The 121,896-nt window shown below is 32.1% G+C and overlaps 8 protein-coding genes, 1 long non-coding RNA gene and 2 pseudogenes across 13 annotated transcripts; 7 read left to right on the top strand and 4 right to left on the bottom strand.

Moving 5' to 3' along the window:
• Positions 1 to 5,471: 5,471 nt before the first annotated feature.
• On the bottom strand, positions 5,472 to 7,071 carry LOC114389610 (kinesin-like protein KIN-7J). Its single transcript, XM_028350312.1, has 4 exons — positions 6,787 to 7,071; positions 6,372 to 6,705; positions 5,887 to 5,968; positions 5,472 to 5,664 (listed from the first exon to the last, which is right to left on the bottom strand). The coding sequence occupies exons 2-4, from the start codon at positions 6,599 to 6,601 to the stop codon at positions 5,536 to 5,538; spliced, it is 441 nt and encodes a 146-aa protein (XP_028206113.1). The 5' UTR covers positions 6,602 to 6,705; positions 6,787 to 7,071; the 3' UTR covers positions 5,472 to 5,535.
• A 393-nt stretch (positions 7,072 to 7,464) lies between these two features.
• LOC114389943 lies at positions 7,465 to 10,954 on the bottom strand. The gene is made up of 5 exons (XM_028350643.1): positions 10,898 to 10,954; positions 10,629 to 10,685; positions 7,976 to 8,002; positions 7,768 to 7,863; positions 7,465 to 7,653 (listed from the first exon to the last, which is right to left on the bottom strand). The coding sequence occupies exons 1-5, from the start codon at positions 10,952 to 10,954 to the stop codon at positions 7,465 to 7,467; spliced, it is 426 nt and encodes a 141-aa protein (XP_028206444.1).
• Positions 10,955 to 11,067: 113 nt separating this feature from the next.
• LOC114389612 lies at positions 11,068 to 12,591 on the bottom strand. The gene is made up of 4 exons (XR_003661792.1): positions 11,906 to 12,591; positions 11,743 to 11,826; positions 11,592 to 11,647; positions 11,068 to 11,320 (listed from the first exon to the last, which is right to left on the bottom strand). It is a non-coding gene; the product is annotated as an uncharacterized LOC114389612 (long non-coding RNA).
• A 2,729-nt stretch (positions 12,592 to 15,320) lies between these two features.
• LOC114389942 lies at positions 15,321 to 15,668 on the bottom strand. Its single transcript, XM_028350641.1, has one exon. The coding sequence runs from the start codon at positions 15,666 to 15,668 to the stop codon at positions 15,321 to 15,323; it is 348 nt and encodes a 115-aa protein (XP_028206442.1).
• A 2,823-nt stretch (positions 15,669 to 18,491) lies between these two features.
• On the top strand, positions 18,492 to 23,913 carry LOC114389425 (annotated as a pseudogene).
• Positions 23,914 to 32,180: 8,267 nt separating this feature from the next.
• Positions 32,181 to 32,567, top strand: LOC114390124 (annotated as a pseudogene).
• An 8,502-nt stretch (positions 32,568 to 41,069) lies between these two features.
• LOC114391151 (TMV resistance protein N-like) lies at positions 41,070 to 45,858 on the top strand. The gene is made up of 5 exons (XM_028352155.1): positions 41,070 to 41,601; positions 42,652 to 43,765; positions 43,958 to 44,245; positions 44,362 to 45,168; positions 45,252 to 45,858. Exons 1-5 carry the CDS (start codon positions 41,129 to 41,131, stop codon positions 45,744 to 45,746), a joined length of 3,177 nt encoding a protein of 1,058 aa, XP_028207956.1. The 5' UTR covers positions 41,070 to 41,128; the 3' UTR covers positions 45,747 to 45,858.
• On the top strand, positions 45,806 to 59,236 carry LOC114391153. Of its 3 annotated transcripts, XM_028352156.1 has the most exons (5): positions 54,173 to 54,370; positions 54,597 to 54,810; positions 55,012 to 55,716; positions 56,072 to 56,500; positions 58,628 to 59,236. In XM_028352156.1, exons 3-5 carry the CDS (start codon positions 55,014 to 55,016, stop codon positions 58,804 to 58,806), a joined length of 1,311 nt encoding a protein of 436 aa, XP_028207957.1. In that variant the 5' UTR covers positions 54,173 to 54,370; positions 54,597 to 54,810; positions 55,012 to 55,013; the 3' UTR covers positions 58,807 to 59,236. The 3 variants fall into 3 exon arrangements, with proteins under 3 accessions (XP_028207959.1, XP_028207957.1, XP_028207958.1); XM_028352158.1 differs by lacking the exons at positions 54,173 to 54,370; positions 54,597 to 54,810 and adding an exon at positions 45,806 to 45,891; XM_028352157.1 differs by lacking the exon at positions 54,597 to 54,810.
• Positions 46,406 to 48,223, top strand: LOC114389941. Its single transcript, XM_028350640.1, has 2 exons — positions 46,406 to 46,422; positions 47,482 to 48,223. Exons 1-2 carry the CDS (start codon positions 46,406 to 46,408, stop codon positions 48,221 to 48,223), a joined length of 759 nt encoding a protein of 252 aa, XP_028206441.1.
• Positions 59,237 to 85,137: 25,901 nt separating the features above from the next.
• On the top strand, positions 85,138 to 89,818 carry LOC114391191 (GTPase ERA-like, chloroplastic). Of its 3 annotated transcripts, XR_003662074.1 has the most exons (10): positions 85,138 to 85,570; positions 86,126 to 86,271; positions 86,573 to 86,737; positions 86,817 to 86,930; positions 87,039 to 87,164; positions 88,286 to 88,384; positions 88,504 to 88,605; positions 88,991 to 89,071; positions 89,233 to 89,376; positions 89,464 to 89,818. XR_003662074.1 is itself a non-coding variant. In XM_028352218.1 (9 exons), exons 1-9 carry the CDS (start codon positions 85,180 to 85,182, stop codon positions 89,317 to 89,319), a joined length of 1,311 nt encoding a protein of 436 aa, XP_028208019.1. In that variant the 5' UTR covers positions 85,138 to 85,179; the 3' UTR covers positions 89,320 to 89,818. The 3 variants fall into 3 exon arrangements, 2 of the variants coding, with proteins under 2 accessions (XP_028208019.1, XP_028208020.1); XM_028352218.1 differs by having other exon boundaries at positions 89,233 to 89,818; XM_028352219.1 differs by having other exon boundaries at positions 85,140 to 85,570; positions 86,597 to 86,737; positions 89,233 to 89,818.
• Positions 89,819 to 110,594: 20,776 nt separating this feature from the next.
• Positions 110,595 to 111,779, top strand: LOC114390090. Its single transcript, XM_028350775.1, has one exon. The coding sequence runs from the start codon at positions 110,900 to 110,902 to the stop codon at positions 111,587 to 111,589; it is 690 nt and encodes a 229-aa protein (XP_028206576.1). The 5' UTR covers positions 110,595 to 110,899; the 3' UTR covers positions 111,590 to 111,779.
• The last annotated feature ends 10,117 nt before the right edge of the window (positions 111,780 to 121,896 follow it).

Here is a 121,896-nt window from a genome sequence, read left to right as displayed (position 1 = left end):
TAATCTAGGTATTCTATTGGTGATGGGTTCAAATCAAATAATAGGATTAGGATTTCTCAATATACAAAGCGTAGATGATGAGATGGTTTGTATTTTTTCGTATATATCCAAAAATTTCAATATTGGAATCGATAATTCACACTGTAAGACTTATTTGATCTTTTAAATTGTTAAAATGTTCGAATTTTAGTTTTCTGATAAATTCTTAATTTTTTTTAAGACATTACTCAAATTACAGATCTCATTTGAAAACTTACATGAGCTTGCCAAACAAAAGCTAAAAGAAAAAAGAGTAAGGATATTATTGGCATAATATCCACATTTTTTTCTTTAAGAAAATATATATTTTTTAATTAGAATTTTCATTTTTATTATATATATATATATATATATAATACAATAAAAATGAAAAGAAATTAATATTAATTTATGAATAAAACTAAAAAAATGAATAAAATAAGATAAAACCCTCCAAAATCCTTCTTTGATTTGAACTTATCTAGTTCAAAATATTTTTTTTATTCTGGAAAAAAATCGAATAAATCACACTTCTATATAATATCTTAATAGAATTGTACCTAATGATCAATAAATTTTAATTTTTTAAAAGGAAGCAAACATGCATGACTACATCAGCATAATAATAATAATAATAATAATAATAATAATAATAATAATAATAATAATAATAATAATAATAATAATAATAACCATATATAATTTATCTATGAAGGGAGAAATGATGCACATATATAATTAAATTTAGATTTTGCATCCACGTCTAGTCCAACAATTAGTAGTAAGGCTTACATTTTGCAAGGTAATTTACATAAGAGATAATAAACCTTTTCTTATGTTTTTATTCATGTAAATTTTAAAATTGTTCCCTTGCTGGTTGTCATTGTAAATCCTGGATGAAACATTAAACTCCTCTTGTCAATAGTCAGTACGAATTTAACAAATCCATCATAATCCTTTTGTGGACTGTCTACTTCTTTATCTATGAAGGGAAAATAATGCACATATATAATTAAATTCAAATTTTGCATCCACATAAGATGTTACATTAAATAAAAGCTAAACAACACTCATGTTATATGTAAATCCTTCTGCTTTCACACAAACCTAAAGAGTAGCTCTCTTCTGCCAATATCTCTATCAAGTGTTCAGTAAAAGCACGAATGTGAGCATGCTCACCTATTCCAAAAATCTTTAAAATTACAACTTTTTATGTTACCAATATATTCCAGAAAACCATCAATTTACATAGTCTTACCATATAAATCAAAGGGAAATCCAAAAATCAAAGACGATAAAAATTACACTTAGAGCAATTTCTTTTAAAGTGGCCACACGTATAAAGGAAAAACAAAAAAATCATATCAAAACTGGAATGCACTGATATTGATAACTATTGATTTCCATGAAATTGATTTTTATCATTTGATTTAAAATGCAAATCCATCAATAATTGTTGAAACAAATACACAAAATGAATATAAATTAAAATATGGTCTTTCAAAATCCAGAAATTGTTATAAATTAAAATAGAAAAAGAAAAAATGTGATAAACAAAATACTCTTCACTATATGTGCCTTACATTCGTAAATCGGATTGAGAAACCCAGCTATACAACACATAAATAAAAATATTCAGTTGTGCGTAGCGTATTGCATTATCATAAATGGTGTAGCAAGTAAACACATAAAATGAGCTCCATGTAAGCATGTTTTCCATTAGTCATCCCCTGCTTTCTGAACCATAAGCTCCCATTGAAAATACAGAGGTTGTGCGTTTTACATCAAATAACAATTGATTCAATCAAAATAATATATTTGTCTTGTAAAATGGAAGTAGTGTTACATAATAAAAATAACAAAATACGTTTTGGTGCCATAATAGGAGTGTAAAATTGCGCCTAACTCATCATATTTCGGATGAAACTTTTCCCCATTACAAAGTCTAGGATCTCAGCCAAGATACCCTACACATAAAGAAGTACTTAGAATAACATGCAACTAGAATGTATGAAATTAGGGCAAGAACAGAAAGCAATGGATGATACTTAGTGGAGGCTTGAATTGTTTTTCAAAATGTGTTTTAAAGAAAAACATTTTCCTTTAACAAAAATAATTTAAGAATTATACAATTGTAGGTTTCCTCGTAAAATTAATGAATCAATGAAAGCCTTATTTCTTCAAAAAAAAATTACAAAGCAAAACCAATGAAAGAGAAAGGTAAAGATAACACTAAATTTAAGAAAATACTAAATTGCTTATTTTCTATTTTTTTATCCCACCTGTATGAAATCTTTTTGGAAGATACATTGTAAAATTAATTTAAGAAACTATTTTAAGAGATTGCAATTATACAATTAAAATGCGAGTAAATAATTCATACGGTATGAATTAAAGAACAATACTAAAAGCAATTGCCGAGCATGAATTGAAGAACAATACTAAAAACATATGCGAAACAACACCAATGCATGTTTGGCGTGTGATATTCAAGATAATAATGTGTATTAAATTTGTTTGGGTTCGTAATATATAAAAAATGGTTTGGGTAGAATTATTTAAAAAATAAACGTGATCAAGCATATAAAAAAAAGACTTCGTTCGTCACTTTTAACATTTTGATGAGATATAAAAAATTCAACATCATCATCATGTATGATGATGCCTTTGGAGTGCATTAATCTCCAGAATAAATGTACTTATTTACAGGCTTAGAGTTCCACCAAAAAAATTTACAGGCTTAAAGGGGAAAAAAAACTTTTGACATAATATTAATAAAGAAGATTTAATAACCAAAAACTAATACGTTTAATTCCACAAAAATTGTTTATTTTTTTTTGTTTTTTTTCTTACACAATCAAAGCAACTCCTTGTACCACTAATATTTTATTTTATATTATAAACTTCTCGTGTTCGTTTACATTAATCGTTTTTTTTTATTTCCAATAAATGGATTGTTGCAGCTAATATGAAGATTTATTTTCTTTATGAGATGATATAATGATTTCTAGAGAACACATTCATGTCAAGTCACACACAATAGAAGCTCATCAGAATTTCTTGAATTCATATCAAGCTCTAGGACTCTCCCACGAGTGCAAAAACATAAGAGAAATTTATTTAAGTTGAGTGTACATTGTTATTTTGAGAACAAAGCTTCTTATTCTACACTTTAGTACAAAAGTTCAAAATTTGATTTTTTGAACCCTGAAATTGAAATCACTTTGATTTCAGAGTGGGAAAAGAAAAAGTCTCATAATAGCTCTGGTTATTTATTTAGCGAGCATCATATTATTTTTTTCAAACCCTCCTTTTGTCAATACTCAGTCCGAATTTGAGCAAGGTAATAATACCATATGAAAATTTATGAAAAACAGCGTTTTACATCGGTGGAAATGGGCTTTCAAAAACGGTGGACACGCGTCTTTAAAACGAATGTCGTTGTAAAGGATGAGTTTCTACATCGGTCGTACAATGACCGTCTTAGAAACACGTTATAAACAACATCTGTCGAAGGACGATGTTGTTTATGACGTGTTCTACGACGGTTATTTTACAACCGATGTAGAAAGATTTTTCGACGTTGCTGGCACAAACACGATGTCGTTTATCACGTGTTCTACGACGGCGGTTGTGATACGACCGATGTAGAAAGCGTTAAACACTTTTAAAGAAACATGCAGGCATGCAGCTGAGATAGAGACTAAAACTCTTTTAAAGAAAGGAACATGTTGAGAAAAGCAATAAATTAAGTTAAATTAGCATGCCTACCAAACAATAACATAAACTAAACGAAAGAAACTTTGAGATTTTTCATGTAAATATCTTTATAACTTAAAAAGTGAGAAAAGAGTGGCAAGCCAGTGAATACCGAGGATAGATTTAACTCAATTGAATGTTAGGAGCAAGTGTCAAGTGAAGTGATGATGATCTTAGGAAATTAAAAAGGGCTTTTTTGGAGATAGATTACAATAAAAAGGAAATAATTAAGCAGAGACAACTAAGGGCTTTTTATTAAATATAATATATTTATTTAATTAAAAAAGGTCATGTTGATATATATATGCCAGATTCTGACAAGCTTATTGCTAAATGCTAATCAATCAGCAATTCTCACAGAAATCATCTGTTCCTGACAATGTTAGAAACCATCAAACCATGGCCATATATAACTGTGCAAGCATGATAGAAAACAAATTATAAAACTATTAGAAATGAATGAGGAAGTTTGACAAAATAATAAGACAAATACCTTTTCATTGTATATACGAAGCCTTTCTTTGACTACTGCTTTAGTATCATCTGACCGAGTAATGAGCTTTGACATACAGTGTGCAGGAGGTAGAAGTGGAGCCATGACCATTCCAGGACGCCCATTCTCACCCTTGATGCTAATGGAGGCAATATTAAAATTTCCTCCACATTGATTACAAATTCTTCTACCAAGGCATTTTGCAAGCAGTGCTTCTTCTTGGAGCTTCAGATTGACCACCAAGTCAATGTCAGTTACCCCTTCCAATATTTTCTGAGCACACAGATTTCAAGCACATTTTAAGTAGATCGCAGTTATGAAAAGTGAATGTCAGGAAATTGTCGAGGACAGAAAATATAGCCACTTGTGTGGTTAGTTAGTCCCAAGAAAAATCACAGCCAACTACAAGCACATATACTAATTAATATAAGGGCATTAGGTGGGTATCAATACTCACTGCTTGATTTATTGTTCGAGGAAAACCATCAAGAATAATTAAGCCATATCACAGGGCAAGGAAAATATATATATCACCACCTTTGCTATTCCATATATATATATATATATCACCATTCGGCCAAATCACAGGACAAGGAAAATAATTAAGCCAAAGGTAGGTAGTTATAAAGAAAAATTTAGCATCAATTTTTTTATTTAAAAAAAGCAAGAAAAAAAAAGAAAAATGTTCCATAAGGTCAAACTTTGAAGCCCCTTGGATTCCAAAGTATTTGAAAGTAATAATAGAAAGCAAGATAGAAAAATCGAGGAAGAATTAAGTACCAAAATGTGAAAAAATAATAGCTCAGATATACTTTTAGCAGGGAATGTGATGTGAAGTAGCTAGACTAGAAGAGTTACTTTAATCCTAAACCTATGGATTTATTAAAATTTAAAAATATTAATATTAATACATCACCAAGTTACCTACCTCTGTAGAATCACAAATGTAATAATTATTAATTAATTAATTTACCAGTCCAGAAAAATAAAAAGTCTTGTGGTGTTTTAAGAAGCTAAAAGTGGATTACCTTATTATGAAGCTCATTGTTGATGTTGGTAGTGATACCAGATTATCCTATTCTTACCAGATTAGCTTCACACACCATGCAGTACCCCACATTATATGACCTCAGAGGTATACTATATATTAATAGTGTTTGTGATGTTAAACCCATAATCTGGTAAGAATAGGATAACTGTTAATAGTGTTTGTGATGTTAAACCCATAATTATCCAAAATTAAACTCAGTACACAGGATGGAATTCTACCTTAGTTTCCGAATTAGAGTTTCAAGGCTCAGTAAACTGTGATTTATGTGGCTACCTTCTCTCAATCTTATGCCTGCTGTCATTGCTTGAGAAGCACACTCACTTCCTACTAGATCAACAAAATTCTGTACAAAGAAACCAACTCAATTACTTAGAAATAAAAAATGAGAAGAATTATCTCAATTACTTAGTAATTTAATGATAAAATAAATACCAACTCAATTACTTACAACAAATTCTATGTCTTTATGCTGAAAGCAACAACAAAATGTCAAAATTTCAGCCACAATGAAAGAACATCATCCATTTCACTGTAAGGTGAAACCAGGATTTGAATGGTTTTATACCTTCTCAATGTATTCATATATGTCCCTTTCAACATATTCAGTAATGCCAGACATGGTGTGTGTCTTTCCACTGCTTGTTTGCCTGTATGCAAAAATGCTAGCTGAGATTATGTTTCAGTTTCACCAATGAGAAAGAGAAATCCCTCAAAGCCAACACAACAATATACATATTAACACAATCAGGAATTATAGAAAAAAGATTACTCACAGGAATTGTGATATAAATAAATAAAAAAATCCATAAAAATACGTTAAAGAGAAAATCCATAACATAGTACATTTATCAGTTACAGCATATTCAGTTAAATAAAAAATCCATAAAAAATCCCTAACGACTTCAAGAGCAACTTCCTTAATCCCTTGTTCATAAACCTGCTTTGTATTCCACTTCTTCCCAAATACCCTATATGTTTCCAATAAAACAAGAATTGTGATATAAATAAATAAAAAATCCATAAAAATACGTTAAAGAGAAAACAAATAACCTAGCATTTTGATATTTGTTACGCACCAAAGGCATAGGTATCCATTGAGAGTGGTCGTGGTTCCACATGGCCGTTGTTCTTGTATCATGCCTAGCCTTTTCTCTCTTGTTCAAAGGCCTTATTCTTATGGAAACCAAGATTCTCTCTTCCTGGGCATTTGACAGAGCCATGTTTCCCTGCTCCTCTATGACGTTCGTCATTGACGCTGCTGTATCTCTCGTCTTCACCATCACTTAATTCATTAATCGCCTTACAAGCATGATTGCGATTGTCGCGACAACATAATATGTTATTATTCACGTAACACGCTAAACGCAGGGCAGCTTCTCAACCCCTACGGAAAAATGAATCAGGACAATCAAATGAATGTGTTTAATTAATGCGATGAAGGAATGAATAGAAAAAAATGGCATACGGTTCTGTGTGCCTCTGTCGCCGACGGGTGACAGGGGAAAGAGAGAACGGAGAGGAGAATAAGGAAAGGTTAGGTTATGCAGTATGAGGCAAAACTGTTGGTCTTCTGGTGCGACCTGAGCTACAGCCACTACAATGCGACCTAGGGTGAGGGCACAATGCGATGTACATTGATGGCACGGCAGGAGCTTGGGTCAAGACACGATGAGAGGTACAGTGATGCCACGGCGGGAGCTTGGGTCAACAGAGGGCGCGAGGTTCAATCAGGGTTATGAGCTCGAGAGGTCCAAAGGCCCTATTTTAATTATTAAACCTAAAAATTAAAGATGGTCTCTATAGTATGACCGTCCATGTATCCCACGCTTCAAAGACGGTGTATATCCTCACCGTCTTAAATATTTTTAATTTAATTTAAAAAATGTTATTAAATTTATCATGTAAGGGATTTTAAGACGGTGTTGTAATACCTGTTCTTGAAGCACTCATTTCAAAACGGGTTTGGATAGCACCGTAATTGTATAGCGGGTGAAATTTACAAAAATGCCACCACTTAAATTTTTAAGACAGTGTCGTAATGACCGTTGTAAAAATTGTGTCGTAAAATCCATTTTTTCTAGCAGTGACATATCTGTGAGCAGAGTTTAGAGTAAAAGAAGGGAATAATAATCAAGGGGGGGGGTCAAAGCTTCAGTAAGAGGTCTGAAACATCAATAGAATTCTCTATAATGTCAATGTAGGATCCTACGGATTTTCCCGTTGATAAGGCCTCAACAACCTTCCCTCGTGCTGCTTGATGCCTCCGCAAGACCGTGTTTAGCAAAGACCATCTAACCTGAGAATCTGCCTTCTTCTGTGCGAAGCCTAGGTCCTTGAGCAATAAACCCAAGTGTTTACAATTAAGAAAATTACAATTAGTAATGGCAATGCCATGTGAGCTTTCCAAATGTTGCCAATAAGAAAGTAAGTAAAAAGTTGCATAAACCTTTCTTATATCATCTAGACCTCCTTCAGAAAATCCATATATAAGATACTCAGTATACACCCCAGCCAATGCTATGCATGAAAATTTGTTCAACGTCTAATAACAAAACAAAAAAGGTTGGCACATAACTAAAATTTCATGTGTAGAACGTTGATTAAAGCAAACTTATAAGTAGTGTAAATTAAATGTCAGTAAGATAACAACATACTGTAGCTGATACTTTTCTAGAATTAACCTGCACGAAGTGAAAAAGTGTTAACAATCAACAGATATAGTTGTAAACAATCTGCGGTTCACATGAAACTCAAGATAATCAAGCAATTTAATGAGCTAAAAACATGTATTCAATCAATTAGGTTATTGATAATGGAGTCACTCAACCTAAACTGCTACACAAAAACTTTGGTATGCAGGTAAATTGTGACAAAGGTCAAAGCCAGATTGCTAGGACAAACAAAGCTTCTAATAGATATAAGATAAAATTAATACAATAAACATGTACATATATAGCAGGGTGAAAAATGCTGCCGACTTCTTTCTAAGCCAAATGGTTATTTGAACAATGTCCTTACTCAGGGACATGAACATTTGCTCCTTCCTCCCTTTTTTCTTCAGAGACAGTCTTAGCAATCGTAAAGTTGGGCTGATTTGTTGAGGACAGAAGCCTAGCCCACATTCTATTAGCAATTACCACTTTGTTCTGTCCATTAGTGATTCTTTGCATAACAAAGCAACCGATATAATGCTTCTAAATTCTATAGTTTCCTACTCAAAATTACAACTTCATTCACCCAATCATAAGCTTGAAAACTAACTTTGAATTGAAAAGTTTAAATCCACTACATTCTTAACAAATGAATCATATCTATGCTGTAGAATGTTTCTACAAAAGGATTCAATGTGTATGTTAGTATAATTTTTTTACACTATTAACTGAAAAACCATCTTAAAAATAATATTAAAATAATTATTATACAAATCAATAAATTTTATTTAAAATTTGCGATACCAATATAAAAAATTTATTACATTGTATATCATTTTTTCTTTATTAAATGGTCAGATATTTATGGTATAAAGGGTGATAATTAGTTTTGTTTATACTTCTTTAACTCCATTTCTTTTTTTTTATTTAAAAAATTTGTTCTCTTTTTTAATGAGATGACTATTTATTTGGTGAAAATTGTTTATTTAATAAATAATAATAATAATAATAATAATAATAATAATAATAGCATGAAATAATTAGTATATCACAGAATCCAACAAAACTAAACATTGTTAAATTTATTTTTGTAATTAATTATCAAAATATGTTACAAAAATGTTTAAAAACACAAGTTTTCATAAGAATTTCCAATTTATTTGATAGTAAAGTGTCTTGATTTGAGTTTTTTATGTTTAATCCTGAGGTCAAATGAACAGAATTTCTTTCACAGTACAATAAGATGTAGACTAGGAAGATAATATAAAGCGGGTTAGATTGTTGAAAGAGAGAAATAATTAAAGAGATAAGATATAATATTAGGAATGTAATATTAGGGATTTATGGCAAAAAATGAAAAACATTTACATCTGTCAAGAAACACAAGATTGAGTATGAATAACTGTGAAGAAGGAATCAACTTCTGTTTTGTTATGCTTTTGAAACACAAAGCAATCTTTTTCAAAGAGTAGGTATGCACCTATTGCCTTTAATACCATATAAGGTCTCATCAAAATTAAGTAATCCAAATATTTATAAATAAATATAACCTAGAAGGCTAGAACAGGATAAAAAGAAGGAGAAATGAAGGAGCAGCATTCTAAGAAAAAAGATGCAAGAGTTAACTCTAATATTGTGTTGTGGTCTCATATTCTAAGAGTCTAGGAATGCTTAATTTTTGTATGCCCATTTTACTTTTCCTGGATTCAATATCATCTTTAGACAGTCTTATTCTTCTAGAGGAACATGCAACAACAGCACTAAACACGAGGCATTTGTTTGCAACATGCATCATATCCTTTACATTAGGTCAGAGATTCAATTACAATTTAACACTTCTCAATTCCTAGCAGTCTGAGTCTGCAGTATCCTCCTTTGCGGTGGCTGATCAGACCCCCTTCGATAAGACATCTTGATACCTCAATTTATCAATCTGTCTCACTTTTAGCTGTTATCACTCCTCTAAGAAACAAAAAGGTGAAACATTAAATTAAATAGCAAATACCTTGAGGGGAAAAAAATAGATGATAATTATAGGAAATGATGGCAAATCAGAAAACCGACCCTTCACAATTCTGTTGTAATAATCACTTTTCAATTGGAAAGGAAAACACATATTAAGCTTGGTTATTTGGCACAGTCAGAGATAAAAAAAAAATTCTTTTGTCTTTACCCCTTGTCTCTCACTATCCCTTTGTGTGTGAGATATTAAGATCGAAGGGACCATAAGATGCAAGGTTGAATGTGATTATACTATTCTTATGATCCATCATAAAGAGAAAATTTTATTCCATATGCAGTGAAAAGTTAAATATCCATGAAACCCCATATAAACTGCATCCAAATGAATTGCAGAAACAAAATCAGTATGCAAACAAAATTCCCCAAAAGCACTGGTTCTATGATCAGTAATAAACACAAGTAAAACCAACTTTCCAAAATCAAAACTTGAAAGAAAAACCAACTAAAATGAGATGCTCCCTATCAAACTTGGTAGAGAAGAATACTTATTCAATATAATAATCCCCCTTATCATTTCATTCACCCAGTATGCGTTCTGCCCAAATTCAATTCTTTTGTTTTCCACATTTAACATGGGGCTCATTCTGTAATAATCTATTTTAGTTTGATTTAGTCATTTATATTGAAAACAAACCCGAACAACATATATACTGATGGCCCCATCCATAACTCCAGGATGAATTCCTAGACCCTGAAACCAAATGACAATACAGATTCACATATGTAACTTGCAAGTGATGTTCCACACAAAGATTAAAATTTCCCAGATGATAAAAGTACTAAATACCAGATCCAATATGAAATTTGACAAATATGATTATGAAACTATATCTTCAAATTCACAAAACAAACCGATCTTAGTACTCCACCCTGTCCTAGAGAAGAACAAAATAATCAACACACCTCTGAATTAAACAATAGTTTTAAGGCCAGACCAAAGCAGCTAAGCCATCTGGCCATGCAATTCCACCTGCAAGTTAACACAATTATAAGTTTATAACCCAAGAAAAATTGCAAATCACAAATCAAAAGTAACAAAAACAACAAAAAAATGGCTTATTGAAGTGCCTGTATATGGAGACTCGAGTACTGGGGAGAAGGAACAATAAGGGGGTAAACCAAATCCAGCTTTCTCCTCTTTGGTGCCAACTGTTGCTGCTTCTTGCTCTCGTCCTTCTCAGCAGCTACCACTATCTAGAAATCCTTAACCTCTGACGGTTTGTTCTCTCCCATGTTGTTGTTGTTGGAATTCCCTTGTTGTTGGTTGTGTTGGGGGAGGCTGAGGAAGTTTGGTACCACCTCCTATGGCTGCTGCTGCTTTAAGCCCTTGGGATCCATCAACAACACACAAAAGAAAAGAGGAAAAAAAAGGATGAAAGAATTATTTTTAATAATAATAATAAGCATGCATGTCATTTTTATTTTGTCAATAATAACTCATTCGTTGAACACAAACATTATGACCAAAACACACACACACATAAGAGTATTATAAGTTTATAACATAAATTAGAGCACGATAACATTGAGCAAGAACAGCAATTGCAACAACAATAATACTGATTAAGTAGAAATAAGGTGAATAGTATAGACATACCTGACCCATGTCACCAAGTAAAAGGTCACCCTCAACCTCTCGCTCCACCACAACATCTTACACGTTTAACAAAAATAAAAGAATTAGCAACAAATATATAAAAATTCAAAATAAATAGGAATAACAAACAATATTTCAAAACATAACATACTAGGCATTGATGCTGAAATATCAAGCCCAATCCAATGGTGTCCATTCTCCGAGATTGTCTCGCCGTTAAGTCCCGTTCCACAACCTACGCCAATTATTAATAAGCCATTAAAAATCGAAAAAAGCAACAGAGAATAGCTAAATTGAATTAAAATTTAAATTACCGATATCAAGGAGTAGTTTAGGAATGCGGTCATCAGGCAATGCAATTAGTTCAAGAGCTCTCTTTGACACCGTCGCCTATTTGGCACAAAGGAATTAATTAATGAATGAATTTCAGAAAGAAAGAAAATTGAATTGGGAATGAGGAGAAGAAAAAGAAGAAGAAGAAGAAGAAAGGGAAATCCTGAATTTGAACAATACGGGAAGCTATGCGGCAAGAGTAATTTAGGAATGCAGTCATTAGGCAAAGCAAGTAGTTCAAGAGCTCTCTCTGACAGCATCGCCTATTTGGCACAAAGGAATTAATTAATGAATGAATTTCAGAAAGAAAGAAAATTGAATTGGGAATGAGGAGGAGAAGAAGAAGAAGAAGAAGAAGAAGAAGAAGAAGAAGAAGAAAGGAAAATCCTGAGTTTGAACAATACGGGAAGCTATGCGGCAAGAGTAATTTAGGAATGCAGTCATTAGACAAAGCAAGTAGTTCAATAGCTCTCTCTGACAGCGTCGACTATTTGGCACAAAGGAATTAATTAATGAATAAATTTCAGAATTGAATTGGGAATGAGGAGAAGAAGAAGAAGAAGAAGAAGAAGAAGAAGAAAGGGAAATCCTGAATTTGAACAATACAGGAAGCTATGCGGCAAGAGTAATTTAGGAATGCAGTCATCAGGCAAAGCAAATAGTTCAAGAGCTCTCTCTGACAGTGTTGCCTATTTGGCACAAAGGAATTAATTAATGAATAAATTTTAGAAAGAAAGAAAATTGAATTGGGAATGAGAAGAAGAAGAAGAAAGGAAAAACCTGAATTTGAACAATACGGGAAGCTCTATGGCACACGTTAACAAATGAGGCAACCACGTAGTTGAGGCATGGCTTTTTGCTTGCTCCGGCACCAGCTCCCCCAACCTACGTGTCAACAAATGCAGAACTGCAAAATGCATGTGTCAACAACTCAAGAAGAAAAAAATGCAGGTGTTAATGAATGAAGCAAGGACAAAATGAAAAATAAAAAACCCACTAAAAGTGTCAGATGTCAACCTCTCAGTCATGGACACAATAGCCTTTTCCATATATTTCTCTTTTATTATATAGTATATAGATAATCACTTCTTGTTTATTGATTTACTTCTTTTTTTTTTTATTTCCTTTTTACGTTGTAGAGGCTCCTGAATTTGACAAGTTTAATCTTGGACGAGTGTGATAGTTTAACAGAGATACCAGATGTATCTTGTCTCTCAAATTTGGAAAATTTGTCATTTGCAAGGTGTCAGAATTTATTAACAATTCACCGTTCAGTTGGTTTATTGGAAAAGCTTAAAATCTTGGACGCTCTAAATTACCAAGAGCTTAAGAGTTTTCCACCGTTGAAGTTGACCTCTCTTGAACAGTTTGAAGTTTGGTATTGTGTCAGTCTCGGGAGTGAATTCACAGTTATTCCCGAATGCATCGAAAAATGCCGCTTTTTAACTACCCTTACTTTGGATTATTGTGGTGGTCTTCAAGAAATTAGAGGGATTCCTCCAAACTTGAAACATTTCTCTACATTACACGGCCCAGCCTTGACTTCCTCAAGTATAAGCATGTTACTGAACAAGGTAGAGTTTTTTTTTTTTTTTTTCAATTTGATCATTGACATAGTATTTTAATGTTGCTACTCTTGATGAATTATTTATGACTAACAGAAACTGCATGAGGTTGGAGACACCAACTTTAGTTTGCCAAGAGTAGAGATTCCAGAGTGGTTTGAGCACAAGAGTCCGGGACCGCCAATTTGTTTCTGGTTCCGTAACGATTTCCCAGCCATAGCTGTTTGCATTGTTAACTCAGATTTTGAGGAAGTTTTCGATTATCCAGATCTCAGCGTGTTCATTAATGGACATGAACATGAACATATACCTTTGTATAGTGCTGAAACACCTGCTACAGTTCTTTTTCATCTTCAAATGGAAGATAATTTAGATGAAGCACTGTTAGAGAATGAATGGAACCGTGCAGAGATTGTATGTAAAGATTTGTGTGGCGAATACGGAATCCATGTATGGAAACAACAAAGTAGCATGGAGGATATTTGATTCACTGATCCTTTTAGAAAAAGAAAAATTTGTAGTTCAGAGGTTGCGGCTGCAGAAAATAGCAAAGATTAGTAGGCAGTAAAGTTGTTGAGACACAATTTGTAGAGCAGCAACAACATATGGATTTTTTGTCACAGGTGTGGAACTGGGCACTATCAAATGTAATTTCTTGCTGCTCCGGCAATCAATAATTGGATGAAAGAGGAAACAAGTTCAGCAGTTGTATGGTATCAACACTGATAAAAGACAACACTGTATCTAGCCCTAGTGATTCTTGTTGTCAAATCAAGTTTGGTTTTAGATATTCTATTTTGCTTTGGATTCAATGAAAATACCTTAGAATCTGTACTTTTTTTAAGACCTAAAAGAAAGGAATTTTATTAAAATGAATCCAAAACCGGTACAATCAGTACCAGCATGGTCAAACCAAATAATTACATCAGATGGAGCAATGTCTATTGCATAGCCAACCATCATCCAATACTAATAATATTAATAAAAATACGAGAGAAAATAAAAAATAAAAATAGTAATAAAAAATATATAAAAATATGTTTTTCAATTGATATTTGATTTTTTTTAATAATAGAGTATATCTCGTCGTCGAACCCTTTGTCGGCCGTCGGAGAGAGTATCCAGAAGTGAAAAAAAGGTTAAGAATGAGAGACGAATTGATGTTATTAAAATATTTTAATAGTTGTTGATCTGTGCTACTTTGAATTAGTATAATGAGATAAAACATAAAATGTTTTTCTTCCTTTAAATCAGTCATTTTAATGACATGATAATGTGATATTATGTAGAATATTCTTGTTTCATATCACTAATTTTGCTTAAATGCTAGCATGATTTTAAAAAATTCAAATTTTATATATTATAAATAGATAGATAGTCAAATAGGCACATTTCATAAACATGAATTACTTTAGCATATATTAATTATAAACCACTATCTAATTATAACCCGTTGCACCTTAAGACATCAGTTATGTTGTAATTTATCCAAAATATTTATGAAGTTTGATTTATCCAAAATCGAATAAAAAGAATTTGTTATTAAAAACAAAATCACTATCAACTACCAATAATTCAGTGGGAAAAAAAGAGTATGCTTAATTAACTTCTTTATATTACTAGAACCTATCGAAAACAGGCTGATGAACTTTTTGAATTTTGCAAATGCATGATTCAAATGAATGATTAATTAATAGCAAAGGTAACCATACTCTACATCTTGTCAAAGTAATTTGACATAATTAAGAATCAAATAGTAGTACTATATAAATTCTTAACGTAATATACCAACAAATTTTGCATTCAAACCCAAAGCAAGCTATAGCTATGATCATTTGTAATACATCACAGGTTTATTGGAATTCAAATCCCACATGCCTCCTTCCTTGAGATACTCAAGATACCTTGCAAATTCAGGCCTTGCTGTTGTTTTCTTTTTCCATCTAAGAGCCAAGAAGCTTAGAAGTGGGTGACTCTTCTTGTCACTATTATTATCATTGCCCTTCTTTGTGGGGTTTCTCTTTTGATTGATGTCCCCATAGGTGGAACCCAGAGCCATTTTTCTTGAAGAATTGGATCCATGAGAAGGCAAACTAGTGCTCCTCTTGAACCCCTCATGCAAAAGTGCAGTGGTGGCAGATTCTTTACCTAATATTTCATACCCCCTCCGAGTAGTCATGGATCTAAAGGTTGGATCTTGTTGTCTGTGAAAGACAAGATTTTGAATCTTTGTTGATATATTGAGTGTAATTAAAGAGGTGGAGGAAAAGGGTTGCTGGGGATTATAGATGAGATAAATTGGAGGATAACACAACATAGTGTGGGGCTTTATATATGCATCTTTGGGGTCAAGTTTGGTTATGTAGTAGAGTTTGGTCCTTCATGTGTTTCTCAATTATTTACTAATAATGGTTACTGCACCCGTGTGATTTGGAACCATTCAGTTTTTACAACTTTTGTTGACTATTTCTATTCTGCCGTACCCACAATTATAAAATTTTTGTCCAATTATTAAGTTGTTAAGTACTAAGTTTCCACTTGCACGAAGGTGGATAAAAAGCTCTCTATCTCCCCGCTAATATTTGAAAACGACATTTTTTTATGCCAATTTGATTTTCTTAGTCAAATATCCCTTGGGTATCACACGAAAGAGTGTGTTTGGATGAAGAGAATTTTAAATATTTTAATTAAAATTCTTTTATTCTCAAAATTGTGTTTGAAAAAAAAATTAAAATTATGAAGGTGAAAGAAAATGAATACAAAGAGAAAAAAGTATATGGTTAGTGTGCTTTCAAGAAGAAGAATACTGATTTAACATGAGAAATCATAGGAAAATCAAGACACGGTTGCGTACACTATCACACCTGATTATGACATTTAGTCAACGACACAAAATATGACTTAGACCTTTATCACCGTCGAGCAATTCTGCTGCAGAACAGAATTTCAGAAATTTTCAAGTGAAAAAGAAGATAAATATTATAAAGAAAATACGTAAAATTTTTCAAAAGATTCTTATATCAAAAAGAGAATTTTAATTTTTCACGATTTAGGAGGAAATTGAAATTCCACAATTTTAATGATTTAAAATTCTGTTTTAAAATTTCAAAAATTTAAATTCTTTATAGAAAAACATCCGAATAATAAATTTTAGATTAAAATAAATAAATTTTCTATTAAATTATTTTCCTCACCTAAAGTTCTTTATAAAACGCACTCTAATAGTATATCAATCTTTTAAATTTGTAATGTCTGCAAAATGATGCATTGAAACAATTTAATATTTGGTGAGTAGACAATGTAAGTTTGAACAAGGCAAATAGTTCTATAAAAATGTTAATGAATTGGTCTTGCTTTCTAACCGCGACTTTGTGTAAATTAATCGAAACAACTAATACTTGTTAATGTAGATTGTGTGATTTCGTAATTTTTTTTTTATACCTATAGAATATTTATGATACGTGAACGTTTCAAGATCGAATCAGTAAAAAATAAATCTATATATCCTTGTTCATTTGTGGAGGCAAAGTGGCACAACTGCTCAACGAACAAGAAATGCATTTAACAAAATTTAACTTTTTAAAACTCCAGCTGCTTATACGTCCTGTGTCCAAAGCAAAGTTTGTTATGAACGTTCCCTACCACTTCAGCTATGGATCCGTTCTTTACTATATTGTAGGGTCGTGTGGCTGTGTGCTACACAAATTTGGCCAGTATATATGCTGAAAATTAAATATATTTTTTAAAAATTGGCAACTTCATATGTATATATATATATAAAAGATGGATCAAGTTACTCAAGAGCAATAAATATTTTTTTTCTTGTCTGTTAACTTAAAATATTTTTTTTATATAAGAAAACTGATTATTGACCATATTGTTTCCTATTTTCTTCTCATGAATTAAACAAGTCTTAGCACCCTCTATTAAAATTTTCTCCTCCCATTGAATAAAATCTCTCCTCTCCCCTCTCCTTTAAACAACACATGCAGTGTACGACTTTCATATACCCTATAAGAACAAGTCTTTACCCTTCAGCATTTCTATTAAATTATTTTCCAAAGCTGTTATCATGAGAAATAGTCACTATCCTCATCACTATTTTTGGTCTAGATCAAGAATATCACAAATGGTTTTATTTTAAAAGTTCACGACTCTGAAGGAAAATTTTATTATATTGTCCCCAATGTGCTGATAATTTTCATGTTGACTTGGTTATCTCATGTTCAAGCATGGCAAATAAACCATGTCCAATACAAGCACTGTTAATCCACCACAGCGGAAAAAATAAATTCGCGTTTGTAACTTGTATTTACCCTTCAGAAAAACTAAATAAAAATAGCAAAATATATAAGAAAAAATTCAAAGAAAATTAAAAGGGACAAAAATTACCTTAGAAAAATAATATGAAGATCAGTGAATTTGTGTTCTTGTATCTATCCTCCACAGAAGCTCAATGAAGAAATAAAATAAAAAAGGTTTAACAATTGACTATTTTAGAAATAAACAACGAAAATGAAATAATATTGTGTACTGGTAGCTAGGTATGTATATTTGAATTAATCAAATTAGATTTTATTTCTATGAGTACTTATAACTCAAATGATAATTTTGATGTAAGTATGTTTTTCGTTTCGTAAATGTGTGATATTTAAATATAGAATTGAATTTAAAAGATTCGATGTATGTTTTAATGATTATTTCACAATCATGTGTCATCTTGACGTATCGATCTGAATAGACTTAATAAAAAATGATGAAGCTTAATAGAAGAAGCACACACCCCAATGTCATCTCTCTTCATTTTCTACTAAAGAAATATGTGAAGCTTCAAGAAAAAGTCATTTTAAGTTTCGTAGAGACTCAACACTCTAACCATCCAACGACACTGTCAAACCAATTAAGTATGCGCGTAGGGCCATAGTGAAAGAAAAAGACATATGAAGCTTCATAGAAAACTCTCTTTAAGTTTCGTATAGATCGTAGGGTCATAGTAAAAAAAAAGATATGAAGCTTCACAGAAACGCTATAAGCTTAAGGCTAAATATAAGTTTGCTTGTTTTATTAGAATGGAGCCCCAACACTCCTCCATCTACAATCATACAAACCTATATTCTAAGTTCTGATGGCTGTGCGATCATTCTCCTACGATGTGTTCCTTAGCTTCCGTGGGGAAGATACTCGTTATAGTTTCACTGGCAATCTCTACAATGTCCTTCGGGAAAGGGGAATTCACACCTTCATTGATGACGACGAGCTCCAGAAAGGGGACCAAATCACGTCAGCACTTGAGGAAGCAATTGAGAAGTCCAAGATTTTCATCATCGTGCTCTCTGAAAACTACGCATCTTCCTCCTTTTGCTTAAACGAACTCACTCACATCCTTAATAACTTTACTAAGGGGAAGAATGATCTGTTGGTTTTGCCAGTTTTTTATATAGTGGATCCTTCAGATGTCCGACACCACAGAGGTAGTTTTGGAGAAGCACTGGCAAATCATGAAAAGAAGTTGAACTCTGATAACATGGAGAAGCTTGAGACCTGGAAAATGGCTCTGCACCAAGTTTCTAACATTTCTGGCCATCATTTCCAACATGATGGGTACGTACCCTCACTTACTTTATTTTAAATTCTTTAATTTTGGCTTGTCTAATCACATTTTAATGTTAAATTTTAAAGAGATTAAAGTATAATCACATAAATCGTAATATGCTCCGGTAGGAAACATGGGTTTAGGTACGCAGTACGCGGCCTCACCAAGAACTAGTCCTCGATCGGGGATGTATACAACCGGTATACTATTTAAATTTATAATATTTTCTAATGTATAAATTAATCAGCTGCAAAAACAAATTTAATTCTTATAAAATATTTAAAGTGTTAACATTACTGACAATTGGACTTAATATTGTTTATTTGGGATAGTTTATTTGAATTTTATGATACATTTTTATTAATACAATTTATCATTTACACTTTAATCAATAGATTTATTATTATTTTTAAGTTTATTTAAAAAATAATATTATCTTTGTACCTAACTAAGGAAAGATAACAGATAATTGTTGGTTTCAAAATTATATAATTTATAAATTTTTTTATAGGCCATCTCCCTAATATATATTTTCTCTTTTTAGTCTTTAATACTAAATAAACATTGATAGTTTGAAACCAACCGTTACAGTTCCTGAAAACCAGCCATTCAATACTTATTTATTTGTTTAAAATACAATAAATAGTTATTTTCGTCCTAACTTTTTCCAAGTATAGAAATTCATATTTTTGTCTCAAAAAATAAAAAAAATATGACAAATTCATTTATGTGTTAACTTTTGTTGGTTACTATTAATAAAAAAGATAACGTGACACATAACAAAAATGACTATTAAAAATTTCAAAATAATAAATAAATTATGTTATTAATCAATATTATGCTATTTATATATTCCTCTAAAAAATTTTAAAGTTATTTTCATCTTAAATATGTAAAATGCTAATAAATTCGTCCTTAGATGAGTCACATACACGGAAAATGAATTTGTTCGCACTCAAATGGTTAGCATAAGAAAATAATTATTTAAAAAAAGGAGGGAACTTACTCTTACTCTTGCCTTTGGCCTTTTCAAATCTTTTGACTTCTACTTTGAGTTTTGCTTTTACTTCCTTTTTTTTTTTTTGTCTCATCTTTGTTTTCCCATCTTATGTCTTCACACTGCAGAGCTTAGTTTTGCCTCTTCTTTTTGTTTATGTTATTCTTTCTTCTCACCTTTATTTTGTTTGAGTTGCGGTATGCAATTTTCCACCAATTGTTTCTGGTTCTTCTTCATGAATTTGTTTACAAATTTTAACGAACCACTTTGAAAATGAATCGTGAATTGGTGTCCACGAACCAATTCACGATTTTATGGTGAAGTGAGCGAATTCTGTAACTTAGGATCAAAATACTTTTAAACTTCAAAAAACACCATACATATCAACAAATGGACATGAGGTGTTTAGTTTGACTTCACAAATTTTCTTTATTATACAGGAACAAATATGAATACAAGTTTATTAAGGAGATAGTTGAATTAGTGTCTAGCAAGTTTAATCATGCTCTTTTACAAGTTCCTGATGTCCTGGTTGGGCTAGAGTCACCCGTGCTAGAAGTAAAGTCGCTTCTGGATGTTGGATCTGATGATGTCGTTCACATGGTGGGGATCCATGGACTCGGCGGAGTGGGTAAAACAACACTTGCCGTTGCAGTCTATAATTCCATTGCTGGCCATTTTGAAGCTTCTTGCTTTCTTGAAAATGTGAGAGAAACTTCCAACAAAAAGGGGTTACAACATCTCCAAAGCATCCTTCTTTCTAAAACAGTTGGAGAGAAGAAAATTAAGTTAACAAATTGGAGAGAAGGAATTCCCATAATAAAGCATAAGCTCAAGCAAAAAAAGGTTCTTTTGATTCTAGATGATGTTGATGAACATAAACACTTACAAGCAATTATTGGCAGCCCTGATTAGTTTGGTTGTGGTAGTAGAGTCATCATCACCACTAGAAACGAACATTTGTTAGCGCTACACAATGTTAAAATAACATATAAGGTGAGAGAGTTGAATGAGAAACATGCTCTTCAATTACTTATTCAGAAGGCTTTTGAGTTGGAAAAAGAAGTTGATTCAAGTTACAATGATATTTTGAATCGAGCGGTAATTTATGCTTCAGGCCTTCCGTTGGCTTTAGAAGTAATAGGTTCCAACTTATTTGAAAAAAGTATAAAAGAATGGGAATCTGCTCTAAATGGATATGAAAGAATTCCTGATAAAAGTATCTATATGATACTTAAAGTAAGCTATGATGCTTTGAATGAAGATGAGAAAAGTATTTTTCTTGATATTGCTTGTTGCTTCAAAGATTATGAATTGGGAGAGCTCCAAGATATACTTTATGCTCATTATGGTCGTTGCATGAAATATCATATTGGGGTGTTGGTTAAAAAATCTCTGATAAACATTCATGGGTCATGGGATTATAAGGTCATGAGATTGCATGACTTGATAGAAGACATGGGTAAAGAAATTGTCCGAAGAGAATCACCAACAGAGCCTGGGAAACGTAGCAGGTTATGGTCCCATGAGGATATAAATCAGGTTTTACAAGAAAATAAGGTAAGTAAGATCGATACATTGAATGGTTTGGTTTTTCATCTTTAAACATGATTTATCTCTTTTAATTATTACATGCTCTTGTCACAAGTATTTTTTGCTTGTTAATATGTACATTTTTCTAAATAGACATTTTAAAGTCCCAATGTATATTCATGTGGTTGATTTGTGATTTTTGTTTTAAAAGGGGACTAGTAAGATTGAAATCATATGTATGAATTTTTCCTCATTTGGAGAAGAAGTTGAATGGGATGGAGATGCCTTCAAGAAGATGAAAAATCTGAAAACACTTATTATCAAGAGTGATTGTTTTACCAAAGGTCCCAAATATCTTCCTAATACTTTAAGGGTATTGGAATGGAAGAGATGTCCTTCACGGGATTGGCCACATAATTTTAACCCAAAGCAACTTGCTATATGCAAGTTACGCCATAGTAGCTTTACGTCACTAGAGTTGGCCTCATTATTTGAAAAGGCAAGTGTATTGAGTTCATTTCATTGATATTGTATTGTAATAAGTTCACTTTATGGTTATTCATTTGTGTTCTTTTTTTTATTTACATTTTACAGTAATAATCACTTCTTGTTTATTGATTTACTTTTTTTCCTTTTACGTTGCAGAGGTTCGTGAATTTGACAATTTTAAACTTGGACAAGTGTGATAGTTTAACAGAGATACCAGATGTATCTTGTCTCTCAAAATTGGAAAAATTGTCATTTGCAAGGTGTCGGAATTTGTTTACAATTCACTATTCAGTTGGTTTATTGGAAAAGCTTAAGATCTTGTATGCTGGAGGTTGCCCAGAGCTTAAGAGTTTTCCACCATTGAAGTTGACCTCTCTTGAACAGTTTGAACTTTCGGGTTGTCACAATCTCGAGAGTTTTCCTGGAATATTAGGAAAAATGGAAAATATAACAGTACTTGACTTGGATGAATGTCGCATAAAAGAATTCCGACCTTCATTTCGAAATCTTACTCGGCTTCAAGAGTTATATCTGGGACAGGAAACTTACCGGTTAAGAGGCTTTGATGCTGCCACCTTCATTTCAAACATTTGCATGATGCCAGAACTAGCTCGGGTTGAAGCTACCCAATTGCAATGGAGGCTATTGCCTGACGATGTTTTGAAATTGAGCTCGGTCGTGTGTTCAAGCATGCAGCATCTTGAATTCATAGGCTGCGACCTGTCAGATGAGCTTCTTTGGCTATTTCTCTCATGTTTTGTAAATGTGAAGAATTTAAACCTGTCAGCGAGTAAATTCACAGTTATTCCCGAATGCATCAAAGACTGCCGCTTTTTAACTACCCTTACTTTGGATTATTGCGATCGTCTTCAAGAAATTAGAGGGATTCCTCCAAACTTGAAATATTTCTCTGCATTAGGATGCCTAGCCTTGACTTCCTCAAGTATAAGCATGTTACAGAATCAGGTAATGTTTTTTTATGTTTTCAATTCGGTCATTGACATAGTATTTTAGTGTTCCTAAACTAGATGAATTATTTATGACTAACAGGAACTACATGAGGTTGGAGACACCTTCTTTATTTTGCCAAGTGGAAAGATTCCAGGGTGGTTTGAGCCATAGTCGGGGACCGTCAATTTTTTTCTGGTTCCGTAACAAATTCCCAGCCATAGTTGTTTGCTTTGTTAAGGAAGATTTTTTGAACTTTACCTCAGATCTAGTTTTGAGCGTGATCATTAATGGACATGAACATCAACATAAACCTTTGTTTGGTGGGTTTTTCTTCGAATCACCTTGTACAGCTCTTTTTCATCTTCAAATGAAAGATAATTTAGATGAAGCACTATTAGAGAATGAATGGAACCTTGCAGAGATTGTATATGGAGATTTGTGTGATGAAAACGGAATCCATGTATTGAAAAAGCAAAGTAGCGTGGACGATATTCGATTCATTGATCCTTGTAGAAAAAGAAAATTAAATGATGATCTCATTAGTTCATAATCCAAAAACCAGTAGTTGTGGTTGCGGAAAAAGCAAAGATTAGTGGGCAGTGAAGTTTTTGAGACACAACATATGGGATTTTTGTCACACATATGGAACTAGGCACTAACGCTTCTCATTTCTTGTTGCTCCGACAATCAATAATTGGATGAAAAAGGATTCAAGTTGAGTGGTATGGTATCAACACTGATAAAAGACAATAGTGTAACTAGCCCTATTGATTCTTGTTGTCTTGTCAAGTTTGGTTTTAGATATTCTATTTTGCTTCGGATTCAATGAAAATAGATCGAGCATTTGAATCTCTTTATACATTCCTCTGAATCAGTATCTGATAGATATATTTAAAAGAATAGTCTATCGACAAATTCAAAATGGACATCCTATATTATTGATATTTGACTTAATAATAGCACCATTAGAAAGAGACTATTCTACACGGTTTAAAAACACTTTCTACAACGGTTATTAATCATCGTCATAGGCAATTGTTAACCGATTGGCAAGTGTACCAATTTGTCAGAAGTAGTAAAGTACTCAAAAGTTTGAGTACCGAATTCACAGTGACTTTGGTTGTACTTAGATTGATGTAAATTCAATTTAAAAGCAAAAGATAAGGAAATATTAGATAGGAGATAAAATAAAAATTTAGAAGAAAATATAAATATTTAAAGATAAAAATAAAAGATAAAAAGATAAAATATTTGAATTAAAAGATGATAAAGATAAAAGAAGATAGAAGACAAAGAAAGATAAGAAAAGGAAAATAAAAGATAAGATGAAGATAACGAAATTCAGAATGTGATAATGTTGGAACGTAACCTGTTTTATTTGCCTAAAATGTATTATTTTAGATTTTTCTCTACCAATTTGATGAATTTTTCCTACCCACGCTCAACTTGAATCCCTCACGATGAAAAGCCTAATTTATGTATTCTCTCTCCCAAATCCCTTTGCAAAGATGGAATCATTAAGTACAATACAAAGATGTATACAGAGATACAACAAAGTAACTCTATCCCTAGAAGATGCAATGTTGAGATACCCTTTTTCCAGTTCTGTTAAGGATTACTGTCTCCCGAGCGACTAACCCCTAAAACTAATGCATGTAAGACCTTTCTTGTATTTCTATTAAGGATTACCGTCTTTCGAGCGTCTAACCCCTAAAGATGATGCAAGAATGAATGATACATGAAATTAAAATAAGAAATGATAATAGGAAAAAAAACACATGATTGCATTGGTAGATATGAAACATTACAATACATCTGTTGGCTTTTTAGGTCTGTCAGACCCTAACTAAGGGGGTTAGCCTCTCATTATCATGAGAACCTTTTATACTTTAGGGGATTGAGGTGGATGGAAGAAGGTGATAGATAACAAGAAAAAAGGGATGACTAAGGAAAAAGGATTTCCCCTAAGGGATAGACCCAGTATGTGGATTGTTGTGTGTTGGTCCCTTTCCTCTTTGGCTTGACTCTCTTTTTATTGTTGCTGCCATAGATTTGGGCTTGATGCTAAAAATCTTCCTTATTTGTATTTTTCATATTTTTTGGATCTTTTTTTTATCTTAATCCTTCCTTTTCATATTTGTAAGTCATAAATAAAAAAAATATCAATTCATATCATTTAAGCAAAAAATAACTGCTAAATAAATATTTTTAAAAATATTTTAAATATATTTTTATCATCAACATAACTCTTATTTAGCAATTATCAACAATGTCATAGAAAGTCTTTTTTTTTACGACGATTCTCTGAAAAATCATCTTAGAAAAAGATATTTTTCTAAGACGATTCTTAGCTAAAAACCGTCTTAGAATGATACCTTTTTAAGACGGTTGTTAGCTAAAAACCTTCTTAGAATGATATCTTTCTAAGACGGTTCTTAATTAAAAACCTTTTAGAATGATAGACTTTCTAAGACTATTTTTCAAAGAACCGTCTTAAAATATGTGTTTTTTAAAAAAATTAAAATATATTTAAGGATTCTAAGACAATTTTATCATAAAACTATCTTTGAATGTAGAAATTCTAAGATGATTTTTTAGACAACTATCTTAGAATGTGATTTTTTTAAAATAAAATAAAATATATAGACATGCTAAGACGATTTTCTCAAAGAATCGTCTTAGAATGTATTTTTTAAAATTAAAATATTTTAAAAAATTTAACCACAATTGGACCACATGCATAATTTAGTCAAAACCTTAAATGAATGACAAACATAATTTTGGCTTTCAAAATTGAAAACTTGCCTAGCATTCCAATAACAAGAACAATAAAGGAAAAAAAAACTTTAGATCTAAACTAAAATAATTAATTTAAACATTGTAAGGATTTGATCAATCTCCTTTCCCTAACCCCAAAATCTTAGTTGGCAAGCCAACTCTTTTACCATGCCCCAAAATCTTCGGTTTCTGTCAATTTTTAATGTAAGAAATAACCGTGCTCCCAATTATAGGAGAAAAGGAAAAGAGAGAAAGAGAGTGGTCACCAACCAAAGCAGTGATAGGATTGGAGCCATGAAGAACAAAAGCAACGAGGGGTCTGAAGGAAAGATGTCGGCCATTTGTGTCGCCACTGTAGTCAAAATCTTTTGCTTCTTAATTTCAAACTTTGCTATAATGAGAAGGACTTAAGAGCTATAAACATATTTACCTAAAATTTTAGTATATATGAAAACTTGATTACTAAGAATATGCAGGCCATGAAAAATATTCAAATATGTAGCTAGCTCCCACTTAATTTTATCATCCATTAATCAGTAACCCAACAGAACGTTAGTCTAGTAATTATCATGGAGATAAAAGGAAAAAAAATGAAAAAGGGACAAAAATATTTCTATATATTTAAATGAAAAAAAAGAAAGTTGAGAAACTGAGATAGTTGTTAATTATAGAGAAAAGAAGCTTGAATTTCTTTATATGTTTCTTTTCTTTTTAGCACGTGCTTGTGAATCTAAGAATTTAAAGGCATACCAATGATAAAAAAAAAAGTATACCAATAAAAGGTAATAGAAAAATAACAGTTAAAAAGTTATACCCATAATATGTCAAAATGCTCAGGGAATTTCTCATTTAATTTCAAGCATTTTGACATATTATGGACCTCAAACGGAACATTCCTACTAAAAGTTATACCCGTTTCAAGTTTTAAAAAAAATTTCGTAAAGAAAGCATTTCGCCATTACGAATGGCGGAACCCACCACGTGGACCGTGTCTCATCATCTCCACTGGCGAGCTTCCCCAGGCCACGTGTCCAACTCGCCAACTCCACCGGCGACATCCCTCCAAAAATTAACCCCCTCCGAAAAAAATTTCAAAACATACCTATTTTGGAAATAAGTTTTTAAAAGGAATCCGCTTTGGTCAATTTGCCAAAAATTTCTTGGTGGTTTAAATTGTGAAAATATTTTACTCATTTGGATTGGTAACTTTTTTTTACATGTGTTTAATGATTTTAAAGAATAAAATTAAAATATAGATGTTGAATTGTGATGTGTTTTTTTTTTACATTTTTTGATGATTTGTAATGGTCAAAAATATTTGACAGTGAAAAACCTCCATAAATTTGTGATATAATTAGCGCAAAGAACTAAAGGGACTAAAAGTAACTTTTTCAAAATTTAAGAAACTCATAAAAATAAGATTTTAAGAATTACACAAAATAATTACTCAAATTTAAAGGATTAAAAATATATTTAAACTTATTTTTAAATAGATGCTAAATTACTAATTTGTTCTCTCTATTTATTTAGAACCCTTTTGTTTAAACTAAAAAAACAATTGTGAAAAGAGCATTTTAAAAAAATAATTTTTCAGGAGCATGATAGACTTGCTTCTTAAAAAAAAAAAAAGAATTCTTTTTTTAAGCAAAAGCAAAAACACCAAAACACAAAACAATTGTTTATCTTTTTAAATAGATGTTTTAACAAATAAGTTTATATAAATGAACACTTGATTAGGTCAATTTTATTTTTTTTACCGACAAATATTAATGGTTATTAGAATGATAATATGAATAATTTGAACCTATGACCTCTTAGTTTCCTTTCCTTCTTTAATCATCAACTTAATTTTATAATTTTATATCCCTCTATTATTAAAATTAGTTTGATTTCTTAATTTTTAAAATTGATGTAATATTGTTTTTTTCGTCCAATTGCGAGATCGAATAATGACATTAACTTCTCGTGTATGTGGTAAAAAAAATGATACGTAGTCGTCACATAAGACACGTCCATTAAATAAAAGCTGAGCAACCATAAATATATTCCTGTGAGTAAATAAAAAGCAAAACAAAAAATAAAAAACAAAGCCATAGTAAGTTACAGTTTCAAATAGTCTTAAGGAATCAGACTATAATTAATTATTAATTATCAATCACAATTGACAGCTCAATAAATTATTGCTTAGTAAAATTTAAAGTGGGGAAAGAAAAGTCAGTGAAAGCAAAGAAGAGTGACACTTCCATAAAAAAAAAATAAAAAAAAAAAAAAGCAATAGGTTATCAATTAAACTACACAATTAACAAATGAAATAAACAGTAAAATCTGATATGACTAGGGCGTATTCATAGAAGAACGTAATCTTACACTATTGCATATCTATTCAAAGTTCAAACACTACTCAAGTATATAAAGGGTGAATAGAGAGCACAGGTACAAAACATTTATTTATTTTTTATTCCTAGGAGATAATTTTTTTTATTCGACAAAACTAAAATCTCGGCCATGGAGAGTGAGAAGACACAGTATAGCGGCTGAGTGCGGAGGACAATGAGAGACAATCAACTTTTAGGAAAAAGAGAAAAGCTCGTGACTAATTAAAGTTAATTTCAGATTTTATAATTGAAATAATATGAACTGTTAGATCAAATAAAATTTAGAATAAATATAATATTTTGCATATGATGTAAGAAAATCCTAACGCATATTTATAAAAAAAAGTACACTAAAAAAAGGTATAGAAGAGTATCATCAACAATTAACACAACACACTACAAGTATTCCAGGAATATTATTAGTCAGTCATAGGTAAATGAAGGCATGGGTACTCTTTTTCCACAATTTTCGACTTTTATCTGACTGTTGCACACTTCACAAAAAACATAAGTTTGGCCAATATAATTTACATAAAATAGATTATTTTAGGGACAAAACTCATATCCCAGTGCATACAAAATATGATGCATAGCAGCATAAGTTCATGAATGAAGCTTAATTTATATGTACTTTCGTGGTAATTGGCAGTGGAAATATAGTACGTCACAAGTTGATGATTGGATATAAGTTTTATAATTGTGGGGACGACAGATATAGTCAACATAAGTTGCACAACTGAAGTTTTCAAATCACACCACGTGTATATAGTATATATTCAAAACATATGTTAGTGAATAAAAAAACATGAAGGACCAAACTACTAGCTAACCAAACTTGACCTAAACAAGATGCATATATATGAAGCCCCCGCACTATGTTGTGCTACTTCAAGTGGCAAATTTACGTCAAAGGATCACATTTACAAACTATTTACGGAATATGTTCTATTTTGAAAGTATTTATGGAGGGGGTTAGTTTTGCAATGGATGCCGCCACCTGCAATTGTGATACCAGGGATACCGCCATCAACAGTGGCGAGAACGATGCTGACGTGGCTGGGTGCCACCAGCACCAACAGCGATACAGTCCATGCCGCCAATACCAATGGCGGGACATGTGCCAACATAGATCAGTCCCGCCATTGGCTCCTACGTGATCAACGTGTACAGCAGTCCCGCCAATAATACTTGCGAGACAACGTGAATCCGCCATTCCTTCTTGCGAGACAGGTCACACAGGTGCTAGCTAGGGCACTGCTCTTGCATGGCTGGTTACAGGTTAGCGTTTGCAGGCTAGGGCATACAGCAGGTCACATGCATACAGTTTTAGGATCACATGCATGCTTTAATGACGTGTAATTTTTGGTTGTAGATCACATGCATGCTTCAACTTTGGTGTAAATTTTCTTTAAATAGAGCAGTTGCAAAATTTGACACTGAAGAGAGTAAGAAAGTAGTGTGAAGAGAGAAAGAAAGTGTTTCGTTTTGCTTGAAGTTTGTTGATTCCATCTTCTATTTATTTAAAGTAAGGATATTTTGTATTTATTTAAAGGAAGTATTTTTTTTATTGAGTCAATTTTTTAGAAGCCTTCTTTCATTTTGTTTCAACTTAAATTTTAGAATAATTTTTATCATTTACAAATTGTTTATTTTGAAGTAATAAATTTTGTGGTTAGAATCAAATTTGAAGCTGAAATTTAAGTGTATTAATTTTGTGAATTAGATTTTTTATTTAAAAATTATTAGTAGTAATTATTTGTAAGTTTCTTTTTTGATGATTTTTGTGTCTGAATTTTTTTTAAGTTTAACCCTTCCATTTTGTTTCTGAAATTTTGTTAAGTTGAGGGATTCCATTTTATGTAATTTTCGGTCTTCTTCCTCATTTCAAACATGCTCTGAAACATGCTTAGCTTGCATCCATAATACGTCATCATCGATCGGACCAAACTTAATTTTAATATTTGATGGAGTTGACGACGAAGATGTCATTGATACTGCAAAATAAAATATTAGAATAAATTCACAAAATAATTTATACATTATTTCTAGATAATATAAATAAAACTACGCACATCTATAAAAATGTTATTAAATATATATAAATAAATTTGTAATAAATAAAACTGGACAATTTTGAATATATTCTATAAATAAATTAAAATACATGTGAAGACAAATTTAAATAAATAACAAAATATATTTATTTTGATAACAAAATATATTATACAAATAATAAAATTTAAATATATTCTACAAATAATTTCAAATACATACACACTAAATTTAAATAAATAACATAATATATTCTACAATTAACAAATAAATAATTAAATAAAATATGGACTACCAAATAAATTAAAATACAAACAAATATTGAAATGCAAAAAATTATTTAAACGTGTAATACAAAAATAATAATAATGTACAATGTATCATATATTTAATCACGTAAATTTTCTAAAACAAATAATATTAACCTACAAACTAAAACTAACAAATAATATATATAACATTCTAACTAAAAATAATTAACTTAAATAATATTAACTTACAAAAAATATAATACTAAAAAGATAAATTTACGTGTGTAAAATGTCTAATATTACAATTATTTATTTACGTGTGAAGTGTTAATATTACAAAAACTAAAAATTTACGTGTGTCTAAAATTTACAAATATATACCTAAAGCTAATATTAACTTGTGCCTAATACTACAAAAGCTAATATTATGTGTGTCTTGGCTAATGTATCATGTGTGTGTGTGTATATATATATATATATATATATATATATATATATATATATCGCATATATAAAATCTAACAATATATACAACAACTAAGTAATATTTTTATACTAACTAACTAAATAATATTTTCATACTAATTAACGTAAGCTTAGAATACCTATTAATACTAACTAACCTACTATTTTTATAATTTAACAACAGAATATATATCTTATTTAATTTGAAAATCACTTACCAGAATATATAAATTTTACATGGGCCTAAAATTTATAAATACATATCTAAAGATAATATTAACTTGTGTCTAATATTACAAAAACTAATATTAAGTGTGCCTTAACTAAAGTATCATACGTGTGTGTGTGTATATATATAAAATCAACCAAATAATATTTTCATATTAACTAATCTAACCTTGGAATATCTATTAATACATAAAACTTAAAAATAGAATACCTATTAATACTAATTAACCTAAGTTTACAATATCTATTAATACTAACTAACCTACTATTTTTACAATTTAACAACAGAATATATAAATCTTATTTAATTTAAAAATCACTTACCAGGAATTATGGAGGAGAAATGGCACACAAGAAGCTTCAAGGAAGCACAACACACACACTCAAGGAGAAAGGAAAAGCTCAGCAACAACTTGGGGGAGGAGAAGTGTAGAAAAATTTACGTTCATGAAGCATTTTTTTATAGGAGAAAACGTAAGGAAGCAACTGTCACAAGCCTACCCCCCCATTTTCAGCTATAGCTGCAACCTGCAACCCTAACCTATCACTGCAACTCATCAGAAAGACTGCAACCCTAGCCTACGTAACACTGCAAACACTGCATGGTTGAAATGTTCCACGTCAGTATCACCATTGCTGATAGCGGGAACCTCTTCACGTGGCGTGTCTCGCCAATGGGACCAGCGGCACCTCTCCACGTCAGCACGTATCATCAGTGCCAATGGCGGGATCCTCCACGTCAACACCTGTATCGCCATTGCCACTGGCGGGTCATGCTTTACTACCAAAGCCAATGGTGGCTTCCATGCAAAAAGAGACCCCCTGTGCAAATACTTTTAAAATAGACCATATTATGTAAATTGTTTCTAAATGGAACCCTCTAACATAAATTTGCCACTTCAAGTTATCTCTCATCTACAATCCCCACTAACCCTTTTGCTCTCACCTCTTTACTTACACCGAGTAAATCAATCAAAACCTTGTCTTTCACACAGCAAGATTCAAGCTCAACCATGTTTAGATCCATGACTACTCGGAGAGGGTATGAAAGCTTAGGTAAAGAATCTGCCACCACTGCACTTTTGCAAGAGGGGTTCAAGAGGAGCACAAGTTTACCTTCTTGGGGATCCAATTCTCAAGAAAAATGGCTCTGGGTTCCACCTATGGGGAGATCAATCTACAGAGAAACCCCACAAAGAAGGGTAATAATAATAATGACAAGAGTCACCCACTTCTAAGCTTCTTGGCTCTTCGTAGGAAAAAGAAAACAACAGCAAGGCCTGAATTTGCAAGGTATCTTGAGTATCTCAAGGAAGGAGGCATGTGGAATTTGAATTCCAATAAACCCGTCAAGTATTACAAATGATACCTGGTTTGCTAATTAATTTTAATGCAGAATGTTAGGATCTTGTGTAACCATTTGATTCTCATGTCAAATTACTTTGAGAAGATGTAGAGTATACGGTTACTTTTGGTAATCATTCATTTGAATTAATCATTTAATTGCAAACAATAAAACATCAAAAGTTCATCAACCTGTTTTCTCTAGCTAGGTTCTTGTAATGTGAATAAGTTCTGTTCTCAATTGTTTGATACCCTAAGGTATTTGACTAACAAAATTAAGCAAAATATAAATCAAATTAAAACAAAAAAAAATATAATTGTCTGTGGGATGGTCTTCAACTGGAAAGGGTGTCATCCCATATAACTTCTTTCCTAAATAGGACTTCCCACGCATGTTCATCAAACATGAAGAAGAATATAACTTCATCTCCAGGCATTAAGTTATATTGAGAGAGGTATTGGAACCATGGGTTTGCAAGGGATGGCAAACCATCATGAATGGTGATCTGCCACTGGTTATGTTTACCATAACCACGGTGGACAAGAATATATTTTTTTGAGCCAAACAAAAAATTTGAAGTTGTTGCTAGAAGAACCTGCAGCCAAATTATAACAGCAATTAATGGACATTTTTTTTAAAGCAGCAGGAAATGTTATCTGAATATTACGAATATAAAGGACAATTCTTTGACTAATAGCTTAAGGTTGGCAGAGAAAAACAACAACATAATTGAGTGGGTTAGAAACTCCTACCAAAGGCAAGTTGTGTTGCACCATATCTTGTGTGATATCAATTGTAAAGACGTGCCTTCTGGTGGTAACCACTGACCTTCCACGTGATTGCCCATCGATAGGTCTGATGACATCAACCTCGAAAGAGGTACTTTTGTCGGGAGCAAAAAACCGGATAATGACACTATCGTTAATGTCGTGGGTCCTTCAAAATTCTTTCAGACCATCAGCAAAAAAATATCGGGTGCCATATTCCGCACCCTAACAAAATGTTTGCTTCCGTTATAGTCAAATAAAACATAAGTTGGGTAATATGGCTGCCATTGTGTATGGTAAGACAAAGGGACCTCAATAATGTTCTACAAGGAAACATGTCAACAATAAAAATAAGTTTGTTTTCTTATCTGGATAAAGGAAAATGGGAAAATAGTTGGGATGGTGAATGCCGACCTTGTCAACATGAAATGCAGCTAAAAACTGGGTTTTTGGCATCCAATGGGAGGGGCCCTGCAGCACAATATATAATGTAATTATTATGAGAAATAAATATGGTGGGGTTTACAAAAAGCTGGACAGAAACATGCACCCCAAAAAACCGATAAATCAGAAGAAGATATGTGTAAGCCTGGGAAAAGTGGATGACATACACATAAAGAGGAGGATATGTGTAAGTTTGGGTGCAATCATGTTTGTGGTGTAAAGAGGATATGTGTAAGTTTGGGAACAATGGATGATATACACGTAAGGAACAATTATACAGTAATAGTAATGTGAAAGATTAATGATAGAAGAAAAGAAGAAATATATGAAGGGTCATACTGGAACAGATAGTCATAAGGTTAAAATGAAGTCTGGTAAAGTGAAAGAAACTTACAGGAATAAAGGAAGATGTCGATGTACTCATGTTGTCGTGTGGAAGTTGAAGGTTTCACACAAATGGAAGAAGTTACAATGAATATAGTAAATATAAATATATAGCAGTGACTATTGGAAAGACACCAAATAAGTTGTGACCCCTCGAAGTCCAGTCTTAAGTTTGGTGGTGAATAGTTACAACAAATAGTTATTAATGTTTGTTTAGTATTTGTCTTTTACGCTTCCCTAAATTGTGTATATTCATTCTACATAACAGCATATACTTATACTTATGTATGTTAATGATGAAATTTTGTCAGTATTGTTTTATGATTAGACGCGATGGATGGTAGCATTGGGAATCAAAAGTTGTAAATTATGTAGGATAATAATTAAGTGGATTGTGATCTGAGATGTACAATAATTATCGTGTAGTATTATGAGTACACTATACTTAAAATGCAGTAAAAAATAAATGGCGGGGTTTAATATTGAATAGTGGCGAGGGTTGTCTATCAATCAATGTCTTTCAATGAATGTCACAGGCCATGGATATTTTCTAGAGGGTAAACTATCCAGAAACCAATTAAAAATGTAAATCAAAATTGCAAAATAAATGTCGATCCACTGTGATCAACAAAAGTTGGGCAGAGAAAAATAAGAACATAATTGAGTGGGTAACAAACATACATTAACAAAAGAGATTTGTATTAGCCCGTGGAAAAAACATATGTAAAAAAATTCTTACCATGCTTGTTTAATGCAAAAAAAAACTACCAAAATTGGATTAAGTCCTATGGGAAAAACAAACTGGAAAAAGGGCTAGAGACATCAGCCTGGGATGCACATGAACATAAACCTTAGGGAAAACATTGGTTATGTGAATTTAATCCATGGACACCCACCCTGTGAAAATCAAATCTACATATTAGATAGGATATTAATTAAATGGATTGTGATCTGAGGTATACAATAATTACCATGTACTGTTGTGGGTACACTATACCCAAAATGCAGTAAGAAATAAGTGGCGGGATTTAACATTGGATAGTGGCGGGTGTTGTCTATCAATCAAGGTCTTTCAATCAATGTCATAGTCCGGGGATACTTTGTGGAGGGTAAACTATCCAGAAACCAATTCAAAAATGTAAATAAATGTTGCAAAATAATGACCGATTAATTTAAATTCCTCAAAAACAGGAAGACATAACCACAAAGGTTAGCAGATCCTAAGAAAAATGAACTTTTAAAAATCGCAGACACAATGTAAAAGTCACTGGGACGAAAATACAAATCTGGGCAGTGAAAGCAACAAAAAAATTAACACACACACAGAAATTTAATAAGAACACTAAACAAAAAGTAAACAATGAGGAAAATTTTGGGGAAAATTAAATTTATACAGTAGGTCATGAATGGTGTAACAAAAATTTGGTTATGAGTAGTTAATCTATAGACACTGACCGTGTGCAGATGTAAATAGAAATCACTGTAACCCAGAAACCACCCATAACAAAAACCAAACAATGAGGAAAATTTGTTAAGAATAGGAATCTATATTGCAAGATGTGAACGCTGAAACAAGAATTTGGTCATGCGAAGTTAATATAGAGATTGTTTTTAAAAATAATAAAGACAATAGGACACAGAATAAAAAGTAAGTGTGTGTCAATTTTGAGAGGGCATGTGACAAAATGTAAATTAAAAACTTTGTAACCCAACCCCCCCCCCCCCCCCCCCCCAAAAAAAAACAAAGAACTCCAAATATATAAATAAAGTATGTCATATAATTGACAATAAAGATAAGACACAAATAAAGGATGTCAAATATTTGGTAGTAAACATAACACATAGATAAAGGATGTAATATATTTGATAATAAACATTATCAATCAAATATTTGATAATAAACATAACACATAGATAAAGGAGGCTTCCAATAAGATGACATGAATGCAAAGATTAGATTATATGAACGTCCAATATCATTGTAAGTAGCACCTATAAATTTTGGCATTACCAAGCTTGATGTCCAATATGAATGTAAGGAGCACCTATAAATTAATAATTTATAATTGTAGACATCAAAGACAGAACAATATATTTAAAAAAGATATGAGTGGAAACTTGTATTTTCATATTGACATGGTGTGCCTAGAATGTTCTATTCATCATAATCATCACTATCGTCTATTGTTGAGTCCTTGAATAAGTAATCTATACAAAGCAAATTTATATAAAGTAAATTAGCTTAATGTATGTAATTAAGTAATAAAAAATGTAATAAATTCAATATAAATATTGTAGAATTACCTATATCCATGCCTGTTTGTGTCTCATCCATATCACCATTATTTTGATCTGACATGTCATCAATTAGGTTTAAAATGTGTAACACAAAATTTCCTTAAGTAATAAAACCCAGAAACAACCCACAACAAAAACCAAACAATCAGGAATATTTGTTAACAATATGAATGTATATTGCAACATGTGAATACTGAAACGGAAATTTGGTCATGCAAAGTTAATATAGAGATTATTTCTAAAAATAATAAAGACAATAATACACAAAACAAAAACTAAGCATGTGTCAATGTTGATAGGACATGCGACAAAATGTAAATTGAAAACTCTGTAACCCAAAACAAATAACTCCAAATATATAAATAAAACATGTCATAAATTCATAAATAAAGCATGTCATAAATTTACAAATAAAGCATGTCATATATAAACAAAGAACTCCAAATATATCAATCAGGTTTGAATTGTGGATCACAAAATTTCCTTCATCTGGAGGCTGAGTTGGGGATCCATTTTGATGTTGGACAACATAAAAAATGTCATCAAATAAATATAGCAGTTGATGAACTAAAAAAAATCCAATGAACATATAAAAGACATAATTATAATTGTGAAAACAATACAAAACCCTGGCAAGATTGGGTTAATTGCTGTTGAAAAGCAGTGTAGAAAAAATCCCCTCCACCATGAATTAAAGAAAGTAATACAAACATACACACACAAAAACCACAGAGCATAAACCTTGGGTAACAGAAAAATTTGACAATAATAGAAAAACAAAGGGGTACCTGATAGCGTCTGAAACGAAACTTGTTTCTGTGAGTTTAAATCCATGGACATCCACTTTGTGTTAAAACCAAACCTGGAACTCTGAAACCCAAAACAAAGGCACCAAAAAAAATCAAACGTTTAGGTAAAAACCCTAATGATCTATCTGACAAACTAACCGAGCAAAAGAAATGTGTATTAGCCTGTGCCTTCAAACCCAACCAAACTTTTTTCAGGTAAAGAGCATAATGATTTATCTGAAAAAAGAAACCAAGCAAAATAAATGTATATTAGCCCGTGCCTTCAAACACCTCCTACGCCCATGATATTGCAACAACCTAAATAAAATAAACTTCAGAAGACGAACTTGCAGAAAGATATGAGCTTTTTTTCCTGACCAAAAATTAGGTAAAAAAATTAAAATTTGCTTCAACAAAATCAAAAAGCATATACAAATAAACGCCAAACTAAAAAGGCACACAGGAAAATACAAATGTTGGAAACAATGCAACACAATCGAACACAACAGTCACCCACAGAAACATCGAACCTTTTTGGTTGCACAAAGCCGTGAGAAGACAAACTTGCAGAAAGAGTTGTCCTTTTTTCAAACAAAGGCATAAACGAAAAACAACATAATCAATGTCTAAAGATAAACATAAGAAAATATGAGGTTCAAGAAATAATAACAACCATCCTTCCAAAAATAAGGCAAAAAAATAAAGATGTGCTTCAACAAAATCAAAAAGCAAAACAAAAATCCCACAAAGGTTGAACCTTGCTTCTTGAACAAAAAGTTTTTGTTTTTAAAAAAAACCCAAACATGAAGATTGTAGATGAATATATATACAAATAGACGCCAGACAAAAAAGAGACACAGAGGAAAATGCAAGTATTGGAAACAATGCAACATAATCAAACCCAACAGTCACCCACAAAAACATCGAACCTTTTTGGTTGAACAAAGGCATAAATAAAAACAAACCATGGAAAATAATCGAACACAAGGACAACCACGAAAATATCGAACCTTTTTGGTTGAACAAAGTCATAAATCGCACAGAGAAGGGAGAACATGGCAAAAAATTAGTAAAAAACACAAACAAATAAATAGAAAATAAGACGCAAAAGACAGTTTTTTTATAGCATTTTGTAAATAGAAGGAGACAAAACTGCACAGACAATGGAACACATACACACAAATATTATGCTACTACACATTTTAAAAATCCGACAAATCTGCAGAGAATGAAAAGGAACCAAATACAAACTTGGACAACGAAAGCAAACGAAAAAGAAGAACAAAATCGTAGTTCCAGACCTGGAGAGGAGAACAAAATAGCAACAGATGTTAGCAAAACCTAAACAAAAAAGTTAAAGAGTAACCGAAAAAGAAAAATCCAGAAGAATAGAGAGAATGAAAAGGAACCAAATACAAAGTGAAAAATAAATCGAGCAAACAATGGAAGACTCACAGTTATGGGGACCCAGCGAAACACAAAGTTGAAAGCGTTAGGCATAAAAATGAACACAAAGGTCAAACCACAGAGAAGGCAAGACAAACAGAAGTCCACAACATCAAAATCAGACAAAGGTCGCACCTTTTTTCAGTCCAAAGCAATATAAAAACCAAAGCGAAAAAAATGATTGCATGCAAAGCGCCGAGAATGAAAAGGAAGCAAAATACAAAATAGAAAGCTCAACTAACAGGAAGCAAAGACAAACCTGGACAACAAAAGCAACCCAAAAAGAAGCACGCCTGGATAAGAGAACAACCTAGTAACGAAAAGTCATAAACAAAAACCCAGATACAATGTAAGAGTAATGGGGAAAAAAGAAAAACAAAGAATGAACAGGATCAGAAAGGTCAGCCAACAGGAGCAACCAAAAAAAGTCAATGCAAGACAAATCGCAACAGATGGAAGAGCCAAACGTCGGTAAGTAGGTTTGGAGAGAAAGTGGAACGTCAAAAGGAGCAGTTCAGGAGGTGCTTTGGAGAGAAAGTGGAAGGTCAGAAGGCAAACCCAAAGGAGAGAAGGGATGGATGAGACTTTTCCATGGGAAAAAAATTGTGAAAAAAAATAAAGCTTTGCAAGAGGACACGTGGAGGGAGTGGAAAAAGAAGGAATGCAAAAAGGGGTCACTGTGTAGAGAAGACAAATTTTTTTTATTCTTCTAAAAAAAGGAAAAAGGTCTCTGCCACATGTCGCAATGACCTTGAACAGACAATCAGGACCTTATTTGTATAAAAGATAGAGATAAGCAATAGATCTAAAGAATTGTGCCTTTGTGCCGAGAAAATTACAAAATGACAATGCCTTAAATAAAATTTTAGATATAATTGATTTCTAAGTCCGAAGCACATTTAAATGTAGCAGACTATAAAAATTGGAAGTTAAGAGAAATTAACAATAATGTTAAATAAAAAAAATTGGAAATGCCAGAAACTTTAAGTGAAAACAATAATAAAAAGACACAAAATGCACTGACAGACTAAGAGTCCTCCATAAAACATTACTGTAAACTTCAATGTAAAGCCACTGATTAACTATCAACTATCAAGGACCGCCATGACACTGTGACTCCTACCACAATTTAAAACCTTGTCCTTCCACTTTCTTTATCATAAATATATAACACCTCCATGGAAATGATAATACAATAAAGATGAGATTATCATATGATGTACCTCTTGTTCCACACCCATACCAATCTGATCGAACAGCAGCATCCACGAATCAGTAGAGGATTTTCATGTAAAAATCATTTTTATTATCTCACAAATCATCATGTAATTGCAATTCATATACTAAACGACAAGTTAGCTACCTTGAGGAACTCGGGAAGAAGCTGGAACTCACTCTTTTTATCAAGGCATAGAAATATCATAAATTATTTTTCTATATAAAACTATTGAATCGATTGCTTCATCAAACATCATTGCTTTACTACTATAAAGCTTCGTAGAACCCAACACCCGTGGTGGATACTAACATTTTTATAGGTGCATGAAAAAATAATAGATAAGAATTTTTTTCTACAAGATAAATATATATCTCATAATAAAATAGACACACAATTTTATTAAAAATAACATTTTATTACATATAAAATATTGTTTGTGCTCATAAATACATGCGAAATTAGAATATTACATGCAAATAAATATTTAATTTAAAAAAATTGAAATTTTGTTAACTTGAATGTTGGAAAAGTTAAAATTTAGAAATTAATTTTTTTTAGAAAAACTAACAAAATAAAGCTATCCTTAAAAGGAATTGAATGTTTCTTTCTTCCACACCATAACTGTCTAAATTTTTTTGGGCCCCTTCCATCATGGGAACAAACCCAACACTGCATCCATGAAATAAAAAAAAAGTTTAAAATATATTTTACTATTCCTATAAATATTAAAATATTTTAAATTTTAAATTTTAAATTATTTTTTCTTCTTATAAAAATATAAATATACGATATTTTAAATTTGAAATTGAATTTGAGAGATTTGATTAATATTAAAATCTTATCATATATTAACCAGATCTTGACGTGTTTATTGAGAAAAAACGAAAAAAATTAGTAAGAAAGGCTGACATGCCTGTGTTTACTTTTCATTTTCTGAAATATGTGAACCTTTATAGAAAAGTCTTTTTTAAGTTTAGTATGACCACTCCAACCATCCAACCATCGACGACTGTCATACCAATTAAGTATGCGCGTAGGGCAATAATGAAAGAAAAAGACACATGAAACTTCATAGAAAACTCTCTTTTAGTTTCGCAGACATGGTATGGTCATAGTTTAAAAAAAAAGAAGATATGAAGCTTCACAGAAACGCTATAAGCTTAAGCCTATATAAGTTAGAATGGAGCCCCAACACTCCTCCATCTACAATCATACAAACCTTTATTCTAAGTTCTGATGGCTCTGCGATCATTCTCCTACGATGTGTTCCTCAGCTTCCGAGGGGAAGATACTCGTTATGGTTTCACTGGCAATCTCTACAATGTCCTCCGGGAAAGGGGAATTCACACCTTCATTGATGACGAGGAGCTCCAGAAAGGGGATGAAATCACCACAGCACTTGAGGAGGCAATTGAGAAGTCCAAGATTTTCATCATCGTGCTCTCTGAAAACTACGCATATTCCTCCTTTTGCTTAAACGAACTCACTCACATCCTTAACTTTACTGAGGGGAAGAATGATCCGTTGGTTTTGCCAGTTTTTTATAAAGTGAATCCTTCATATGTCCGACACCACAGAGGTAGTTTTGGAGAAGCACTGGCTAATCATGAAAAGAAGTTGAACTCTAATAACATGGAGAAACTTGAGACGTGGAAGATGGCTCTGCGCCAAGTGTCTAACATTTCTGGCCATCATCTCCAACATGATGGGTACGTACCCTTCCTCGCTTACTTTATTTTTAATTCTTTAAGTTTGACTTGTCTAATCACATTTTATTGTTAAATTTTAAAGAGATCAAATTATAATCACATAAATAGTAATATGCTCCGGTACGAAACAAGGGTTTAGGTACGCAGTAGGCGGCCTCCCCAAGAACTGGGCCTTGGGGATGTATATATACAGCCGGTACACTATTTAAATTTATGATATATTCTAATTATAAGCTGCCAACAAAATTTTAATTCTTATAAAATATTTGAAGTGTTAATATTACTGACAATTGGATTTAATGTTATTTATTTGTGATAGTTTATTTGAATTTTATGATATATATTTTTATTAATATAATTTATCAGTTACACTTTAATCGATAGATTTATTATCATTTTAAGTTTAGTTAAAAAAATATTATTATCTTTTGTACCTAGATATAAGATTAAGGAAAGATAATAAATTTTTTTTAAAAATATTATTGTTTATTGGATCTTACTAAAGAGTGTCTTTAGTAGAAATTTACATATTCTATAACTTTTTTTATAAAAAATTTCCATAATAATATTTTCTCTTTTTAGTCTTTAATACTAAAAAATAATAATATTTTGAAACCAACATTAGAGTTTCTGCGAAACCAACAATAATAGTTTGAGTTTTGCTTCTACTTTTTTTTTCTTTCTCATCTTTAATTTGTTTTCCCATCTTATGTCTTCACGTTGCAGACCTTAGCTTTGCCCCTTATTTTTTTGTATATGTTATTCTTTCTTCTCACCTCTAATGTAGTTTATTTTGTTTGAGTTACAATATGCAATTTTTCCCATCATTTCTGGTTCTTCTTCACTAATTTGCTTACAAATTTTAACAATTCAGTTTGAAAATGAGTCGTGTGAATTGGTTTACACGAACCACTTCGTGGTTTTATGGTAAAGTGAGCGAATTCTGTAACTTAGGATCAAAATACTTGTTAACTTGAAAAAACATCATACATATCAACAGATGGACATGAGGTGTTTAGTCTGACATCACACAATTTCTTTGTTGAATAGTAATAAATATGAATACAAGTTCATTAAGGAGATAGTTGAATCGGTGTCTAGCAAGTTTAATCGTGATCATTTAGATGTTCCGAATGTCCTGGTTGGGCTAGAGTCACCGGTGCGACAAGTAAAGTCGCTTCTGGATGTTGGACGTGATGATGTCGTCCACATGGTGGGGATCCATGGACTCGCCGGAGTGGGTAAAACAACACTTGCTGTCGCAGTCTATAATTCCATTGCTGATCATTTTGAAGCTTCTTGCTTTCTAGAAAATGTGAGAGAAACTACCAATAAGAAGGGGTTAGAAGATCTCCAAAGTGCCTTTCTTTCTAAAACAGCTGGAGAAATTAAGTTAACAAATTGGAGAGAAGGAATTACCATAATAAAGTGTAAGCTCAAGCAAAAGAAGGTTCTTCTGATTCTAGATGATGTTGATGAACATAAACAGTTACAAGCGATTATTGGCAGCCCTGATTGGTTTGGTCGTGGTAGTAGAGTCATCATCACCACTCGAGACGAACATTTGTTAGCGCTTCACAATGTTAAAATAACATATAAGGTGAGAGAGTTGAATGAGAAACATGCTCTTCAATTACTTACTCACAAGGCTTTTGAGTTGGAAAAAGAAGTTGATCCAAGTTACCATGATATTTTGAATCGAGCGATAACTTATGCTTCAGGCCTCCCATTAGCTCTAGAAGTAATAGGTTCCAACTTACTTGAAAAAAGTATAGAAGAATGGGAATCTGCTCTAGATGGATATGAAAGAATTCCTGATAAAAAGATCTATGACATACTTAAAGTAAGCTATGATGCTTTGAATGAAGATGAGAAAAATATTTTTCTTGACATTGCTTGTTGCTTCAAAGCTTATAAATTGGAAGAGCTCCAAGATATACTTTATGCTCATTATGGTCATTGCATGAAATATCATATTGGGGTGTTGGTTAAAAAATCTCTGATAAACATTCATGGGTCATGGGATTATAAGGTCATGAGATTGCATGACTTGATAGAAGACATGGGTAAAGAAATTGTCCGAAGAGAATCACCAACAAATCCTGGGAAACGTAGCAGGTTATGGTCCCATGAGGATATAAATCAGGTTTTACAAGAAAATAAGGTAAGATTGATACATTGAATGGTTTGGTTTTTCATCTTTAAACGTGAATTATCTCTTTTAATTATTACATGCTCTTGTCACAAGTATTTTTTGCTTTATAATATGTACATTTCTCCAAATAGGCATTTTAAAATCTCAATGTATATTCATGTGTATATTTATGTGGTTGATTCGTGATTTTTGTGTTAAAAGGGGACTAGTAAGATTGAAATCATATGTATGAATTTTTCCTCATTTGGAGAAGAAGTAGAATGGGATGGAGATGCCTTCAAGAAGATGAAAAATCTCAAAACACTTATCATCAAGAGTGATTGCTTTTCCGAAGGTCCCAAGCATCTTCCTAATACTTTAAGAGTATTGGAATGGTGGAGATGTCCTTCACAGGATTGGCCACATAATTTTAACCCAAAGCAACTTGCTATATGCAAGTTACCCGATAGTAGCTTTACATCAGTCGGGTTGGCCCCATTATTTGAAAAGGCAAGTGTATTAAGTTCATTTCATTGATATTGTGTTTTTTTTTTTTACGTTTTGTAGTAATAATCACTTCTTGTTTATTGATTTACTTCTTTTTTTATTTCCTTTTTACGTTGCAGAGGCTCGTGAATTTGACAAGTTTAATTTTGGACGAGTGTGATAGTTTAACAGAGATACCAGATGTATCTTGTCTCTCAAATTTGGAAAATTTGTCATTTAGAAAGTGTCGGAATTTATTTACAATTCACCATTCAGTTGGTTTATTGGAAAAGCTTAAAATCTTGGATGCTGAATGTTGCCCAGAGCTTAAGAGTTTTCCACCGTTGAAGTTGACCTCTCTTGAAAGGTTTGAACTTTGGTATTGTGTCAGTCTCGAGAGTTTTCCTGAAATATTAGGAAAAATGGAAAATATAACACAACTTTGCTTGTATGAATGTCCCATAACAAAACTCCCACCTTCATTTCGAAATCTTACTCGGCTTCGATCCTTAAGTCTTGGACACCATCACCAAACTGAGCAGTTAATGGACTTTGATGCTGCCACCCTCATTTCGAACATCTGCATGATGCCAGAACTGGATGGTATTTCAGCTCACAATTTGCAATGGAGGCTATTGCCTGAGGATGTTTTGAAATTGACCTCAGTCGTGTGTTCAAGCGTTCAATCTCTTACTTTGAAACTGTCAGATGAGCTTCTTCCGCTATTTCTCTCATGTTTTGTAAATGTGATTGATTTAGAGCTATCAGGGAGTGAATTCACAGTTATTCCCGAATGCATCAAAGAATGCCGCTTTCTATCTACCCTTACTTTGGATCGTTGCGATCGTCTTCAAGAAATTAGAGGGATTCCTCCAAACTTGAAAACTTTCTCTGCAATGGATTCCCCAGCCTTGACTTCCTCAAGCATAAGCATGTTGCTGAATCAGGTAGTGTTTTTTATGTTTTCAATTTGGTCATTGACAGAGTATTTTAATGTTGCTAAACTTGATCAATTATTTATGACCAACAGGAACTGCATGAGGCTGGAGACACCGACTTTAGTTTGCCAAGAGTACAGATTCCACAGTGGTTTGAGCACAAGAATCCGGGACGGCCAATTCGTTTCTGGTTCCGTAACGATTTCCCAGCCATAGTTGCTTGCATTGCTAAGTCAGATTTTCAGGGAGTTTTCGATTATCCAGATCTCAGCGTGTTCATTAATGGAAGGGAACATAAACATTACGGTCGTACCCCTGTCCTTGAAAAACCTTGTACAGTTCTTTTTCATCTTCTAATAGAAGATGATTTAGATGTATCACTGTTAGAGAACGAATGGAACCGTGCAGAGATTGTATGTTATGGTTCATGGGACGAATGCGGAATCCATGTATTGAAAGAGCTAAGTAGCATGGAGGATATTCGATTCACTGATCCTTTTAGAAAAGAAAAATTTGTAGTTCAGAGGTTGCGGTTCGGGAAAAAGCAAAGGTTAGCAAGAGTGAAGTTGTTGAGACACAATTTGTAGAGCAGCAACAACATGTGGGTTTTTTGTCACACGTGTGGAACTGGGCACTATCACTTGTAATTTCTTGCTGCTCAGGCAATCAATAATTGAAAGAGGAATCAAGTTCAGGAGTGGTATGGTATCAACGCTGATAAAAGACAACACTGTAAGTAGCCCTACTGATTCTTGTTGTCTAGTCAAGTTTGGTTTTAGATATTCTATTTTGCTTTGAATTCAATGAAAATAGATCGAGCATTACAATATCTTAATACATTCCTCAGAATCAGTACTTTTTTAAAAGAACTAAAAGAAAGGAATTTTATTCAAATGAATCCAAAACCAAATAATTGTATATAAATTTTATAATTGTGGGGACGACAGATATACTCAACATAAGTTGCAGTTGCACAACTGAAGTTTTCAAATCACACCACGTGTATATAGTAAATATTCAAAACATATTATTGGATAAAAAAACATGAAGGACCAAACTACTAGCTAACCAAACTTGACCTAAACAAAGATGCATATATATATAAAGCCCCCGCACTATGTTGTGCTACTTCAAGTTATCTCTCACCTACAATCCCCACCAACCCTTTTGCTCTCACCTCTTTACTTACACTGAGTAAATCAATCAAAACCTTGTCTAAGATTCAAGCTCAAGCATGTTTAGATCCATGACTACTGGGAGACGGTATGAAAGCTTAGGTTAAGAATCTGTCACCACTGCACTTTTGCAAGAGAGGTTCAAGAGGAGCACAAGTTTACCTTCTTGGGGATCCAATTCTTCAAGAAATTGTATTCCTATGACTTCAATTTGACCTAAACAAAGATGCATATATATAAAGCCCCCTTATTAGTAATACTCAGCTGTTGGATAATAATCATACAAAAAAAGAAAACAAAGACTCATTGGAAATAGATTCTTATGATCAGTGACGAATCTAAGACCCTAAATCAGTGGGTGCAAATTATAAAGAATAAAATTAGTAGGTTCAATTATATAAATATAAATAAAATAAAATATAAAAATATAAGATTTTATTTACAAATTTAATGAATTTTAAAAAATGAGAGGGTGCAAGTGCACACCCTCATACCAATGTAGGTCCGCCACTGCTTATCATTGTGATATTAACAATAATTAGCTGTTGGATGACAATCATGCAGAAAAAAGAAACAAAGAGTCGTTGGGAACAAATTCCTATTATTGTGCTATTGATAATGGAAAGTTGTTGGAAGATTAATCTACTTTAAGTGGCACAGATCAATCTGACAAATAAATCAGATTGTAGCTAACCATATTTAGGAAACTTATTTTATATTTAAAATTTTCTAATTTGCAATCAATTCACATTTAATTACTTTATGCAGAATCATTGTACACTATGTTATATAATTATTCCTTGATTCTCTTGTATTGTAGTTGAGTGTTCACGTTTATAATAAAAGTTATATCATTTATCAATTTTTTTTTCTTGGTATCTAGAGCTCTTGTGAACACCTTGCTACACCATGACTTCCTTCTCTCTAAATATTGGCAATTTCATCACTTTCATACTCACCCTTACAAACTACCCACTATGGTGTGAACAAGCCTTAGCATTAGCAGAAAGTCAAGACTTGGTTGGTCACCTTACAAATAATGATCCAGCCCCTCCTCAATACACCACACCAAATTCCAATGACACAACAAACATAGAAAATTTTGTTCCAAAATTAATTGACGAATTCATTGCTTGGTGCAAGACAGATCGTCTTCTTCGAGGGTCGATAATTGGAACATTGCCTATGCTGTTTGGACTGCACTTAAAGATTCATATGCGGAAGACTCGCAAGAACGTGAATTCACACTCCTTCAACAGATCACATATCTCCGCAAGGAAGATGATCAAAGTATTGGTGAACACATCCGCACTTTCAAAGGTTTATGCAAAAACCTTGTTGCAATTGGGAAACATGTCCCAGACAAAGAGAAAGTTTTCTATCTCCTCACAAGCCTTGGAAACGAGTATGAACCATTCACAACAACCATGATAAAACCTCCAAGGCCATCATACTCTGAGTTAATCTCACAACTCCAAAGTCATGATCAACGTCACAATTGGTTCTCCCATCATTCCAATACGCACAACTCTTCCACTCCTCAAGTGGCTTTCTATGGTGAACAACAACGATCTCGTCAATTTTCCTCTCAACATCAAAGGAATTCTCAAACCTTCACATCAACTGGGAGAGGATTTCAGGCTCAACCACCCAATAACCAAAATAAAAGCCAAATCCTTATGAGCACACAACAGAGATGTCCTCCACCACCGGGACAACGGTGTATGACTCTTACAGAACGAGAACAGTATCAGAATGAAAAATGTCAATACTGTGATAAAATGGGCCATGTAGCAAAGATATGTTGGTGGGTGTCCAAGAAACCAACTCAATCTGATGATATACCTCAAGCACTTGCAACCCTTACCTTAGACAACACAATTGCTTAAACATAATGGACCTCTGACATCGGGGCCTCTAATCACATGACAGGTAGAGCTAGTATGTTGAGTAATATCCAACAATATTTAGGTACAGACTCTATGCTTATTGGTAATGGTTCTTCTCTCCCAATTCATGGTATTGGAGACACATTCGTTAAGCAAAACAATATTACTCTACCTTTTCATGACGTCTTACTTGTCCCCGATTTAACAAAAAATAATAATACTTTCTATAAGCAAACTAACAAAACAATTTCCTATTAATTGTGAGTTTTCTAATGTTGATTTTTGTGTTAAGGAACAAGAAACAGGGAAACCGATTATCATTGGGAGGCGCAAGGGTGACTTATATGTTTTCTCCTCTATGCCAGAATCATATTTTTCTAATCGTTTCAAATCAGGATCAGTAGACATTTGGCATCAACATCTAGGAAATCCTCAAATAAAGGCTTTACAATTACTAAAGAACAAAAGATTAATTGATGTAGTTGGCACCTTGAAATCTGAACATCTTTGTGACAGTTGTCAATTGGGAAAACTTACTAAATTGCCTTTCTCTTCTTCTCAACACTCTAGTTCTTCTATCCTTAAAAAAATACATTGTGATTTATGGGGACCTGCTCCTGTCTTATCTATCAGTAAATTCAAATATTTATGCATGTTTGGTTGATATTTTTCTAAATACACATGGATCATTCCCCAACAACATAAATCTGACTTTGTTAATGCTTATCTATCTTTTGAACAATATGTTAAAAAGCAATTTAACAAAGAAATCAAAGTTTTTCATTTTGATGGAGGAGGTGAATTCATCAACTCCAAACTTTCAACTCATTTTCATTTAACATGTGTTATACATCAAGTTTCTTGCCCATATACACCAAAACAAACAGGTATGGTTGAGAGAAGACATAGAGTAATACACGAATTAGGTATGACTATGTTATTTCATAGTGGTGCACCTTTATGTCTATAGGTTGAAGCTTTCACTATAGTTGTCTATCTTATTAATAGACTTCCATCATCTTCTCTTAATTTTGAAACTCCATACTTTGTCTTACATGGCACACACCCTAACTATTTATCGCTACGGATCTTTGGTTCTAAATGTTTTCCTTACACTTGGGATACACGATGTAACAAATTCGACCCTAAAACCATTCCTTGTGTGTTTGTTGGATATAGTGATATACATAAAGGATATAAATGCTTTCATCCTTCTAGTAAGAAATTTTTTATCTCACAATATGTTGTTTTTTATGAGTCATTCTTTCCATATAAGACTAATCGTCATCATACGATTTCCTCTCCTACACAACATGTAGTTAGCATATTAATTTTTTGCTACCTCATACTAACTCCTATTCTTGTGCAGACCTAATAGCAATAATAATAACTTCTGCTTCCGCTCCACCATGCTCAAATCCTTTAATGCAATCTCTTACCTTACAACTTCCTATTGCATCTGTTGGTCAACCAAAACAACCCTCATTGCCTGAACATGAGAACCTTGAGTCACAACACTCACCAATTAAGCCAGACCTTGAGCTTGGGCCTCCTACCTCAATACAACCACTTGAATCTGCCTCTTCTTCCCATACTCAACTTCCACATGTTGTACCTACTCATCCCATGGTTACTAGCTCACAATACAGAGTTACAAAGCCTAATCCTAAGTATGTCTTAATCACTATGTCATCTTCAGACATTCCACACAACCCATATAATATTCGCTCTGCATTAACTCATCCTGAATGGAAGGTTGCCATGTGCGAAGAACTTAAGGCTTTACATAAAAATAAAACTTGGGAACTTGTTCCTTGCACTCGTGACTTGCATGTTATTACTCTAAATGGGTTTTTAAATCAAAACTCAAACCTAATGGGTCTCTAGATTAGCTCAAAGCTCGTCTTGTTGCAAAGGGATATCATCAGGTTAATGGAGTAGATTATACTAAAACATTCTCTCCTGTAATCAAGCCAAGCACCATCTAGTTAATCATCACTATAGTCCTTGTTAAGAATTGGCCCATTCGACAACTTGACGTAAAAACTGTGTTTCTACATGGTTTGCTTTATAAGAACATATACATAGAGCAACCTCCTAGCATGGCTGACCCTCAATTTACCAACCATGTTTGCAAGCTTCAAAAGGCTCTTTATGGCCTTAAACAAGCACCTCGCGCCTAGTTTGATCGTTTTAGTTCTTTTCTTCTTAAATATGGTTTCTTTTGTAGTAAGGCTGATCCATCCTTATTTATTTGGCACTTAAATATTGGATCACTAATTCTTCTTCTTTATGTAGATGATATACTCCTCACGGGATCCACTACCATTCTAGTTTTTGACTTCATTAAATTTCTACAATCCAAATTTTCTAATAAGGACTTGGGCCCTCTCCATCACTTCCTTGGCATTGAAATACTCTAGACAACTGATGGCCTTCATCCATCCTAGTCACACTATGCCCTTACCATCCTTGAACAAGCTAACATGGTTGATTGTAAACCAAATAGCACACCACTTGAAGCTAAGATGAAGATGACGTCCAATAACACTCCCTTTGACGATCCAAGTTACTTTCGTGGGCTTGTTGGATCTTTACAATACCTCACCCTTACTCGCCCTGATATTTCATACAGTGTTAATTTTGTGTCCGAATTTATGCATTCTCCTACCATTATGCATTTACAAATTACCCATCATATATTACGATATGTCAAGGGAACTATTGATGTAGGTCTCCACTTTACTTCAAATACCACACTTGATCTTTTTGCTTTTTTTTATGCAGATTGGCCAGGTTGTCCCACCACTCAATGCTCCACCATCGATTATTGTATTTATCTTAGAGGAAATCTTATCTTATGGTGTGCTAAGAAACAACCAACAATTTCTCGCTCCAGCACAGAAGTTGAATATAGGGCCATGGCAAACATTGCCGCTGAACTCACATGGCTTACCTTTCTCTTGCAAGATCTTCGCATTTCACTTGATCCCTTCCTCTGTTATACTGTGATAATCTCAGTGCTCTTCACATGACCATCAATCCAGTATTTCATGCCCACAGCAAGCACATTGAATTGGATTATCACTATGTCTGTGAACGAGTTGTTCTTGGTCATCTTGTCACTCACCAAATTCCTACCAATGATCAAATTGCTGATTTGTTCGCTAAGCCTGTGTCCAAAGCTAATCTCATGCATTATCGGACCAAACTCTGCCTTCAATCTCAGCCTCGTTTGAGGGAGGACATTAACAATAATCAGTCGTTGGATGACAATCATGCAGAAAAAGAAAACAAAGAGTCGTTGGAAACAAATCCCTATGATCGTGATATTAACAATAAGCAGTTGTTGGATGACAATCATGCAGAAAAAGGAAACAAAGAGCCGTTAGAAACATATCCCTATGATTGTGCTACTGATAATGGAAAGTTGTTGGAAGGCTAAGCTACTTTAAGTGACACAAATCAATATGGCAAATAAACTAGATTGCAGCTAATCGTATTTAGGAAATTTATTATATATTTTGAATTTCCTAATCTGCAATCAATTCACATTTAATTACTTTATGCAGAATCATTGTACACTATGCTATATAATTATCCTTTGACTCTCTTGTATTGTAGTTGAGTGTTCACATTTATAATAAAAGTTATACCATTTATCAATTTTCTTCTCCCCGCACTATGTTGTGCTACTTCAAGTTATCTCTCATCTACAATCCCCACCAACCCTTTTGCTCTCACCACTTTACTTACACTCCGAGTAAATCAATCAAAACCTTGTCTTTTACATAACAAGATTCAAGCTCAAGCATGTTTAGATCCATGACTACTCAGAGAGGGTATGAAAGCTTAGGTAAAGAATCTGCCACCACTGCACTTTTGCAAGAGGGATTCAAGAGGAGCACAAGTTTACCTTTGTGGGGATCCAATTCTTCAAGAAAAATGGCTCTGGGTTCCACCTATGGGGACATCAATCTACAGAGAAACCCCACAAAGAAGGGTAATAATAATAATGACAAGAATCACCCACACTTCTAAGCTTCTTGGCTTTTAGTAGGAAAAACAAAAAAACCAACAGCAAGGCCTGAATTTGCAAGGTATCTTGAGTATCTCAAGCAAGGAGGCATGCGGAATTTGAATTCCAATGAACCCGTCAAGTATTACAAATGATACCTGGTTTGCTAATTAATTTTAATGCAGAATGTTAGGATTTTGTGTAACCATTTATACAGTATTTGATTCTCATGTCAAATTACTTTGAGAAGATGTAGAGTATACGGTTACTTTTGGTATTAATCATTCATTTGAATTAATCATTTAATTGCAAACAATAAAACATCAAAAGTTCATCAACCTGTTTTCTTTAGCTAGGTTCTTGTAATGTGAAGAAGTTCTGTTCTCAATGGTGAATTGGAGATGTTAATCGGACAATTTTTTCTGTACTGAGTTGGTAGTTGATAAAAAAAATTATCGAAAAAAAAATATTAAAAATGAGATACAAGGTACCTCAACCTTTTACACACTAAAGAAAAGATACTGTTACCACCTTAATTTACCCCACCAATTCTAAGTACACAAAAACAGACACCCATATCTAGTCCTGTAATTTCCAGCATTAATTGCAATGTCACTTTGGTCACAACATAGTAAGATGTTGTGAGATGTTCCTTTGGATCTTTGAGCAACGCCACCTGAATCCATCGCACACGTCACCCGCAAGACTGTGGAACTATTTAAACAAATTAAGAATTAAAAAGAATTTTTAAAAAGATAAAAAATCAAAGTGAATAAAAAAGATAAAAAAAAAACTGAATTAGTTATTTGACCTTAAATGTTATTATTGGTATTAAATGAGGAAAATAATTGCAAAAGGGAAAGCCAACTTTGTGCCTGACCAAATTTTGCACGGTTTAAGTTCAAATGGTGCTTTATTGACCTATTGACAATGAGATTGAAATTGCAAATGAGGGCATGCAATTGAATATGGAAATCAAAGGAAGACACAACTTAAAGAAAGAAGAGCTCCATGACACTCTGCCACCTTTTCGTCACGACTCTTCTCTATCATTTTTGTCTCGTTTAGAAGGCACCTTTCTTTCAACTCTTTTATTTTGCCTTCTCAAAGAGCCAAACAACCCTTCAAACTAGATATATTCATACTCATTAGAAGTCAATAATATGCTTCTCCAGAATTTGCCAAAAAATATTATATTATTTCCACCTGACGCACGCAGTGAGAATGGACTAGGCCCATCAGGAGAGATGCCTGTTGGTGGCAGGAAAAGAAGAAGAATCTCCACAAAATAATGAATAAATGATGTATGTATGCATTGTGTAACATAATAATAATAAAGTATTTTAGCAAATAATTATCCTTAATCCCGGATTGTTTTAAAAAAATACGTTTGGCTGTATTTTTAATATTCATATACGAATACCTTTTAAAATTTAAAATAATTTTAAAAAATACATAAAAAAGAAATTAATGGTATTTTAGCAAATAATCCCCTTTATTTTCATAGGAGTATCTCATTTCCATCCCTCCTCTTGTATGATAAAAATAAAAATTATTTTATTCCTAAAAGTTAACAATATCCAAAAATAATTTTTTAAGACATGTAGCAAATATGGGTATATAATATTCTTAGGTTACATTCTTGAGAATTAGAATTTTTATTTTGTAAAACAAACACACTCTATTCAAATCCATTATCTATTAATAAAAACTAATTAACACGTAGCTATTAAAGTCATAAATAATATGAATTCATACCTGTTCAAGAATAGAAATAGATCTCCGAGGAGGTTGCCACAAAAATTTCTATAAAAAATATAGTAAGAAAAAAAAATGAAAGAGTTCCATAAAAAAAATAAAAAATGAAAGAGTGAATAAGGGTTTAGGGCAAGAAAGTGGTGGGGCGTGTTGAAGGTGGAAATTGATTCCACAGGTGTGGGAAGAAGTGTATCACAAAGAGACAAAATTATTAAAATAAAAAATACTACATCCAAAGATTATGCAGCTTCTTCACACGCCTCCCATTTCACCCTGACGCGGCCTCCTTCTCCTTCTTCTTTCTCACCTCTTAGTCCTTTTCACTTCCTTCCTCTTTCTTCTTCTCCTTCTCTTCTTCTTCCCCGCGCAAGGTTTGTTTCTCCTTCTTCTTCTTCTTCTTCTTCTTCTTCTTCTTCTTCTTCTTCTTCTTCTTATTATTATTATTATTATTTCAACCTTTTCTGATTTTCATCGCAAATTTTCATTTCTGATTGCTGATTTCGTGAAAAAATAAAATATCATACCAATTTCGATTTTGCTTTCTTAGAGAGTTCGGCTGAAATAGAGATTCGGGTTTGGAATTGAATTTCGTTTTAGGTTTCGGATATACTTTGGATTCATGGATTCCTTGTGAGCCTTTTTCCCCCCATGTATAATTAGTGTTGTGCAAAGCTTTTTGGTTTCGTTTCGTTTCTTATTTTCTTCTGCAATGAAACAGAAGATTGTGATTTGGTGTTAGGTTAGAATTGTGCAAAGATTCTTCTGATTTCGATGTACTCAAAGGAGGAGAGAATAGGGGGCATTATATAAGGTTAGGGATTTTGCGTTTGTTTGATCTTTTTTGTTACCTGAATTTGATTTTCTATGTGTATGGTTGTTCTACCGGATTTTAATTTCTATCGATTAGATATGATGCATAATTGAAATTTGTGTTCAATTAGCCCGGGAGCGGTCTTAATTCATGATTGGCTAGTTATTCAAATTTTAACATATATGTATGATTTTGATACAGCTATGCCGACATTTACTGCAATAGCATTTGATAGATTGATAGAGCCTGGAGCTTCAAAACCTGCTTATAAATCTGCTCCGGTGCCAATGCCTGTCCCAAAGAAGATTGAGAGGCGAACTAGTGAACCAACCATAAGGAAGAAGCCCCGTCCTCGTCCTCAATTAAAGCCAGCACTCTATGCCACTCCTGAGGTGACACCGCTTCCGGATGCACCCTCTTCGTTCCCTCCTTCTCCGTACATCATCAATCACAAACGCCGTGGCCCACGCCTGCTGAAGAGTTATTCTGAGGCCAATGTGCAGGCCAAGCAGGAGAACCTTGAAAATGAAAATGCTAATGTTAAGAGCAATGATGGTGTGATTACCAGTTTAGATGGTGATCTCCAAGTCACTTTCACCAACATTGAACCTGTTAAGGAGGAGCAGGTGAATGGCGTGCATGATACCGACCTTAGTAGCAGTAGCAACAATAAAGGTGACCTTGGGGAGGCACATAGGGAAAGTGAAAGTAGTGGCATTCTTAATGGATCACACTTGGATAAAGTAGTGGCATTGAATTTGGAAAGAGAGGGTGAGAGTGAAGACTTTTTTGATCCACATGATTCAATGAGTTTAAAAAGTTGCACAGATGGTGAGGATAATACTGGCACAGACCAAGCATTGAAATTCAGTGCTGCTGGTGGGGAATTTTTTGATGCTTGGGAAGGTAAATTGAGCTAGTTTAACTGCCAATTAGTTCTTTGAAATTGAGCGTATGCATGTAGAGATGTGCTCTCCAATAGAGTTTGAAATTGGGTGTAATGTGAAGGACCATTTTGCTTTACCTTTTATTATTATTATTATTTTATTTTTTTTACTTTTGATTTCCTTTTTTCTCTGCCTTTTCTTCATGTCATTGTCTGTGGGCATTGCTGCAGTGATAAAAGGCATATCCTGTTTTGTCAATTGATTTATCAGTTTTAGTGCTTATTTGGATACTGATCAGATGTGAGGAAGAGAGGATCAGTAGATGTTGTGGAATATTTCATGATATAGATTATCTTGGCTCTTTTTTCCTGTAGAGCTCTCTTCTGACGGTGGGACTCAAAATTCACATCGTGATATTGAAGCTGAGTTGCGTGAAATAAGGTTGAGTCTATTGATGGAGATAGAGAAGCGGAAGCAAGTTGAAGAAACCCTTAACAGCATGCAAAGCCACTGGGAGAGACTTGGGCAACGGTTATCTCATATTGGAATTGTTTTGCCTTCAGATCTTACTGCTGAGGGTGGGCAGCTGAGTTCTGATCCTATGGAAGATGTATGTCAGCAACTTTACATTACTAGGTTCATATCAAACACTATTGGGAGAGGAATTGCCAGGGCAGAAGCAGAGATTGAGATGGAAGCTCAATTACAGTCAAAGAACTTTGAGATTGCTCGACTATTGGAACGTCTTCACTGTTATGAGACCATGAATAGGGAGATGTCTCAGAGGAACCAGGAAGCTGTAGGTAAGATTTGTGTCATATTTTTGTCTGCAATTGTATTGATATCACATTTATCCTTCTTCTACCTTAAACTGAATATATCTATTTTGGCTTTAATGTTTGATAAATGTACTGTTTGCTATGAGTTAGAATTGTTTTGATTTGTCATTTTATTTTCCCTAAAAAACACATCTTGCACTTTCCATTTAAAATGACTCAAGAATTTTTATTAAGAGATAGTTGAATAAACACTGTGTATTGACACAGTACCTGCTTTATGGTCATTGACTGGGAATATGGTACTACAGTTTTATTGATAGAGTAAGCCATATGTTTGATAATGTTAAACAAGAAGTAAAATGCTAGGCTGTTTGGTGGTTTAATAATGTCCATTATGGGCTATATACACACAAAACCTCCAAAAAGAGAGAATTACTGGAAGGAAAGGACAGAATGTAAAAACCATTTATTATTATTGTGAAGTGAGGATCAATTAAATAGTTATGATGATATAGTATGAACTCATATCTTATGCTTGTATGCAGAATGACAGCGGTATATCTTTAAGGCTATGTTTGGATTGGGGGTAGAGAATGGAAAGGAATGGAATGGATTTAAAATACCATTTTATTGTTTGGCTAATTTATAATAGAATGGCACAAATATTTCACCCCATTAGTATTTCACATAAAAACCCAATTATTATTTCTTGCAAGAAATGAAATTAATCTGGAAAAGTTCCGAACTATAGTATTAATTCAGTCCTAAGTTCTAACCCCCCGCCCCACCACCTAAATATCTCACACCAACTTATGCAGCGAAATCATTATATGGTAAGCAATTGGATTGCGAGAAAGGTAATGAAGAAACGCTGTACGTATTAGCATGACATTCAGAAACATTAGGAAAAAAGGGAAATAATCCACCAAGCAAGAAGAAGCCCGTTGGAATCACATGTAGCTTTGACTAGAGAAGCAGGCAGCAGCACACAAGAGGAAGAACAACTCTCACCATCTCACGGCACTAGCAGGAAGAGAAATGAGAAAGTTTAACTGTTCTCAGTGGCGTGGGCATTTATAAAAAAAGAGATCAAATTAGATATTTTATAAATTAGGAAATTTGTCACCCCAAATTGAGGGGGATGAAAACGGTACTGAACAGTGGAGTGGGATCCATCAGTTACCATCCTCTCCCATCCTTATTTTTTTAAACCAAACAATGGTATAATTCTTTCATCCTCTCCATTCCTTACCACTCCACCCTACGCCCAATCCAAACATACCCTAAGGATTTCTACTTGGAGTGCATTTAGGTAAACAACATAATTAAAAAGAAGCAACATATTATGCACTTAATTGGCTATAATAGTATCATATCAAAGGTTATTTGTAAGCTTTACTGTGAAGCAACTAAAATAAGTTAATAAGAGGTTATTTTCATAAGCTTCTGATTTAGCTTATTGAAACAAATAATAATAAAAAAAAAGCTTATAGGAAGGTTATGAGCCAGTTTCATAAGCTCAAATAAACCTTGTAGGATTTTTATTTTACAAACCTGCCTTAATGCTATAAATGATTTATGGCATGTATGCACTGAAAAAATATTGTGCTTGGATTCTTCATATAAGTGCTTTATACTTCTAAATTTTCTTTTAAGCTTTAATTTCTGTTTTTTGCCCCTAAGCATTTTGTTTCTGTATTTCTATATCATTTGCAATATTAGGTACATAAACTTACACATATCTAGGAGTGAAGGTTATTTACTTGTTAGATTGGGCTTTTACCATTCATGCCTACTTATGTTAAGTTATAACTGATCATGATTGAGCAAGGGTGCATGAGTTGTAAACTCCCTGATATTATCTTTGATTCCTACAGATAAAAAAATAATAATTAATCATGATTTGAAATTATTTTTTATTTAGTGGTCTATTCTCCCACGATGGTAGAATTTTCTTAATGGTTATGTAATACAATGAGTTTTTGTTTAAAGGTTGCCCAAGTACACAATCATAGTGTCTTATTGACATGCACTGGGGAAAGACCTGCTTTTCTGTGCTACCTTGTTTCCATCCTAAATATATGCCCTAATTTGTTTGGTTTGCTTCATCTGTTTTCTGTTTCATTTAATATTATTTGTTGTCTTGTTTAGAGATGGCACGGCGTGAGAGACAAAGAAGGAGTAGGAGGCAGAGATGGATTTGGGGATCTGTTACTACTGCCATTGCAGTTGGTACTGCAGCAATTGCGTGGTCCTATCTCCCTGTGGGTAGAGGATCAACATTTTCTGTTCATGATCAGGTTCCTGAACATGATGATGCAGCCAACTAATATACCATTAATACTAATTTCATTGCCGAGTTATGGTAGAGGAGGAGAATAAAAGTTATATGTGCCATTATGTGGCTAACATGTTACATATCTCTTACTTGATCATTACAATTTTCCGGCATCTTGAGTATGTGCATAATTTCTCTAACGTGCCATTCACTGGAACTCTAGCTAGTACATTAGTGGAAGGGTTCAGTCTTGAGTTAATGAAATAATAATACACCATAGTTTCCTATGGATTCTGGGTGCAAAGTAATTGCTTCGCCTGATACATTTCGCTGATCACATTTGTAATAGATTCTTTATGCTTGCTTCTCCCAAGCATTTTAACACCACTAAAGATATTTTTTATACTTGATGTTGCTTAACCGTAATAAAGGAAATCTGGTCAAGCCATGATGCGTGCATGACCTATTAGAATTCTTTTCAACTTGGTGTTTCTGTGCCTTGTTTCAGTTGGTTGTGTTCCATGGTGAACACACGTATCGAAGTATTGCCCAATTGGTTGACACCTGAAGGTTGGATGAGGGTTTATTTTTCGTTAGCGCTTGAAATAAAATGTTGCCGATTGTAATATAACCTATTTGGCTTTCATTATAAAGAAATTGCATTTCCTTGGCTTTCATTATTTCGATAACCATACAGATAGGGAATTGATAATTTTTTTTTGTGTTGTTAATCTAAAATAATGTGTTGGATATACTTTTTGCTCGGGAGAAATGCTGCGCTCCTCTCATTTTGGTAGGATAAAAGTAAGTGTGCCTATTGTTAACCTACAGTTGAATTTATAAAATAGTTGAATTTAAATAAATGGTAGTTATGTTTTTTCTTGTGAGAGGAAATACTACATTTTCTAAAACATTTTTAAACATGCTCTATTATTTTGTAAATTTTTTTATGTCAAGCTTGTAAGAACATGCAAAATTTTATAGGTTTAACTCTTATTTAATAAATCTTATTCTTAATTTTGTAATTTTTAATAAATTAATAATAAAAATCTGTCAAAAAGTTGTATTCACTTTACCTAAAATAATAACTACCACACAAATGTATACAATCCAATTATTCAAAGATTGATTTTAAAGATTACGATGCTAGCTCTCAAGTCAATTAGTGTTTTTTCCACCGACACAGTCCCTAATGAACATGGAATGGTTACACCTCCTGGATCCTTGAATTTTGGTGGTAGAATTCTTTGAATAACAACATTGCAATTTCCTTTCACCATTATACTTTCATTGTTGATATATTTTCCCTTCTTGGTTAGGAGATCCTTCAAGAACTTGGTATAAAGTGGCATCTGTTGCAAGGCCTCTCCAAAGGGAATTATAATCTTCAGCTTCTTAAAAATATCAAAGAAGCAAGCAAAATATCACTCCTTATCCTTCTTAGATGACACCAAAGGATATGTAGCCTCTTTAACTAGGGTGGGGACTGTCTCTCTTTTTCTCTCTCTAGCCAACTCAATTTTAGTCCTCCTCTCTCCGGTCTCTTTCCTCTCCACTCATTCTATCTCTTTTTTTTTTTATTTTTCTCCTCCTTTTCACTTATTTCTCTTTCTTTCAAATGCTCTCCTTCCTCCTATTTTTCCTCTTCTGCTAGCTCTCCTTCATTGTTTTTACTCTCCTTTTCCACTAGCACTCTTCGTTGACTTCTAGTGATCATAACCTCACACTCTTCCTTTGGGTTTTTCTCTGTGTTTGCTCCTAAATTTCCAGAGGAATTTTCTGCTAATTGTTTAGCCAATTGTCCCACTTGAATCTCTAGATTTTTTATCACCGACTCTGTGCTCTTATGATTGGACAAAGAAACTTGCATAAATTGAGTCAATGTGTCCTCTAATTTGGTGGTTCGCTCATATAGATCAGGCCCTTGATTGGGAGGTCGATTAGATGGACCTCCTTGGTCTTTATTAAACTGATTTCTAGGGTGTGACCGCCATCCTTGGCCTTTGTTATGAGAAAAATTTCCCCCTTGCTGGTATCCTGCATAGACACCTAGATGAAATCCTTGCCTATTCTGATTTGCCATATAATTAACCTCCTTGGAAGCATCATCTTGAGTCATACATGAACTAGAATCATGAGCTCCTCCGCATATACTGCAACCTCCAACTTGCATGACTACTTAATGAGTGGGTTGGGTTGCATGCAACTGTGTTCACAATTTACTTAAAGTCTCAGTGAGTGATTCAAGTTGTTTAGCCAACAACTTATTCTATGCCAACAAAGCATCCTACGATGTGAGCTCTAACAAACTTCTCTTGTAGGAATGTGAGTCCTATCACGCAATATGGCATGGTCGCTGATTGCCATGTTTTCAATTAATTCCATAGCTTCCTCAAGAGTCTTCAATTTAATATTTACCCCAGCTGAAGCATCCAGCAATTGTTTAGATTAGGGGCGCCAACCATCAATGAAAATATTGAGCTGAATAGGTTCAGTAAATCCATGAGTTGGAGTCTTCTGAAGCAAACCACGAAAGCGCTCCAAGGCGTCACTCAAAGATTTGTCGGGAAACTGATGGAACGAGGAAATCTCTGCCTTTCCCTTAGCTTTCTTCAACTCAGGAAAATACTTCTTCAAAAATTTCTCGACCACTTCTTCCCAAGTTTTCAAGCTATTTCCTTTAAATGAATACAACCACCTCTTGGCTTCACCGGCTAGTGAAAATGAAAATAGATTAAGTCTGATAGCATCTTCCGAAACTCCTGCTATCTTTACAGTATTGCATATTTCAATGTATGTGGCTAAATGAGCATATGGGTCTTCATTTGGTAAACCATGAAAGAGATTTCCTTGAATGAGCTGGATCAAGGAATGCAGGTATGAAATGTTTGTTGCTTGAACTTTTGGTCGCGCTATGCTAGTGAAAAATTGCGGCATAGTAAAACTAGAATAGTCTTCAAGAGTCACCCTTGACGGTCGATCTTCTGCCATTGGGTTTGCTTCAGATGCAGCAACTTCAGTTTCTCTTAATTCAGTGGGAAATGATGAAGAAGATTCAAATGAAGGAATTCTCTCATCACTGAGGTCAGTTGTTCTATTCTGTAGCTCTCTTCTTTTCTTTGTTGTGTTGTTTCTTCTACAAGTAGCCTCAATCTCCAAATCCAACGGAGCTAAGTCCCCTGTTGGAGTTTTACCTCACATACAAAAAGCAAGTTACTACAGGGTAGTTAACTAAGACAAGAGATTAAATCAAATTGGAAAGAAGTAACGACACAAAAATAAATCAATGAATAAAGAATAATTGCTTTCAAACTATAACATACACATAAAGTAAAAAGAAACTCCCCGGCAACGACGCCAAAAACTTGTTAGACAATTGGCATGTGCACCAATTTGTTCAAGTAGTAATTAAAACGGTAAGACCGAGTATCGTGTCCACAAGAAATTTATTATAATTCAATGACACATATTCAATTTGTAAACAATTTTAATTGCAGTTAAGTAAATTGAAATAGTTCATTCATGTGTTTCAAGTGTCTGTAATAATTTTTCTCAGCTTAAGAACAAATAACAAAAATAAACTCAGTGTTGTAAGATGAAACAAATACCAAGGTGAATGTGTCGATGAGTATTCTATTAAACTTTCTCTTGACGCGATTAAAGAAGTTTTTTTCTATTAAAATTATCCTAATGTTCTTTGTACTGTTAAATTACTCCAGCTGTAATTCCTCACATGAAAGAGCCTAGCCCTCCTAGTTTCATTCTTGATTCCTCAATAAACTCATCCTAAGCGAGCCGCGTTACGAATTAGATGCAGTGTTTACTAGATTACTTCACACTATTCCTAGAAATGAAGGCATCTAGCTACTCTACCAAGTTCTAAGGACTAAAAGCATTTTCCAATACTTAAATCCTAACAAAACATATAAATGGGTGATCAAGTCACAAATATGGAAAATAAATACATATAGAAGCAGAGAACACTAGCAATAATCTTAAATAGATAGTTAGAGTTTTTACATCAAGAGTGCTCAGTGGAAAAACTTCCCAGCAATGAAGTGTTTAACCCTCCATTAGCAAGGAGGGCTCAATACAAGGATGAAATAAGATGGAAATGGAGTGGTGAAGAGAAAGTGCGAAGAAAAATGTCTTCCTTCAGCCTTGATGCTCTGTTCCTTCTCTCCTACGCTGCTTGACGATTTGGTTACCCCTTTCTCTTCAAGTTTTAAAGACTTTTGGGTTTCTCAAATTACGAATGCTCACTAAGCGAGTGTGTCTCGTTGAGCGAGAGTTATTGACTGGGAACTTAGCGGGCTTGGAGGCCCTAAGCACAAGAAGCGACAAAGGCTTTGCTGGACGGGCTGGCTGCGCGCTTAGCATGCTGCTCTCTGACTTTACATTCTCTAGGGTTCTTCTCTCGCTAAGAGAGCTGGTTTCCTCGCTAAGCGGATGAGCCTCGCTTAACTAATATGGCTCGCTAAGTGAGCTCTTCAGCAGCATTTCCAAATCTTCTCTTCTTCAACCTAAAAATCCAAATAATTGCAACATTACTCATCCAAATGGAGCTTCCCCTGTATAAACTCACAAAAATTAATTATTTACAAATCTCACACAAGAAATCATAGAATTAGAGGCACATTGCTACTTTTTATCCATTTTTAATGCATTTAATACTCTTGAATAGAAATTACCAAAGAGCCATCATACTGATAGCATTGAATTCTGCAGCTGCCGCTGCAGCAAGCTAAGCAAAAGCCGTGAGAGTGAGACCTTCCCACCCTATCAATCTGCTCAAAAGTAAGGGGAGGGCTTCTTGTGTGAAGGCACTTAGTATTTTCTGGTCAATAAAATCCCAGAATAATAAAGTACATAAAATAACGGGCGGTAGACAAAGGAACCAAAATAGGAAGTGCCTAAACCTAAAAGTGAGCAATTTGCATGTGTGGAACATAATGATGGGAAATCAAAATTTCCTCCTCCATAAAGATGGTCTTTCCTGCACATAGTAGTGAATAACGAATGTGAGATGTGGTTGGTTGTTGACCAACAGAAACAAAGGATGCATGGGAAAAAGACCTAAGATACCAAAAACATTAAGAAAGAGAAACCCAAGAGAACTTTGTTCGGCATGCATGTATTAAGCATATAGCCTAACTAGCATGATTGAGCCTTGTAGTGGTAGAACCTAGTGAATCGGGCGTATTATTTTACTTGACTTGCTCTTTCTTCTCTTATTTATGAGAATTCTAGAAAGAAGGAAGGATCACTCCTTAATGCATCCTTTCTCTTATAGACGATAGCATTCGCCATGAATGATACGATTCAAAGAGACAAAAACCTATTCTTCTTCCAATCGTTTGAGGAAAACATGTTTTTTGTCATCAATGAAATTGAATATATGACTTATAAAACCTCATCTTGTTCAGTCTAGGAGATAATGGAATTTTATCTTTCAACCCGTACATAGACCTTTTAAATGAAAGGTATTATAGTATAATCAAGGTATTATGTTAACTCATTGGCAAGTACACCAAATTTGTGACAAGTAGTAAAGGACTTGGAAGTCCGAGTGTCGAATCCACATGAACTTTGTTTGTACTTAGATTGATATAAACTCAATTTACAAGCAAGAGATAAGGAAATAAAATAATAGATAAATAAAGATAGGAGATAAAATAAAGATTTAAAAGAAAAGATAAAATATTTAAATTAAAAGATGATAAAGATAAAAAATAGAATATAAAACAGATAAGATAAGAAAAGTAAAAGACAAGAAAAATAAAAGATTAAGATGAACATAAAAAAAAATTCAGAATGTGATAATGTTGGGACCTAGCCTGTCTTATTTGCCTAAGATTTAAATGTGAAAGGCAAAGTAAACTGTAGTAAAATAACAGAGATAAGGGAAGAAAGAACTGCAAACTCGATTTTCGACTATCTCCGTAAATTCTTTAAAGACTTCGAACATGCCTTAGGATCCCTCACCCTTGTGTTCAAGATTCTCCAAGAGACAACCAGTTTCTTGATTACAACTGAGTTTCTGAAATGAATAAAAAGATTTATCTCCTTTAGAGTAGATGATACAAATTGAAGATCCTAGAGGAATTTCTCTCTATTAGAGATGATAATACAAATTGAAGTTCCTAGATGAATTCTCAATAGATTTGCAAATGTTTGCCCAATAGTTGTTGAGAGAGCATTTGACAATTAAGTTCTCTTAGAACATCTCTCTCTTACTTTTTGACGTCAGACACAGATATATATATAGGCATATTGTGCCTTTTTAAAATGATTTGAAGAGATGTGTCTTTTCAAAAAGTTTTTCTAAAATTTTCGTACTGGTAATCGATTACATATTTCTGGCAATCGATTACACAATTATATTTTGAAGGATCACAACTTTTCAATTTGAATTTCAGGAGTTCCGTTACTGGTAATCGATTACCATTGGTGTGTAATCGATTACAGCTTTTAAATTCAAATTTCAAAACTCTTTTGAAAAGCTGATTTGCAAAATTATCTTCTGGTAATCGATTACACTGTCTGGTGATCGATTACAAGAGCATTTGATCTCTTGAAAACAATTTGTTTTTAAGGTAAAAACCAATCAACCAGTGGGATTGTTTGAGGCCTTATCTTTTTCTTGATCTTGTTTTCTCTATCTTGAATTAATCTTAAAACAATGCTTAACCTTTGAATGTTTGTTGAAGCAACCTTGTTTGATGCTACTTTTACATCATCAAAATTCTGTATTCATACATTCACATGTTTTACATCAGATTTCTATTGTGCTTCGCCTGAAACCATTTGAAGTGTGCATATTATTTGATGCCTTTTGATTATCATATTCTTGTTACTTATGTTGGTGGTGTGACTAAAATGGTCGAACTAGAGAGGATAAAAACTACTGAAATGGAGCATATGAATGTTACTGTGGGCAATGCCTTGGATATTTTTTGGGGGAAACTTGACTTATGAAGATGGTGTAGCTTGGCATGGCCAGCAAAATGTTTCTGTAGTTTAATTAGTATGTTTTCTTTTTAGTTGGGAATGGGGATGGGTGAGCACAGATTTGTTTGTGTTTCTCTAGGTGTGTAACCAGTGATTTTTGTATCATTTTTTTATGATTCTATCATCTGCTTCGTCATTAATTTTTGTGATTTTGACATGATTATTATCTGCTCACTATGCTTATTTACAATTGGTTGTTGCTACGCACACCCAGTATAATTATAGGTACACCCAACACAAAAGTATAATTTCCATTTTGTCCTTTCATAAAACTGATACGGATTGGACAATCTATAAGTCTTATATGAATTGGTCAATCTATATGAGATTTGTGGATTGAGCCATCTACGAATTGTGTAATCCATAAGCCCTATGAGGAAGTAATCGGTAAGTGGCCCAAACATTTTTTTAATTTTTTTTCAAAAATATGTTTTACGAATCAATTTAAAATTAATAGAAAGATCTTTCTAATTAGTACTCTAATAACATTGGTTAAAAAATTAATATATATATATATATATATATATATATATATATATATACATTTATTATAAAAATCATAAAAAGAAAATACAATTTTTGGCGGCATGAGTTACTGTATAAAATATTTGAAAGATTAATATTTATACAATTCAGTATTTGAGAGATTAATACTTATACATTGTCAATGTAAAAGTATTTTACACATACAACTAATTATATCTTTTTATTTTGCCACCTCATTTAATAGTGCTTTAATTAAATAAAAAAAAATAACGTAAATAGATTGCTCCACGTCTTGCACGTTCCGAGTTTTGCTTTCACCAGACTAACATCGTTGCTTCTTTCGTAATGATTCGCACTGCCTCCATCATTCCAATTCATGCAATTTCCTTTGCCTTCCTCCGTTACGGTGCTGCTTCATTCATTGCTTTTTTTTTTTCATCCGCTGCTACGATTCAGGTTTTGCTGTGGAATCGGAACTCCGGGCGGAGGTAAAGAGGGAGAGGGCAGCGTGAATCATTACAGTGGAGGCAAAAGAAAGAAATATTAAAAGTGATATGAGATCCACACAAATTATGCCACTTTCAATAAATTTTACCTAATCATAGAAAGTGTGTTCTAAAAAATGTGGCAAAGAGTGTGTTCTTATCATTTTCCTAATTAATAACTTTTATCCTATAACTTCAATAAAAAAAAAGTAGCACAATGCACCAGCAACATTGGCAATGGAGAAGCTCCCTTCTTCAACTGCAATTGTTCCCACTCAACACTTCCTCTTTCAACTTCAACAAAACTCTCTTCTTCCCTCTTCCCGCCTTCTCCACCTTCCATAGAACTACACCAAATCGCTCTCACAGCTCTGTTGCAAAGGCAAACATCATTGCCTCCAAGCATTCTCCAACAAACAAGACCAGCTCTGTCAACAAAGAAGAATTGGAAGAAAGAGAGGAAGATTTGTATTTGGACGATGCTGATGACAACGACTTGTCATTTGTGTCTCTCAGCAACACAAAAATAATGATATATACGTGTATACATGTATCGAGTGGCGGACCTACCACCAATCCAAAATGTGCACTTCCATTCCTTCATTTTTTAAAATTCATTAAATTTGTAAATAAAATCTTATATTTTTATTTTATTTTATTTATATTTATATAATTGAATCCATTGATTTTATTTTTTATAATTTATACTCAGTGACATAGGGTCTTGGATCTCCCATTGCATGTATCACATCTCTTGTTAAAATACAGGGTATGTGACATTACTTGGAAAGCAAAATGTTCGAAATAGTACATTGGCGAACCAACTCCTTGGCCAAAAGTTGTCAATAATTATGGATAAACCACAAACTACAAGAAATTGGATTTTGTATATATATGTAGGGACTAAAAATAAATAATTAAACGCACAATGGTGTCTATTTGGATTTATTCAAAATCATGTTAAGATACCAATTAACATGATTTTAGGTAAATGTTAACATGTTTGTTATCTGATTTTGACTTCAGAATTTTGAGTTGAAATACTTTAACCGTGTGTTTGGAAATGATTTTGAACCTAAATAGACATAACATTTTGAGTTGAAATAGGGAAGCAACATTTTTTAGCTTTTGCATCAACACAACATTTTGATGTGAAAATCATGTGATATGTTCATTTAAAATGCCAGCTTAAACACGTTTTAAGTAGTTGCATTTTAACGTGAACAAAAAGTAAAACAAGATACTTTTATGAAATGACATTTTTTTAGTATATATCTTTAAACTAAAATCTAACTAAAAGTATAAGGATTTTGTGCTAGATATCAATCATGTATCGTAAATTATAACAACTTTAAATTATTATTTATTATTGTGCAATATAAATAGTTGGCTGAATATCCAATTAATTATTATATATAAAATGAAACATTGAAAGAATAGAATAATAGTTGTGGATGTTGGTTCTGTTCCCCTCGATTACTTCGAAATGCAATCCTTAGTAGAGCTCTATAATCTTCATTAGCTTCGGTAGTCACTTGCCTATGTGGTTGTTGTCGTTTCTATTTCCAAACTCTCACATTCTTTTTCTTTGTCACTTCCACTTCATTAGTTTATTGCAATTTTAATTTAGAAATTATAGTCATAACATTTATTTCTCTCTCCCTACCCCAACCATGATGCAAGGAAATCATTTCCAATATTATGGTTCGTAAAATAAAAATTCCAAGAGATTTTATGTTGCTGAAAATCTCGATTCCGACAAAGAGTGGTTCCACCTTTACCTCAATAAAGATTGATGACAACAATGATGAGGTTGTCGTCGATGACGAGTTTCAATTGCCTGCATTCTGAGTATTAGATATTAATAACTTGTAGATAATTGTTTGAATTCAAATGCATTCTTATGAATAAGCATTATCTTTATGACTACTATGTTTGTCACAACAACAAATTGTATAGCAACATGCTCTGTATGTAACTCGTGTTATTCAATAATAAACACCAACCATTACTCTACATTTATTGTTTAAGAGCAGCACAACACTGATCTGACCAAAATTCATGACTTCCTCCCCGGGTCAACTACTAACATCATCCCAATGGTTGTCAATCTGTTGCCCTAAACAATCAGTCATCAATCAAACTCGATGGCTCCAATTATCTTGCCGGGAAGATACAGATCATCAACATACTCCTTGTTTGCTATTACCACCTAATCGGTGTTGTTGATGGCACAAACATGTGCCCTCAACCTTCTCACCAGGACTACAATTATTGAAATAGGCAAAACCAACTTATACTCCATGCAATCATCTCCTCTGTTGACCAGAATGTTATCACTATCCTTAGTAATGTCAAAAACTCCAAGCATGGGACATCTTAAAAAAAATTTTGCCAACAAAACTTGAGCTTGTATCATGCATCTCAAAGAGCACCTATCTTGATTCTCCAAAGGTTTGAGAGCTATGGCTAAATATCTCCTCAAGGCATCCATACTCTGAATGAGTTGGCTGTAATCAACTCACCTAGTCATTTATATGGTTGCAACTCTTTCTTCTCCTCCATTAGACCCATACTCTAAGAAAGTTGTCTATCAATGTTGTGAGAAGTCAGGGCACACTATCAAGTTTTGTTGCAAACTAAATGGATCTTTGCCCACATGTCAAAGAAGACCCACTCTTCACCATGCTAAAACAGTCCCACAACATGGTAGCTCTGATTGGATTATGGACTTGGGTGTTACACATCATATCACCGATGATTTGCAACAATTACATCTTTCTTATATTAGAATTAATGTCTCATGTGAGAGACATGTGACTTATGTAGGGACTAAAAATAAATAATTAATAATTAATGACTAAATTGTAATTGAGCTAAATAAGAGAAGTTTATAGAGGTAACTGTTACTTGACGGGAATAATGATTATACAAGAAGGTTAATACTCACTAACGCGAAACAATGTCCCCTTCTCTCATCTATAGTCATCATAAATGTAGAGAGATAGAAAGAATAGTCGAGGGAGTGAAATATTGTTTCTCTCCTCTTCCAAAATCTTGTTTCACTTCTCTTTCAAGAAAATCAAAGTACAACGGAGGAAAATCTTCCTATGGAGAAAGATATGCGTTATTTGTTTATTTATTATTTATGAGAATCATAGGTTTCAAGATCCTGTTGATTTCCTATAATTGATAATCTAGAAAACCATTGACAGTTTTACATATGGTATCATAGCAAGGTTATGAAATTATATGATTCTCCGTTAATAATGTTTTTCTCCAAATTTTATGAACCCTAATTATGAAATTTAGGAATTTTATGTTCCACTGCATATATTATTTTATTGGTAAAATTCTTATTATTGTTGAATTCTCATTTTGAGAAAGAAAGTGAAGAGTAACTTTTTTGTTGAACTTTAAATTCGTGTCTTTTTATTGGGATGAAAGATGACAATAATAATAATAATAATAATAATAATAATAATAATAATAATAATAAATGACAAACCCCATTTTGCTATTCTGTATCTCACTTGCTCTTTTTTTCGAATATTATTATTAAACTTGATTAAAGGATTGAAAGTTTACCCTGCAATTAAATTAACGTGAATGCTTTGAAATTGTCGTTAGTAGTAAATATGTATATGTTGCATATTTCCTTGAATGTGTTTGAATGTAAAAGACAAATAAATGTGAATGTTATTTTATGGCCTAGAATGAAATTAATATAATGACTGAATTGTTAATAGCAATAATTATGTGCAGGTCATATATTTGGTTGAAATTAAATGACTGATGAATTTGTTAGTCATTAAAGTGGTCAAATTTTAAAGATTATTTAATTCTAAATTAATGATTATTTCAATTACTCATAGAATAATGGATACTAAATTATATGATTATTGGTTTATGGGTAATTAAAATTCATTGTTATAAGGCATTTTTTGGATCACCCAAAGGTTGATTAGTTGTTCTTATAATTAATGAATATAATTGTAGGCGATTTGTGTGTATCATTAGTTTTATTTATATACCCAAAGGAAATAGGTACTACTAATTGGTGCATATTTAATTTCCAAATAATGTTAAGAATTTTATTAGCATCATCATGTTTGTATGTAGAGTGTTGGTGTATCACCCAAATGAGAGCATCAATATACATTGATCGTTATCTAAATAAATCATATGTATGCATGTATTTTATGTCTCAAAACACTTATGTGAATGTTATTATGCAATACATGTTCCCAATTCACTGAATTCTTAAGTATCATATGTGCCAATTTTAATTGGCTTAACTTCTCTTATTGGAATGAGTAAGTCCAAATACACTTCGGTGTTTTGGATCTTGAACTTGTTACATTGAAAGAGAAGTTTATTACTATTACTGATGCTAGTAGCAATGAAGAGAAATTTCATTATAAAGCTTGAGAAAGATCTAACAGACTCAGCCTAATGCTCATGAGAATGACTATTGCAAACAGTATTAAGACTGCTCTCCCTAAGACCGATAATGCTAAAGAATTTATGGGATTAGTGGGAGAACACTCTTAAACATCTGATAAATCTCTTGCTAGGACATTAGTGAGTACACTGACCACCATGAAGTTTGATGGTTCGCGTACTATGCATGAACATGTCATTGAGATGACAAACATTGCAACAAGACTTAAGACCTTGGGAATGACTGTGAATAAGAACTTTCTTGTTCAGTTTATTCTAAACTCATTACCACCTGAGTCTGGCCCGTTCCAAATGAGTTATAATACCACGAAAGATAAATGGAAATGTGCATGAATTGCACAGTATGTTAGTTCAGGAAGAAACGAGGCTTAAGAATCAAGGAAGTCACTTAGTCCATTATGTAAGTCACCAAGGGAATCAAGGAGCTGAAAAGAAATTTATGAAGAAGCATGATAAAGGCAAAAGCTCATTAAAGATCAATGACGACACTTTGCAAATCCAGAATGAGGTATCAAAAAGAGCAATAATTGCCAATTTTATGGGAAATCTAGACATTTCCAGAAGGATTGCCTAAAGTGTAAGGCTTGGTTCGAAAAGAAAGGTGAGCTTAATGCTTACGTATGTTTTGAATCAAACTTAATTGAAGTTTCCCATAATACATGTTTGATTGATTTTGGATGTACGACTCATGTTTCTAACACTATGCAGAGATTCCTTACAATCCAAACCATAAGCCCAAAGGAGAAGTTCGTCTTTATAGGGAATAAAGTGAAAGCTCCAGTGGAAGCAGTCGAGACTTATTGTTTAAAACTCAATACTGTACATCATTTAGATTTACTGGAAACTCTTTATGTACCTAGTTTATGTAGAAACTTAGTTTCATTATCTAAACTTGATGTTACTAGTTACTCTTTTAATTTTGGTAATGGATGTTTTAGTTTATTTAAGCATAATCATCTCATTGGTACTGGTGTTCTTTGTGATGGTTTATATAAATTGAAATTGGATGCTTTGTATGTTGAAACTGTTTTAACTCTGCATCATAATGTTGGCACTAAACGTAGTTTAGTTAATGAACGATCTGCTTTCTTGTGACATAAATGTTTAGATCACATTTCTAGAGAAATGATGGAAAGATTAATAAAGAATGAAATTCTTCCTAATCTAGATTTTATGGATCTAAATATTTGTGTGGATTGTATCAAGGGAAAACAAACAAAACATACAAAGAAAAGAGCTACAAGAAGCACTTAGCTTCTTGAGATTGTGTATACTGATATTTGTGGACCTTTTGATGTTAGTTCTTTCAGAAAGGAAAGATACTTTATCACCTTTATTGATGACTATTCACGTTACGATTATGTCTACTTACTACATGAGAAATCTCAGGCAATAGATGCATTAGAAATTTATTTGAATGAAGTAGAAAGACAATTAAATAGAAAGGTGAAAATTATTAGATCTAATAGAGGTGGTGAATATTATGGAAGATATGGTGAAACTGGGCAACATCCAGGTCCATTTGCTAAACTTCTTCAGAAACGTGGCATTTGTGAGCAATATAAAATGCCTGGTACACCACAACAAAATGGTGTATTATAAAAGGTGTAATAGAACTTTAAAGATATGATTAGGAGTACGTTAATCAATTCAACTTTACCTATATCTTTGTGGATGTATGCCTTGAAAAATACCATGTATTTGATGAATAGGGTCCTAGTAAGACAGTTCCAAAGACACATTTTAAACTGTGGACGAATAGGACACCTAGTATAAGGCACCTGCATGTTTGGGGTTATTAGACAAAAGTAAGGATTTATAATCCGCATGAAAGAAAATTGGATGCAAGAACAATCAGTGGATTTTTCATTGGTTATCCAGAAAATTCAAAAGGGTATATGTTTTATTAACCTAATCGTAGTATGAGAATTGTCGAAACTGGAAATGCAAGGTTAATTGAAAATGGTGAAATAAGTGGGAGTACAGTTCCACAAGAGGTTGAAATTAAAGAAGTTAGAGTACAAGTCCCTTTAGCTTATGCCTCTAGCAGTTAGGTGATTGCTCCTTTAGTTATTGTTACAAACAATAATGAAGAAGCACAACACAATAATGATCCCATGATACATAAAGAACCTATAGTGGAATAATCGCAAGAAGTAGCATTAAGGAGGTTTCAAAGAGAAAGGAGACCAGCTATTTTGAATGACTATGTGGTATACCTACATGAAACAAAAACAAACTTAAGCATTAATGATAATGATCCAATTTTGTTTTCACAACCTATAAGATGTGATTATTCTGAGAAGTGGTTAAATGCCATGAAAAAATAGATAAATTCCATGGAACATAATGGTGTTCGGGACCTTGTAGAATTACCAAAGGGTTGTAAGAGAGTTGGTTATGAGTGGGTCTTCAAGACTAAATGTGACTCTCATGGCAACCTTGAACGTTACAGGGATAGACTTGTTGCTAAGGGATCTACTCAGAAAGATGACATTGATTATAAAGAATTTTTTCACCGGTCTCACAAAAGGATTCTTTCAAGATTATCATGGCATTAGTAGCCCATTATGATTTGGAGCTACATCAGATGAATGTGAAAACTGCATTTCCTAATGGAGATTTTGAGGAGAATGTTTATATGGATCAACCAATGGGGTTCTCAGTTGAAGGAAAGAAACACATGGTGTATAAATTAAAGAAATCAATATACAATCTTAAGCAAGTCTCTCGCCAATGGTATTTGAAGTTTAATAATACCATTATTTCCTTTGGATTTAAGGAAAATATTTTTTATTGGTATATATATCTGAAGGTCAGTGGGAGTAAGGTTAGTTTTCTAATTCTGTATGTTGATGATATCTTGCTTGCAACTAATGATCTTGATCTTCTTCATGAAACTGAGAAGTTTCTCTCTAGTAACTTTGACATGAAAGATATGGGTGATGTAAGATACGTGATATGGATAGAAATATTCTATAATAGATCATAAGAATTGTTAGGCTTATCTTAGAAAGCATATATCAATAAAGTACTAGAGAGATTCAGGATGGAAAGGTGTTTTCAGCATCACTTATTCCAATTTTGAAATGGGACAAATTTAGTCTTACACAATGTCTTAGAAATGATATGGAACGAAAACAAATGGAAACAATTCAATATCCATCAGTTGTTGTTACATCTACCATAGAAGCTGAATTTGTAGCATATTTTGAGGCTACAATTCAGGCTAATTGGTTGCGGAACTTTATTTCAGGGCTTGAAATTGTCGACGGTATTGCTAGGCCGCTGAAAATGTATTGTGATAACTCTGTAACAATATCTTTTCTAAGAACAACAAGTATTCTAAGGGTGCTAAACATATGAAATTGAAGTACTTTGTCGTGAAAGAAGTTCATAAACAAAGAGTGTCAATAGAATATATTAACACAAGCCTTATGATAGTTGACCCTTTGAATAAGGGATTACCGCCTAAGACATTTATAGAACATGTTGAAAGTATGAGCATCATTGTTATTGATGATCATTAAGCGTAATTTATCTTATGCATTTTAGTGATACTCTGAGCTCAATTATGATATGTTTTTTATTACCTGTTTTCTATGTTTGCATGCATTTTTGTGTTAGAGTAATGTTAACAGGTTTGTCTTGAATAAAGACATTATGTTGAACCAATTATGAACTCCTAACTAATGGTCATATTAAGGAGAAGACTAATTTGTAGTACATGGAAGGGACTATGTCGATTAGGTGATATAAACCGCCATGACTCAAATTGGTTCATATTCTTAATCATGAAATTATGATGTACCCAATGTATAGAACGGTTTAGTCATTTTTTAATGCGCATTATGTTAGTTCAATCTATTTATTTATTTAGTCCATGATGTTTAGTAATGTCACATGAGCCAAGTGGAAGAATGTTAGAATTAACTTCTCATGTTAAAGGCATGTGACTTATCTAGGGACTAATAAATAAATAATTAAGGACTAAATTGTAGTTAAGCTAAATAGGAGAAGTTTATAGAGATAACTAATTACTTGATGGGAGTAGTGGTTATAAAAGAGGATTAATACCCACTAACATGAAACAAAGTCTCCTTCATGACAGAAAAGTGTTCTCTCTCATTTATAGTCATCACAAATTTAGAAAGAGAAAGAATAGTCGAGGGAGTAAAATCTTGTTTCTCTCCTTTTCCAAAGTTTTGTTTCTCTCCTCTTCTAAGGAAATCAAAGTACACCAAAGAAAAGTTTTCCTGTGAAAAAAGGTACGCATTATTTGTGAGAATCATAGGTTTCAAGATCCCGTTGGTTTCCTATAATTGATAATCTAGGAAACCCTTAATAGTTTTACATCTTATTCATATCATGGTGATGACCAACTAATTGTTGGAGATGGCTCTGACTTGCAAATCACTCAAACTAGTAAAACATTCTTAAACATAAGTCTAAATTTCTTCATCTTCTAAGAGCTTTACATGTCCCATCCTTAACCTAAGACGTATATGTTTCATCGCTATGTCAAACTAACCCCATTTCTGTCGAATTTTTTCCTAACTATTTTTTTATGAAAAAGCTGAAGACAAAGGTGCCTTTACTCAAAGGACAACATAGAGATAACCTCTACCAATTTTTGCAACCACCATTGCATCTAAAAGCACTACTTTCAACATCATCCCCCCACCCTTCCTTGCACCATGTCCTAGGACACCCTTCTGAACCTATGACATCCACTCACAAAATAAAAGTGAGCATCCCTTAACTCTGCATCTCATGCAACAGTGTCAAGAATCACAAACTTGCCTTCACCACATCTAGTATCACAAGTAAAAGACCACTTAACTTGTTTATGCGGGTGTTTGGAGACCAACTCTTGTTAGGTATTTAGATCACTTTTCTTATTATTTAGTTTTTATTGATCATTTTAATATTTTAATTTGTCAATTAAATCGTTGCACTCTGTTAATGGCTGGCGGAGTTTCTGAAACTAAAAAAAAAAAAACATATTTCAGAACATGGCATTTCACACTTCACTACATCACCTCACACCCCCATAACATGGCATTTCACACATAATTGTTGAGTGCCACATTGTTGAAAAAAATGTGTACTCTTTCACCATGCTAACCTACCCCCACAACATCGATCATTTGCATTTCAGACGGTGATTTATCTAACAAATTTCCTAGCCACACCCATACTAAGCAGGAAATCACCATTTGAGATCCTTCACAAAACATCATTTAACCCCAAACATCTAATGTTTTGGCATTTGCGCTTCCCTTGGTTGCGCCTTTAACCCACAAATAAACTACAACCACGTTCCAAACCTTGTCTCTTCATGGTCTATCCATCATCTCAATATGTGTATCAATGTCTTAATCCCATTACCCATCAAATATACACATCATGTCATCTAACATTCCATGATGGATGTTTCCTATTTATCACCAAACCACCACTTACATCAAAGCTAATAACCCACCAACCTCTACATACCATTATTCTCACCAAAGACACTCCTAACATACCAAAAAACACATATGTTGTAGACACCATAGAGACCACACCAACATCTAGTTTGCCCCATGAGCCAACTAGATGTAAATAATTCATTTTGCATGAGTCTCTTAGATAAGAGGTGTTCATGCACCAACCACAAGGCAAGGTACACAAGGTAATATATGGTCTTTAACAAACCCCTTGGACACAACATGACGTGTCGAAGTCCTTCATCACATCATATGTCTTCATCACAAGTAAAAGCGACCCATCCTTGTTCATAGTGTCAAGGTTTATTGATACATGTTGATGATGTTAACAATAACAAGGTTACCTCATTACTTCCTTGGTCAAAACCATCCCCCACACCTACGGTCTCGATCTTGCCACCCCTTACACCTCATGATGACACACCTCCACACGATAGAAAAATCATTGGTGCACTCCATATTTGAATCTTATAAGAATAGACATGTCCTTGTTCATTAACAAACTTTATCGTTCATGCACAAACCAACCGGTGCCGATGACAGAAAGTCTCAAACTAACAAGAACAAACTATAGGATAACTTTATTTTCATAGCAATCCTATGTGACCCCAATACATCTCTTGCATGTATTTTATTTAAATAAATCTTTTTACAGGGATACTATTGTAATTTGAGATACCATGGCAGAATAAGATCAATCCTCCTTGAATCAGATTCCAATCTAGTAGGATTCACAGTTTGTTTGTCTGTCGTCGTACAAGACAACCAAAGTGGTTTTATTATCAATGGAGAATCACTAGTGGCCAAACGGGGAGTTTGGATAAACCGCGGTCAAGGATTTAACATAATTAATTTCAGCTCTCATTGTACTATATCCGAATGTATCAAACTAGAAGATACATAAATTATTTTGTCCTACATTGCAGGTGACCCATTGAAGTGTGGTGAGTGCATATTAGCATACCTTATGTTCACACCTATGATTTTGTTTTTGAGAGTGGTTGGGAGGTACATGGTATATAGTGTTTACATGCTCCATGGCTAGTTTGAGTTGTTTTTAGACCTAATCTTCTTTATCTATCAAAATTAAACAAATATTTATATGTATAGTATATTATAATATCATAATATTAAAATTTAATTTATACAATTATGTTATGAATTTTATTTTTTATTTTCTTTAAAATTCAATTGATCACTTAAAGAAAATAATTTTCTAACAAATATTTTTATTTTGTTAATGAATAAAAAAAAACATTACCATCTTGATATGTTTTTTTGTTTCTTGTTCAAGTTGGTATGTATTATTTTAGGAAAATAATGTTAATCCTAATTAAGATATTGACATTAAATTTTTAATATAAATAATAATGTCAATAACTTTAAAGAAGTAAAATTTATTTTTAAAATATTATGATTATATATACCTTCAATATTTTTTTTTCTTTTATATCATTCAGGTTATTTATGATTTTGAACTCATCATTATGATTATCTAAGTTAGTTTAATGACATGTAATATGTGTCACATGTGAGTTTTATTATCTCAAAATAAATAAAATGGAGATGATACACTCTTTATACAAGCAGATTAATTTTATCATCTCAAAATCTTAGTAACCTAGATGAGAAAGGAAGAAGAATAATTTGATTATATGTACCACAAATTTCCTTATTAAAATAAATAAAATTAATATTTCTTATTTAATTTACTATTCAAACAAAGTAGATTTCTTTTTTCTATTCAAATGTTTTATTTTCTTCCATCAATATTAGATATGATAAAATATTTATAAATCAACTTATTTTTAATCTCAAGTAATTACTTTAATTATATACATATATACTTATATGCATTAATTATACTATTTATTTAAATATATATTTAAAATATTATAATAATAATCTTAATTAATTTAATTATAACACATACTTAGTTTAATTACCTTAATGAATTATTATCATGGGAAGAAAACAGGAAAGAGAAGAATGAATAAACACCACAAAGGATGTGAGGTGTAAGTATGAGAATTGGGTTGAAAAGATGTAGGAACCTGAGTTAGAAACACCAAAAATAGGAGAGAAAGTGTGGGTTGAGCTATTGAGTATAATTAGACACGATGTATACTAGGTGTGTAATTATTGGCATTAGAGCTTGACAAGAAGTGGTTGTAGCGCAAGTCATGAATATTGCAGTGACAAACATGGTTGGAAACGCATAAGGATTGGGTCGCAAAGAATGATAATCACGTGAATTTTCATTACCGAATGCACCGAGAAATGCATGTGAGCAAATGAGGCCTTTGAATTGTTGCATCATATACTGGATGTTAGGGGTAGGTGGCAACAATGGATACGATCAAAACCAAAGTTAAAATGTAGTTATGCTATATATTGTATATAACTATAAGTAGTTGCATTAGTATCACATTAGGCTAAGTACAATCATGAAATATATACCTTTGTATTATATATGTTAACGTTGGAGAAATGATAGGAGTCTAAATATAAAATCAAATCTAGAAAAAAGAAAGAAATCAATTACAATTATGAAAAAAATAAATATTCATACTAAATATAAGGATAATTGTGAAACTGTGATAAATAAAAAGATAAAAAAAATAAAAAAATTGATTTCCTAATTTTATGTGCCATAATTGTTTATAAATTATTTTTCATAAAAACATCCTAGTATTGCCATGTAAGATACATTTCTTTGTAAAATTGCTCTAAAAATTGACACGAGACAATTTCCTTTTATAAAAATATTTTATTTTCTATATACTATAGAGGATAGATATAGATATATTAAAAATATTTATTTATTATAAATTTTAGGATTAAATATAATTTTAGTCTTTTTATTTTGTTTAATTCAATTTTGGTCTATCCATTTCAAAATAGAGACATTTGATCTCTTATTCAAGCAAATAAACCCAAGTATGCGTGACCAACCCAGTTTGCATGAACTACTTCCCAAATTCAAACACAAATCCATGTCTGTTTCGGTGCTAATCTTGTTGTTTATGGTAGTTTTGGGAGATCTGGTCGTAGAAGGGTAAATCAAAATCGTTAGCAACTTTATTGCCTTTTTTTTAAAACGTCGTCATCACTTGAGATTTTTTAAAACTGATAAGCTATGTTAAGATAATATTTGTTATACGTAAAATAAGACATTCATTAACATCATATTTTTCAATAAGAAACAATTTAATTTATAAAATACTTTATTTCTATTAAACCAATACAAAACAATAAAAGCACATTTGTATATTCTCAATTATACATCGTTGAACAACTACAATATAAAGTTATAATACATGTTACATTCCTGAAATTAGACACTTAATACATTTGAGTCATTTGCAAGAGAATGATAACAAAATAAAATTAAAACCTAATCTACCCTCTTTTGTACCAGGCGAGACTGAGACTCAAAACAGTGACCCAAAGAAAACCCAACCTGTATATACCCACTTCAAAACTCTGAAGGCATTCTTGAAGGATCCTTTTTCTTCTCAAACAAGTACAACCATCCCCCTAGTGCTCGTTGTAGCTATTTCCTTCGATCTTTGTTGTTGGCATCAAGTCTTCCATCTTTCTCTAAAATACAAAAGTTGTATGGAGTGAGTCCCCTAAAATACAAACAAACAATCTTATAATCTCAAACATATATGTTAGCCACCACAACATGGTCCTCTCATAGTCTCACTCATAATTCCATTCACATTTCCTACTGATTCTTAATTTATCACATCATGGGTCCGCTACCATTAGAACTTCAAAAACTCAGTGGTCTTACACATTTTAAGTCGGATGACTATTGGGAGTACACTCTCACCACAATCAATGGCGAGTTCTCACCAATCGATTATGCCTCTCATTTGTTGAGGTTGCTAAGTTGGCACTATGAAAATGATCAATAAGTCAATGATTCATCCCCTAAGTACCGCTCTGTGTGGTCATCCAATCTCTGAGGACTGACTATCCACAACTCTGCTCAATAGGATTGTCCTTATTCATCTGCGTGAAAATTTTCAATCACAAGTATTTGGCAGTGATTGGAGAACAAAGTATGAGCTTGAAGTCTTGCCTTCGACTCTTTAACACAAAGATCTAAAATCACCACACTAGGTGATTATTCTAACCCCACCCACCTTGCACTATCCATGCTTAATACAAATAGAAATTCCTAAGCAATTACTTCCATTTTTACTTCTCCAACTGGCGTCTACAATTTGTCTTGCATTCCTCGAATGTACGCAAACTTGTCGTGTCATGAGTATAACGCGTCCACCACGATTCTCACACCATTAGAAAAATAGGACTTCCCTTCCTTTCCCTCCAACCAAGGAATTAAACTATTTCAAGCACAACACAAACCCCAAGCAAATGTCCCATCCTATGTTTTATTAAGTCTTATGCAATCTATCCTTCTCTCAAAATTATGTAGGTTTATCATGATTCATATTCTCCAAGAAAAGGTCCTAAGGCTTATTCTAAGTCCAACTCTTGAGAAGGTACTACAATGTGCAAAGATATCTAAGGTTTACTAAGTCCAATGATTCATCAGGTTCACAATCTTGTTAAGTCTTTATTCATTGTCCATCGCAATTAAGTAAAAGTAAATTTTCCTAACATAACATTAAAATTTTCTTAACAAAAAAAATCATAAGGCTTATACAATAAAGGAATTCTAATTGAAAGTCATTCAAAAATCATGCATAACACATTTTGTATATTTTCATACTAGCGCTTAAGCATGATTCAACCAATGCTTAAGCTTAATCTCGCTTAAGTCTGGCTCAACTTATGCTTGAGCTTACTCAAGCATATGCCTAGTTCAATCCACTCTTAAGCCTGATCACACTTAAGCCTGAAAACTAGTAGTAGCATTTTCCTTTATAGCTAAATGCAAACAACTCCTTGCATAAGCACCATAACACTACAAAGCCTTGAAAGATACATATTTGTTCTCTAATGGCTTAAAATAAACTTCAATAGAATCTCATGCACAAAACCCATGTTATTTATACCATTCAACACCAAAAGACAGAGATTTATGAGCTATAACAAGTTTATATGAATTTAAAGTAAAAATAGATCTAAGGTGTTGATTTATGGAAGGCTAACTTCCTATGCTCATACAACACATCTAAATGGACAATACTTCATGAACAAGCAAGAGCAAAAAGGCCAACTCCTTCATACCTCAATTGGTGCACGAAAATGGTGAAGAATGGAAGACTTGAAGCTCAAAAACTCAAGAAAGCATGTGACCAAAGTAAGAACTCTTCTTCTCCAAAGTTCACCCAAGACTAAAAATGAAATTAACAATAGTTGTAGTTCAAATAGAGGGGATTTTGAGTGTTAATCAAGTCAAGGACAAGCCAAAGCTTAAGGGATTTAAGAACCCATTGGTCCCTAAGCTTCGCCATGTTACAAAGTGACTTTAGTTGAAAGAATGTCTAATGGAGGGAGGGAGAAAAGGTTGGCTGTGCAGCTCTAGCCTCTTTTGGGAGGTTTCACTTTCAAAATTTTTGTTATAAAGGGTTAAAGTAGAATTAGGTTAAAAATGGAAATTTCATGTTAACCAAAAATGGTAAATCTCTACTCAATTAATCTTGATCCTCATGATAATTATCTAGGGAAGAGTGATTAAATCAAATCTCTCACAGTGTTAATCTTACACTAAATAACTTTATGCAATGCAAATTTACACAATGCAAGTTTATAAAAAATTAATCACATATTAAATAAGATTTCACTCAATATTAACTATCTCAGAAAAAACATAATTAAATTATCTACACATTATAAATTTACAAAGTACAAAACTTCGATTTTAATTAAAGTCAAATTTCATTAAAACTTGTCACATGAAAAATATACATACAACTCAAATTTTCTAAATCACTTAACTTACATTTTCATGCTAATTAATTTCAACAACAATTATATTTTTACATATCACACAAACAAAATTTTCTATTAGCTGAGTTGTAATTTTCAGGGTGTTACAAACATGTGGCAGCAAGGTGGTGGTGCAAGGGGAACGTGACAACACGGTGTTGGCTGGTCCAAGGATGTTACACAGAGCCTTAGAGGTTGAGGTCACACATGCATGTACCTGGGTGGGAGTGGACGCGAGGCATTGGTGAGTGTCGTGGTGTGGGGTGTGATCGACATTGATGTTGTAACGACACACATGATAAAGGTAGGTGACGATGATGTTTGGTGGGGAGTAGTGAAGTTGCGACAATGGTCAGTGGTGGTGGTGGTGGTTGTGTTGTTTGGTTGCAAGCTTTGGAGGAGAGAGGTGATGACTATGGTGTTTTGGTTCTTGAGGATAAAGGAGATGGGGACTATTGGTGTTTGGAGAAGGAGAAAGGTTAAGGAAAAAGGTGGATTTAAGGTTCACAAAGAAGATAGTTGAGTGATTATTAATCATAATTAATTGTTAAGGGTTAATCAAGTTTTTAGTCCCTAAATTTTTTCGAAATTTGGTTTTTAGTTCCTAAACCAAAGTTTAATTGGTCAAGGTCCCCTCACCTTTTTTTATTAAGGCTTTTAGCCCCTAAAATTTTGAACATTTTTGTTCAAACTTTTGCTTAGGGACTAAAAACTAAAATTTCTAAAAGTTTAGGAACCCTGATCAATCAAGCTTTTGTTTTTAGACTAAAAACTTAGTTAACAAGTCTTTTGGGCATAGTTTTAAAACTCAAACCGACTCAAATGATTTGATTGGTTCGATGGTGAATCGAAGGTTTGACTGGGTCAATTTGCTCACTGGACCAATCATGTAGTTGATCACGTGCGACCTAGTTTGACCTGTTTAGTTCTATGGTTAAACCGATGACCCGGTCTGATTGAGCCTAGGGATGGAAAATGGACCCATATCCTACAAGTGGTGCAAAAGTATTTGCAAGCAGGGAAGGTACTTACTCGTTTATTAAGGCTAGGGATGCGACCAGGTATTTACCTGTATTTTCTTGCGAGTATGGGTACCCCCCCCTCGCCCAACACATATATGTATATGTATATGTATGTGTGTATGTGTATAATATTAATGTAATTAAAATATGTTACTTAAGTAAATAATTAATATTAAACATATATTCTTCTATAAAAGAATAATTATATTTTCCAAATTTTATGATTAATCGTAACAGCCTAACAAAAAGTATATGTATAAATTTGTTGACATTCTATTTAAGAATATTGAACTATTATTTACTTTTATGCATTAATTTATGAATTTATTGACAATTTATTTTAAAATTGTCTTCCCATTCTGAATCAATAATTTATATAGTTTGGTGTTTCAAATTAGTAACATAGATTTATACCTATTTAATGATTTGTCTTTGTAAGGTTGGTTGATTATATTTGTAATGTTGTTTATTTATGATTTAAATTTGGACAAATCAATATTATGTTTGCTTATTTTTAATACTACTTCTGGTCCCATATATAACAAACAAAAGATAATATTTTCTTTATCCTAATTATAAGAAACATAAGACTATTTTATCATTAAATTTCCTTTTTACTTTAATTAATTATGAGGTCTATTAATGATATACACTTATTTCTACATGAAAGTGGGTGCATCAATTGAGCTATCAACAAAATACTGTATACGCACTGATTAAAAAATTATGTTAAAAAATAATCACTTCTCAAATCATTTAATATCATGAGTAGTCTTGGAATAAAATTAAAATTTATGACAAATAAACTAATCTAATCATTTATATTGGTCTTGATGAATTAGATAATTATTTATTACATATAATGTGCAAGTAAAAGTATAGGTACATAACATATATGAGATGAGAATTAAAATTACTATTCACACGAGTATAGTATCATGTACGAATATATTTTTAGATGCATATGAGGACAACAATATAAGACCTATCTAAACCTACCTATTGACATCCCTAATTGAACTAGTTTGATTGTATCAATTAGACCAACATTAACTACTCTTATAAAAATAAATGTAATATTTTATGAACATAAAAAAAAATATAATACACTAAAAAATTATACCAAGGACTTAAAATTTATTTTATGAATCAACTTATCACCAAACTATTATAATTAATTATTAAACTTATAATCTAATTAATACATATATTTTACATTGGTTTGTACAGTTTTGAAATGTTGACATACTAGTTTTACCAGAAACCCATCAACCACAGTGTCTCTATAGGGTGAACTACCAGATTGATTTTTAAAATTATGCTTTTGGGCAAGACAAAATTAATAGTTAGTTTAATATTTTTAAAATTTTGTATATATCACAATTCACACGTGACAAGTGAATTTCATGCCAACACATTTGAAAATACCCCACCTTCGACTTTGATTGACAAACGTTCCCCAACAAAAACGACGTCGCCACAGGAATTTCGTTAATAATTTATTTATCCTATAACTTGGATAAAAAAAAGAAGCAGCGCAGCGGCATTGGCAATGGAGAAGCTCGCTTCTTCTTCTACTGCAACTGTTGTTCCCACTCAACACTTCCTTTTTCAATTTCACCAACATTCTCTTTTCTTCTTCCCCAAAACTGCGTTTTCCACCTTCCACCGGAACCGCACCGAACCGCTCTCACTGCTCTGTTGCAAAAGCAGACACCGTCGCCTAGAAGCATTATCCAGCAAACAGGATCAACTCTGGGTCAGCGAAGAAGAATTGGAGCTAGAATTGGAAGAAGGAGAAGATTCGTATTTGGACGGTGATGATGACGACGACGACTCGTCGTTTTTGTCGCTCAGCGACAAGCCCGACAGGAACATGGCCATGCTCGACGATTACGAGGGCGAGGAGCTCGACTTTGATTACGGTCCCGACCACCGAAGCGGTTCGTGTTTCGCCTTAGGGTTTGTTTGTTTGGAATTTTGGTTTGAGGAATGCTAGGATACTCTCTTTATAGGCCTCCTCCATTCTCTTTTATCAGAAAAAACATTCAATTTTTCCCCCTTAATTATAAGTAAATTTTAACTAATTTTGTCTCATTTAACGGATTATCTTCAAAATATTCTTCGTCATTTCGTCATTTAATATGAGATTTATATTGATATCAAGTTTCAATAAAGAGTAATTTAGACAAAAAGTTTGTTTTTTAATCGGGGATTGACAAAGTTTAATGAAAATTACTAACTTCCTGAATAAGTGTGAAATTAATGTTTTTTTTTTCTTATAACAAAAACTCATGGATTACTCTTTTTTTTTTAACACACTCTCTGTGTAGTTAACTGAAATGTATTGAAAACCATTAGTTTTGGTAGGTTCCACTTTTAAATTAGGGGAGAGAATCATTAGATGAGAAGTGTGACTGGCATTTTTCTTGTTGATTTTATTTCTTAATACGAATGCTTAGAGTTGGTTTCTGCTTTAACATTTTCTTGAAACGCAGGGTATGTGGCGTTACTTGGGAAGCCAAATGTTGGGAAGAGTACACTGGCGAACCAAATGCTAGGGCAAAAGTTGTCAATAGTTACAGATAAACCTCAAACGACGAGGCATCGGATTCTGTGTATATGTTCTGGCACGGATTATCAGGTTTTAATCCTATTTCTTCCTAGTCCTTTAGTTTGTTTTTCCTACTAAACGCCTGAATGTGTCTATTTGGATTTGCGTTGGAGTCATGTTGAAACACCAATTAACGTGATTTTAGGTAAATGGTAACATGTTTGGTCTCTGGTTTTGGCTCTAAAATTGATTTTGAGTTGAAACAACTTTAAGAGCTTTTTCAGTTGAATAAAATTTTAATACTGATTTAGAGTTAAAACAACTTTAAGTACTTTTTCAGTTGAATAAAATTTTAATACTGAATTTTGCTAAATTAATGGATGTACAACAGATGATACTTTTGAATCTCTTGCAGATGATACTTTATGACACACCTGGTGTTCTACAGAAGGAAATGCACTTGTTAGACTCAATGATGATGAAAAACGTTCGCAGTGCTGCAGTTAATGCTGACTGTGTATTGGTTCTTGTCGATGCACGTAAAACTCCTGAAAAAGTATGGACCTTCATCTTCCTTTACAAAATTGTTTGTTCTACTTTCTTTCTTGTTTTTCCAAATTGCTTCCTATCTCTAGATTGATGGACTGTTGGAAGAAGGCATAGGAGACCTCAAAGATAAGCCTCCCACTCTACTGATTCTAAACAAGAAGGACCTTGTTAAACCTGGTGAACTTGCAAAGAAACTTGAGGTTGGAACAAAATAATTAGTATTTATATTAGCCTGTATAAGTTAATTCAGTGGTTTTGGCATGACTTTTGCAGTATTTTATGCCCTAATTATTTCAACTTCCTTTCAGTGGTATGAGAAATTTACTGAAGTTGATGAGGTTATACCTGTTAGTGCCAAATATGGTCAGGGGGTTGAAGATGTCAAGGACTGGATACTGTCAAAGCTTCCCAATGGACCAGCTTATTATCCAAAGGCATGTCAAGAGTCAGAATTTTACTGCCCCCTTCAAATTTTAATATTTTGCTATGTTACTGTTCCATTTCACAATTAGAGATAAATAACAAGAGCCCATTATATCACAAAAGAACCATTTCTTCTGCAATTCCATGCCTGCCTATGAAAAGAGTAAATGCATTTGATATAGAGTTTTTATTTAAACTAAAGTAAAAACTGGTTAGTTATCTTGGGTTTATGTTTAAGCCTATTGAAGTGAACCAGGCTGTATGTCTGTATATGAATGTCCAAATACACATGTATACTTAATTTATAGCAGCACCTATTAGTTTTGCTTGTTGTATAATGACAACCAATCTAACCAACAAGCAACCAAGCCTTTTCCCACTATGTGGGGTTGGCTACGTAAATCATGTTAACTTTGCTTGCATAAAGATGCTACATAAAAAAAAAATAAAGTGACATTCAGTCTTGGCTGATCAAATTTGTATCTAGAATTATGGATCCTACTTCTTGAGAAATCACAATATCATCTTGCAGCTTTGCATATGCATCCTGATTCATATTTTTTGTGACTTTTGATCCAGCAATTCCATTTAATTAGCTTGTTAATATGCCATACCATTGTACCACCTATAGGCATAGAGTGACATGCAGTTCTAGGTTGGTAATGAGTGACATAGTAATGGTATGGAGAAGGCTTGCTAGTGCTTGCTGGCAACCAGTGTGTAGGTAATTATACCTCCATTATGACCATAATGGTCCCTGTACTGTAAGAGTTGGAAAAAGAAAGCATTTTGAATGATATATTATATCATATGATGTCGTGCTCATCAGCTATACCTCCAATGCCATGAACAATGTGTGCTGATAATGGACCATTATTGAATTGCCAATTGTGCAGATACCACCCCATCAATATTGTTCCAGTACTGCAAATAGTGTGTGGCCATGTGCTATTGCCTCTTGCTCTATATAGATTTCTCAATGTACTGGCAGTGTAGTGCAGAGCCCTCTGCTATAACTGCAGCATGCTATTAGCAACGTTGGATACAATAAGAACCAAAATATATCCCTTGTCATTTCTTCTGCATACTTTTCATGTGCTATGCTACCTTAATGTTGTTCCTGAATTTGCAGGATATTGTCAGTGAGCATCCAGAGAGATTTTTTGTAGCTGAAATTGTTAGAGAAAAGATTTTTATGCAGTATCGAAATGAAATTCCATATGCATGTCAGGTAATCATCAAGTTCATTTTTTATTTGTTATATAGTCACCTTTCCCTCTCAAATTGAAGGAATAACTGACATCCTTTTGTCAAAATATTTGCAAATATTTTCTTATGTCCAATTCTCAGGTAAATGTTGTAAACTATAAAGCTCGGCCGAATGCAAAAGAATACATACAAGTAGAGATTTTGGTTGAGAAAAACACTCAGAAGATTATCCTTATTGGAAGAGTATGTCACTTGTACCAGAATTCAGTGGATCATTTGTGAAATTGTGGAATTTATTTTGTACAAGACATAGAGTTGTGGCAATACTGCCAATATTATTACTGCTTTTCTGGCTTGTGTTTACTCTCTTTATCACTGATTTTACAATATTTGTTGCACACAAGAATTTATATATTTGCCTTAATGTTGATCCTGAAAATGCCTAGCAACCTAAAGTAATATCAATTTCCTTATATTTTGTTTATCTTTATTCTTAGAAATTGTGTTTATTTGATAAAAAATATCAAAATACTTCTAAATGATGTCCTGCCTCCCTTCAAACAGCATTTATCTGGTGAATATTAAAGACTGAACAGTAACCATATATATGTGTGCTCAACTACTTCAGGAAGGAAAGGCTTTGAAACTGCTTGCAACGGCTGCCCGCCTTGATGTTGAAGATTTTTTACAGAAGAAAGTTTATCTTGAGGTGCAAATTTATGATGTTTTTTGTCCTGTATCTGTGCTAATCATTTTTAATCTGGACATGCATTTTTTCTGTATAATCTTGAGTTTCAAGTAGTAATGTGGCATACATTTTACTTCTAGACTGGAATATTTACTCTATACTGGTGTCTGAACTCTAAACAGATTGAAGTGAAGGTTAGAGCAAATTGGCGACAAGATGAAGGGCTTCTTAATCACTATGGTTATGGGGGCCAAATACGTGTTATATAATGTGAAGATGGAAAAAAAAAAGAAAAAACAAATCATTAGGCATCTGGTATAAAATATGTAAGTGAAAATCACTTGCCTCAGTTGCCATCAAAACTTCTATTGTATATGATTTTGGCTGACACTATCCCTCTTCCATTCTTGTAGGCATGTCAATCCTTATTTGGTAAATGTGAATGAAAAAATATGTTGAATGGAAAATTTAAGATATGGAAGCAATTTTCACATTAGCTTCTCTTTCCTTTCCCATCATATTTAATTACATTCATTTTCATTTACGGTTGAACTGTAGGAATGAGAGTAATGAAGTAATGTTACTTATACATGAATTTATTACCCCATCTATTTCAGTCATAATACTTTTAAGGAAAAGCAACTTTTAGGCTTCGTCTATGTATTTTTTGGAAAGTAGGAACTCTAGTAGTTCATGTATAAACATAGTGTATGTAAACTGAGTTACTCTGTTGAAATTGTATGATAATCGTGCAGCCACTTTCCGGAACCCTGTGTTTTCTTGTTCTTTTTCCAGCTAATGATTTGTGTTCCTTAACCTCAATGCTGGTGGGTCATGAGCCAGTGACCTATTTTTCTAGTTCTTATCATCTCAATTCAGAAGATAGTCCACCCATATAATAAATATATGAATCTATTAGTGCAATAGTATTTTATTCTAACTAGCTCTCACAAAGAACTATATTTGTAAGATATCCTACGGTTTCTGCAATTCAATCCAGAAGGTTCGTGAGTATCAATCAGTGGCTTCAATTTGCTTTTTACTGCCAATGTTGTACCGGAGTTGCTTCCGGAACAGGACAATCCAATATGGAGCCAGTGTTTAACAATTTCCAGAATTACATTCCATATCCAGAATTGCTTTTCCAGGGCAATTGTTTCCGGAATAGATTAAAATTAACTGATCCAAAATAGATTAAAATTAATTCCGGAATCAGTATTCTGAATTATAATACACAATCCAAAATAACTAATCCGGCATGTATTAAAAAAGGTGTGAATTTACTCGTTATCACAAATAATGTCCCGGTTGCAACAAAAGGCGTTCATTATTTGAAATGCAAAACAAAGGGTTAAGGTTGGAGAGGTGGCTCTAAAGATAGACGTACGCAAAACTTATGATCGGGTGGATAAGGGTTATCTAGCAACAATCTTGGCTAAAATGGGCTTTTCCCACAAATGGATTCAATGGATGACTATGGGCCTAACATCGATGGTCTCTTCTATTATGGTCAATGGGGAAGAAGTGGGGCTTGTGATTCTAGGAAGGTGCCTGTTAAGAGCAAGGAAAAAACAAGAGGGATGAGCCTGGATAAAAGGTAATTTTCATATATTTGCCTTATTACATTAGGAGACTATATATACTTGTAATTCCTATAACAGAATTTGTAACCTTGTGTCAATAAGGATCTTAACAGAAAATGGAATCAGGGAATTGGCAGAAAAGGGTAACCACTACAGCACTAATGCCAGCTCAGCTACAATCCGTTAGTCCTTCAAGTGACTTGAGGTAGTGACCTTCCTTACGGGCTTGTTCCTTGGCTTAGGCTGTGCATGAGGCTTGTTTCCTCTCTCAGGGCCTAAGGCAGGCGGATCCACTATCCCCCTACCTCTTTATCATTTGTGTCGAGTGTCTAACGACTATTATAGAATAAACACAAAATGGCTACAGCTGACCTTCATGGGGTTAGAGTTTGTAAAGAAGCTCTGATTATGTGGCATCTGTTGTTTGCATATGATTGCTTCTTATTTTTTCGAGCATGCCCTAAGGAAAGTGATGTGAAGCACAACATTTTATGTGTGGATGAAGTTGCCTCGAGTCAGGCCATAACCTGTTAAAGTCTGAGATTTTCTTTAACAGGAATGGTCCTAGTGATGTGTGTAGCAATATCATCAATACTATGATACTTTCTGAATGCCTAGGTACAGGAAAGTATCTTGGTGTTCTATCTTGGTAGAAGCAAAAAAGCAATTTTTGGATGTGAGTGGGATAAGGTTTGGAAAAGGATTTAGTCTTGAAATTGAAGGTGACTGTCTAGTGTAGGTAAGGAATGATGGCCAAGTACCTTTTACAAAGGATTCATGCATATTGTATGCCATTTTATATGTTATTGGATGGTCTTATTGATGATATCCATAGTATGTTGAATGATTTTTGGTGGAGTTTGAAGAGGGACAACAAAGAAGGCATAAAGTGGTTGAGATGGGACAAGATGGCAATAAGGAAGGAACTTGGCTGGTATGAGGTTTAGAAATACTAAAGTTTTTAATATGGCTCTTCTTGGCAAGCAGGGGTGGTCTATTATGAATAATCCTAACATGTTGGTTGCTAAACTATTAAGAGCCAAATATTATTCCCAGATCGATTTTGTAGAGGTTGCGCTTGGAAATAATCCAAGCCACTTGTGGAGAAGCATTTGAACCTCACGAATGCTGGTGAAGCAAGGTAAAATGTGGAGATTAGCGGATAGAGGAAGAGTTTAGGCCTGGCAAGATCCATAGTTTAGAGATGAAAAAACATGTTTTGGCTAATCTTAGCTTGAATGTACATGTTCCTGACCTTTTTAGTCAAAGATCTCATAGACTGGGGGACTAGTTGTTGAAATAGCAATCTATTGATTCTATCATGGAAGGAGCGAATGTTACAGTAGTCAAACAAGTCCCTTTGATAAACTTGCAAGGTGAGGATAATCCTATCTGGAGGTTTAGTAAAGATGGTATATTCTCAATTTGATCTGCTTATCGCTCTTTCATAGAAGTTTTTGCTGAGATGGATCAACTGATTGTTCAAGGAGATTGGAAAAGTATCTGGAACTTGAATCACAGTAGAAATAAAAAGTCTTTCTATGCAAGGTGTGCAAAGGTGGTCTACCAAGAAGGCAAAGACCACAAGCGAAAGGAATGCAGTGCCAAGGTATCTGCCCTTTTTGTGAGACCAACCTCTAAAGCAACTGGCATATTCTCTTGGGTTGTAATTTTGTTGAACCAGTATGGAGAGAGGGAGGACTTTGGAGTAGAGTTGAGGGTTTAATGGATAGGAGTGATGGCATATCCCAGTTTTGCTTATCAGTTTACAGTGAGTTGACTGGGCAAAATAAATCTATGATTGCGATGATTATTATATGGAGAATTTGGTGTAGTAGGAATCAATTAATATGGGTCGAAAAGAACACTACTATGAATAGGGTGGTGTATCGTGCTCAAGAATTCCTACACGAATGGAGGAAAGCCAGACTGTGTGAATCTCCACGTGAAACTTCAGCTACAATGCACCATCAAATGGGATGGAAAGCTCCCCCAAATGGGTTGTTTAAATGCAATATTGATGCTGTGTTTTTTAATGATTATGGCATTTTTGGTATAGGAATGCCTCTCAGATATGATTCTGGCCAAGTTGTCATTGCGACTACAACAAACTATAAGTCCCTTCCACATTTGAATGAAGGTGAAGCCATTGCTCTTAGGGATGTGATTGCATGGCTCTGTGACTTGGAGATTAAGGATGCTATAATTGATATGGATTGCCAACATATGACGAACAATGTCTGTAGCAATCATCTTGATAATTCAAAATGTGGTCATATTATCTCTCGATGTCGTTTATTATTAGAATAGTTACCAAACTTTAGAGTTTGCTTTGGAAGGAAGCTAGCAATTTGGTTACTCGTGGCCTTGCTAGGGTAACAAAATGGATTGTTACTTGGGTCAGTTTCCACCTGATTGTATTGCTCAATAGTTTTCGTTGGAAATAATATAAGTTTGTTATTTGGGATGAAAAAATGGATTGGACTCGTCGGGCCAAGCCATTTTGGTTCCTTTTGATGGGTTGGATTGAGATTTTCAATCCTTCTTTCTTTATTCAACTTGATCTGTTTTGACTTATTAGAAAATGGATTGAGAAAAAAAATAAGACAAGCCAACCTGTTAATCCATTTTTTATTAAAAAAAATAATTTTAGTATTTATGTTGATATTTTATGCATATATTTATTAATTTTTAAATAGTTTATGTTTTGTATAAATAAATTATTATTTAAAATTTAAGATCATATATTCAATTTTTTAGTAAGTATTTATTATTTAATATGTATAAAAGATATAATTAATTAAAATATATTTATAATAGATTTTTTTTCTTAATATTTTAGTTTTAACGGGTCAACTGTCAACTCGATAAAAGTAGAGTGAAATGACACTTTAAACCTATATATGAAATATATAACAAGATAGGTTGACCTGTATTTTAAGGGTTGGTGGTGGAGCGGGACCGGTCACGACGGACCAACCCATTTTACCACCCCTATTTGTTACTATATATAAAAAAGATTTAACTACCCATTTGGTGTTTATGTTTACAAAAGTTTTTCCTTTCAATTTCTATACTTAACAATCCTCTTTTAGTTTTTACACAAACCATTTTTAATCTCTTAGTCCATAATTTTTTTTAATCTTGTGTAGGAACAAAAGGAAATGTTTTTGAATATCAAAACTAAAAAGAAGTTTTTACAATTTTAGAAACCAAATGAATAATTAAACCTATTTTTAATAATAATAGATGTCTTGGTTCAAGCCACGTCACAATGCTGATAATAATGTCATATGCTACACTTTCAACTATTCTAAAATAATTAATTTCAATAAAAAAAAGTAAAGAAATATTATGGATGATAACTAATGATGACCTAATTTATTAATGAATAACACTACTCGCGTTTTTTTATTATATATAAAATAAATAAAAATGACTTCAACAATAAACACTTTCTATTAACAGAAAATATTTCACATAGCCCATATCAACATGTATGACAATTTTTAAATGAGTTTCATGTAAGCTTTTCAAAGAATTAATTGTTTTTTTTCCTAATACTACACTTTCTTTCATCTATTTAATAAGAGTTCCACCAAGAAAATGATTTAATAAGGTTAATTTTGTAAAGTTTCAATTTTCTTTCATTTTTTATTATCTTTTCTTGAGATATGTAACATAAATTAAGACAATACTTATTTGGGATGGAGAGAGTAAACAAAGACTAATTCTTAATTATTCATGTGTAGGGCTTAACTACTCAAGCATTAAATATACCTAAAAGAAAACTGGGCTCTCTAATTTTCTAATTAGGCTTTAACTTTTATCAGTCCTACAGCAGCCTAGCCCATGTCTTCCTCTAAATCTCTAACTATAACCAAACTCAAATAGAATATCTAGGGAACGAGCCAACGCATGATATGTCAAGTTCTCAAAACTCTTTTGAAGGCTCAGTTACACATTGCTCATATAAATAAGAGTTGTCAAATGCTACATAGAAAATCACGGGCTTCAAAAATTGGACGTACCTATGGGCTATGGGCTACATAGCCCACATAGCCCATAGGTTTTCTTGAAACTTACTCGTAGTGTGGCTGTGAAACCAAGAAACATGTTTGGTTTGTTCGTGTAATAATCCGAGAGAGAATCATGCTCCATAAGGAACAACAAGATAAGTTTAAGAACATAAGCAGCAAACAGAATATGCCTTCAAAATATAAGATCACGATTCTGAGTGACAAATGGTCAATGTCATCCTCTTTCAGAACCATTTAGACAGCAAGATTATTTCATTTTTTTTTGTTAGAGATCATGGTGTCTTTTAATTTATTGAATCAGAAATCTTATAATGTATGATTGTCATTGATTTAAAGAAAAGTTGCATAATAAAAATCGAACTTTATTTCTCTCCTTAAATTGCATAATCTTCCACCACTAAACTAGCCTTTTTGGGTTTCACGATTATTCCACAATTGAGAACAAAGGAAAATGAAATATCATAAACAAAAAAAAAATAGAAAAAAGAAAAGGAAAATTGAAATATCTAGTGTAGTGAGATTGGACTTAAGATAAATGTTTTAACTCCACAAAGTATCTTCTAACAACATTTACAAATATTCCCCTTTTCCTTCATTCGCACCTTCCAGGCAAGAAAGTCGCATCTATTTCTTAAAAGAAGCTTCTGCTTTGAAGACAAAATCCCTTTTCAAGATCGTTGTCTAAAGTTTCTCGTAATTTAATTTTCTTCTGTTTTTTTTTCTTTAGCTAATGTGAGAACCACGAAACAATTTAATTAATGTACGCTTTGCCTAAGATTCCGGTTAATTTCCACCATCAATGAAGCTGGCGTTTCACCTTTGATCTTCCTCTCATCGTATCAAATTTTTTAATACTTTCTCTCTCTGTCTCATTATAATTATTTTATATAAATCAAGAAAAATTAATAAAATTATATTTAATAAAATTAACTGAAAAGTTAACTAAAAGTTACAAAATTAATCAAAAGATGAAATTTATAAACTAAAAATTTAACTTATTAAATTATATGTATTCGGTAAAATTAATAGTTAAAGTAACTAAAAAATATAAAATAACAAAAAAGTAATAAAATTATAATTTATTTTAAAAAAGTAATCATAAAATATGAAAAATATATTAAGGATAAAAAGAAATAAAATATAAAGCTAGAAGTCAAATGTTAATAGTGAAAATTGTACTTACTCCTTGAAAGGGATATATTTTCATAATAACTAAGTAATTTTTACTAAATGATTTTATTAACAAATAAATGTTTAAAGATAAAACATAAAATCAATTCTTGATTGTAAGTTCTTTTTAATTAAACAAATAAGTTCATAGTTTCAACTTATCAAAGAATTATATACTCCTTAATGGATATAATAATAGTAATTTTGATAAAGATATCAATTTTGATTATAATAATATCGTATAATGGTTTGTAAGAAAATTTGCAAGTAGATTTTATGATAGCGTTTTCGATTAAAAAGTTAATTTCAATAATTATTATATTTCGATAGTAATTTCAATAGCAATCAGAAACCAGAGATTGGAAAAGTAAAAGTTTTGAGAAGAAATGAAAATTGAATACAATAAAGGTTTTTAAAAAGATGTAATAAAGTATAAAGACATAAATTTATAAAAGGTGAGAATGAATACATACATGATAATTGTATGAACTGTAGTCAATTTTGATGTGAAGTATTGTTGGTGTTTGAAGAGTTAAGTGATACAATTCAATATTCAATATATGGAAATTTACTATTAGAAGTCTTATTTATAAACCTAACACTAACGACTGAATTCTATGACGTGTAACTTCTTTTATAACTACTTCAATTAATCTGTCAAATATGGAAAGATTCTACTTCTAAGCGCTTTCCAATATTATGTGTCTTAATGAAGTCATTGAAACTGTCATTTTTCAACCAAATAAATTCATTTGATGACGCATTCAACTTCTCAAATTTTAATTCACACTTTAATCACTTTTGAATATATTCTTTTGTTTATCTTGAGACATGTTCATCGAAACTACACATAAATCTCATAACTTAAACAAATTTTATAAAATAGAGATAACATTGACGTTTTAAAAATCATACTTCAAGTAATATTTTAAAAAATATTAGAAATTACTGAAAAATTATTAAAAAAAATATTTATTGAAAAGTCAAATAAAATTTTCAATTATTAAAAAACTAAAAACTAACTAATGTTTGACTGAACATAACCTAAATGGGTAAAAGAAAATAACAATTTTATAAAATTAACTTTATTATCTTTAAATCAATTTTGATTTTTGTAATTTATATGCATTAATATTATAAGAAATATAAATAAAAAATTAATATTATATTAAAAATTAAAATAATAATTATTTTGAGATTTTTTTCATACGAAGAATGTTATGGGACGAATAGAGTATTAATATTAAAGCTAGTAGTAACCTTTTGTTTATTAATTAATATATATACATACATATGCATGATCTTTAAGAGAAAAGTGTGTACTTAATGGATGAAGGACAGATATTGTGGGGGCGAGTGGAGCCCCTGTATTAATCATATATTTTGGAATTACGGTCTATAGATAATGAGAGGAATATGTTTACTTTTTTTTCTAATATATCTTTTAAAAGTGAAAAACAATGTGCTAAATATTTACTACTTAAAGGGTGCGAATAAAAGGCTTAATTATCGATATCTGATTTCAGTAACAAATGGAATAGATTATCAAAAGTAATTGGTGCAAGTAATTCGATAATTAATTAAGTTTCTTAATTTACAAAAATAACAAACGTTTTTCATTAATTAAGTTTATTATTTCATGCACGATTAATAATTGAATCTAAGTTTATGATTAGAACAATTTTATTTAAACGTACAATTTTAAAAGCTATGAATAACACCACCTAATTTAATTATCTTTTATTAAAAGAAAAACTTGACTTAGTTATACGTCCTGCAAAGATATTACTATTGGCTTAGCTTGTGCATGAATTAAGACTAACCCTCCTCACATGGTTAATTCGGGTAGTACGTGTTTGAATGTTTTTAAGTAAGATTGAGCTCGTATTATAGACATTCTTAATTCTTAACTCAATATTATTTTCTACAAAGGATACCATACCTGTGGTTCTAGATCATAAAGACTAACCCTGCTCTCAACAAATCTCATCCCAACCCCTTCCCAGCAAAAAGAGAAAAAGAATCCACCATGCTATCGGCTTGTGCATTTAAAGAATAAATCTTATATTCCAAATGTTCACAACCAATAAGTTATCAAGATAAGAACGACATACATCTCCTTAATTATAACCAATAACCCAACTCCTTACAATCACACTTTTTTTCACCTTATACCCTAGTTGCAATTCAATAATAAGTAACCAAATTGTATACACATATACAGTGACATCAAATTTGGAAACGATAGCAGTTGTCAAGTCATTGATTTCTTATCTAAAATGCTATATGAACTTGGGATCATAAAGATACACTTTTCTTCTTTCTTCATTAAAAATAAAAATAAAAAGTGATCATTGCTAGCTAGCATCTCTAACTCATTTTGCAAGTTGGTTGGCACCTGTGCATGTCCATTTGACACAATCTTTGGCCTGAAGCCAAGTAATGTACGTACGGTATATATAAACAATTATACAAGATGCTGATAGAATGACTAATATAATAGACCATTGTGAATGCACTTTAACAAGTCACAGCATCATATACAGGACGATCCATGCACCCAAACCCGGTGAAGTAGTGAGCTAGTGACACGGTTAGCACGCCAAGCCCTATCAAAGTGCAATTGGCAGGGGCCAACATGCATGCATGTGTGTCTCTTGGCGTTTTCAGAGCACATGGTGGGCGTGTTCTGCATTATTGTTTACAATAGCACTCTTGAGACTCATAGTCACATCATCACTCTTCTAACTCGAAGTGAACAATGCAACATTGCAACCAGCTAGACATAGGTGAAAACTACCTGTTCTAGTACAATACTACTATATATTAGTCTTTTTGACCAATTTATACAACCTTTATGAAACTACTTATAGCTTTTATGTTTGCTAGCTAGTGTGCATGGGATATGTCCTGTCAAGCTTACAAATTAAAATTTCTATATTTTTTCGTTATATTGTTTTATTTTATGTTTGCTAGCTAGTGTGCATGGGATAAGTCCTGTCAAGCTTGCAATTCGACTAGATCAAGCTGTAACGCAATTTTAAAATAAAGGTCAAATGATTATCATCAAAAGAGAAGATTTATCTTTTGATTGTGGATTCTCAAGTTATTCCAAAGAGCACTTGTACATAAATAGGAGAAAACGGTGAGATGAAAGTAAAAGATAAAACTATAATTTGAACTAAGAATAACTTGTAGCAATAGATAAAGAAAAGCGAAATAAACTAGAAACAAGTAATTTCAATTGAACTAAGAATAACTTGAAGCCCTATACTGAAATAATTGTATATGTTCGTGCATCAATTGCCACTAATGTCACTACCCATTGTTCAGCTAATTCCATGAATGTTTCGACTAATCAAGCTTCCTTTTGGCTAACTCTAATGTGTAATCAGTTAAACAAGTTGGCTGGTGATCCTCCTATTTGTTAGGCACGTCTCGGAATCACATTTGTATTTACAACAGAGGTAAAATTGTTTTTTTACATTAATTGTATTAATAATTAATATAAAAGTATTTATTTACATCCCTTCCAAATTTTAATAAAAATGTCATTTTTACATCACTTGCATTAACAATTGATGTCAAAATTCCTGTATTACATTGGTTATATTGATAATCAACCCAAAAAAAAATATAATATATTTCCATCAATCAAACAAATAGAACCGACAAGAAAAGTACGATATAATATTTTTAATAATTAGAAGATTTAATTAAAATTTATAATAATTGTAAGATCCTATTAAATTTTTAATTATGATTAAGAAATGAATTGTATAATTAAAAAATTTTAATTTTTAAATTTAATCTAAAGTATTTTCAAGAGAAATAAAAATACATTTAATAAGGTTTACAAATTAGTATAAATAATTTTATTATTATTATTATTATTATTATTATTATTATTATTATTATTTTATAAAACATAAATTTTAGTCATTTAGTTATATTAATTTATTTTTCATATCTTAATTTCTTATAATTTAATAGTATTATATTAATTTCTCAAATTTTTATGTTTACTTTAAATATTAAGAACCAATGAAATGATGTTTTTATTTTATTTTATTAGTTTTTAGTGTTATAAAGTTAGAGTTTTATATTTATTAATGCTGAACCGATGACTTCATTGATTTAATCGGTCCAATTTTAAAAATATTGAGATTTTCAACATAGATTCATTTTATTTTTGCAAAGATTGAATACTTGTTATGAAAATTTATGTTGCTTAATTTAGTCTGAATTACATGTTTTATACTGCAAGACTCTCCACTCAGAACTCCGTAAATTCTGGGAAAGCGAATCGCACTCCAAGGTACTAGTATTTTCATGGAGATTGTTACTAGACATTCATAAAAGACATGTTCAGATTCAAAACTTGGAAGCTTCCTATTATTTTTGTAATTCGAGAAAGGAAACCTCTCAATACTTATTTCTCATGTGTTTTGAGACTATTCAAATCTAGTATGGGATCTTCAGATGGCTGGGAGTCGAGATAGTACTTCCTCAGGAAATTAATCAGTTGTATGATCAATTTGATCTGCTCATTTGTGGAAGAAAATGTCGTAGATGAGAGCATTTGATCTGGTATGCCACATATTGGTGTATGTGGAACACAAGGAATAGCATTGCTTTTCGGGAAATACTTTTTGATGGGGCAAAACTCTTGGAAGACATTAAAATCACCTTATAGCAGTGGTTCTTGTATAAGAGAAGGAACAAATCATCAGTGATCTTCTTCTCTTCCTAGTGTACTTACCCCTTGCTTTATTTGAATTCATATAGTTAGATATTCTTTTAGAACACTTTTTGGATACTTGATATGTAATACTACTATGTATAGTGGACAAACATTTTTTTGTTGTACATTTGCAGTTATACCCCTTGTACAGTCTTGACTATTAATATAAGAAATTACACCTTGCTTTTAAAAATTAAAAACCTCACTCCTCTATGCTTAAATAATAGAATAAAAAAATTATAAAACTTAATCATATATGCTATATTTTATAATATATTTCAAAATAAATGATATCAACATAAATATATTATTGTACGTTATACTAAATATTATTTATCAAATAATTTTTTTAATGTTTACTATATAATTATTCAAAAAAGTTATACTTTTAAAAATAAAATAAAATAAAACATTGGACTAGACTGAGACGATTTAAAGTTTAATCTAACTCTTCTTCAAAATACATGCATCAAGCCTAATTTTTAAAATTTGAACCCATCAAAACTAAGTTTAGATGGGCCAGATTAGTAGAATTAGACAAGTGATGCGTTTCCTTAAGTGTTCTTTCCTTCTTCATTCATTAATTTGAAACCAACATAGATAGCCTAAATGTCATGCCTATACATTAAGTTTAATCAAGTTAATTATTCTCTTCGTTTCTTTTTAATTGTATAAGTTTTTGAAAAAAAAATATTTTTATTTATATATCGTTTTTAAAATTTAAAATAATATATATTATTACTTTTTCAATTATATTTATTGTGAAGCGGAAACTAAAAAAAAAGTTAATAAGAACACCATAACTATTTTATTAGGATTAAGAAAGACTGTAAAAACCAACAGAGAAATCCAGTATCTTTTGGGCAAAATGTTTACCATTTACTTGTGTTTGAAAAGTGAAAACACGGTCATGACGTGATAAATCACGTCCAAGTGCTAAAAAATGCAGAAGCAACATTTATTAGCTTCAAAGGAAACGTGGAAAATCACGTCACCAAATTGTTACCAAACATGCTGTAAACTATAATGCATTTTGGGACATCTTAGGAATTCTTACGGGTTTCCATTTGATTGCATACATCCTCAAATTATCGCAGAAGAGGAAAAGGAATTACTGGGGGGCCATATATGACCCTTGCAAACATGCAACTTCAAAGCATACTTTAAAAACCGTAGGGTGTAGCCGCCTTCGCCCTTAGGAAATTAATAAATCTTGCAAATCATAGGCCTCATTAATGTTAACCTAAATTTGTCGAGGATGCTGATGAAAGTTCCAAAATTTTATGGAGCATTCAACAAAACTATTTAAGGGTGCCGTGGTCAAAGTCCTAGTTTCAGAATTCAGCTTCACACATTGATTGCATCCCATTGAATATGCAATCAAAATTTTAAATTTTGAAATATCTTGTCAATCGATCTGATGCGACTACTTGATCGATAGCTAGTTTCGTCACAGGTGAAGACCGGAGAAAGTCTAGTAGATATACAAAGCTAAGGTGTAGTTTCTAAGGTGCCATCTCCAATTCAATACAGATTACAAAAATTAATTATAATTTAGAACGAAACAGTAGCCTAAAGCAAGCTAGTACATCATAAGAGACATGTTTTAATCAATAGTAATTAACAGTTCAATTGATAAAATTCTAGTGCAACCATTTAAAAAAAAACACTTTTATGCATGAAATTTAAATTCTAAAGTTTATTTAAATTCAAAATGTTTTTGCATGTATTAAAGAAATTTAATTCAAACGGTTAGATAAAATAAGTAAACTATTGTAAATTTTGTAATAGTCATATTTAATTTTTACTAATAAAAAAACAGATATGAATGTAGTGAATGTTAGGTGTGAATTCTATACAAATATGGAATTTTCTTATAGAGAGTGGATAATTAGTGCATAAAAAAGAACTTATTTTATAGTAGCATTTTGTAAATGGAAAAGTTTCATGTGACAAGGACTGTGATGTTCTGAGTACAACAGTAGAAAAGTGAAATAAGAAAAGGCGTAGCAATTACACTGCATGATCACAAGGAAAAAGGACTGAAAATAAAATATTGGAACTCAACGAAACAAGAAACTTACAATTTTAGAGAGAGGCAGCAGACACTGTCAGTCTCTGGCAATTGCAGCCCCAACAGTAAAATAAAATAATCTCAGTAAAAAAAAAAAACTTACAGTATTATTACGTCTTGAATTGGCCCCTCTTTTGTGCTTCACTTGAGCGCCACGTGATGCATGGAACACACGAAAAGGTTCCCTTTTTGCAACTTGCAAGGAGCAAGTGCAATCGAGTACGGTCCTCGCAAAGCAGACAGACACACAATGATTTTTTTTTTCACTGCTCCTAATTAAATTTTGGCCCCTTCAATTTCAAATCCATGCAATTATTTCTATGTGCTCAAGTCTCGTGTGCAAGTGGAAATTGAATTATACTCTAGCTGTTGCTATCATTATTATAAACTGGTGATCGAATTGAAGATAAGAAACATCGACTAAGAAGAGCTAGTAATATTAAAATAAATTTATCATATAAAAATACGCAATATTTATGTTTTGTCCATAATCTCATGAACATGATGGATAATTAAGTTAATTTGGCAATCATAATTAGTTATAGACAATGTGTTTTTCTATCAGCGAACAAACTAAAATTCAATTAAAGGGAAGAAGTACCCAACCCATGAACAAAACAAAGTCATAACAAAGGACCCACAAAAGCCATAATTAGTTGTACACATGTCCTAAACTTAATCAAATTTGCGGACCTAACAACTATAAAAACAGTCAAATATATTATGCGAGTGTAGTTAATGTAATGTTTATACGAAAGATAGTTGTCGAAAACTTCAAAAGATGTTCAATTACGTCGACCCTTCCTGTTATGGTAATCATCCTTCATTAATGTCAGACAAGTCTAGCACTCATGACTAAGACATGAAGCTTATCTTCCCGTTAAAATGGGGTTCATGTCAAGAGGGAACTCAGGATCAGGAGATTCGAAATCTCTGAGAGTTTGAGATCGAGGGAGGATTTCTATATAGCATGCGTGAGTCTAAGTTCGTTGTTTAATATTCAAGTCAAGGTTTTAAATTTGTGATATCAGCCAAAACATCAAGATTAGCTTATTCGATCTCGGCAACTTAGCAACTGCATTCATGGCAATAACTGTACAGAATAATTGTTGTATGGACCAAAAAATTATAGTGGTACGTAATAACCCATAGGGGACGTATGACAAGGGAAAAAAAATTTCATTTCCCAGACTCATAATTTTTTGGAATGAATAAAATTTGTTTTGTTGAATTTTTAGTTAAATTTTCTAAGAATCAAAGAATTATATATATTTTTCTGATTATTTTAATTATTTATCACCTTATATGATTTAATAAAAAATAACATAATAATTTTAATATAGTAAAAGAAAAATTAAACTTGAGAAAATAAGATTCACGCCTCTCATAAAAAAATTTTCAGGAAAAATTGATTAAAAAATATTTCCAGAAATGCTATTTTTTTAACATTCATACCAAATATGAGAAATTAAATTTTCAACCTATGATTCCTAGAAAACTAACAACTCCTCACCTACCAAATGTTCCCACAATGTCATAAGAATCACAATGAAATCTTGATTACAATCATAATTGTTATCTAATAATGTGACTTAAAACCTTGGTTCAAGTTAATAAAAGAAAATTTTGATTATTTAATATGATATAGATTGTTGGGGGAAAATATACTTATATTTTTATTACTAAAAAAAATCATACAATAAAAAATAAGAGACAGCACCATAAACGAAATAAAAAAGATTACAAATTTATTTAACGTGATTCAGATTATCATCCTTACATCCATGATTCCCTTAAAACAAGTTTTTAGAATAAGATAGACAAACTTATAAACCTTCTTTCAACATAACTCTTCTCTCTCACCTAGGGTGGTGATTCCCTCTTTAGGTGGGATAATTCTTCTCATCTTAAGAATTTTTATATATAGACCTAGCATCATAATCTTAAAAGAGAAGACAAATATCTAATTTATTGAATATATTTTTAATTCTAAACAACATCCTAAAAACAAAACAATATCATTTTTTAAATTTAAACAATATCCTAGAGATTTGAAATTATAAATTTGAATTGTCTCCCAACAATCCTTCCCTCGATTAAAATTAAATTTCATCTTCAATTTTCTTAGATGTTCGTCATGCTTTCGCTTTGCTTGCACAAAATCATCTAGTATATATGTTTCCCTATTTGCTCCACAAGTATTAAATGGTGACACTTTTGGACTTGTATTGCCAACTACTTCCAATGGAACCCCCCCCCCCTGACTATCACATAGTCAAGTAGACTTTCAATACAAGGACCTCACACAAATCCACCATCATTTTCTTCAATACTCTTCTCTCTCTAGTCACGAGGTCACAAGATCATTCAACTCTTATACCAATTGTTGGAAAAAAAAAAAAACACACACACACACACACACTCATATCTTTATTTCTCAAAAAACATACAACCAAGAACAAGAGACAACACCATAAACGAAATAGAAAAAGATTACAAATTTGTTCAATGTAGTTCGGACCCTCATCCTTACATTCATAATCTCCTCAAAATAAGTTTTTAAGACAAGCTAGACAAACTTATAAACCTTCCCTCAACATGACCCTCCTCTCTCGCCTCGGTGGTGACCCCTCTTTAAGTTAGGTAATTCTTCTCATCTTAAAACATCTATATATAGACCTAACATCATAATATTAAAAGAGAGAATAAATCTCTAATTTACATAATATATCTTTAATTCTAAACAACATCCCAAAAATAAGACAATATCTTTTTTGAAATCTAAACATTATCCTAGAGATTTGAAATTATAAATTTGAATTGTCTTTAGTGACTCCACTAGTGAGAATCCTTGTATCAAAAGTCTTTCTGATAGTGAGTCTAAGCGATGTGTCTCGCAGCGGTACAAGTATCTAGAGCATGTGAGCTATAATGAACATCATGAAATACTCCTTGATGATAATGACTTATGCTCGAAGGAGAGACTAACCATGTGAAAGAAACTCATACTTAAAGAAGAGATTGCTGAAGTATAAGTGTCAGATGAAGTTTCATATTATGTAAGAATAAATTTTTTTTAATGTTATATAAGTAAAGATAAAATCCATAAACTTAAGGTTTAAAATTTTGAATTATAGTATGATTATGAAGTTATGTGATTAGTCATATGAATTAAAAGTTATTATGCAAAAAATATTGGAGTTCTTAAAACTTTATAGATTTATATATATTCTTTTTACCTACACATGCAAAATTTAATGATTATTCGTATTCTTCTTATCCGCATACTAATTAACTATAACATATATAGCAATCTGTGAATGAATGCTTATTTGGGGCATAGATTCGCCTAACTGTAACCAAGTGGAAAGAAGGGTCGATGCTTTTAGTTACAATAATAAGTTTAGTGGTAGAGATGGAGCTGTGACATAGAAAGCTCAAAACCATTGAAATTTGAAGCGTGGAATGTTTCAAGTTGGGCACTGCACAGCCACGTGATATGAAGAAGGACGTTCAGTTGACTTGGTAAAAACCATTGTTTAGAAGAAAATCATAGTAAAAATAAATAAAGTTAGTTCTGAAAGACATAATGTCAAATTGTTTATACGACCTGACAAATAAATATCACCGCATTACGTCATTATATAAAAAATTAATTTAATCAACCGAATATATATATATTAATGACTTTTTTTTATAATTTCCATTTTTTAAACACTAATTAACGATGCTATTGGTATTGATAATGGTAACATAGAAATAGAATGTTTCCTCTTACAATAAAGTACAAGAACAGAATGCACAAGCTGTAACACTTTTCAGCTTGCACTGTCACTAATACATTGCCTCACGTGAAATGCCACATCTTATCTAAACACCCTTCACGAAGACTGATTCTCATTACCTCTCATTCAAAATCCCCCCTTTAATTGTTTTCTATCAGCTAGCTGGTGAAGAATGAAATATATTCCACACCAAAAAATAAAAATGAAAAACATTCTTTGAAGTTTGAACCATAAATCGACTCTCAATATATTCTTTGACCATAAGTACGAGTTTTATCTTCAGCTATCTTGCGTATCTTCCACACCATTTGGGGACGAAGGAATTATTAATTAATATGGTTGCAACTTGCAAATAAGTATATTAAATAATTTGTTATTTTGCTGAACTTTTTTTATGCAAGCTATTATGCTAAACTATATATATTATATGTAGTTTGGTCAGTTTTCTTTCACATGTGATTCGTTTTGGTTACTTTATATAAAAATTACAGTTTATTATTAACGACTTACTAGCTAGTGATGACGTAAAATTTGTCATTAAATGACAATGTTTTAATTATTCTTAAATACAATGTCATATTGATATGAGTGGAACTAAATTTAATTTTCGTAATAAAATTTGTGGGTTCGATGGTTAATGTGATTTTTTAGCACAAATTAGTTAATTTTCATTAAAATTGATAAATATTTTATACTAAAGAAATGATGACAAAAAAATGTAAATGTAGTATTTTTATGATAAAATAATAATATGATTACATCACAATTTTTAAAATTTGGTTAATTATTTATATTTCTTTCATGAGTGGAAAAAAATTACGTTATATTGAATAATGATATAGCATGTCATCTTAAAAATTTCAGTTCTAAAAATAATGACCAATCATTATAGTTAAATTTTATTATTTTTGTCTTTATATATATATATATATATATATATATATATATATATATATATATATTTATATTGGTATGAGATTAACATCTTGGGTTAAGAAGTAAGAATTGTAATACTTTGGTAAAGTCTTTCTACAGTGACTATTTTAAAACATTGTGATGTAATGGTAAAGTCTTTCTTACGGTGACTATTTAAAACATTGTGATGTAATTTTATTATTATTTTATCACGAAAATTTTCCTTCTTTTTTATTTTATTTTATCTCTACCAAACACACCATAATTATTCATATTTCTTACCATATATATAAATAAACTTCAGATGGAATTACAGTGTATTTCTATTAACTTTTTTTTACTATATATTATTATTGGATATAAGAAAAATTATTTAACACCATATATAATTAATTGGTTGATATAAAAACATGTTTCTTTAAAAAGCGAAATTATAGTCATCCAATCAAAATGTAAATTTTTTTTATAGAAATAAGAAAGAAATAAAAAATATAAAATAAATTAATATGCATGTAATGTGATTGAAATATAAAGTATATTATAAGTTATTGTGCAATTTTATTTTATAAATATCATATCTTCTCCCAGGATATCTTTTATTTTTGTAATTAGATAATTAGACGTGACATTCTAGCTGGTCCCCCCACTTCTCAACCGTGGATAGTTTTAATCCAAACTTTTCCAGATTGGCTAGGCGGCTCCCCCGGGTTTTCCTGTCTCCAACCTCACTTCTCTCAATTTCGAGTTTAGTTTAAAATTTTAAATTGAATAATTTATTATTTAATATAATTTGAGATAAATATTTACATGTTTGATTTTAGTTTTGATGATTGATTTTAAGTCTTAAATTAATACTTAGTTAAAACAAATTAAATGGTTTCTACGTTAAATAGAAAAGCTTATTTAAATCTTATTATTAATTTGATTTTAGAATAAAAATACCAAACTATAAATCGTTTTACTTCAAAATCAATTCAAATTATAGTTTTTATAAAATTAATTTTATTCCAAATGAGTTTTGCATACACTTATCCAATATGCACTAATTTGTTTTGAAAAATGATTAGAAGCATTTTCTTTAAATTAAAATTTAGTGCCCACACTTTATATCATTCTCTATTTTAGTCTATGAGTTGTTGGGTTGATATACGGATTTGTGTGAAACAAAAAAAGAAGGCAAGGATCTGAGTTGAGTTTTTTCTTCTTCTTTTTTTAATATGGAGAAAAAGAATTAATGGGCAGACAAGATATTTTTGTACGAATCTAATACGATTTTTTTTGTTTAAGTAAATTATTTTCCTGTGAATATAACATGATTTTACATCACGATAATTCTATGGATTAGACCAAGAAGATATAATACATGTTATATAATTCAACTATACCAAATTCCTTAATCTATAGGGATATAGTAGCATTTCTCAATATTAAATTAGGATAACATTTATTATAAAATTTTAATTATTTTTAATTAAAATTAAACTTATAACATTAATATAGATCCTTTTTCCGTAAGTTTTTAAATAAATTCCAATTTTAATTAAACATAACCCTAACATTGAGTTTGGTAAAGAGGTTGTGGGAGTTAAAGAATGATGGAAGAAAATAAATAAATAAAAGTAAACAAAAATATAATAGAAGAGTTCTAATTTCAAACGAAAAAAAATTAAACTTGATTGAAAAATATCTTTTTGATTATTAAAGAATGGAACAAAAGGATTGATCGAAAAAGATAAAGAAAGTAAAAATAAGTAGGTAAGAAAGCAAAAGAAAATAAATTCAAAAGAAATAGAGTAAAAAATTAATTTTAAGAGGAGTGAAAATGAAATTGTGAAATTACTTTTGGGTCCCTATGACATTGGTGTAAAATATTCATTAATTTTACATATGACTAATCTATGTAGGGAAATCTTGATAACCACCTTTAGTGGGATATCCTTTCTCAACTATAATTTTTTATCTATAAAATTTAAACCTGAAATATTCCTTAAAGAACTGAATCCAATATTACTTGGACTAAAAACTTGTTAGTAAATGACTAATATAAATACCATTTTATCCTTATACCTATTTGTCAAAATTTTTCTCTATGATATTTTTTTAAACACAACCGATCAAGACTATGTTTCAAGATTGACAGTTGTTTCCACTAACAAAAATAAGATTTTTTAACGTGCTTTGGTCTCTTTTATACTTTTTCTAAGAAACTTTCCTGAATCATTCATTCCATAATTACTTTAAGTCAAACACATTTAGTTATAAAATTTTTAAATCATGAATTACTGAAAAGTATATGTACCTTGTTGGTATAGATAATGTTAATTTGTTCCTTTAAGTTATCTTTAATCGTACAATTTTATACATACACAACCTTTAGATTTTTCTCATTCTAGTATGTATTTGATTCATTCATGTGAGCCTTTTATTGGAAGTTTGCCAAGAGTCCCTCCTTATGTATGCCTCATCTCTTTTTTTTTAACTAGTGATCACTCTCCACCCTTGTGAGTGTCCAAAATGTTACATATACAAAGCATAATCGATTATGCTTATATGCATAATTACTTTAAAGGTCAAATTCAAGCATATAAACATCAGAACAAATGAGTAACACAACAATGACAAAAACAGAAACATAAACAAACAATATATAGCTCACCAAAAAGATGAGCAACAACGCAAGAGAAGAAGAAGTCCACAACCAAGAAAATGGCACAAGTAGCACATGGAGAGGAGGGGGGACTTTGGTACACAATGTTTCTTTTCACTCTTTTTTTCACACTTCAACAAAGGAGATTATGTGTGGCATGGACTCCGCTATCTTTTCAAAAGGATAAATATGATTTTGGTCCTTCTCATTGATTTTAGTCCTAAAAAAATCATTCCATTTGTTTCTTAAAAATTTCAAAATTTCTCTTTTAAGTCCTTTATTTAATTTTGTTAGTTTTTTCTGTTAAATGTAGTTACATTCATCTATAATATTGTAGACAATATTGCTGTTGAGACTCAAACCATTACGATGGATGCACCTGTTGATGTTTATTCCCAGAATCACATTCCACCGCCAACAAAAACTATATATGAGCTTAATTAATTGTATAAAATTGGCTATAAAATCAGATGTAACTTTTTATTTTCCTGTTCAATTATTTTACGAAAAATATTTTCAAGTTCAAATAAAAAAGGAAATAATAATAATAATAATAATAAATAGACATTGATGCGTTAGGATGAAAGATAAATGTATGTAGGTGCCAGATGTGGCAGAGTCTATATAAGACCCAACATTTGTGTTCAAAGAAGGTTCACTTATTATGCCAAGTTTGAGACACAACAAACAACTCTGTACGATCATCACCAACTCTCCATGCTCTCTCATACTCTTATGCTTTCTTCACTCCACTCTCACCCTGTTTCATCTTTCTTCCATCTTCCACCAAATTAAAAACCCAAACCAACATAACATAACATAACATAACCCAACCCTTTCTTTTCTTTTCTATTCACACCACTTGGTTAGTGTCTCTTTCTGTATCAAACAATGGACGAGTTTCTCTTGAAAGCTGAGAAGGCCAACGCCATTCGAAGACACAACAACGACATTTTCGCCGTCTTTTCCAAAGCCCTTCGCATTCTCGAACTTTGTCTCGTCCTTGTTCTCCTCTCGTGGATCCTCACGCGCCTCCCCTTCGCGCTCGCACTCTCCGCCGAGTTCCTCCGCCGCCTCATCGCCTTCGCCGCCAGCCCCCTCGTCGTCTTCGCCGTCTCCAACGCCATCATCGCCGCCCTCCTAGCCCAGTCCCGCCGCCTCTCCGCCCCTCACTCCGCCGACTCACTTTACCGCGAGTTCCTCCACACGCGCACTGCCGTCACCGAACCTCACGCGCCTCCGTCACCGCCGCCGTCACCGCCACCGCCAGAGCCCGAGTTTCACGACAAGCAGGTCATCGTCGAGACAGTGCATGACGCGCCTTCCGCCGGAGCGGCCGCGAAGTACCGCAGGAGTCAGTCGGAGAAGATAAAGGTGGACGCCGCCGGGAAGCTGCCGCGCCGGAAGCAGCTGCGGCGGTCGGAGACCGAGAAGAGGGGCGAGTGCTTGCCGGAAATTTTGTACCCGCAGGATGAGCTCAGCAATGAGGAGTTTCAACGCGCCATAGAAGCGTTCATCGCGAAGCAATTGAGGTTTCTGCGAGAAGAGTCTTCCGCCATTGTTGTTCAGAATCCCTCGTAGATTTTAAAACCTAGGGAAAAAAATAAATAAAAGAAATGCGTTCAATAATCAAAATCCATTCCAAAAAAAAACAAAATTAGAGAGATAATATTAAATATAATACTACAAGGCACTACTCGTTTCCCTTCTGATCCAATTAACTGTAGCGTACAGTGTTGATATATATATATTTTGATATTTTGACCCTCAATTATAAGTTTATCTTTTAATCATTAATTACGCGTGTGTAATTGTTACGATTATTGTGTTTTGCGGAAAATAAGTTGTGGAAAATACGTGGAGATAATATAATAGTAGTAGAACTGAAGAATATGTTATGAGGTGTATTTGATGATAATAATGAGGGATTTGATCGAGAATTGGAATGAATGCTGATCTTATTCTACTGTTAATGTTAGTAGCTATGAAGAGGGAAACAGAACTTTTATGGAAATAAATGTTTTCTTGTTTGATTGTGGTAAAAGCAAAGGAATGGAATTGTATTCCCAATAAACGTGAATGGTTGATGATGCTTAATTAGTTCATGTAGCATCCAGAAAAAAAGAAGAAGAAAAAGAAGCATAATTGGATAATATTTTCCCACTGTCTAGTCTATTCGGTTTATCATCTACTAATATACTCATGATTAATTTTTTTTTGGAAAAAATGTAAATAATATTAAACCTAAAATAATACAACAATAAACGAGATATAATCCGCACTTAGAGAACATCAAAAGTCTTCATAATACAAGAAGATCTACATCAAAATGTTAAAACAAATGTAGGTGTGCTCGTCTATACATAGAAACTTAATCTTGTTAAATAACCTTTTATTACAGAAAATTGATAATCTTTAAAAAAATAATTTATTTCTAAACAGCTAGATATAGTAGATTGTAATTATTATAGTCAGACAACAAACTTTTGTTTAGTTGTGAAGTGATTTATTATGGGCATGATCATAATTTACCCTATTTAGGTCTAAATTAATTTTGTAGAGCATTTGGTTTTTCTACTTGGAAGAGTTGCAAAGGAAAAGAAAGCCATGAAAACGGGTTCAATTATAATATTTCCAACGTAGGATGAGTCACCAATAATTCCCTCGTTATTCGCATTCCATGCAATAGAATATATCCAGAAAGTAAATCATCACTCAAATATTATTATTTTTATATAAATTGTTAAAGTAATAAAATTATTCTTAAAATAAAAAGCAATAGAATTATTTGTTGGTTACCCGAGTGATTTGTTGGCTTGGAGTTTAAATCTCACCCATTTGATAGATTTTTTAATGAGCAAACAATCAATTTGGTATCTTCAATTCTCACTCTAATTTAAATTTTTAGTTAAGTAAAACATGTTATTTTCAATGAAAATACTGACATGATGCATTGACTCATGATGTGGCACATCAGGAGACAAATGAGATCTATGTAGATATCACATGATAAATGTAAATTACATTTCTATATAAATATTACGAGAAATCTTATTTTAAATGACGTCAATTAAGTTCCTTTAATTATAATGCTATGTCATTCAGTCCATAAAATATGCTTTCATTTTAGAATAATCAAATTTTAATATTTTCATCAAAATACATAATTTTATTTAATAATAATAATATTTTTTTTCCTTAAGTGAGTATCTACTTACACTTTCATGGTATATTTTTTTAGATACAAGATAAAGTGGAGAGAAATAAAAAACATATTTCCTATTAAACGAAGAAAATTAACGTAGTTGTGAATTATATCAACATTTTTCAACTAAATCAACATAAGAATTTTTTATAAAAAATTGTGCACCTTTTATCTGCTGCGTGACTTTTATCTACATAACTTTTTCTTGTTGAATTTCTTCTTATAACAAATTCATGTGAAAATAATTGCATATTTTCTTATTTATGATTCATAATTATTTGTGAATTATATCAACAATTTTTAAATAAATCAACACAACAATTTCCAGAAAAATTATGCATCATTTATCTGTATTTCTTTTACCGATATAATGTTTTCTTATTAAACTTCTTCTTCTTATGACAAATTCTTGTAAAATAATTGCAAATTTATGTTTTATTGTTGTTTTCTAAAAAAATATCACTCTTCAAATTATTTGATGAATCACATGGTTACATTTGTTCCTATAAAACTCTAAGTAAAAACGAAACATTGGTTACATTTGTTTTCTTTCAAAAGTACTGGATAAATAAATTACTGGCTTCAAACACCCATTTTCCACAATTGAGAAACAGAAATTCGTCAACAAGCAATACAATCTTATTATTGCCTTGCCATAATGCTATTTGATCATAGCTAACTATTCAACTTGATTTAGCCTTGTTCCTACGAAGTTATTGCAATCACTTTCGTAATACTATAGAATAGATTTGATTGTCTTGTCAATCACACAAAGTTACTACCACATTGCATTCCCCACCCCGCCCCCTCTTTGGCAAAAGGTTTCTCCCGTGGATAATTAACCCCAATCATTGTGAAATTATGCGTTGGTCATTATATAAACTAATAAGTGTCTATTATTTCCATAGTACCCCCTTTTATGCTATGTAATCTCTTTAGGAAAAAAAACACTTTTTCTTTCTGTCAAGAGATTATAATCTTTTGATAAAAATCTTGTTTATGTTGCCAGCCAAAACCTTTCCGTTTTTCCAAAATGCCCTTTTTTCTCTTCCTCCTTTTTGCCACTTATTGGGATGGTCATGATTACTTCCACAAACAATCACTATTGGAGTGGTTCAGTGGTTGGGTTAGTTTTCTTGGTTGGATTTATATAATTCCCAACTTCTGGAGCAACTTTTACTTCCATTAAATTCATGGCAGAAATAGCTGGCCAAAGTGAAAAATGAAAAGGAAGTGATCACGAGAATGGGCATGCTCCGACACCACCACCACCACCTCCATTAGTCTTCGTGCCTAGCTAACTAATACCTTATCACCCATTTAGTTGTCATGAATTAATTTACTTGAGGGAACTTTTCACTTTACTCTTTACATGACTGAGAAGAAGTATTAATTTTTTGTGTTTGATATTATTTATTTTTTTAAGTGTTTTGTTTTGTCTCAAAATATTTTTTTTTGAACCCAAGTATCTCTTGATTGAGATTTAATAATTAATCTTTCAAAATGTGAAGATTCATTTAAGATATTAGTCTTTTTTAACAGATATTTTTTCATACACATGGATTAAAAATCAAATATTTGATCATATATTTTAGAGATAAAGTTATCCATCAATTTTATCACACACTATATTAATAGTTTGCCTTAAAACATTTGTCACTTTTGATAATTAAGAGAATACTAATTTGTCTAAAAATATTTCACTTATTAGTTCACTTAAATACTTAAAAGGATTTACAAATACATTTTTTTAACTTTTTTCAATAAGAGTGTTTTTGTCAAACAAAGTCATTTGATCATTGTAACTTATATAATCAATATTTTATATGAAATATAAATTTCTTTAAGAATAAATTATATAAGACGGAAAGAGTAAGATGCATGAAGTTTATTTGGTGTCTGTTTTAATGATTTGTTTAGTGGTGGGTACCAATGGACTATTACTTTATTGAAGGCAAAGACAAAAGCATTAAGCATTAAACAAACCAGCAGCTGCTCTTATCTATTGGTTGGAGAAAATTTTGACAGAGAAAGGCCTTTTTTAGAATTGGAATCCTCAATCACAGTAAAGTTAAAAAAAAAAAACCTTCCATAGTCATTCAAAAGAAAGCAAAATTGGAAGGTGTTTAACTTTGAGAGGAAGAATAATTGAGGCTCAAATGTTGGGTGTTACTACCTTTCCCCCCCTCACATTCCTCTAATATTATGTCTATTAAAAGGGACCCACTTGCTTGAAAAGCTCTATATTCCCAAACCCACTTCCCTTATTAAACCACATAAAAACAGGACCAAGTCATGATTATGTTTTAGGTTCAGACAAAAGTTTGCTCAAATTTATATTATTTGTCGACAGGCACGGTCTAATTAATCCAATTTCGTAAGTTAACCAGCACGAAAATTCTCATTTTTATTAGTGAAAATAAGGTTCCCTGAGTCATCATTCATCAACAACAAAGACTGCAAAGCAATATCACCCATCTTTATCATAATTACCATACAAATAATATCCCAATACCCAAAATTGCAAGCATATTATCTTTTTAAAGTTGGTACCTCATACAGCCACAGTTACCAATCATAGGAAGAGAAATCATCATGTCAGAGTGTTGCCAGATACATCTCTTCCCAGAGCCACCAAGCAAGAACAAGGAAAGGGACGGGTATAAAAGACAAAGGAAACGCTGGCTCATCTTCCAGCAGTGACATAGATCATCCAGTTATGGAAAGCTTTGGAACATGATTGTATTTGTATCATCAGGCACATTTTGAGTCCCAATGTGTTTTTTTTTTAGTATGAGGGAACATGATAGGATTACTGTTTCTACATGTGAAGCAACTCAAATGGAAAATAATAATAATAGTAAATAAATACAAATGTAAAACAAAACAAACAAGCACAAAAAATTCGATTATACTATGCAGAAATGGAAAAACTGTCATTTGTACGGCACACCGAGTGCAGCAGGAAATTATGACGAACTAAGTAACTGACAAGGGGGTTGATAGTTGAATTGAAACATATATGATCTAATTAATTTTCAAACATAGGTTTGTTACTTGGTTGGAATGATCTCCATTAGACAGACCATTATAATCATTACACTTTAGGACTATCGGGTATTAACATTAACAGATTTTGTGATACTATTTCTTGCATACAAATTAAATAATCCATGTTCTCCTCTCCTGTTTAGATCGATGCTATTATGTGATAAATGGTTTTCTAGTTTCAATAATCAGAAAAAGTGGATGGAGAAGCTTCTAGGATTAATTGTGTGTTATCACGTACGGGTATGTTTGAATTAAAGTTTAAAAATCTTTATTTTGCAAAAGCAAATTCAAATTGAATTTTAAGACAATTGAGAAAAAACAATTTATAATAATTGGATCTAAATGATAACTAAGCGTTTTTCTTTTTAACAATTTTGCTTTTTGAACGTACATAAAGGGCTTCCCATTCACAATTAAAAATCAAATGAAAAATGATACTTGGATACCTTCATACCCAAAATGTCAATCAACACCTAATGAGAGGTATAAGAGAAAAGAATATATGTATTATATGTGATATGACTTGATAGGAAAAGAAAAATGATAAGTATTAATTAGATGTTGGAAAATGTTGGTGTCCAAATATCATTGTTCAAACCAAATATACACTTAGTCATCCCATACTTAGAACCAACTATATGAACTTGGTCATTGCATACACTGAACCAACTATTGGAGATATATTAACTAATTCCAAGTAAATTGAAGCTTCTTATGCCGAAAGGGGAGCAAATTAAGTCAGTTCTCAATGGAAACATGTGTTGGAAATATGCTAGACTTAATTCCCTTTCACTTTGTCCTACAGAAGAGGCAAAACTAGCAATGGTCTTGAATATAATTTGAAACACCAGACACTCCAAAATGTGATACTGCTTCTTAAAAATTCCTTTATTCTGTGAGAAAAAGAAAAACACTATTATTGAAACAGAAGCATGTCCTAACTTTATGTTGTTGATGGATACGAAAGAAAGCAATACTAATGACTGAATGTTTCAATTGGTTGTCATGTCTATATTTTCCTTTGTGTAGTACACTATTCATCTTTTGGTATTTGAAATAGTAGAGTAATAATAGCACAAAATTGTCCATCTGAATAGCACAGTTTTAAGAGGGAAGAGTATTTGGTGGTTCACCTCTTTGCTATTTCAAACCAAGAAAATCAAGCAATAATTCACCACCACCAACTAGATTTATGTAGTTCATAAGGAGAAGCTAAATATAGTTACTACTCTAGCCTTCATGATAAGCTGGTTTCTCTATTCAATAGCCTTTTGTCTTTAATGCAAGTCTCATTCTCTAAGGTGGGGCCTTCAACGATGCATAAGACTTTTGTTACTTTGTATTCAAGGGCTGACATAAAGGCAGGGTAAAAGGTATCACCTATAATGAAGGGATGTTGGTCCTGCGGTGGCATGCTTGCAATTTCCTTTTCTTTACTATGTTGTAATTTGCCAGTATCATGAACCGCATAAATATTTTACTTGTAGATAGAAATTTGAATTAAATTGTGCCTAAGGTGGCAGTCATTTTCGTAGAACAGATTCACCCATTACTAGTGTTTTACCTAATTTTTGAACGTGCTTTCAATTCTGTTGACAATTTAGCTAAGCCTTGTTAATTAACCTCACTAATATGCTATCCATTTGAAAGATGGATAGAGGCAACTAATTAAGAATGTGAACCTGCAAAATCCTAGGGGTCCTAGACTATCCATGCATGGACAAGAGTCTTCAATTCATTACTTGTCCCCAAAGTCATGCAACAATAATTATTGGAGTTTATAGAATGTCAATGTATTAATTGAATATGCAAATTCCTAGCTAGGGTAATGACACGTAATGATTTTAAACAATGCACTATTTTGATCTCTAAATCTCTAATTGCTCTAAAGATTTTGGCTTTGGATACATGGAAATGCCCTTAATTGGGATGGATGCGTATGGAAGTGGCGCAACAGAGATTAAATTAGCGGGCTGGCCAAACATTTGTTTGTTATAACGTATGGGGACTAAGAAATATCAACTTAACAATTTGTATATATGTTGAGAAATGCTATAGCAATACTTACATTCTAAAACACATTATTTTGAACACAGTTTTATTATTAATTAAAATTTATTAGAAGTTTTAATTTTTTGTGGGACCTATTTCTTAATGAATGAGTCTAATGAGTCTCTTTTTAATTTTACAGTTTTTAATAAATTTTAACAAATTAATAGTAAAGTGTGTATTAGAAAGAGTGTGTGCCAAAATATATTAGTAACACTTCTCTTTATATGATTAAATAAGTTTTGAAAAATTTAGGAAAGTTCCATCTTTGTTCTACACCAAATCAAGACACTGCTTTTGTATTATATATTTTATAATTTTCTATATGATTAAGTAGTTTAGGCTATTGATTAAAGAGTTATCTCATTTATACAACATATTTTATGATACTTTTATAATATATTTTTTCTTTTATTTATCCATATTACATTATCTATCTTATCAATTTTTTTTCTTTTTTTCCACATATCTCATCTTTTCTATAAAATGTTGTACAAATATATTAGGCACAATTTTTCTTGATAGAATTCATCTATTTTTTCTTGGTATAGAAATAGCACATGTTTTGGTTCATCCCATCATTAGCCTTCCAAAATGTTAGGATGAGTTAACCCACTTTGTACTTACATAATATGATTTAAGAATCGTCTAAAAAAAATATATGCCTTAAAAATGAAGCCCGCCCCATTTAAGAGTTGGTTGGCGAGCTTGTTTGTCAAAAAAGAAATAAATAAATAAATAATTGAAAAAAATGAAAATTAATTAATTTTAAAAAAGTTTATCATCATCATCATCATCATCATCATCATCATCATCATCATCATCATCATCATCATCATCATCATCATCATCATCATCATCATCATCATCATCATCATCATCATTAACATATTGAGTCTTAAACACAACACCACATTTACAACAGTAAATTCAAATTTGAAATCCTACACTACTTATTATTATTATTAGCATAAATACAGGCATTGTCGTGCCTTTATATACGTATTTTTATTACGTTAAATTTAATATTTTATGTAATTTTTTTTTGTGCTAAAAATAATATATCTCATATTCTAATGGATGTCAATATTAGCTTGAGTTAAATTTTTAATGCATTTCTATTAAGGTATTGCATTTCTGTTGTGTTAAATTTAATATATTGTAACAAATTTTCTTATTATAAACTGTAACTACACAATAGTAGAACTACTTAATAAAATAAATTATTAAAAATTAATTACTAAATTGGAATGTGAACTTGAGTGTTATGAATAGGAATGAAATGAATATATTTTTATGCTTATACTATTCATCATTATTTATAATTAAAATTGTAAATAAATAATATAATTGTATGTATATATTTCTTATAACTCAATAAATTCTATCACAAATATCTCATATCACTTTCCAAAATTGTTTCTCTATTGTTAAAATTTTTCTTTATTTCATTATTTAATTTTTGGTACTTCTTTTTCTTTTTTAAATTTAAAAAACCTCATTGTGAATATTAGTTTGTGTTAAATTATTTTTTTTTCTAATTTAATTCATTTCTATTAAGCTATTGTATTTTTTGTTGTGTTAAATTTAATATATTGTAACGATTTTTCTTATTATACATTGTAACTACATAATAATATAACTACTTAATAAAATAAATTGTTAAAAATTAATTATTAAATTGCTATGTGAACTTGCATATTATGAATAGGAATGAAAGAAGTATATTTTTATGCTTCCACCGTTTATCATCATTTATAATAAAAATGTAAATAAATAACTATGTATATATTTTTTCTGACTCAATAAATTATATCACAAATATCCCATATTACTTTCCAAAAATTCTTTCTCTATTGTTAATTTTTTTTTTCATTATTTAATTTTTGGTACTTCTTTTTCTTTTTTATATTTAAAAACCTTGTTTTTTCACATACTTTTAACAAAATAGCATAAAATACTAAATTAGTTTATGATACATGAAACTCTTGGATGAATTTGAACAAGATTAATATTTTAAATAAGAATATTGGATCATGAGATGCTTTATAATTTTCTCTATTAGATTCACATTTTAACTATTAATTTTTATAAGTTTGTTGAATATGTTGTAAAATATTTATTGATTATTGATCAATATTATGTTCATTTTTAACATAGCAATTCAAATTTAAATACAATAAAATAACATATATTAATTAGATAATTAATACAAATCAGTAGCCAATTATTTTATCATATTTATCTTTTAACTTCTTTTTCTTTTTCCTAATTACAAAACTTTTGAATCAATTGTTTCTAAATTTATAATACAACGGATCTTTATTCTAAACCTATATGACATGACACATATATGATTTTTGTTTTCTTTTTCTTCTTTGACCTATAAAAGGAAACCAAAATATTAAAAAAACTACAAACTACCTTTAAAAAACTGCAAACTATGTAAACCAACCAAAAAAATTAAAACAATCCCTAATAAATGTTAGTAATCAAACACTAGTATAAAAAGTCTTTAGGTAAGCAGGTATAAAACCAAAATCAATTTTAAAACTAACAAATATCTAAAATTAAATTAATTCTTATTTTTTTAAATGAGTAGATATGATCAACAAATCTTAACAAAAAAGAGTTCTGTAAAAAAAACAAAAAAACAAAAATGGGTAGTTTTAAAATTTGTAAATATATCTGTAAAATGAGTTTTAAATTAAAAAATGGTAAATTTTAAAAATCTATTTATTATTAGTTGGTAGATTTAAGAAATTAAAATGAAGTTAGAGATTAAAAAGAAGGTACATGAACACATTAAAAAATGTTTGGTTTTAAAATCAACAAATAACAAAATAAAAATGAATTTTAAAATAAAAAGTAGATAGTTTTAAATTTGGTTTAATAGAGATGATTATAAAAAATATATACACATTAGAGATTACTTGTCTCACCATCCTGATAGAGAGTGAGAAAGTGGGGAAATAGTGAACCATCAATGCCCAATTCTTTTTCCTTTGTTTTGCTAGCTACTTTTGCTTAATAGCATTAACACGAAACATTTTTGTTTGAAAACTATCAAAAATTGTAAAGAAAATATTTATGTACATTTCTTTGCAGTCCTCCTCGGTGCTCCTATAGTGGGACTTTGTGTAGTCCATCTCTGTGCCGTCGTAGTCTTCCTTCGTCGTCGCCATTCCTCCACGTTGAACCAAAACTTGCTCCAAACTGTAGCATAGAGCATTTGTTGTGACTTCGTTCATAAAAAAAAATGAAAATGTAGGTAATTATTGTGTTTTGAAGAAGATAAACGATTTACATAAAGTAATTACTTATTTATATAACATGGGTGGTTACATAAATGTAAATTTTGAAGGATAAAATAGTCCTTGTAAAAATGAAGACCAAAAGATGATTGTCAAGATGTATCTCTTTATTTATTGGTATAGATTATTATTATTATTATTATTATTATTATTATTATTATTATTATCCTAATTCCAAAATTATAATAATTATTGCCCTGGTTGGTTGGCCAACCCCGTTAAAAGCCCATTTGTTAGTGGGTTAATATCTCTACCCGTCAAAGAAAGTT

Source organism: Glycine soja, chromosome 16 (genome assembly GCF_004193775.1).
Source record: "Glycine soja cultivar W05 chromosome 16, ASM419377v2, whole genome shotgun sequence".
NCBI classification, from domain to species: domain Eukaryota; kingdom Viridiplantae; phylum Streptophyta; class Magnoliopsida; order Fabales; family Fabaceae; genus Glycine; species Glycine soja.
The sequence above is the reverse complement of the archived record's forward strand: the minus strand, read 5'-3'. Positions and strand labels throughout refer to the sequence as shown.

Excerpts from the sequence above, each read along its gene's own strand:
- LOC114389610 (XM_028350312.1), bottom strand. The coding sequence starts at position 6,601 with ATGGTGAAGACGAGAGATACAGCAGCGTCAATGACGAACGTCATAGAG. Across the intron at positions 5,969-6,371 it reads AACAAATATCAAAATGCTAG|GCAAACAAGCAGTGGAAAGA; the intron begins GTTATTTGTTTT and ends TTTTGCATACAG. Across the intron at positions 5,665-5,886 it reads TATATGAATACATTGAGAAG|AATTTTGTTGATCTAGTAGG; the intron begins GTATAAAACCAT and ends TTCTTTGTACAG.
- LOC114389943 (XM_028350643.1), bottom strand. The coding sequence starts at position 10,954 with ATGGCCAGATGGCTTAGCTGCTTTGGTCTGGCCTTAAAACTATTGTTT. Across the intron at positions 8,003-10,628 it reads TCAGTATATATGTTGTTCGG|GTTAATTCTAGAAAAGTATC; the intron begins GTTTGTTTTCAA and ends CACTTCGTGCAG. Across the intron at positions 7,654-7,767 it reads GTCTAGATGATATAAGAAAG|GACCTAGGCTTCGCACAGAA; the intron begins GTTTATGCAACT and ends TTATTGCTCAAG.
- LOC114389942 (XM_028350641.1), bottom strand. The coding sequence starts at position 15,668 with ATGACTACTCGGAGGGGGTATGAAATATTAGGTAAAGAATCTGCCACC.
- LOC114391151 (XM_028352155.1), top strand. The coding sequence starts at position 41,129 with ATGGCTCTGCGATCATTCTCCTACGATGTGTTCCTCAGCTTCCGAGGG. Across the intron at positions 41,602-42,651 it reads CATCATCTCCAACATGATGG|TAATAAATATGAATACAAGT; the intron begins GTACGTACCCTT and ends TTTGTTGAATAG. Across the intron at positions 44,246-44,361 it reads TGGCCCCATTATTTGAAAAG|AGGCTCGTGAATTTGACAAG; the intron begins GCAAGTGTATTA and ends TTTACGTTGCAG.
- LOC114391153 (XM_028352158.1), top strand. The coding sequence starts at position 55,014 with ATGCCGACATTTACTGCAATAGCATTTGATAGATTGATAGAGCCTGGA. Across the intron at positions 55,717-56,071 it reads ATTTTTTGATGCTTGGGAAG|AGCTCTCTTCTGACGGTGGG; the intron begins GTAAATTGAGCT and ends TTTTTCCTGTAG. Across the intron at positions 56,501-58,627 it reads GAGGAACCAGGAAGCTGTAG|AGATGGCACGGCGTGAGAGA; the intron begins GTAAGATTTGTG and ends TGTCTTGTTTAG.
- LOC114391191 (XM_028352218.1), top strand. The coding sequence starts at position 85,180 with ATGGAGAAGCTCGCTTCTTCTTCTACTGCAACTGTTGTTCCCACTCAA. Across the intron at positions 87,165-88,285 it reads GACCAGCTTATTATCCAAAG|GATATTGTCAGTGAGCATCC; the intron begins GCATGTCAAGAG and ends CTGAATTTGCAG. Across the intron at positions 88,385-88,503 it reads AAATTCCATATGCATGTCAG|GTAAATGTTGTAAACTATAA; the intron begins GTAATCATCAAG and ends TCCAATTCTCAG.
- LOC114390090 (XM_028350775.1), top strand. The coding sequence starts at position 110,900 with ATGGACGAGTTTCTCTTGAAAGCTGAGAAGGCCAACGCCATTCGAAGA.